The following is a 144179-nucleotide window of genomic DNA, read 5'->3' on the forward strand; positions in this document are numbered from 1 at the left end:
AAAAGGTAATCGTCGCACTTCAATTTCTCCATATTTCAGTTTTCATATCGCGAAAGTAGACTTCTCGTGAAGTATACTGAAGTCTACTAGTCAACATAAGGTTATTTTTGCAATTGACTTTTTAAAAGTAGACTTCATTAAACCTCACGAGAAGTCTATTCGATATCCTTTGAAAACAAAAAAAAAAGCATAGTAGACTTCATTTGAAGGCTTAAGAAGTCTATGAAAGAAAAGAGGTTATTTTTGTAGTTGACCGTATTTTGACTTTTTAATGTAGACTTCTTTCTAAAGTCTACTATTTACGTCTGCACAAGAAGTCTACTTTTAAGTTACTTTTGTAGTTTGACCAAAAACATATAGGTCATTTTAGTGTTTGACTAAAGTTTTTTAAAAGATAAAAAATTCAGAAAACTCCGAAAAGCTGCAGTAGACTTCAGAAAGAAATCTAAAAACTGTAGACTTCTTTGGGAAGTCTACTTATATTTTTCGGTCAAACTTAGAAGGAATCTTTTTTTGAGTAGACTTCACAGTGAAGTCTATTAAAGATAGTCAATTGCAAAAATAACCTATTTTTTCCGTAGACTTCTATTGAAAAAGTAGACTTCAAAAGTAGACTGTCAGAGAAGTCTACTCTTACATGAAGTCTACAATAGAAGTCTACTTTGTTAGTCAATGGCTTGGTCAAATGCTAAAGTAACCTTTTTGGCCGGAAGTCTACTTCTGAAGTCTACTGAAAGAAAAGTCAATGGATTGGTCAATTGCAAAAATAACCTGTTTTTTAGTAGATTTCTTTAGTAGACTTCACTATGAAAAAGTAGACTTCTCCTCCAGTCTACGTTTGAAGTCTGCTTTAGAAGTCTACTTATTGCAGTTTTTTTAAAAACGCGTTTTAGGCAAATTTATAAAGTATTTTTTTTATTTTTTTGGATTAGAATTGCTTCTTAGTAAGTGATTGAACTACACAGTGAATTTTATTTTATTTCATTTGATATTTATTGTTGAATCAGAAGATTCGATTTTTAAGCTACTTAGCTTATCAAAGTAGACTTCGTCTGAAATCTACTAAGGAAGTCTAATTAGGAAGTCTACTAGCTAATTAGGAAGTCTAATTAGGAAGTCTACTAGCTAATTAGGAAGTCTAATTAGGAAGTCTACTAAGGAAGTCTAATTAGGAAGTTATATTGTGCTTTGTAATTATGTTTGCTAATGTGGTTTTTATGTTTTTTTACAAAACTAACTATGAATTTAATATGTTTGTGTTATAATTATAGTTAAATTTTTCTTGTTTTAGTAGGCTTACAAAAATTTCCACCAATTCAGTTTTTTTTACACATTGTACCTTTAGAGAATTTACTGATATGGTGAATAAAAAGTCTGAGTTGGTGGTGTTAACTTACTTACTCACTACCAGATTCAAACATATTTTCTTTTGGCTCTAAGAAAATTGTTGTTGAACTTTTATTTTAGAAGAAGCAATAAAACTCTTTGATGAATTTTTTTATTGTTAAAACAGAATTCTGTAAAATCTTTATTTTTTGTTGTTTACATCAGAATTTTAAAAGAGTGTTAACAACATTTTATTGTAAATCACAAGTTAACTATACAAAGTAGTTTTTTGATTACAAGATCTGATGGAACTGAGTTTAGTCAACCAATGAGATATAATTTCTTACATCAGTAGACAATAAAACTTTATTAAAATTACTACATATTTTCAGACAAAACAAATTGCAACCTAAGTTCCTTGCTAAGGGTATCAAGCTTTCTGATTGTAGTAATCCTTTCCCAAGCGTGGAATGATCAAACAAAAAGAACATGTTTCAGATCAGACCAGACTCTGCTGCTGCTGCTGCTACTGCAGCTACACTCATGTACGCCATTGCCTGCTCATTCACAACATAAGATTCCTTAAATTCCCAATAAGAACTCTCTCTTGTGCAACAAAGCTATTTGAACAATGCAATATCAGATTTTAGATTAAAAGTACATCTAAGTACATCTAAAAACAATGCAATGGCGAGTTTTCTTGATCATTAGGAGTTGACTTCAAGGGTTCTGCTTTTACTTGGTCATATAAGACCTATTAAAAAGGACCACGATGAACACAAAAGAGAGACAAAAAAATTCCACATCATAGAAAACTAATTGATTATCAATTTAGCAATTTAGCATAATCACATGATTTCAGAACATGGAAATCAAATTCAAGCTATACCTTCTCTAATCTTTTGTGAATAGTGTCAAAAAGCTAGTAACTTCATTAACATTCACAAGCCCTCACACACCAAAACCGAACCAGAAACCTTCTTGTTAGCCGCAGTCCTCTGCTGTTGTATAAAGAGAGTCTCATCCCCGCCTTGAGTAGCCAATATAGTGAAACCTTTTCTGCAAATATAGCAAATATAGTTATAACTGAGGCTAAATTGAGATAAGTGACACTTAGCTGACACAATAAAGCGATTGGAAAAGAAAATAGTGTGGTATTAGCCTGAGAAACCAGATCTACAACACAACCAGATCTTTAGAGGGTTTCGAAAATCAATGGATCATCTTCTACCTTAGCTAGTCGAGATCCATTTCCAGGTGCGACTGACTCAATCTCCGAGTCAACTTGAAGGAACGAGTTGAACAAAGCCCTCTTCCACATCTCCTGCCACCTGTCTCCGTCGCAGAGCATTTGTTTCTCTTTGGATATCTCCTCTGCTAAAGCCAAATGCATCCTCTCTCTGCATATTTGGAAAAACCGAAGTTCTCGTTGAATCTGAAAACAGCAGAGGAGAAGCGCTGAGCGCCGTTTGAGAGAGAGATTGTGAGTTTTTTTTTGGGACAAAATTAGGGTTACATGTCGTGAGTTAGGTATAAATTTTGGTTAGATTGGTTCACAATTATTGGTTCAATTTCGGTTTATGTTTTGATTAACATAATTATTTTCGACTTTTCTGGAAGGTAAATTTATCCGGTTACGAGAAATTTTTCTTGGTTAGAAAAAATTATTTCTGGTTCAATTTCGGTTTAAATTTCGGTTATGTTAATTTATTCGGTTTAGCAGACTTCAATATAGAAATCTACTAAGTTTAAAACCTAAATAATAGATTTTGTTCTTCTTAATTTAAAAACATAAATTTAAATTTATCAATATGAAAAAATAATTTATGTACATCTGGGTTACAATTACCTAATTTATGAATGTAATTTTGATACCAAAATAATTTTTTCTAAATTTTAAAATTAATTTTTTTGATTTAATTACTTAGTAGACTTCATTTCGATAAACGAAGTCTACTATTAGACTTCTTTCTCTCTTTAGTAGACTTCGTGAGGGTGTAAACGGTAATTAGGACATCCATTTTTTTGTTTAGTCATACATGATTAAATGGTCTTTTCACTACCACTTTTGGTTATTTCTGCCAAATGTTTTTTCAGGGGTCTACTTTTGTATTCAAAATCAAGTTTTATGTTATTTATAGCAAAAACCCCTTTATAAAATCGTTGTATATAACATAACAATATTCCAATATATATGTTTTAGAGAATGTGTCTATCAAGGATCATGATGATGATGGTGTGTCCCGTTTTATCACTGATTCACCTATTGATGAAGTTTTAACCTTGCGCAATAGGTAAGTATGTTTCTATGTGTTGTTTAAATTGACTTATGAAAAAAAATATTTTCATATATTTAGATCTACATGATTTTGTTATATTGAAATTTTAGGATTAGAGAGAGATTATATGGGCTGGATACAGATAATATCTAATAGATTGGGCCAATTAAAAGGATTCAAAATTGATAATCCATATATATTATTAGTTTTGTTAGACACTTTTTTTGTATTTACAAGGCTGTTTTGCGATTATTAATAAATAATAATTTATTCTAATTTGGGTTTAAATTACTCCTTATAGATATAATATACATTGTTTTGGGAAATTTACTACTGGAGTATGATTATGTGCTATCGTGAGTTGATTATTTATGAAGGATTGTCATTGGATAAAAATAACATTATTCTAATAAATTGGATTATAAACGATACTAAATATTTTTAATAATGTTCTGTCAAAAAATAGCGCGTGTTGGATTATTAAAAAGCATGTCAATAACATATATAACTGATTTGATTCTAAATATTTTTGATGTAAATGGTTTATTATGTTACACTTAAATTATATATCATCTGAGCCCAATATTTTTATACATCTTATGGGCCAAAAAAATTTGTGTTGTAACAAAAATTCGATTCTTCCTTTAACAGATAAACCGTGTTAACCAATAATCTATCTAGAATATTCATCATAAGTTGCAACTTTTCAAAAATGGAGCATTTTTAGTTTAAAAAATACGTAAAATGCACTAATTCACGCGACACTTTCCATAACCGTTATTTGGGTGTTAAATATATCCTCATTTCCTCATATCCATTGTTAAAAATAAACAACAAAGCAATCATTCTCCCCAACTGTTTCTTTGGCTTTATAAAAACATTATCCACATGACTACATATAACTTTGTTGATGAGTTACATGCATGGAGACGAGATTGGAAAATCCGTGTCAAAGTTTTGAAAAGATGGAATAAACCTGATCGTCAAGGCTTACCAGGGCTGAATTTCATTTTAGTCGACGAAAATGTAAGTATTATCTAATATGAATATATAACTGTTTTGTCTATATTTATTGTTTGTTTGATCTATTTGCAAATTTCATTGTATATAGGGTTGTAGAATTAATGCTTTATTTGGTAACCTCGCCTTTCCATATTTTTACCGTGTTGGGACCGAAGGACGATGGCTTGAATTGTCTAAATTCGACTTGATACCATCTGAATGGAAGAATGAGGGAAGAAAAACGAGACACAATTATCAGATCATTCTCACTACTAGGACAGAAGTCTCAAGTCTACGACCATTGACAATGGATCCCTTCATGAAATTTGTCCCTTTTAGTGAGATATACAGAATTCCTTATGCTCAGTTGTATCATGTTGGTAAGATTAACTTCTAATATTCATTTCAGTGATTTCATATATAAATTTGTACATATATAGAAAAAAAATAAATGAATTTCGTTTATGATAAATATTTCTCTCATAATTGATTTGTAGATCTCATTGGAGTGATGGAAAATGTTAGCGACATTGAAACAGAGAATAACTCTGATGGAGATATTATTCACAAAATAACTTTCACCATCACAGATCTCGAGTAAGTTTATATTTTCTCTCACGATCACTATGTCTTGGTAACAAAGTTTGTAACTTAAATTGTTCAAATCAAAGGGATGTGAAGTTGAAATGCATCGCATACGGGGATTTTGCCGCTGATATCAAAGAAAGAACCAAAGGATTCACTGGTCCTTTTGCGGTTTCTGTCTTAACCGATTGGAGTGTAAATAAAAAAGAAAGTATGGATAATCAAGCATATGTCATTATTATTTTTATTTTGTGCAATATATGTTTTATATTTATTTTGCATGTATATTTCTTAATAATAATTTTATACGTGTAGATGAAATAACTATCCATTCACATGAATCAATTGGTTTTTCCCGTCTTCTCCTTGATCCCACTACGGATGATGCCCTGATTTTTAAGAGAAAGTAAGTAATCTGAAAATTATAATTGGAGAGTTTTGTATATACAACAATCTTATAGTATGTATATGTCTCTTAAACCTCCAGGATTCAGGAGAGGTGGAGCACATTTTAGACACAAGACGGAAATATAACTTATAACAATACTTAATAGAGTAGTGTTCTATTAATTTCTTTTTATAAGTATTTATATAACTTAAAACTTGTGTGTTAGATCTTATTACATGATCTATTTTAGTATTTGTATGATTTAATTCTTTGTATAAGTATTTATATAACTTAAAACTTGTGTGTTGGATCTTATTATACAATATTTTAGTCTCAATTATTGAAAATAAAAATGTGATGTTTATGTTACAAGAATTTTAATAATCAAATTATAATAAGATTTATATGATGATTGTGTCCGCGCGACACGGGCAGATAGCTAGTAGTAAATTTATTTTCAGAGTAAACTAACTTTAGTATTTTGATTCTCAAGAACGATTATACAATAATAAGAAAAAAAATAGCAAGTATTTGAGCTTAGAGCTAAATTATTGTAAAGAGTGGTGTACAGAGTTGGATTCTGGTCCTTATTGTTTGTTTTTATCCTTGTTTTGTACTCTACATCGGGTTTAATGTTGATGTTTACTCCGCCATATCCACCATAAAATGGTATTCATTCTGAGGCTCCGGTGTGAATGAGTCTTTAGTTTCATCAAGATTGACTAACGGTTCTGTATTTAATCTCTTTTGACCGCAGACTTTCATTATAACGGATCTTTTGGCATGGCTCATCACTTCGTTTGCTCACTACTCCCGTTTGATTTCTTTAACTCCATCAGATCTTAGAACTTTCTTGATTTAGTTAACCCACTAAGATGACAATCCGATTTGTCACCATAGCATTCGGGGAGAGCCTCGCATTCAAGCATATTATCCCACATCGGCTCCAATTATTCAAAGTAATCTTGATCCAACTGCACTCTTCCTTGAAACTCGTAAGAGATGCCTGTAATTTGTGAACTCGTGGAACATTAACAATTAAGAACTGATCTTGATCAACTCCCTTGCCATAAAACAAAAGCACTTTTAGAACATGAGACATATGACCTAATTGGCGGATGAATGGCATTGAGAGTCCAAGAAACAAGCATAATATTAGGTGATTCCACAGATTTTAAATTGGGTGAATAATAGTGTTGTCAATGAAAGAAAGTTTGCTGTTGGAGTTAGTACTGAAGATCAGGACAAACATGGTTAAAGCAACAAGGTTCAAGACGTGGAGAGGAAGTAGTTTTGTCGCCTAAAAGAAAGCTCATATGACCGTACCGTTGCAGGGCCACAAGAAGTAGCTGTTTACTTTAGTTCATTAATGACAAAGCATGAGTTGTTTGTTGTGTCTCAGAAAAATGGCCCGTTTGGTTCAAGGGACAATAATCTCGAGGTGTCTACATGGATCAAGCAACAAAGAGCACTAGATCAAAGCATCAGCAGATATATAAATCTGAGAAGGACATTTTGAGAAGTAAGAAGGAAGAAGAGAGAAATATCATTTTCTGGTGTAAACTTGTTTATGTGTTTCTCTGTAAAGAAATGGTAGAGAGAAAAACATAGAAAAGCATTTGTAAGAAGGGGCTTTGGGTTTTTTGATCTCTTGTAACCCTTATTAATCTAGTGGATTCTGGGAGAGAGGTCCCGGTGAAACGTAGCGACCCATTTAATGGCGTGAACTTGTTAAACTCGATCGTGTCATACTTCTTCTTCGTTGCTCTGTTTTACTCCTCTGTTTTAAACAAGTCGCAGGTTTGTTCTAGTGTCAAGTTTTATACTTCCAGTAGAATCTTTGTTTCTTTGGTTTGTTCAAGTTTCTGAGTGTACAAAGCTGCTGTTTGTGCTCAGTTTCACAACAGATTGGTAGCAGAGCCAGGTTGCTCGGTGGTCATGGTTCTAGTCTGAGTTTTCAGTTGTAAAAGGAGCCATGTCGTTGTCAAAGGCATAGATTGAGAAGTTTGATGGACATGGAGACTACACACTGTGGAAAGACATGCTCTTGGCTAATCTAAACATGTTGGGTCTGAGTAAGTTTATGTATGATCCTAAGGATCTGAAAGGAAAGGCCTTAGATACAGATGTTGCAGGAGAAAAAGAGGAAGCTTTGGCAGAGAAAAGGAATCAAGCTCGAAGTGCTATCATTTTGAGTATTACAGATAGGATTCTGAGAAAGGTTAGAAAGCAAGAAACAGCTGCTGCGATGCTGGAAGCTATGGACAAGTTGTATCTATCAAAAGCTTCACCTAATCAGATCTATCTCAAACAAAAGCTGTACAGTTTCAAGGTATCTAAAAGTTCATCTCTTGAGTCAAACATAGATGAATTTCTTCGTCTTATTGCAGACTTGAAGAACGATGATGAAGATCAAGCAATACTTCTCCTAATGTCACTCCCAAGGTAGTTTGATTCATTGAGAGACACCTAGAAATATGGTCCAGGAAAAACCACAATGATGCTCGACGAGGTTATTGCTGTGTTATACTCAAAGGATCTGGAGTCAAGATCAAGTTCTAAAGTATAAAATAGTCAAGCGTAAGTGCTATATATCAGAGACAAAGGAGGTCAGAAAGGAAAAGGAGAACAAAAGGATAAATCTTCAAAGCAGAACAAGAGTTCTAAAGATAAGAAGAAAAGTTGTTGGATTTGCGGAGAGAAATGACATTTCACAGGTTCTTGTCCAAACCGGAACAAGTCTCAAAGCAAGCAAAAGGACCAAGGAAACTCAAGCAACAAAGGCGAAGCTGCAATGGTACAGGGATCGAGTAGTGATGCTGCCGGATATTATGTCTCAGAAGCTCTAAACGCAATATTCAACAAGTATAAGCTTGGAGGATGTTTGGATTATGGACACTGGATGCAGCTATCACATGACTCACAAAAGGGAATGGTTTGAATATCTGAGTGAAGATGTATGAGGTTCAGTTCGTATGGGAAATAAAACTACATCAAAGGTCAGAGGTATAAGCAACATAAGAATCAGAAATGAAAATGGTTCAACTGTGTTGCTCTCACATGTGAGATACATTCCAGATATGGATCGGAATTTGCTAACAGGGATGCAGTTTTGAGTCCAACAAAGGATCTCTTCAAGTTAGACTTGATGTGTCGTGTGGTGAGGGAGTCAAGTTTTACCCTAAATGAAATCAATAGCCGCAAGTGCACAGCTGATCGATTGTAGTACTTAGGGATCGAATCCACAAGGAAGGAGAATCTTTCCTGCAAAAGCCTTCAAAAGAAATATAAAGTAAGGAAGTCTAGAACCAGGCGAGTTTTGTGAGGGTTTTGGTGGTGTGTTTAAAACGTAAAAATGAATCTTAAAGAGAGAATACAGGAATTAAAATGACCTAATGACTAAACTTAACGAAAACGAGTAAAAACAAAAAAAAACGGCTAAACCTAATTGCTTAGATGAAAATCGATTGAATGAGTAAAGATACTAGACTAAAGCTTGAATAAAAATCGTTGTAAATCTATAGAAAAGAAAGCACTGGGGTTCAGGAAAGTTTTCTCAGGGGTATGAATGATTCAAAACATTGATAGAGAGTAAATTTGATAAGATCTTAGCTTAAACTTTTCGAACTGGAGTCACAGACGTATGAATACACCACTGTCGTGATCATAGACAACTATCTCTCTTAACCCTGACCAGTAACTTTCCACTCTGGCCCTGGAAAAGAAGAGGTGCATTATGTTTAAGACTCGTCAGCATTCGCAAATCGCCCATAGGTAGGTTTCCACTTCTATGTTTGTTTTGCTCTCCCAAACTAGATCTGACACCGGATGAACACTTTCGTGTCACCAAGCATCTAGATCAGATTGTAGTTCATGACGCTACTCTCATGCAGTAAAAACGTATTCAGAAGAAAAAGTTCTAAGATTTGGCTCAATAGCCAATGAAATCCTCACCGAACATATATATCCCCATCGAAAATCCCTTAGACCCGAAAATAAAATTACTCAGACATGATAAACGAAATCAAAAACATAGTATTAAAAAGTAGTACAGAAACCGAAATTGAAAAAGAAAGAACAAGGGTTCAAGAGATAGATCTCTCTCTCCCTAAAACCTAAAAACAAAGCTTAAAGTAAAATTTCTGTAAAGTTTTTCGTCTCTCTTCTTCTCTCCTTAAAAACAACATAAATGATATGTATTTATAGTCTCCAATACTCTCTGGTGTCTAGGGTTCCGGAATTGAGGCTGGGAAAATGATACAGGCTTCAGAAATGAGCCTTCAAACTCGGAGTTAGCTGGCCGCGGTCGGGAAGTGCGTGACCACGGGGAATGGGTGGCTGGCCGCATTCGGGATGGTTGTGACCGCGGGAAATGGCCTGTTGGCCGCGGGTGGAAACGCTTGCCGGCTGGTTTACGGGATATTTTGCTCTTCGCGTATCTTTTGATTGAACCGTTGGATTGCCAAGCTGTAAAGTGTGCTGGAAAGCTGATACTTCCATCTTTTAGATCTCCAAATTTGAGCTGGATCAGACGGTGAGAAGGGCTTCAATCGGGGGTGAACTTCTGACGGTTTGACTCTGAGCTAAAATCTGGTCTTCTATCCATTTTGTTAAGTTTTTCCCTAAATTACCCGGAAAGAGTCTTGGAACTACAAATAATAGAAAAACGTAATAAAAGTACTTAAAATAAATTAAAAACATAGAAAAAGTATTTCAAAACAATCCATAAAAGTGGTCAAAATACGGTGTTATCAACTCTCCCAGACTTAAACCTTAGTTTGTCCTCAAACAAAGCAAAAGTCTAAATTGGTTAAGTGAAAACAAAAAATAGGGAATGCACAAATCTCAGAGACATGAACTCGTAAACTAGGACCAAAGATCGTGCATCAATCCACAACTTAGTCTAGAAAATTCTCACCAATACACAAAAGATATTAGTCCACTTTTTCCGTCATGCAAAACTTAAACAATCTAAATCTTGATTCCAGTCAACTAGCTCTCTACATTCATTAAGTTCAATAGTGAGTTCTCATTAAAGACATCATCCAGGGTAGACGGCGTTTGACATTAAAGGGCTGTTTAAGTGGTGGAGTTAAAGTGTTTTGGGTTACCTGATGAATCTGGAGGATGCAAGATAATATGTAAAACCGCAAGAGAGATAAGGACCTATGATGACCGCAATTTTCAGTCACTTTTTCTTGCCAAATGTTGTTGCATAATCTTTCCTCCTTTGTTGTAAACAGCTATTCCCCCAGACTTAGATTCTTTCCGGAAATCAGAAAATGATTTCCAAAACTCCATAAAATCGAACTCCAGTTGCCTTGGGACTTAAAATTCGACTTCTCTAGACTCTCTAAGGCTTTTATTTCCTTTCTTTTTCTTATTTTCGGATTTTTTTTTTGAAAAACGGAAAGGAAATACTTTTTAAAGAGAGAGAGTAGAGGACGAGATTGTACCGCAATTTGAGATTTTTCTAAGGCAAACTGAGCTTCCTCTTGTGTTGAATCCTTCCGGGAACTTTTCTGGCAAATCGCAGGTCTCTGTCTTTGGTGACTGAAAACTGCGTCGTTCCTCTTTCTCTCCAACGTTTTTACACATATCTGCATATAAGACAATAGAAAACAAGAGTGCATGTGGTCTGAAAGAGGATTGGTTAAGGTGGGAACTAGCTAAAGATAAACTAGCCATTCAGGATCAACAAAGAGTGGTAAATAGGGTAAAGGAGTCCTGAATGTATGATTCGTTTTCCTGGTCTAATGCTTCAATGAGAAAATGAAGTCCAAATTAAGTCCAAATAAAACAGAGCTAGTGTATTCCTTCATCTAAATCGAAATCATTCAACTTCTTCTGGGGTACTTCGTTTCAAATGTGCTTAGCTACCGCCTAGTCTAGTCCTAAATCATGAATGAGCATGTCACTAGGAACAGTCTAAAAGCACACAGTCAACTATCATTGATTCATGTTCACCATTCCCTTTAAAACGTATTTTGTTTTGAAAACCGGTTTTGAAAAACTTTAAGGAAAATGCAAAATGTGTAGATAATGCAAGACTCATGAAAGAAAAGTGGTTAGAAAGGGATGAAATCCTCCCCAGACTTAAATCACACTGTCCTCAGTGTGAAACAAGTCGAGATTGGATGAGAAAAATGCTTAAATAATCGAATTGGTAAGACCAAAGAGAACTTACCTGGATCCGGGATGCTGGTGGTGATGGACCGGATACATTCGAAGAGGTCTGGGAAGGTGATAGGTGGTGAAGAAGGTGGTGGGAAGTGATGAATGAGGTGGAATGGGGATTGGTGAGGTGGAATGAGGTGAAATGGGTGGTTTGGGGTCGGGTTTCGTCTCAACGACCATCTGCCACGGTCAGGAGCCACGCGACTGTGGTGAAGTGGTGCTCGGCAGCGGTCAAACATGTGTTTCCTGTGGTCAGAACACCTGCGACCGCGGGGGATTATATCGCGGTCTGTTTCCTGCTTCTCCTTGGTTCTTGCTGGGCCAAGCAGTCAGGGACCATCCTTCTTTTTGGTCTTTTCGGGTTTTTTGATTATTTTTTTTTGCTTTTTTGTTTTATAAGAAACACCTGAAACTAAAAAAAGAAAAAAAAAAGAAAAAAGATCAATGGAAAAAGAAATAAAAATCTTAAAGAAAACAATATCTAAATGGGTTGCCTCCCATTAAGCGCTTCTGTTTTAAGTCGTTTAGCTCGACTCTTGGTGTTGGACGTGACTTAGTCCAATGAAGAAGATCTTGTCCTGAGACAAGTCTTTTTCGACATCTCCTTGCTTTGCCTAGCAGGTTCTTCGTCACTTCAAAGTTCTTCTTCAAACTCTTCTGTTGCAGAACGTTTTCCTGCTTTGCTGTTGTATGGGACAGCTTCTGTGAAGAAATCTTTGTCGATATTAGCAAACGAAATCCTCCGGTTTGGCCAGTCCATTATAGCTCCGGAAGTCTCTAGAAAAGACCATCTGAGAATCACTGGATGTGTTGCGTCTCTCGTTTCGACAATGTAGAAGTCGACAAGCACGATGCAATCTCCTATTCTCAAAGGAATGTCATGAGCTATTCCTTGAGGTGTTGCATTGGAATCATCAGCTAGACTAATTTTTGCTCTAGTCCTGCGCAGGTGCTTGATACCAAGTCTCAAAGCAATTACCGTGGACATCATGTTAAGACAAGCTCCAGAATCACAAAGCACGTTTTTAAGCATTTCTCCTCTAATAGAACAAGAGATGAGAAATTGACCTGCAGTCTTGACCTTATGTAGAGTTCAAACTTGCCTTTCTCTGTAAGCATTGGCAGGTGTTTCAAACGCAGAATAGGACTCACAAAAGAAGGTTGCAGCATCGTATTCAATGATTGAATCGATGTATGGCATCTTTATCTTGCTGCATATTGGGTCTTCTTGGATTGAAGAGTCAGCTGAATCTTCAACACATTCCTTTGCCATTATACAAGGTAATTATTCATGCCAATCTGTTTCTTCATCTGAAACTTGGTTTTCTTCTTCCTGAGTTGCTTTTTTAGGTGCTGGAGGTTGAAGTTGGGACAGAAGATGTATTATTTTTCTTTCAAATCCCGGAGGTGAATCTGAACGACCAACTCCCGCGGTCAGAGGCCTCGCGACCGCGGGAAAAGGGACCTTGGCCGCGGTCAGGACGGTCGGACCCACGGCTCCGGATATGAATTGCTCATAGTCCGCCTCTTCCTTCTTGTACTTGATACGAACCTCTCCAGCTTCTTTATTTGGTAGAACAGCATCATATAAACTCACACCAGGCCGTTGTTGCGCATCTTCATCAGGATCTTTGGGAGATTTCTTAGAAAATTTCACAATCTGCTCAATGTTGGGCATCTGTTCCATTCTTGCATCAATCTCCCGTGCCTTGAGCTCGAGTTTGTTCAGCCTGTGCTCGATCTCCTGCAACTCTTCATCTGTCTTCTCTCTATACCAGGAGGCGGATTCTCTGACCTCTTTGATCTCCTGCTTTGATTCGACAATATCGCTTGAGTTTTGTATGATGTCATACCCTTGTCTTGTCTGCTCTGTTGTGACTTGGTGGATCATCTCAGCTAGTGTTTGTGTGTCCTTGTGGGTTTGTTCTTCCAGAACTCGAACATGATTGGCCAGATCATCGAATTTTCTGTTGAACTCCTCAGAGATTGAATCAATTCTCTTGAGCAGGGTGTTTTCGGTGAGAATCTGCTGATCAAGGAACTGGTTTATCATTCCTTCGAGGCGTCCCAAACGTCTGCTGGTCCTCAAGTTGTCCTCTTGCTGATTAGGGTTCTGCGGTGGAGGATTATAGGAGTGTGGCTCGAAGTAGGTCGGAGGAGGACCATAAGGATCTTCCCGGCGTTGAACAGGCTCTCTGCGCCGGTGGTATGGATGATTTGGCTGGCTGTATCGATCCATGTAGCTAAGATCTCGGGCTTGGTGTTCTTCTCTGCGTCTGGTGGCTTGAGGACTGTTGTAAAAACCTCCCTCATAGTAGGGATTTCGATTTATAGGATCCATTTCTTCTGAAATGGAAACAAAGTAACCGAAAAAATGGAAATATGCAGAAAAAGGGGTTCTAGAGTCGATTTACCAACCTTTCTTAGGGTTTTGCGGAAAATAAACGCGTGCCTTCCCCGGCAACCACGCCAAAAAGTTGATGTGTCATGTGGTGAGGGTGTCAAGTTTTACTCTAAATGAAATCAATAGCCGCAAGTGCACAGCTGATCGATTGTAGTACTTAGGGATCGAATCCACAGGGAAGGAGGATCTTTCCTGCAAAAGCCTTTGAAAGAAATATAAAGTAAGGAAGTCTAGAACCAGGCGAGTTTTGTGAGGGTTTTGGTGGTGTGTTTAAAACGTAAAAACGAATCTTAAAGAAAGAATACGGGAAAATGACCTAATTACCAAACTTAACGAAAATGAGTAAAAACGAGAAAAATGGCTAAACCTAATTGCTTAAATGAAAATCGATTGAATGAGTAAAGATACTAGACTAAAGCTTGAATAAAAATCGGTGTAAATCTATAGAAAAGAAAGCATTGGGGTTCAGGGAAGTTTTCTCAGGGGTATGAACGATTCAAAGCATTGCTAGAGAGTAAATTTGATAAGATCTTAGCTTAAACTTTTCGAACTGGAGTCACGGACGTATGAATACGCCATTTTCGTGATCATAGACAACTATCTCTCTTAACCCTGACCAATAGGTTTCCACTCTGGCCCTGGAAAAGAAGAAGTGCATTATGTTTAAGACTCGTCAGCATTCACAAATCGCCCATAGGTAGGTTTCCACTCCTATGTTCTAAGATTTGGCTCAATAGCCAATGGAATCCTCACCGAACATATATATCCCCATCGAAAATCCCTTAGACCCGACAATAAAATTACTCAGACATGATAAACGAAATCAAAAACATAGTATTAAAAAGTAGTACAGAAACCGAAACTGAAAAAAAAAGAACAAGGGTTCAAGAGATAGATCTCTCTCTCCCTAAAACCTAAAAACAAAGCTTAAAGTAAAATTTCTGTAAAGTATTTCGTCTCTCTTCTTCTCTCCTTAAAAACAACATAAATGATATGTATTTATAATCTCCAATACTCTCTGGTGTCTAGAGTTCCGGAATTGAGGCTGGGAAAATGATACGGGCTTCAGAAATGGGCCTTCAAACTCGGAGTTAGCTGGCCGCGGTCAGGAAGTGCGTGACTGCAGGGAATGGGTGGCTGGCCGCGTTCGGGATGGTTGTGACCGGGGAAGGGCCTGTTGGCCGCGGGTGGAAACGCTTGCCGGCTGGTTTACGGGATATTTTGCTCTTCGCATATCTTTTGATTGAACCATTGGAGCCAAGCTGTAAAGTGTGCTGGAAAGCTGATACTTCCATCTTTGAGATCTCCAAATTTGAGCTGGATCAGACGGTGAGAAGTCCTTCAATCGGGGGTGAACTTCTGACGGTTTGACTCTGAGCTAAAATCTGGTCTTCTATCCATTTTGTTAAGTTTTTCCCTAAATTACTTGGAAAGAGTCTTGGAACTACAAATACTAGAAAAACGTAATAAAAGTATTTAAAAGCAATTAAAAACATAGAAAAAGTATTTCCAAAAGATCCATAAAAGTGGTCAAAATACGGTGTTATCAAGACTCGATGGAAAGACTATTCTAGAAGGCAAGAGGTATGAAAAGCTCTATATACTTCAAGGAAAATCGGAGACTGACCAATTTTTGGTCACTGAGAAAAGAGCTGATGACACAGTTCTGTGGCACATAAGGTTATGTCATATGAGCCAGATGAATATAGACATACTGGTAAGGAAAGGTCTTCTAAATAGGAAGAAGGTGACTACCTTGGATATGTGCGAAGACTGTGTCTACGGGAAGGCTTAGAGAACATGTTTTGAGTTGGCTACACATGATACTAAGGACAAGTTAGACTACATTCACTCTTACTTGTGGGGAGCTCCTACTGTTTCATTTTCACTAGGAAAATTTTAACACAAGGAAGACATGGGTGTATTTTCTAAAGCACAAAGATGAAGTATTTGGGTCTTTTGTGGAGTGGAGTATCATGGTGGAAAATCAAACAGAAAGGAAGATCAAGATCTTAAGAGCAGACAATGGTCTCAAATTCTGCAACCATCAGTTTGAGATTTTCTATAAAAAGAAAGGTATAGTCAGGCACAGAGCATGTGCTTATGCAACTGAGAGAATGAATCAGACCATCATGGAGAAAGTGAGAAGCATGCTAAGTGATTCTGGGCTACCTAAGAGATTATGGGCAGAAGCAACATCAGCTCTTTAGTGGAGTTGGATCTTGAGGAAGTCGGAGATATATTCCCTATCTGGTGGAGATTTCTTGGATGAGACAGTATCCCTGGGAAATCAAATACCAGTTCAAGATAATCATCAAGCAGATGAATAGGAAATAAAGGAAGCTGAAACTGAGACTACTGAAAACTCACCAGAAAGTTATCAACTAGCTCGAGATAGACAGAGGAGATAACCTAGAGCTCCAAGAAGATTCGACATTGAGGGTTATTTTGGTGAAGTTGCAGAAGAATATAATGAAAGTATGAACTTCATTGCAGAAGAACTCATCACCACTGTCAATGGAGACAAGCTAGAACCTGAAAACTATCAAGAAGCAAGGAGAGATGATGACTGGGAATTCTATAGAGGAGGAGAAGAAATGGTATCTCTTCTGAAAAACTTCACTTGGACCGCAGTTGAGAGGCCTATAAGAATCAAAAGATAATAGGCTGTACATGGATTTTAAAGCATAAGCCTGGAATTCTTGGAGTAAAAGAACCAAGATACAAAGCAAGGTTGGTTGCCAAAGGATATGCTCAGAGGAAAAGAGTAGACTACACGGATATCTTCTCACCAGTAGTAAAGCATGTATCTATAAGGATCTTGTTAAGTATTGTGGCGGAAAAGGATTATGAACTTGAACAGTTAGACGTGACAACCGTTTTTCTTCATGGTGAATTGGATGAGAAGATCTATATTGAGATACCGGAAGTTTATGAAATTCAGTTCAAGCCAAATTAAGTGTGTCTTCTAAACAAATATCTCTATGGGCTTAAGCAAGCTCCAAAGAAATGGAATCAAAAGTTTGACAGTTATATGAACGAGATTGGTTTTGAAAAGAGCCCACATGACACTTCTGCCTACATCAAGACACTTAGAGACGGCTCTAAGATCTATCATCATCTATGTTGATGACATATTGGTGGCTGCTAGGGATAAAGAAGTGATATCCGAACTGAAGCAAAAACTCAGTATCAAGTTTGATATGAAAGATCTCAGTCCTGCTCAGAAAATTCTTGGGATGGAGATCAATAGGGACAGAGTGAAAGGTGTCCTATGGTTGTCTCAAGAAGGATATCTGAGGAAGGTTCTAGAGGTGTACAAAATAGAGGAAGCAAAGAAAGTTATAACTCCTCTTAGAGCTCACTTGAAGATTTGTGCAGCAACTGAACAACAACTCAATGATGAAGAGGAATACATGAAAACAGTTCCATATGCTAATGCTGTTGGGAACATTATATATTCCATGATCGGTACCAGACCATACTTAGCGTACCCAGTTGGCATTATCAGTTGATTCATGAGTAAGCCAATAAAGGAGCATTGGCTTGGAGTCAAATGGGTGCTAAGGTACATCAAGGGAACATGAAAGACCAATCTCTGTTACAGGAAAGGATCAGAATTTATTGTCAGAGGCTACTGTGATTCTGATTATGCATCAGATCTGGATTGAAAAAGATCTATCAGTGGTATGGTGTTCATCCTTGGAGGTCGGCTTTGCATAAAGTGGTGGCTCTCTCAATCACTGAAGAAAAATATATGTCTTTAAATGAAGCTGTGAAGAAAGCTATTTGGTTAACAAGACTCATGGAGGACTTCGGTTACAAGTAAAAAGGAGTTGAGATATTGTGTGATTCTCAGAGTGCAATTTCTCTGTCAAAGAACAATGTGTTTTATGAGAGGACCAAACATGTGTCCGTTAAGTATCACAAGATTAGAGATACTATTGCTGATGGTATTGTGGAATATCAACGTTGAGAAATCCTGCTGATATTTTCACAAAGATTTTACCCGCAATCAAACTTCAGTCTGCATTGGATTTGCTGCAAGTAAAAGGCTGAGTAAGAAGCTCAGGAATCTGGGACTGTAATCTAGTATACTAGATCAAAATGCCTGTCTATCTCTATACTAGATCAATATGTCTGTCTTTCTCTCAAGAAATTCGTTTTGTGTTGCAGTGTTTGTGATCATTCATCACTAGGTGGAGTTTGTTGGAGTTAGTACTAAAGATCAGGACAAACATGGTTAAAGAAAAAGGTTCAAGATGTGGAGAGGAAGTCGTTTTGTCGCCTAAAATCAAGGTCATATGACTGAACCTTTTCAGGACCACAAGAAGTAGTCGTTTATTTAGTTCAATAATGACAAAGAATGAGTTGTTTGTCGTGTATCAGACAAAGGGCCAGTTTGGTTCAAGGGACAACAATCTTGAGGTGTCTACGTGGATCAAACAACAAAGAGCACTAGGTCAAGGCATGAGAAGATATATAAAGCTGAAAGGGACATTATGAGAAGTAAGAATGAAAAAGAGAGAAACATCATTTTCTGGGGTAAACTTGTTTATGTGTTTCTCGGGAAAGAAAGAGTAGAGAGAAAAAACATAGAAAAGTATTTGTAACAAGGGGCTTTGGGTTTTTTTATCTCCTGTAACCCTCAATAATCTAATGGATTCGAGGAGAGAGGTCCTGGCCGTAGCAACCCATTTAAGAGTGTGAACTCGTTAAACTCGATCGTATCATACTTATTATTCGTTGCTCTATTTTACTCCTTTGTTTTTAAGCAAGTCGCAGGTTTGTTCTGGTGTCCAGTTTCAAGATTCCAGTCGAATCTTTGTTGCTTTGATTTGTTCGAGTTTCTAAGTGTACAAGGTTGCTGCCTTTGTGCTTAGTTTCACAACATTTGCTCTTGGCACGAAGAGAATTGCACATACATTTTTCTCATGCTTAAATAATGACAAGTAAGCAAAAGTAAATAAGGATCATGTAACTGAAAAAAAAAAACCTTAGTGTTCTGATACCATGTCAAAATTTAGCGCGAAATGCCTCACTGCTCTCATTAGAATGTATAGAGACTACAAGGAAGAGACTACGAAGAAACTCTAGGTAGAAAGTTAGCAAATTAGAAGATTTTTTCATGAATTCAAAACAAGGAGAACTCCAAGCTTTAATGAAACGCTAGCATCTGATGAGCACTGTAGAGCATTAAGGTTCAGGGGTGATGATCAATCAGGTATTAGAGACTTTCAAGCTTTAGTCTCTAATTCTGAACTGGTGGACTTGGGTTATGTAGGTCCTAATTAAATTCACTTGATGGAAGCATGAGGAGGATCCTATTGGAAAATATTTGGATCATGCAGTCAATGGTCATTGGCTGTCAAAGTTCCCCCAATCGTAACCCAGCATTTGAAGTGAACAGTATCTTGGACCATGCAAGATGTAGAATTTTAGCCACCACAAAGTTTCAGACTACCGGCAACCAAAACCACTCTATGTATGGATTATGCTAATCCAAATTTGCCTTTGTTGGTGACACCAATAAATTCTCTGTCACCAATAACATCAGCAAAGCAAGCGACCTTATATTTTCTTTTGCCACTTTTATAAATTGAATAGATATATATGAGAGATACTTCTTTAAAATGATGCCTAATAAGAATGTCTATTAAATTTGTTAGGGATTTGATTGAGTGTGGACCGAGAATATTATAATTCATGATGAGGGTTTGATTGATTTTAACTTAACTTTCAATGCCCCAACAAGTGGTAATGAGCCTTATGGAAAAAATCAAAGAAAAACCTTATGGAGGATCAACAAGTGAATGTCAATTGATAAAAATACTAATGATGAATATGCAATTTCGGTAGTGGTCTACTAAAGAGTTGCCTCGTATGCACCATTTTACATACTTTTCTCTTCTTCATTTTTGATTTTTTTTTTGTTGCAGTCAGAATCGGTCCTGAGATTTAAAATGTTAGAAGCAAAAAAAATATTTGTTGTGAACAATATTTGTACATGAGATATTGATCATTCCTTACATTTTACTAATTGTCCTGGTTTACAAATCAAACCCTTAAACAATGACACTAAAAAGGTTTATGTTCATCTAAAAAGGTTTCATGGCCGACTAGGCGACTATGTCCGATCACTTTTCCGGAAAACTTCTGGGTGAATAAATGGGAGTTGGACACTAAAAGATTATGTTTGACAATGACGCAATAAAAAGTTTTGATGTTGTATTTTACTTTTTGATAATTACGTATTGAAATCAAAATATTAACCAAATAGTTAGGGGAGATATTTGATTTATTTTAATCTGTTTTTTTTTATTTTGTCTTTCTGTTTGATAATGACATAATAAAAGGTTTCGACAACATCTAGTTCTTTTTCGATTGTGCCTCCAAGATAGCGCAACTCGAGAAACCATCACACGGGCTATAACTCTGTAAATTAACTGGTTTGGGATATATAAAAGCTCATACATAACATAATCACATCGCTATACTACTCGATAAACCCTTAAATTCATGATCTTTTTCAGAGATTGTTTGAATTTCTTCGTGATAGTGACTCTGTTTTTGTTAATTTATGATGGGCTTTGCTCAGTTTTTAGTACTCTTCATTTGTAATATATTTTCGGAATAAGCAAAAAAATTAACATTCAATCAAAGAAAGAAAAAAAATATATTGAGAAGATGGAAACTAAAGCCGGAATACAAATAATCTCCAGAAAAATGAGCTAAAATCTAATATATTTGAAAGAATGAAAAGAAACCCATAATTTTTTGAACCTTATGAATAGAAATGAAAAACTGAAGTTATGTTTTAACCGAACCAACATCACAATTTATAAAGGAGCCTCCAAATCATGATGATATAAAGGGACTAGGGCCATTACCTTTTTTTAACGGTAAGGACAACCCTCGATATAGTGAAGCTTGCCGGTTACACCCAACTTATATCGCTACAGTTCTGAGTTGATGTTTTGAAAGCTACAAAACAACGAGTTGGTATATTGCCATCTCACAATCTTTGAGAGTTAGACGCATGCAGGTTACGGGTTAACCCACAGGTCAGAATCTATATACTTATTTGTGTAGTAATTTGCTTATGTGTCGTGCTTATAGTGATTTTCACCGGCTTTCGCTTACGTGTCAGCTCCAGAATGAGTTTTGACCGCAAAAAGACATTTTAGCTCCATTTTACAATTACGTGTTATTTTTTTATTGGTTTTTATCTAATGATGTGTAAAAAATAACTTAAAACAAACCGGTCTAAATTATTATGGTTGAATGCTTAATTTTGTTGTCAAATTAAACCGAATCTAAAATTTTATAAAACCAAAATTTAGAAAAAAATAAACAAAAAAGTTTTTTTGTAAAGAAAAAAGAAAATCTTCTATATCTCTTAGTGTTTACCATTTTTTATGTTTCCAAAATTTAGAAAAAAATTAACAAAAATATAAAAAATAACAAAAAATAGAATCTATTTAAAACTAATGAAATGTTGTTTTTTTAAAAAAAAAACTGAAATTTATAAAAAAAATTCTAACAAAAAAGTTTAAAATATATATATATATATATATCTAACTAATGGAATGACGTTATTTGTGATGTTTAAAACATATAAAACAGTAATCAAAATCGAATAAGTTCATACAGTATTTCAAAAAATTATGTCTAAAATACATAAAACAGTGATCAAAAGATCTCAAAATTATTTAAACAAAATTATTTGGATACTACTATGTTGTTATTTACTCTCTTCTGGTTTATAATGTTTTCACGATCATGTCTTTCAACATTAAATTGCAAGGAAATCTAACAAACAAATATACTAAAAAAAAAAAACTAATGAATACAAATTACTATTAGATTTTCAAACAATCAAATAGAAATTATATTAGTCCACGCAAGACGCGGGAAAATTAACTAGTATGTTTCTTAAATTTGTTTTGTTATCTCTAAAATTTATTCTATATACAAAATTTCTTTATCTTTAAATGAATTTTGATACACGTCACATGCCCATTAACCACGAAATTTTTTTAAATATATATTTCATAGAGAATTAAAATACTATGTTTTTACGCTCTAAGTTATTTTGTAACTAGAAATATTATGATCAAACTTGTCAATAGCAACAGGGAATTTTGACTTATATTTAAAGAGTAAGAATTGAGGGACTATCAAGCAATAATTAGTAAGTTTGTTTTTGATGGGAACAAGCAGGATTCGTAGGCAATTTGGACAAGATTTTTGCAGAGTAAACGAGCTTTAGTACTTTGATTCTCAAGAGTTACTTTACAAGAAAAAGAACCAAGAAATAGTAAGTGTTTGAGCTTAAAGCTAAATCGTAGTAGAGAGTGGTGTAGAGAGTTGGTCCCTTGCTTCGTGTTTTTGTCTTTGTTTTATACTAGGTATTATCCTGCCCTACGCGCAGGGCGTGTTACACATTTTATATATTATTCTTTTGTTATTGTTTAGGGAGTTTTCATTACCAACTTTAACATGAAAATTTCTATACAATAAAAACATAATATATATATATATATATATAAGAAGTTAATCTTTTATATACTTCTCTCCTCTCCTTTGAAAATTTTGGGATACTTGGATAACTTTGACTGAGTATTACAAAAAGCGACTCTTGAGCGCGAGTTTCTTTTCTAATTGATATCATTCCATGAGAGAAAATGGTAGTTTATTCATTATTGTGCCATTTGTTAGTACCATAAGCCATAAGGGCATAAACTCTAAGTTCAACCAAACCTGTCTTCCGCATTTGTACGGAGGTTAGGACATTCCCCATGGCTTTATCTTCCACATTTGCACTTTCCCAATTCATTCATTTCTTTTCCAAGCCTCTGCATTATAATTGAAGGCTTTCAAGTTGGACTCAATGTATCAGAATTGCTGCTGCAGTGTAAATTTTTTGAACAAAACCAAAAGCATACCAGCTTTAAAAAAAAATTAAAAAAAAAACAAAAAAAAACACACAAAGTAAATTGGATCAAACCAACTAAAACTGTGACATACTTGTTCGACTTGTACAACAAAATTTTCGTCATTCTTTGAAAGAGAAATGCTAGAATTCGTTTCCCTAATAATTCCTTGTTTCTAGAGAAAATAATTAGAAATCAACAAAATGAATTTCTATAATTCTTAATTTTCAAAACAAAGTTTAGAGAAAAGATGAGGGAAGTAAAATGTCAATACATTTATTGTCCAAATTCATTATATATTCCAACTGTAGAAATCATTTTCAGCCGTGAAACCACACTTGCTCAAGTTTGGAAGATATAGCATGAAGAACTGGAAAAACTGATATAATGAAATCATGACAAAGGTTTGAATCCGAGGATCGAATCATTAATTAGAATTAATTCTAACAATATTAAAAGGATTTACATTGATAGAATCTATAAGTTTACTAACATCAATCTCCAAAAAGTTGAAATCTTCAATATAAACCGACAAATAAATCAGAAGCAAATGTGGATCGTTCTTCCTCTAATATATTTGCAACACCTTAACAGGTTTTCCAATCACCACACCACTTTATTCCTTTTACAATCTAAACCTCCACGCCTATCATATTCGTAATATTTCCAATCAGCTAATATTACCTAACCATCAAACATACTTGCCAGTTTGATCTTATCTGTGACCGCAGAGGAAACTCATTATATTTGTTTAGTAATATACCAAACCTTGATAACATATATGTGTTGACTCTTAGTGAACATATCTCTTAAGTTTCTTATGAGAATTTAAATATGTGAAGAAAGGAAAATTAGGTGCCCTACCTTCGAAGTCCTTAAGACATCAACGTAACTGTTTTGGCACAACATTCGTAGTGCATAAATATCATAAGGGCGTTTAGATGACTTGATAGATCAAAGAAATTTTGCATTTTTTTCAATATACATGACATAATCAAGAACATAGGGTAGAATAAATTTGACATTAATCTGAAATTTGTATTGGCACGCAAATGTAAGCCATGTAGACAAATAAGCGGGGGAAATTTATTTCAAGGAAGTCAGAAATAGGAGAGAAACATGTAAGACTAAAAGGCTTAAAACTCTATTTACGACAGTAGCATGATGAATGCAGATGGAAGCGTAAATGTGAATGTGACTATATGTAACCTAAGTGATTTATCCAGAAGAGAGAAAATACCAACACCTTTTAGCCAGTGGCTAAGCTAGCATGTTATCAGGGTCGTCAATTGACCCATGTGAAATTCTCAAAATAATTGAATTTTTGTTAATTTTTTTTAATTGACCCATGTCCAAAAACGTAAATTGACTTATCTGACCCATGTAAATAATGTATATTTCTTGCCTCTGCCACTGCTTTTAGCCAATATATTTTTGTAGCGTTTGGTTGCCTACTCTCTCATATACGAATAATCTGTGTAGAACAATCCGCTGCCAGAAATGTTGTTGATCTGGCTATGTCGTTAATTTGGCTATCTCACCGATTACTCATCTTTTTTCAGAGAAATTTCGATTTCGTTTCTGAGAGCAACATGGAGAACGATGATTTGAGAGGATGATTTGACTTTCCTTTTCTGTTTTAGAGCTTGGTGGTTTCAAGGTGATTTGGGAGGATGATACCACAAACGTGGAGAAGATGAAGCTAGATACGCAGAATTAGTGGCTAATTTAATGTGCGAGAAAGGTGGGAGAGATGAGAAGAATTTAGAGCTAGAGAAGTGGGGAGAGATGAGAAGAGTATCGTAACTGAGCTTAGACAATTGAGTTTTGGCTTAATCACGTGACAATGTTTTAGAGGGCTTTCTTTGATGGGGTGGACAACTTTTGGAAACATAAGAATTTCGTAGCGTAGAACTCCTAAAATTTTTGATGGCGCGTGCGTTTGATGATGTGGCAGAGAGATAGAGCTCCTAAAATTGCTGATGTGGAGAGAGTGAGGAGTCTCAAACTTCTACTTTTATTAGAGTAGACTCCAAGATTATGTTTAACGTTACTGTTTACTCTGCTTAATCCGCCATAAATGGTCTTAAATTAATTATAACATTTCGGCTGTTATGTTTAGACACGTTAATTCACCGGTTTGAATGAATCTTTAATTTCATTTGACCTTTAGTATTTTGATTCTAAAGAACAATTTTACAAGAATAAGAAAATTGAAATAGCAAGTGTTTGAGTCTAGAGCTAAATTATAGTAGATAATGGTGTAGAGAGTTGGATTTTGGTCCCTTACTGCTTGCTCTTTTCTTTGTTTTGTACTTTGATATCATGTTTAATATTTAATTCCAAGGTTCCGGGTGTTGTTCAAGCACCTTGATCACCCATTTGAATAAGTTTTTTAGTCTCATAAGGGTTGATTAACGGTAATCTTTTTGACCGTAGACTTTCACTCACATGGACCTTTCAGCTCGGCTTATCACTTTGTTTGCTCACTAGCCTCTGTTTGGTTTCTTTAACTCCATCAAATCTTTTAGACTATTATCATCAGTTTATTGGGCTCATTTTTATTAGACTGAGATTAAAAACACTTATATAATTATTTATTATATAAAATATAATTATTTATTATATAAAAGTGATAATACTTTGTATGCTTAATAGCAAGTATGGATGATATATAACCTACATAGCCCACTAAATATAATTATTTATTATATAAATATAAGTTATAATACTTTGTATGCTTAACAGCAAGTATGGATATATAACCTACATAGCCCACTAACCCTTAGAACATTCTTAGTTAGCCCACTAAGACAGATTTGCCACAATAGCATTTGGAGAGTCTCGCTCTCAAGCATATTATCCGACATCGGCTCCAATTTTTCAAAGTAGTCTTCATCCGACTGTCTTTCTTCTTTGAAACTCGCAAGAGATGTCTTCAGTTCGTGAACTCGTGGAACATTCTCAGTTAAGAAACGATCTTGAACTCCTACCATATATCAAACGCAAAGGCCTGGTTTTCACGTGTTCACCATCTCCTCTATGGTTGGTTATTACTTCTAATTCTTTTCTGTGATCTTCTTCCTCTCCATCCTGACTTCCAGGTTTCAAGAAGATGACTTCATGAGAAGCTTACCAACAAAGCTTGTGATTGGACTCATGACACTGTTTGTGTTGATTCTAGAATTCAAAGTTAGATAGTTAAGAACTCAAAGATTTAACAAACAATAACTCTCTTTATTAAGCTTTAGAAAACTCTCTCAAAAACTAAAGCACTCAAATCCTTAAAACTCATAAGTTATGTCACACATTGACATCTCCTTATATAGAGGACAAATCATTTTCCTATTAGAATTACAAATTTCTTTTTTCTTAGATAACTTCTAAGTATGTTTAGATAACTCCTAAACATATGTCTAATCTTAATAAGAAATACCTAACTTGCTCACCAAGTTAACTTCAAGTTTAGTCAACTCTCTCCTCCTTAAACTTGAAGTCATCAAATTCTAAGTCTTGAACACCAATGAGATCTCTCTTCTCTTTGAACTTGATCTTTCCAAGGGCCTTTATCAAGATGTCTGCTCTTTGCTCAGTCTCCGGGAACATGTTGCACTTCAACTTGTTCATTTTCAACACATTCTCTAATGAAGTGATATCTTCTATGAATATGTTTACTTCTGCCATGAAAGACTGGATTCTTGGTAAGAACAATTGCCGATTGATTGTCAATTCTTATGACAACCTTTTCACAAAGTAATATAGTGACTTCACTAAGTAAATCCTGAAGCCAAATCGCCTGCCTTGCTGCTTCAGTATCCTCCATAAACTCAGCTTCACAAAATGACAATGCCACATTGTCTTGCTTCTGCGAACACCAGGAGACTGGACTTTCACCAAGATAGAATACATACCAGTTGTGCTTTTGCCATCATCTAGGTCAACATTATGACTACTGTCACTATAACCTATTAACCTTGGTATATTTGAGGCAGAGTACTCGAACACCAGACCAAGGGTAGTGGTTCCTCGCAGATACCTCAAACAATGTTTCATAGCAGCTCCATGAGATTCTCTTGGACTTTGCACAAACATGCTTAATACTCCAACACAAAAAGACAAGTCTGGTCTTGTATGGAATAGGTACCAAAGACAACCAACATTTTTTCCTGTACCTATTAGCATCTATTTCCTTCTCGCCTTCAGCTTTTGACAATTGTAGTCCGACCTCCATTGGTGTCTGAGTGGAATTGCAGCTTTCCATTCCAGCTTCCTCCAAAATCTTCAGAGCATATCGCTTCTGGGTCAAAGTTATTCCATCCATACGCTGACATGATTCAATTCCAAGATAGTATGTTAGCTTTCCCAAATCACTCATATAAATTTAGATGCCATCTTTCTCTTGAACTCGTCAATGACTTTTATGTTTGTACCTATGACAAACAAGTCATCAACATAAACAGCTACCGAGAGAAGATCTTTGTTTACTATTTTCTTATAAACCAACGGCTCCTTAGAACATTTTTTGAACTGTAGTTCTAACAGAATCTGGTTCAACTTGTTATTCCATGTCCTTGATGCTTGCCTTAAACCATACAAGGCGTTGTGAAGTTTATAACTTTGCTTTCGCATCCTTTTTCTTTAAATCCCTCTGGTTGAGTAACAAAAACTGTTTCCTTCAATTCTCCATAAGAGAAGCTGTCTTTACATCAAGATGATGTATCTCCCACTGTTTGGATTCTGCAAGACTGATAAGAAGTCACACTGTTTCAAGTCAAGCTACTTTAGCAAATACTTCATCAAAATGTACTCCATATCTCTGCACATATCCTTTAGCAACTAATCGAGCTTTGTGCTTATTGATGCTTCCATCAGAGTTACGTTTGAGTTTAAACACCCACTTCAAGCCGATTGGTTTTGCTCCAGCTGGTAGATCCACAAGACTCCAAGTTTGATTCCTTTTGATCAAACATATCTCATCTTCACAAGCCATCATCCATTCTTTTGATTCCTTTGCTTCCGCAAAGTTTCTTAGTTCATTGATGTGCTGCAAGGTGAGGGAACAAGTTTTACCCTAATAAAAACAAATGAAAGCCGCAAGTGCACAGCTAATCAGTCGTAGTACTTAGGGATCGAATCCGCAAGGATTTGTGTGCGTATTATTTTTCTACGGTTTCTAAGTTTATGTTTAGACTAAATCAGTTTTAAGGGGTTGGTGTTTGTCACAAATTAAACTAAAAATAAAGAAAGCAAATAAATCTATCCTAAAAAGCAAGTTGAAAATCGAATGAAAGCAATTTAAGCAAGCAGGAATTCGAACTAAAGCAAGTAAAAATGCAGATCTAAAAGAAGCAAATGTAAAACGATTAAGTTGTAAACAATTATTAAAAACATTGGACTTTCGGAAACTCTACAGGGATCATAATCGGTTTCAAGGGATTTTAGATTGGGATTGACGAATATCAAAATATTAGGGTTCTAGAGCTCGAATACGGCGGTATGACTACGTCACTGTCGTGATCATAACCAACTGTCTCTTGCAACCCTAACCAGTAGGTCTCCACTCTAGCCCTAGAAGAGAGGAGACACTAGAGCTTGTACAGGACTCGTCAGTACTCACGACTTCGCCGCAGGTAGGTTTCCACTCGTACAAAAAAATTGTCTGTTTCATTCTAGGTTGGATACTTAATGAAAACTTTCGCAACAATAACTATCTAGATGAGACACGAGGTGATCAATCAAGCATACATGCATTAAGAATAAGAAGAAACGGAGAACATAGTTAAAAATCCCAGATCTATAAACCTAGATGTCTTATTAGATTATGAGAGCCCCTTTCGGGAACCCTATGCCCAACTCGGGAGCTACCCAGACATGGCTGAGGTCGACATTATCATTGGTTTTAATGAAAGCAATCAAAAACATTAAAGCAAAGATATGAAAGAAAGCTTCTCTATTGATGAACTCAAGGTTGGAGAATCCTCTCTAAAAATCGCATAAAACGGCTGAGAAAAAGGGTTTCTGTAAAAGTATGAAAGGTATATCTAAAAATGACCTAAATGACAAGTATTTATAGTTTTTAATACTCCAAGGTCTCTAAAGTTCCAGAATTAAGGCTGGAAAATGACTTAGACTTCAGAAATGGGCTTCTTAAGGTAGGGATGTCGGCCACGATCGCATGAAGCGTGACTGTGGGGAATAGGTGATTGGCCGCGGTCGCGTGGCTCTGGCCGTGGTGAATGGCCTGTTGGCCGCGTTCGCGTGGCTTGCCGGCTGTCTTCAAATGTCTCTGGTGCATATTGAATATCTTGAGATCTAACCGTTGGAATGTCTCCAAACCAAGTGCATTTGAAAGCTTGTTGAGTCTTCTGTTAAGTGTGAAACTTTTTTTTTGGGGGGGGGGGGTGAGAAGGTCTTCGTCTCTCCATGAGAGTTCTGACGGTTTGAATTTATCCAAAGGAGTCTTTTTGTTTCAGTTTGCATATCTTTCTCCCAAATTACCCGAAAAATCTTTTAAAATCCGAAAACATAGAAATCCTTTGAAAACCTTTAAAAATGGAGTAAAAAACAGCTGAAAAAAATATTAAAGTGATCCATAAAAATGGTTAAAATCCGATAGCATTCATCATTCAAACACAAAAGTAGTCTTTCTCCTTCTTCCTCAGCGAGACAAACAAAATCCTCCAGATATTTTGGCCTTATAATTGGTCTACTTGATATTCTCAAACCTGGTGTTGACGAACTTTGAGCAGCATCTGTGATTTCTGTTTCATGCTTGCGAGTTGTTATGAACTTTTCTTCTGCTGCTTCGTTTTCAGAGTATTCTTTCTCCTTTTCCGGCACTATTTCATCGTACTCCTCTGTTCCTTTGATTCCATGGTTTCCAAAATGTCCAAACACGACTTTAAAGCTTCCATCTTGTCCTTGACCTGAGCTGCTGGAGTTCCAGTTCCAGCCTTTTATTTCATCAAAAACAACATCTCGGCTCACCACTATTCTCTGAGTTTGTGGATCTAGTAGCCTATATGCCTTTGATCCTGGTTCAGTGCCAAGATGAACAAGCATTCTCGATCTGTCATCAAGTTTCTTTAGGTATGGTGTTTCCACTTTAGCATATCTGATACACCCGAAGATACGAAGATGATTGATGTTAGGTTTCTTGACTCAGAAGGCTTCATATGGGGTTCAATCTTGATTGCTCTTCTAGCAACTCGATTTAGCAGATATATGGAGTGTCTGATTGCTTATCCCCATAAGTAATTTGGCATTCGCATATGTTTCATAATGCTTCTCGCCATCTTCATCAAATTTCTATTGCGCCTTTCGACCACCCATTCTGCTGAGGGGTGTATGGTGCAGTAAGATGTCTCTTAATGCGACATAAGTTCCTGTGACACAATGATAACACCGTATTTTTACCCATTTTCACCATTGATTTCAAATATATTTTCAAAGGTTTAATCAGTTTTAAGAACTTTTATTATGTTTTCTATGTGTTTGTAGTTTCAATGCTCTTTTTAGGAAACTTAGGGAAAATGATGGCAAAATAGAAGAAATTCACATTTTCAGCTCAGAGTCAGACCGTCAGAAGTTCAGCCTCAAATGAAGATTTCTCACCGTCCGATCCAGCTTAAATTTGGAGACAATCAAGAGGAGACAACCAGCTTTTCATAGCACTTTACATCACGAAGATCCAAATGTGCAATCAAAAGATACATGGAGAACAAGTTGACCAAATTCACCAGATCCGGAAGACTCTCACCCGCGGCAAACGTGCATTTTGCCTGCCCCGGAAGACTCTCACACCCGGTGGATCCATGACGAGCCACAAGGCCCAACATCAAATCCATTCCATTTCTCTTCAGAGAAGCCCTAAATGAGACCTGGAAGACCTTAGGACCTATAAATACATTTCTTAGCAGTCCTAAACGGGTGTGTGCTCCTGTAATGAGTTTTTGAGCCACCAAACTTTGTTTTTCTAGGGTTAGGCGATGGAGATGGGGATTCTTCCCCTAATCCATTTTCCTTTCTCCTTTCTATCTAATTAAATTTTATGTTTCATCTTTTGCATTCTTTCATGTCTTTTATCATTCCTTGCATCATGTAGATCAGTCCCAGAGAGTCAAGTTGTTTGAAGAAGTTTTTGATGGGCATACATGTTTATTAGGATTTCTAAGTTTCTAGACCATATTTTGGATCTCATCTCTTCTAAGTTGTTCATATTGCATGAGAGTAGATTCATGACCTATTCTCTGAGCCTAGGATCGATTAGAACCACGAGAGTGCTGTATTAGATCATCCATACCTAGCTTCAGAAGAACATAGTCGCTATAGGAGTGAGTGCTACCTGTAGAGAAGATGTGAGCAGACGAATTCAATATTTAATGCATGATCTTAATTCTGGCATGAGAGCGAAAGTTAATTGTCAGATTTGAGTGATTAGTTGGTTAAGATGGCGAGAGTTGGTTAATCATACACATGTCTATTCTAGTTCCACGCAGATCCCATAAACAGATGAAGATAAATCGCCTGGAGACTAATTGAAAATGCTTTGACATTGATTACAGTAAACCGGAGAAGTCTGAATCGCCACCTATGAGTTTAGATATATAGTTTGAGTCGATATGCTTAAGATTTTCTTTTAACAATTCATATCCATTGCATTTTATTTCTTGTGAATATTATATTAGGTTTAGTTTAGGATTCTTAACCAAAAACCCCAAAAACTCCATGAGTTTATGACTTTGCTTATTTCTTAGTTTGTTGTTTCTTGCAGATTAGACATCCTCCCTGTGGATCGACACCCTAAGTCATACAACGTACATCTGTGCACTTGCAGATACTAGGGTTTTATAAATTTAAATTTTTTTGAGGACCAATAGGCTTGTAAAAAAACAAACCCCTGGCCCGCAAGCCCATCACACAAATTTTTCTCCTCTGTCTGTTCTGAAGATTCGAATCTTTACTCCTGATTCTTGCTCCACTAGGCTTTTGAATTTTTTGAATGCATCACTCTTTTCTTTCAACAAAATAGTCCACATTTACCTTGAGTAGTCGTCAATAAGAACGAATATGTACCTATTACCAACCATTGTGCTTGGTGTCATAGGCCCATAAAGATCTCCATGTATGAGCTTAAACTTGTGAGATGCTCGATACAGGGTAGCCTGGGAAATACTTGTCTGGTCTGTTTCCCAAGTAAACACGAACTACAGATTTCCTTTTTGGTGTTTACTTGTGGTATTCCCTTTATTAGTTCCTTGTGCATCATGTTCCTTATTGTGTCAATATTGACATGCCCCAGCCTCGCATGCCACTTACTCGAGTCACTCATTGTTGTTAGATGTAGACACACTTTATCAGTGATCCTCATTCGAACCTTGTATAAACGATTTCGTGATCTGATGGCTTTCACAAGCAGCTTTCCGTCGATATCATGCATTGTTAGGTAGTCTACTTTCATTTTTATATCACAGCCAGATTCTGTTGCTTGTCCGAGGCTAATGATATTGCTTCTCAAAGCTGGAATGTAGTAGACGTTTGTCATTCCTTGAATCACCATATCTGTCAATGAATGATATCGAGCCCTTTCCTTTTATATCTATTCTTGAATCATCACCATTGAACTTTACTGGTAACAGAGTTGTCGATTTTTGTAAAGTATCTTTTATCTCTTGTCATGTGGTTGCTAGCCCCATTATCAAGATACCATATATTTTCTTCTCCAGTATTTGTTTCATACTCGCTTGGTATATATTTCTTCTTGTTTAAGTATACCACCTCGTGCATTAGAAGCTCATGCGCATCTTCAGTTTCATCCTTGTTGATTTCTTGAGTTTCCTGCAACTTAAGTAATCGATCCGGGCAACTTGAGGCGTAGTGACCTTGCTTGTCACATCGGTAGCAAGTGATCCTTGAAAGATCAATATTTCTCGATGGATCTCTTCTTCCTCCATTAGAAAGACCTTGACCGCTACCTCTTGAGTAGAAACGTCCTCTGCGTCCCCTGCCTTTATTCTCTCCATTGAAATCTCGATTTTGTGATTCTGTATACATCAGTTTGGATTGATCTTCATGTGTTTCTTCTTCCTCTTCTTCGAAGATGCGTTCTTCCTAAGCTTTAAGACGTCTTATGATGTCCTCGAAGCTTCTAGTGTTGAGATCCAACACTTGTTTGAGAGACGCCACTATGTGTATGTACTTTCTCTGAAGAAGAATTTTAAGAAACTTTTTAACCAATTTTGATTCTTCAATTTTTACTCCTAAGGCTTCTGATTTTGAAAATATCTCAGATAAATTTCCAGAGAAGTCATCGATGGTTTCAGTTTCCTTCATCTTAATGCGATCAAATTCTGCCATTAGGGTTTGCAATCTTGCCTCTTTAACATGTTATACTCCCATGTTTCTCGACTTGATTGCTTCCCAAACTTGCTTCGCCGCGTCTAGCTTCCCAACTTGCAAAATCAATGTCTCGGGTATCGACTGAAACAACAGATCAATCGCCATGGTATTCTTTTTTTCATATGTTGTTCCTGCTTCTATGATATCCCAGACTTTGTGCACCTTGAGGAAAAATTCTTATTCTCATTGCCCACACTGTGTAATTTGTTGAGGTGAGCATCGGACACTGGATTGAGGAAGGCCATCCTCCTTCCTTAGGATTCTCGGTTGCACCACAATATCTCCCATGATTCGATACTGTATGATGTTCGATTTTGAATTCTAATAAAGCTCTGATACTAATTCTAGAATTCAAAGTTAGATAATTAAGAACTCAAAGATTTAATAAAGAATAATTCTCTTTATTAAGCTTTAGAAAACTCTCTCAAAAACTAAAACACTCAAATCCTCAAACTCATAAGTTATATCACACATTGAAATCTCCTTATATAGAGGAAAAATCATTTTTTCTATTAGAATTACAAATTTTTTTTTCTTAGATAACTCTTAAGTATGTTTAGATAACTCCTAATCATATTTCTAATCCTAATAAGAAATATCTAACTTGCTCACCAAGTTAACTTCAAGCTTAAGTCAACATCGATCATCGCCATGATACTTGCCTTCATTGCATCACTAGTTCTGATGCAGCAGAGACCTGGAAAAAAGGAGACACAGCTTGATCTTCTGTTTTACTATAGTCACGAGCCTCACAGCACTGCTGTTTTTTTTGCTCCATGTCAAGCTGTGGTTGGACATTCTTAGGTGTGTCTACCGGTCTGTTCCTGCTCATTCCACAATGCAAAGCATGTTTATCCGTGGAAGCACATGATGGTAACTATCCTTTCTTCTCTAACTGGTTAAAACCTTCTATTCTTTTCTAAAAAGGTATTCTAAAATGGTTGGATTCCTGAATCTCTTACTCTCTTCTTTTCTTATAATTCTCGGAACACTGGAATGTGTAAAGAGAGTTGATACTTTAAAACAATATATGTACTTTGGATCACTTATCTTTTTGTCATCTTATCTAATTGTACCATTTTTTCGACAAGTGTTTACACTTCCTTTTAATTTGATGTCTAACATGCAATCCACTCTTTATATTTTTAATTTGTAATAGTTGACTAGTTCATGTTCTTTTTGTCTTTCAACAACTCTTAAGTCTAAGCTATAATCTGATCTCCATGTCCTCATTTAACACCTCATCGGATTTCAACTGCAGACAAAGAAAAGATCTATTCAAACAAATATCCTAAAAAAGGTGTGCTATCTTTTTGATGCATTTACTTTAGCTTAGATTCTTCTCAGCCTCTAAAGGACTCATCTTGAAGACTCATCTTAAACTCTGTTTTGGTATTGTTTCATTCACACAAATGAACCTAAACTCCTCTGTTTCATTTTTTTTGTGTGGCTAATTCTCTGTGATTAAGTAGGTGAGAAATGCAAGCCATGTCTAGATGTTTACCATTAACGATGGAACCAAAAATCTTTAAACATAAGTTGAGATCTTCAAATCCCAATTAAAAGTGGTCCTAACACATATACAACCCAAAAACACCAACAACTTGCTTCTTAATCTCTAAATGTTGACATCTTCAAAAAAGGTAAGAGGAAGCTCTGGCGATACAGGCATAGTCGCAACACACTTGAACTGTATACAGAGAGAAAGAGAGAAACATGTAAATCTCAAGGACATTGTGTTCTTCACATCTCAACTCAAGAATCATTTCATAATAGCTAAACTAGTTTACCTTATGCTGCTTGTATTTCTCTCTTACAGCTTGTAAAGCTCCTCCTTTTCTGCTCAGGTACAAGTCATGTATCATACCCACACATTCTTTCAGATCACCCGCTTTGTAATTTGTGTATTCTTCCAACATTACACTCTGTTACATTACAACTAAGAGATTTAGTGTCTTAAACAAAGTGATGTACATAAAATTTAGAATGAGAAAAAAAGATTTAGTGTCTTAAACAAAGTGATGTACATAGAATTTAGAATGAGAAACCACGCTTTTACCCAGGGATGTTGTTTTGGACAGATGATGAATCTTGCAAGAAACACAGATGAAGCAGCCACAATAGACGGAAGAAACTTCACACTATTATATTCTAACATGGTTAACTCTGAAAGATAGCTACAGAGAAACTCCAATTGTAAATGTGACATCTGAAAAACAAAAACAAAAATTCTTAGTAAATCAATACTCTAATACATTGCAAAAATGCCTTAATTCAACAAGAGCTTACTTTGAAATCTTCTTGTGCTACTCTTGTGAACCGTCTGCACAACAAAACCAACACAAGCAGAAGCAAAATGAGAAAATGAAGTAACACAACCATTATAAGTCAACAACCAACAAGAAGCGTAAGATTATAACCTTAGAAACGTATTGCTGGTGGGGTTTCCTAATTCAAACTCAAGGGCAAGAAGTATATCAGCTTCCATCTTCACAATCTCTTGTTTTGTGTAAGTGTTGTCTGTGATGTAACAAAAGTCTTCCACATTTGGAGGAGTTATCTCTTCATACTTCCTACAGGAGACCATACATAAGGTAAAAAAAAAAAAGAGATGTTTCAAACAAACAAAAGAGGAAGGCTTAAAGATTGCTTACGAGGCAATAAGCATTGCAGTAACACCCAAAAGCTGAAGCTTCTGCCTATTAACAGTCTTGATAGACAAGAATCTGTCAATGTAAGAGACAGCGAGATAAAGAGTGTCCGAGAGAAGCTTGTACTCTTCAGCAACTTCCACTAACCAATCAACCAAAACTCCTCTCATAATTGGATTTACATCTTTCTGAACCTTCTCAATATAATCAACTAAAGGCTTCGACTTTTCCTTCCCCTGAAGATTTCAACCAAAAACCTAATTCAAATCCTCGAATTACAAATCAACGAGCACGAATCCAGCAACTACTCAATACTCTGTCTAAATACATGAAACCCAGATCGAGAAAACTTTTGTTACCTCTAATTGACGGAGATAGTCGAAGATTCCGGAAACATAAGGAGCACACATCTGAGGATCATCAGATCTCGTGTCGATATCAGAGATTGATTCTTTTGGCGTTGATGTGACATTCGAAATCGGCTTCTTCTTCTTCTCCTTCGTCGGAACCTTAACTGTTTTTCTGGGCTTTTTGGTCGCCGAGACGTTGGACAAGTGCGGAAGCTCGCCGAGCACAACTCTTTTCTTGCTGAGACGCTCCTCGTCTATAATCGCTTCCATGGAAGCTTTTCGTTTCGTCGCTGCTCTCGTCATCCTAACGAAGTTCTCCTTATCGTCGGACATGGTTGGATCGATGGATTCGAGAGAGAGGAAGAAAAAAAAAGTAACGAGAGAGAGATTGAGATTGAGATTGGAAGAGAATGAAGGAGAGAAGAGGGGAGAAAAAGGGAAGGAAGATGCAAAGCGCCATTTTTAGAGATTTGTCGAATCAACATTTGAATTGGCGCTCTCTGTTCTCTTTTCGAATATTTTGAGATGTTTCGAATTTTTGTTTTGGTTACGAAGAATAATCAGACGAATTCTGTGTTGGCGGGATTTCTTCTTTTCTTATTTTTTTTTTCTCATTTTGCCCTTCAATTTTAAAACAATATTAGATTTTATACTGTGCATCCGCACAAAAATTTTGTTTTAATCAAAATTTATAATTTAATATTTTTTTTTATAAATATAATTTTTAATAAGTGATATAAAAAATTGTGTTTAGATCTAATTTTTTTTTAATTTTTTTTCAGTATTATTATGACCATCATAATTATAAAAACATAATTTTAACCTGGTTATTTTATTAATAAAAAAGTAATTATTATTATAAAAATGTATTTTTAACTCGTTCATTTTGTTAATCCGAAAAAAATCATGATTGTGAAACCATAATTCTAACCCATTCGTTTATATTACTTTATAATATAAATATTTACTAATTTTGAAATAATTTTCTTCTAATATCTTGCATGATTTAATAACTTAACTTGCATAAGACTATAATTATAAAAAAAAACTTATTTTGTTCCATCAAATTATTATATAATATTAATATTTATCTATTTTCAATATGTGAAATTTTTATCTGATACAATATGACTAAAAAAATATAATAAGATATTTGTTAATTATATGTGTTAGTCTGAAAATCTTATTTAAATTTTAAAAGTTAAATTAAATCTAACCTATATTTAAGGAAGTTTATTTAAATTAATATCTAGAGACTATAGATATAACCTATATTTAAGGAAATTTTTAGTTATCTAAATTAATATCTAATTTTCGGAATTAAATATATATATATATATATAAAATATTTTAAAAAAAAAAACTTTGAGAATGTTTGGAAACAAACACTAAAAGTGCTTTATGTTTTATAACAAGTAACAATGATTCATTTTTGTTTATATATATATATATATATATAATTTCTATTTAAATTTGGTGTTAATATTATTATGACCGCGAACATAAAAACATAATTATAACCCGAAAATGACAGTTATTATAAAAATATAATTTTAATTCGTTCATTCTATTAATCTGAAAAAGACTGTGGTTAAAAAACCATAATTCTAATCCATTTGTTCATATTACTATATAATAAAATATTTACTAATTTTGAAATATTTTTAGCTTAATATCTTACATGTTTTGACAATTTTACCCTCATAAAACACAATTATAAAAAAACCTAACTCGTCCCATCAAATTATCATATAATATAAATATTTATCAATTTTCAATATGTAAATTTTTGGACTGATTGATTATGATTAAAAAAACGCAATAACATATTTGTTAATCTATTATTTAAATTTTAAATGTTAAATTAAATCTAAACTATATTTAAAGAAGTCTAAAGTAATTTAACTTAATATCTAACTTTTTAGACTTAAACTTAATTGCAATTTTTTATAAATATTTTAAATTTGTTAATCTATTATTTAAATTTTAAATGTTAAATTAAATCTAAACTATATTTAAAGAAGTCTAAAGTAATTTAACTTAATATCTAACTTTTTAGACTTAAACTTAATTGCAATTTTTTATAAATATTTTAAATTTTAAATTAAATATAATATATATTAAAATAAATAATAATCTAAATTGATATCTAATTTTCAAAATTAGTTTTATATATAAAATAAAATATATTTTTTAAAACAATATCGCAATAAAATAGGATAATTTTAAAACAGTTTTTAAATAATTATTTTAAAAAAAAACGTTGGAATTGTTTGGATGCAAGCACTAAAAATATTTTTGTTTTAATATAATAGATATAATATAATAGATTTGGCCTTTCGTTTGTAAATCAGACCTTTGGTTTGTTAATTTTGACCTTCGGTTTGTTAATTTTGACCTTTGGTTTGCTAATTTAGCGGTTTCTTTTCTCATAAACTCTTCGGAGGAAAGACGTTTGGTTGGTTAATTAAACCGAACACCTTAAACGACACCGTACCGAACCCTACTCTTTATCACCCCAAAAAATTGCCACCGGGAAAATTGTCAAAATCCCTAAAAAAATCTTTCCACAATTTACCTCAGGAAATGGCGGAAACCGAGACGATCAGCACCACTTCCACCACACTTCCGGCGACGAAAATCTCAAAGGAGGAGGAGAATGAGCTGGAGAAGAAGCAGGGAGGCATTTCGCTCCGAATCTGGCCACTGTCTCAGAAAACTCGCGACGCCGTAGTCAACCGCCTGATCGAGTCGTTATCCACTGAATCTATCCTCTCTAAAAGGTACGAAATTTTCCCTTCCAAGGAAGCTTCATCCGTTGCGAAATCCATCGAGGAGGAGGCTTACGGCGTCGCCTCCGCCGCCGTGGTGGGTGATGATGACGGGATTGAGATACTTAAAGCTTATTCCAAAGAGATTAGCAAGCTTGTGCTTGATTCTGTGAAGACTCGTCCTTTGGCTTCTCCAAACCCAATCGCTGCCGATGCGAAGGCCGATTCAACTGAAGATGTCAAAGAAGAGGAAGAAGCTCATGTGGATTCGGTGAAGGTCGAGGCTTGAATTTGGTTTTTTTTTGTTATCTCTTTGCTAGATTCGTATGAGATGAGATTCTTGAAAGTTCTTGTAGTGACTAATTATGAATTTCTTAGTTTTTTGCGACCTGATGATGATGATTCTGGACAATCTTCATAGCTTTGAACATTTCCTTTTTTTCTGTTTGTGTGTGCTTTTCGTAGTTTGCTTTTGCAGTTTCGCTTGCTTAATTGTGTTATTAATTTCATTAATCTTACTTTTACAGATCTAATGTTTGGATTCTGTAACTCATGAAGTCCTATAATGTTGAAGTTTGATCTTTCTACTTGGATTTGAAATGGGTTTAATATTGAAATACAGTTGTTTCAAGTGCATTGGGCAGCTAAATAGTTTTTTTAATTCTTTTTTATTTTTGATGTAGGTTTCTCAAGAATTTGAATATGTTCTACTACTTAGTGAAAAGATGAATATGTTTATTTTAGCCGTCAAAAAAATAAAAAAATGTCAAAAGAGGATTCAGAATTTTATTTTAGTTAATCACAGGCTTAATTTATTTGAAAAACTTGATAATGATTATTCGACATTGTTAGACAATAAAACTTAAACTTTTTAAATTGTAATCAATATATCTATTCTCTATTAATAATAACAAAATGAAAAACTATGAATGAATTCTTGAATTATTGTGTCTTTCTATTGTACTTTTTTATTTATAATTGCTAATTTATTCAAATATTACAATTCATGAATTTTTGAACAATTGTATCTTTTTATTATACCTTTTTATTTAGAAAAAATCGCATAAAAACCTTAAAAATAGCAGTTAATGACACTTTAAACCTTCCGAGTTTTATATTAACACTATAAACCTTCAATTCAAAACTCTTAACATAAATAATCTTCAACTTGGATTCTGAATATACATTGTCAATTTTTTAAACGGAATAATTGACTCTTTTTAACTGAGAGAATAAAATCCGTTAAAAATTCAAATTTTCTGATAATTTTAAAACATGTTTAAATCAATAAAAATAATGATTAATTGATAATTATAATAATAATAATAATAATAATAATAATAGTAATAATAATAATAATAATAATAAGTAAACAAAAAAATTACAAAGCTCCCAAATCGATTTAGGGTTCATCTAATTAGAAATTACTTAGAAAAAAAATTAAAAATGGATACAAAAGTGATAAGTTAGCAATTAAGAGAAAGGAGAAAATGGAGCCTTGAATCTTTGAGCTAAAGCTGCCATGAATCCGAGAGATCAATCCGAGTAAGAAAATGAAGCATCTTATCTGCCACTTTCGTGAACGATCCATACGGCGGTACGTAGCGGCAGCGGTAGCGGTGGCGGTAGCGGCGGTGGTAGCGGTGGCGGTAGCGGCGGCGGTAGCGGCGGCGGTAGCGGCGGCGGTAACGGTGGCGGTAGCGGCGGCGGTAGCGGCGGCGGTAGCGGCGGCGGTAGCGGCAGCGGTAGCGGCAGCGGTAGCGGCGGCGGTAGCGACGGCGGTAGCGGCGGCGGTAGCAACGGCGGTAGCGACGGCGGTAACGGCGGCGGTAGCGGCGGCGGTAGCGACGACGGCCTGGGCATTCGTAGATTGAATCAGAAACTTGGTCGCAAGCTCTCGAGCATTGTTGCCATTTCTGTTTTTGATGTCACCATATCTCCTTCAATCCTCGCTCTACAGAATTATCAGTTTGACAATTCGTTTTTCTTTAGGAATAAAGTTTAAAAAACCCTCAACTATTTAATATTTGGATCAAAAAACTACTTGAAATATTTTATAGTTCCAGTTTTCACTCAACGATTTCACGGCCGTTAACGGTCAAACGGAATTAGTAGACTCCGTTATTTTTCAAAACAAGAAAAAGCTGAAAAAACATTCAACTATTTAATCTTTGCCAAAAAAATACCTGAACTTTTCACGTTATCAGAAATCCACATTAGCTAATTTTGGTTTTTGTTTTTTAACATTAAATGACACTTAAAAGCCAACATATCAAAGAGTTTACAACAACTAAAAAAAACTTATCACCAATAGAATTCAAAATAAATTACGACATATTTTTTTTTGAAATTACGATATATTTATAACTAAAGATTCTGTAGATGTGTGCTTCATTTTTGTTTTTGGGCTGATTTAATCTCCACTAAGATGATCTTCATAGATGATTAAAAATATCTATCATGCTTTATTTCAGTTGATCACCTACTAATTTATATTTATTACTCTATTATGAGCCACTGAGATCATTGTTCCAAAGAGTCGATTAGTTAAGAGTTTATATTCAAATTGCCTTTCGGAATAAATGTGGTCTACGAAACCAATACCAAATGAATAATCATCAGCGAATGAATCTGGGAAAAACCATTAATGGATGTGAATAGTGGAGTAGAAGCTGAAACCATATAATATTTCAGGTTTTTTTACATTGAAAAATTAGCTTGTGTGGGTTTTTGGCAACATTAAAAGTTCATGTATTTTTTGGCAAAGATTAAATAGTTGAAAGAGTTTTTTCTTGTTTTGGAAAATAACAGAGTTTACTAATTCCGTTTGATCGTTAATGACTATGAAATCATGTGGTGAAAACTGAAACTATAAAATATTTCAAGTAGTTTTTTAATCTAAAAAATTAGTTCGTGTAAATTTTTGACAACACAAAAAGTTCACATAGAAAACTGGTAAATATTAAATAATTGAAGATTTTTTAAGCTTTTTTCCCGTTTTTCTTTCGCTCTCGAAATTCAGAGGAAATAACCTTATTTCACACTACTTGCCTACATCTAGACAATTGAACGAGGTGCCGTTATTAACAGATGGAAGTCAAACCTTCTTTCTCCACCGTTTCATGTTTTGTGAATTAATGTAATTGTAGAGTATTTTTTTTTTCGTCAATTGTAGAGTATTTTTTAATGGACCAAGATCGTCAATCTCTAATTTAGCTTGTGGAGATACAGAACTTCCGTAAAGTTCAGAAATTTCCAATCTCTTGTATCCAATTTTAACTTTTATCTGGGTAAAACCCAATTATATGAACCCTAAATCGATTTAGGGGTTTTGTGAAAAGAATATTATAATGGAAAATTTTGATTTTTTAAGAAATTTATTTTCCAACGGAGTTAATTATTCTGTTTAAAAAATTGGTGTTGCATACTTGGAATCCATGTTGAAGGTTTTTTATGTTAAAAGTTTTGCATTGAGGGTTTATAGTGCTAGTATAAAACTCTAGAGGTTTAAATCAGTAGCTGCCATTTTAAAGATTTTTTATGCGATTTTTTCTTTTTATTTATAAATGTTAATTTATTCAAATGTTACAATTTTACGGTTGTGTCTTTTCATTTTATTTTATTAATTGTACCATTTCGTACATAACTACTGATTATCAACGGCTGCTTCTCTGAATATTTATGTCTTTTTAAAATTGTATATATTTTGTTCATTGTTTATTATTTATTTTATTGAAATTTTTTTCTTTTCATGCTCTTTTACTTAAACAACATCTTATATATCAATTTATTGTTGATAAATTTCAAATTAACTTAAAATTTCTTAAACAAAAACATGGTTCATTTGCAAGAAATTTTTAAAGAAATGGTGTTACAAGAAAGTTTTTTTAGTAAATGGTTAGTCATGAATAAAGAAAAACTTGAAATGAAAGGTGGAAAATGGGCTCATTTCCCAAGAAAATATTATTTGAACAAAAGCTAAAAAATTAGGACTAAACAAAAAATGGTAATTAACTAATCTTAAAAGGCAATATTTTATTTTATCTTATGAGTTTTTAGTTATATTTTATTTTTTTTAAAGAAAAAATTATTCAGCCATAAATAAAGAAGAATTTGAATTGAAGGATATACCATCCGCTCATTATCTAAAAAATATGAGACAATTATATAATTGATTTGACACAGAAAACATGATATGCCAAACTATAATGGAGATTAAATATGCACTTTAACACAACTAATAGATTTGGATATGAATTGAAAAAGAAGACAACAAAGAACCCAATTTATGTGAAAGTTATGAAGATTTTAGTTTGAAAAAGAAAAAATAAAAAAAAATCACAAAAAGTTTCAAAACAAAATAAAAGGCTAGGAAGAACAAAAAAACCTTAATATGTGAAGAACAATATGAAAAGCTATTATTGAACTATTGTGTCTTTCTATTCATATTATTTTTTATTAATTATACATTTGCATGTATAACAATTATTTTTAAGAAAAGTTATTATTATAAGGTTGTGTCTTTTCGTTTAGATTTTTTAAATTATAACTTTCCCTGAAAAACTATGAATGAACAGTTGTGTATTTCTACTAAATATTTTTTAAATTATCTATTTTTTTATATAACAGCTAATTTTATAAACGGTTAATATTGTATGGTTATGTCTTTTCGTTTGTTATTAGTAAGTATTGTTTATTTAGTGAATCTATGATTCGATTTTTAATGGAAAATGAATGCTGAAATTTTAAATGTTACCGGTTTTTAGTGAATCATTGCAACTATTGAGTTTATGGTTATTTTTCTAAATATTGCAATTCTAAAGATTATGGTTATTTTACCAACCACTGAAACTCTTGAATTAATTTATTTACTAAACATTGCAACTATTGAATTAAGGTTATTTTATCAATCATTGCACATATTGAGTTAATGTTTATTAAACCATTGCAACTGTTGGAATTATGCTTCTTCTAAACTATTGTGACTATTCATTTGTACCCTTTAGAATTCTATATAATAAAAACTATGAGTAGAACATTGTGTCTTTCTGTTTATTTTTTATTTTAAATTCATTATACATTTTCGTGTATAACTATTAATTTATTCAATGGTTAGATTTCTGTAGTTGTGTCTTTTCGTTTTATTTTATTAATTTGTACAATTTCGTACATAAACGCCGATTATGAAAGGTTGCTTTTCTTAATGCTTATGTCTTTTCAAGATTATATATATTTTGTTCCATTTTTCATTATTTCTTTTATTGATTTTTTTAATAATGCTCTCTAATTTTGAAAATTATCTTCTACATCAATTTTTTTGTTGACAAATTTCAAATTAACTTAGATTTTTTTTAGAAAATTATTGTTCATTTGTAAGCAATTGTTACTGAAATGGTGTTAGATGAATTTGTTTTAAGTAGATGGTTAGCCATGAATAAAGAGAAACTTGGAGTGGAGCATGAAAGATCTGTTCATTTTCCAAGAAAATATTTTTGGAACAAAAGCTAAATAATTTAGACTAAAAATGGTAATTCTCTTGGTAATTATATTACTAATCTTAAAAGGCAACATAATATTTGTTTCTATGAGTTTTTAGTTATATTTTATTTTTTTTTAAAAAAAATTCTATTCAGCCATGAATAAAGAAGATTAAATTAGGGGGTCTCACATCCGCTCAATATCCAGAAATAGTTTTGAAAGAAAATTCAAAAAATTAGGACTAAACAAAAAAATGATAATTTTTTGGCAACTTTATCACTAATTTTAGAAGGCACCATAATCTTTTGTCCTATAAGTTTATTATTATATTTAAAAATCTAATTTTTAAAATTTAATTTATTATTAAATATATGCAAGTGTAGCACTACTTTTGGTTATACTAGAATAGTTATATAATTTATTTGATATAAGAAACATGATATACCAAACTACAATGGGGATTAAAATGCACTTTTGAAAGTAGATAATGCAACTAATAGATTTGGATGTTAAGTAAAAAAAAAAAGACAAAGAAAAAACCAATTTATGTGAAAGTGATGAAGATTTTAGTCTTGAAAATAAGAAAATAAAAAATCACAAAAAAGTTTCACGACAAAACAAAAGATAAGGAAGAACAAAAAAAAACATAAATCTGTGAAAAAAATAGTACCATTTTGTCTTTATATTTATTATTATTTTTAAATTAATTGTAATATTTTGTGTATAACAGTTTTTAATATGAAAGGTTATCATTATTATAAATTTGTGTCTTTTCATTTATTTATTTTTTTAAATTATACTTTTTATATATGAAAAACTTCGAATGAACGGTTGTGTCTTTCCATTAAATATATTTTAATTGTATTTTTTGTATATAACTGCTAGCTATTATATGGTTATGTCTTTTGTTATTATTAGTTTGGTGAACCATTGCAATTATTGAGTTTATGGTTATTTTACTTAACATTGCAATTCTAGAGATTATGGTCATTTTATCCACCATTGCAACTCTTTTTTTATAGTTATTTACTAAACATTACAACTCTTGAAATTAAGGTTAATTTACAAACCAGTGCACCTCTTGAGTTAATGGTTATTAAACCATTGTAACTGTTCAAAATATAAACAATTTATTTTTCAAGATTGAAGCATTGTATGTTTTCAAAAATAAAGACACAATTACTTATTGAATGGACACAACTTTTCATTAAAAAGATACAACTTTCTACTAAATTAAATATATATATATATATATAACAATAAGACAGATTTTTGTTTTTATTTTTATTTAGAGATGGATAAACATTTTATTTATCAAGCATACATTTCACCTGCTAAACAACATAAAGTAGAAGTATCTGCTATAGTTACAAGTTTTTCTATTACTATTGGCATAAGATCTATGAGTTCACTATTTTTAAACAAAGAAGATATTATTTATTCAATAATATGATCAAATTTATTTATGTATTGTTTTTCATTTTTTAAAATTTACTCATGCAGAATATTTTTAAAACTTGGCTGATACTGTTTGAATTGTTATTGTGTTTTCCTCCATTTAAGGGTTTAAAAGTTTAATATTAAATTGATATAATATATTTTTTAAAAAAATTTGCTTGCAGGAAACATAAAAAATCAATGAATACTGGAAATTCAATAGAAATAGAAAGTTTCGCTTAACAACAATTTTTGGTTAATAGTATGTCAATTAAATTTAATATTTTTAAAATATACTTTTGGAAAGTTAATTTATATATATTAGTTAAGAATTTATTTTTGAATAGATGGTGATTTTCAACCAATATCAAACGCTATTATCCCCAAAAAAGTTGGAATAGTAAGTATTTCTATTGGTAGTCATAATATTATAACTACTTTTTTTAATATTAGAACTAATAATGTTAACCATTTAAATGAAAATGATGAAGATCACGAAAAAAAAACCAAATAATAATGTAATGCAGTGTCCCGATTGTAATGGTTGGGTTTGGTTATTAGAAAGTATTGAAAGAGATGTAGCTCGTAAACGACCATTGTTCTTAATTTGTTGCAAACAAGGTTGTGTTTTACTCTCTACTGCTCGTGAGCCTCTACCGTTATTAATTAAGTTTTTAAGTGAACATTTGTTTCTCTGATATATGAGAGTATATAATTATATCATAGCTTTTACTTCTATGGATGCAGAAATTGATTATTTTATTCAAAACACATATGGGATATATTGTTTCAAAGTACATGATAAAACTAATTATCTTATTGAGTCTGTACCACTATGTGACGGTGAGTTACCAAAGTTCTCTCAAATTTATACTTTTGATACAGCTAACGAATTAAAAAAATGCCTAATATCACACAATTAAAAATTTGTTAAGCCAATATAATATGTCTAATGCTATATGATGTTATAAATTCAAGATAATTTTAGGTTTCTGAAAGATAATGTTCACTTAAAAATGTATCAAAACTATTTCTAATGGTTTGAAATACAAATATTTTCCAATTTTTTTACAAATCATGAAAAATTTGAATTGTTTTCATACATGATTTTGTACTAGAATTTTATTCTCTTTGTTTGGAGATTTTAACATTTCATATCATGATAATATTTTTAAAATTTTTTTATTGTAAAATATATCTATCAACGATTGAATTCTATCGATAAAATTGATCATGTGGGTTATAATCGTTGTTTAACTTCTTCTCAATGTCAGTCGTATAGTTGTGTTTTATATAAATGTATATGTTGAGTTATACATTGTTACATTAATTGTAAACTATGAACTCAAATAGAAATGTGTGTTAATTGCTTTGTACGATTTCATTCGTCTTTTTATCTTTATATTTTTGAAAGTTATATTTATTTATTTTTTATAATAGTAGTTATTTTTTCAAAAAATTGGATATTTACATCTAAATATCATCACTTGTTATGTTTACTTATAAATAGAATAATTAAAAATTTAATATACTGTATTTCCTCTACGATTTCGTGGGGCTCGATACCTAATAACTATAAAATGAGTATTTTCTGAAAATGATCGGCAGTCAACAATGATGACTGGATGATTTGACATGGTGGCTCCCCTTTCTCATGGGAATATTAAGATTTTTTTGCTTTTGTTGGGTTTCGGGTTTTTGAGCCTCTTTTTTTTGCTCGGGTTCAAATAGTTGTGTATTGAATGTTTACTATTTTTTTTTGCTGCTAGGATTAAAAATGCTTTGGTCAATAAAAGTTGAGATTAAATTTAGTACGTTTAGGGCAGATTAAATTTAGTAAGTTGGCTATTATTAAAAAAATCTGTGGTGGCTTTAGGCGAATTAAAAAAATATAGCCCTTATAAAAAATATAATAAAAAATTATCTTCTTAAACGTATACAAAAATAATAATAATAATAACTGAAACTATAAAAATTCTAAAACATAACTTTTCTTCCTTTTTTTCCTAGAAAATCATTCACCAAACTCACATAATCGAGTTGTTTCACCAATTCCCTTTCTATAGAAATAATAGCCAACCCGTTCAACCTATCTTGCGACATAGTTGATCGGAGGTACGATTATCAATTTTAACTTTGAAAAGCTCCTTTCTGCAGAAGCAACTGAAACTGGAATTGTTAACAAAATCCGATAAGCAATCCAAGAGTTTGGGTAGCCTTGTTCTTTTGTTTCAAAAAGTTTAACACTTCTATAGGTCGCTTGCAGTCTCTTGGAAAAGTTTGTCTTAGAACTTTTAGTTCAAAAAATAAGTCATTTCCATCAACATCTGAATGATTTCCATGCTTCAGATAGGTTTCAAGATTGGTACAAGAAACCATCAAGCTATCCTCATTTGCCTCTTGCAGTTTTTTCGATCAAACAAAAAACCAAATATTTGTTCATACTTCTGAAATTGTTCAAACCTCGCCTGAAGAGAATATAAAGCTTGGTCCATGAGTTGAATGAAGTAAAAAAATCTAAAGTTTTCTTCCGGTGATAAATTCATTGTTTCATCAACTCTCTCTGAATCTTCATCAAAATATTTTTTTCTTCATATAACACGCTTTGCCTTTGTAGGGAATACAGCTTCAATGTCCATGGATTCAGCCAATAGAATAGCTTCAGCTTTTGCTCTCTCAAAACCTGTATCTCTGAACTTTTGGAAATAAGAAATAAGTCTATTTAACTGAGCAATAGCAGAATCAAACCGATAAAACCGGTCAAACACAAACTTTGTTTTGAAAGTTAGTTTTTATGCTCAAAAAGATTCGTAATTGATGTTGCTACTTATATATTGAAGAAAACTTATAGGCTTCCTCCTTAGATATCGATGTGGGACTTTGTTAATTATGATTGTTTCAAGTTTTTAGTTAATTTCCTATTTCAAAATTTTCCTTTTCATTTATAAATATCCATAAAAATAAATATCAATAATGATACTAGTATATATGCTTTTCTAATCCAGTAAATTGTGGCCTTTTTTTTTTAACTTTTTGGTGGCCTTAGGCAAATGCCTAACTCAGCACACATAAGTCACGGCTCTGGTTTAGGGTCAAAATTCAATAGTTATAGGAATTCTTTTCCCCTACACCAAATACAGAGAAACAAGTGGTAGAAAGAAAAAAATTCCGACAAAGTAAAACTAGAAAAAGGCACATATAAGGAAAGTCAAAGCAACAAAGGGCTGGTTGACATTCACAGCACGACTAGATGAGTCGGTTTTTGATCTTTGAGTTTGCTTTTCTAACAACCTCTTTTTTTTTTCATTTACTCAAAGTAAACATTCATTCACATAAGAGTATTACACTTAATCTGGTTAATCTTCCTTCACAAGATTTTGTAACCAAAGTGGGATACAACTACAAATTTAAGGATCATGGATCTCAAAATCTTAAAAGTGATCATCTATACAATCTACAGCTCTGTTGCAAGAAACGCAGATTGAATTGAAATGAGAAACAGTCAGAACTCATTGCCAATGTGGAATCTTTCCGGTCAGATCGATTGTAGAACGGGCCAAGTTTTTATAACAACCATGATGAATACTAAAGAAGACGATTTTATTGTATAACAGTCTTCAAAAGAACGATTCAAGCTCTATTCATCTTTAATTAAACAAAAAGTTATAGGGAATGACAGGTAGCACCTTTTAGCAGTAAAGGCTTCGGTTTTGTATTGTTTTATATATATAAAGATTTTATTGATATATTAAGCCTAACTCCTAAGTAATACAAAGCCGGCAAGGATCGAAACTCTTCCAAAGCGGAAAACTAAATTTCTCCAAGACTAATCCCTATAAGGAAGACAACCGAACGATAATACACAAAATACAAAAGTCAAACTCTAGCCAAAAATAGGAAGCTAAGACTTTTAGACGATCCATGCAAACTTGAAAGAGAAAGTTAGCAGAAATGAAAGAGGAAGTTAGCATAAATCACAAAAGCAAAAAACTAAAAAGGACCAGTTGAATATCTCATTTAACTCTTGTCTTGGAAGTTGGAATCTCTACACGAACACACACGACCGACAAAACCATGAGTTCAATCCAATCAACCAAAACTTCTGCAAAATCCCAAAACACAAAGACCTCAAAGGTTGAAGAAATATTAAACCACTTCAAAGTAACCACAACTCCAACCTTTGAACGGCTAACACGAATTAGAGGAAACTGGTAGGACCAACGAGAGAAACCAACCCTTAAAAACACCGATTCAAAAAATTACTCTGGTTTCTGTTTTGTGTTGGATTTCTATCCACAATCAGGCAATGCATTTGCTTTTTAGAAATCGAATAATACCTCTTTGTACAATAATCATTTTTCTACTATTACATACTTTCCTATTGAAAATTAACAAAATCAAACATTTACATGCAATGGACGGATAAAGCTACATGTTACGCGTTACATCTCCTTGAATAAATCACTCAACAAAAACATTCGATTTACATATTTAAAATAATCCAACAAAAATGGAGAAAAATATTTGGAAGAGATCGAAATAGAAGTGGTAACTGTTGATTAGTGACCACGACCTCTTCTGCTCGGTCCAGACGCTAACCGGAAACCATAGCTCTTCATCAATGGAGGTTGATTTCTTGAGTTTTTCTTCACCTTCATGGCCACCGCCGATTGATCTTGGCCGTTCATATCTGTCAAAGGCTTTGATCGTAGGGTTCTGCAATCAACTTTCCCAAACATCAAAGACGAGCCAACCAATGAGAAGATCATAAACATCACAAACACATTAATCTTCTTCTCCATAGGTATAACTTTATATTCGGCAATTACTAATATCTCTTTTTCTCTCTCTAGCTATTCTTGTTCTCTTTTCTTTGGAGATCAAGTATAATGGCTTCTTGATTTTTTTTATATACATGAGTTTGTGTGCGCGTTTGTAAGCAAAGAGCATTAAATCTTGACCAAGAATGTTGGATTATCTCATTTTGTTATCGCGTTTTACATATATTTTAATTGAAGTCTTCAGGTTCAATATTATACTATTTATATAAGGTAGACAAAACCGCTGATGTGTATTCATATTACAAGTGAATATCTGAATCAATTTTTCCAAACTACCTGCTTTTCCACAAGAGATGTTGTTGAATTCTATGACTTTCATAAAAAGATTGAAAACGGCATTTGTTTATAAGAAATAAAAGTAGGAATTGGATTAATAGTTAGCAAACGTTGTAAAAAGTGGAATTTTTATTGGTTAGTTAGACCAGTAGGTTTTCTTATTGAAGAAACAACAACCTTTCTTGAGTGTGAGCTGTTAAATTTTGACTTTTGTTTTTTTCGTATTCGGTATGAGTTAACACGGTGTGAAGTCATGCATGAGAGACCAAATATGTTGTGTGAGAGGACAAATAGGTAAAATCCAAGCGGTGGGATTTAGTTGCTGACGAGTGATGATGCGAGAGCAACAAAAACAAAAATAATTGTTGCCTTAAGGCACATAAAGCATGTGCTTCAAGCCACAAAATTTATTATGTAATTTAGGGGGCACACTTAGAAATACGATCATGTAAATGTATTGCAATAATTCTATTTCCATTGTCATTACATCCCACACTTCGATTAATGTCATCATGGTTTGTGCTTTATTTTGAGTTTTTTTTGTTTCTTTTCATTTATCAATTTTAAATTTTAAATTGTAAAATTAATTTTGATACAAAAATATGATCATGATAGTGTAATTTTACTAGTAACTAAATAATGTTAGACGATATTATTTTTTACTTCAAATATCATTAGGGCCACACTAATTTTTTTAAACTTTAACCCACATAAATATACGGGCCGGGCCGGCACTGTATTTTGTTAAGAATTATTATAAGAAATGATCAATCCGCCAACACAGTTTGTAAAAATAACTAAGCATAGAAAACGATACTGTACAATTTTTTTTATACCTTTTTACCCCTAGAAATCTATACGAGGAGATTTCGTGTCAGATCAAATAGAAATAAAATATGGGTTTTAAATTATGTCATTAATGGACCACTGTTCAATGTTAACATTTCTTCAGACATATTTTTCATAGAATGAATTTATTGTATATCAATGGTTAATCAAAAAATTAAGTTTATAGCATTGATAAATTAATAATTAGGTAACTATCAAAAAGAATATATTATTTTATCCAATTCTATCCTTCTTACTTTGTTTATTTACAAAATTATCATTGATTTAATTTTTTTTTCTGACAGATTACACTGGAAATACTGTTCACCCACCGACTAGTAACACTGTCAATCAAACGTCCGATGACACTATTCATTACCAAAAATCATCTTGTTAACATGCTAAAAAGAATTAACATGATAACAATTATTCTGTTAACGTCTAATATAAAATGTTAACGTGCTAATATTAATAATGTTGTATAATTAATTAACATGATACCAATTATAATAACATATTATATAAATATTAACGTATTAACACTAATATCTGGTATTTATAACGTGTTAACAATAATATCCGATACTTTTTGTGTGTTAACATATACAAATCTGAATGAGAAAAAATAAATAAATAATCGATAACTCATTTGCTAATTGCTAACAACGTTATCGATAACATATCGTTACCATCGTGACGTCAGTGGTGACGTCACCACCGTCATTAACACCATCGTCGTTGCACTATAACCAACCTCCATCTCCATTTCTATCTTCACCTTCATCCATCTTCTTTCTTCTCTTCTTTCTTCTTTTTTTTGTTTTATTTTTCTCTTCTTCTTTGCATTTTTCTTTCATGGAAAATGGTTGAAGAGGGATAAAAATAAAGATGTAATTTGATTGGAAAAAGAAGGGCTAAATTAATTTTTGACAATGAATAGTACGCTATGAATAGTGCTGAGGAGAGAGAACTAATTTTCAATTTATTGGTTACTAGTTTTTGCAATACGGTGTGTTTCTTTCAAGCAACGGTTTACAAAGACACCATTTCATATATATTTATCTGAACTGGCGACTGTTCATCTACCATTTTACTGAAATTTAATTTTTCTACTTCAGCGAGGATGGAACCATCGTTGCCGGAAAAATAGTTTGCCAGCGGCAAAGAACCTGTCGGCGAGATAATTAATTGCTACCACAAAACCAAGGCGATTAACAACATTCTTAGCGCTCTGGACGAGGATGAGAGAGATTTTTTGAGGAAATCTGCTTTTGGGAAACTCATTGCGACGGTGGAGAAGCCCGCACTTTCTGGGAGTTTCAGCCACTACATCATCATGACTATCATCTTTCTTTCTCTTTCTCCTTTCTCTCTCCTTTATCTCTCTATTTTCTTATATCTCTATTGTAATCTTCTTCACATTCATCTTTGAAATTATCTCCTCAAAAACAATATTTTCCAACAATATCAAATCACCATCACCAGATCTGTTTATTGAAAAGCCTAGATCTGAAATATATTGTATATGATCAAATTAATTTCCTTTTCTGTCTTTCTTTGTGAGGAAAACCAACTTTGTATTTAAATTGCTAGAACAATCGATAATCTTATCAGATTGATGCTAACATATATAATAGTGTGTATCTAGCTGAATTACTCTTATAAATTTATCGTCAGACTGCTAACATATATATCCAATAGAATGTTATATGTAGTTGTAGCGCACTAACTACAAAAATAACACCTCTAACAATCTATATAATTCATTATTGTTATCAATCTAATATATTTATTACCAAATTAATTATAATATTAGACGTTAATTTATATGTAACGTGCTAAGTATATCAATAACATCTTTAATCATCTATATAACTCATTATTTTTTATCAATCTAACATATTTTTTACCTAGTAATTTATAATATTAGATGTTAATTTATATGTAACATGCTAAGTATATCAATAATATCTTTAATCATCTATATAACTCATTATTGTTATTAATCTAATATTATCTTTACCGTGTAAAACATAATGTTATATGTAAATATATATGTTTATATATGATCTGATAATTGTTAATCTATAACAAAATATGTAACTCGTTATTATAATATATATATAAGTTAGATTTGGAATATATTGTGTGGCTGAGATTTATTGAAGGTAGATTTGGAAGATATTTCTTATACTCTACAAAATTTCTGTGGTCATGATTAACGGAGAAGATATTTCGCCTATCATATGAAATCCTCCCAGCCACCCTATAAGATTATCACATATCTTGTCAGAGTTCATGGACTGCCGTGGCAAACCTTTCTGGAGTATAAGAGTATTTGCTGATGACTACAACCATTAGTTTGCAGTGGAGTCTTGGTCATTTTCGTAAATTCGTCTCTGTTTTAAATTATTGAACTAATTCACTTTTTTGTTATCGAGTTTATAATTTAATAAACTAGGGTTGACCGCACTTCGCGCAGGCGGATTGTAATTTATGTTCATGTTCTTATATGTTCTTATATGTTATTTCTTAAGAAATAATTTATTTGATAATTATTATTCTTAGTTTAATAGTTTTATTTTTAAGTTTGCATTGTGTTAACAATACCTATGTTCTGTTAGTTATCATTACTGGTGTGTATATATAACAATAAATTGTTCTTAATTATGTTATTAACTTCTGTAAATTTTTTATTTCATGTGCTTTTATATTTTATCTGTGACTATTGTGTGGTTCTAAATATAATTATTTAAATTATTTTTATTTTTCTTAATTTATACTCTTTGCAACTCTTTTATTTTTAATCAGCTATTATTAGGAATTGTTGAACAACTAATTCATCATATTTGTCTTTTTTTTTTTTAAAGATTTTTATACTCCTTCTCTATCTTCATATTCTCATAATTTGTTAGTTTTATTTTTTGTTCTCTTTCCTTATATTTAACATCTTTGTCTTCATATTTTCTAAAATTCTGCTCTTCATTAGCTTCGTGTTTTCATTTTTCTCTGGTCTTTGACTTCTACTTTTATTTTTTTTTTCTTTCAGTTTTTCTTTATCTTTTTTTTTCTGGCATTGTTTCACATTCATGTGCATCTTTTTTATATATTTTGATCTTTCTTCTTCCTCATATTTTTTTCTTCTTTCATATTCTTTTATCTTTTTTTTTTTAATTATTGTCATTTTCTCTAACTTTTTTTTTCAGTTTAAATAATATATCATTTTTAATAATATATAGGATTATATTTTTAATCCAGTTAGTATTACTGTTTTCTTTAAGTATTAATATCTAATTGCCATTTATATTTTTATTTACACTTAAAATTATTTTATTTTATTTTATTTGTACTAAATATACTAATAAGAATTATAAATATACAAGTATTAAATGATTATTTTAAATATGTTTTAATGTTAAAATTAAAGAGTTTGCTGATGTGGACACCCTAGATAAAGAGAAAACTCTCCTGTTATATAATAGATATCTCTAGTTTCAAAAAATAACACAATCTTTATTTCACTAATACCATAAACCAATAATTACTATGTATAAAATTAATATAAACCTAACTTAAATTATTTACCAAAATATAGTTGTTAACCCTTGTTAAAAAAAAAATAGTGTTGTTTATTATTTATTTTTTCTAAATAAAGCTCATCTCTAATTTTTTTTTTATATTACAAAACAAATCGAGATGTTATGTTTTGTTAATATTGGTAAAACGTTGTATCTAAATTCGATATAAGTTGCATCTAAACGTTGTATCTACATTCTATAACATGCATGCTCGATAAATGAAAAAAAAAAAACCTTATAAACAAACTCAGTATCTTAGTAAACACAAAGAAAGAGACGAAAGGTAAATACTTTTAGATAAAACCGCCGCTGAGCCGTGTTTAAGAACATGGATTTCAACTAAACTAGATTTTACAAAAAAAATCCGGACGGGACAACATATGCTTATACCAAATACATAAACTATATGCTAATAGATTAAATATACATACAAGTTATTACTAAGAGGGCAATGCGTTGATGATGCCTCCTTGCGTCTTGATACTCTTGAGTCTTGACCATTTTATGACCAAGTCCATAAAGCATATTCAAGGCTTTAAGATAGAAACGAGTAGCAAACAATTTCCTCGGCTTCTTCTGTCTTTATAACTTTAACTTTAAATAGAAAACAATGGAGTTAGTTCCTATTAATTTTTAGTTAGTTTTGGTTAGAACCGAGTCAATGTGCATATATGTATTACGGTTTATATTTTACTGGATTAGTTGGTTTGATCAATTGTATACAACCTATTGTAAATGCTCTTTTTTTTTTTATGAGAATTACAGAAAGTTATAAAGTCCTGATCGATTATGTCACAACTAATATGGTTGCAAAGCCTTTGTTCCGGCATTTTCATTGATTTTTCTCCTAACTCAATCTTCCATTTCTTCGATTAATTTCATGAACTATTTGCTGATATTCTGGCTGCAATTCAAGCTTTGCTTAACTTCTAATATACCTAATAACTTTCCTTTCATTTTCTTTACAAAAATTTTGGATTGTAAAAACTAAAAATATGTTGAATAATATGTGCTTAGAGGATTTTTGGTCTCTTGTGGGGCAAGTCTCTTGCAAAACAGAAAAACACTTAAAGGCTTGGAAAATACGATGGGGGTGTGTTTTCTAAAAGCTCTCCGATACTCCAGTCAGAAAACAACCAAAAAGACCACTAAGTGGCTCATCGGAGAGCAGAAAAAGATCGGAAAACTAAGAGAAGAAAGTGGGCCGAGTGTTCCTAAAAAAGGTGCAATCAACTCAGGCCTTTAGCGGTGATGGAATTTTTGTAGTGAAAAGAGAATAACAGAAGTCTGTTGGTGGAAGAGCTCCACGGCTGAGCTCCACAGCTTAGGGACCACCGAGAGGAAGTGTAGAAATGGTTGGAATAGTGACCGGAAAGTATAAGGAGCCAGCGTCTAAGACTCACAAGTATCTAGAGAGATATTATGAACCTTAGGATATCTAAAAATGTGTATGTTCCCTTCCTTGTTAGAAGAGATAAAATATTTATAGGATTTTATCTGATCCGGGTTAGTATACGGGGTCAATCCGCAAATAGTGAATTGGGTGTGTCGGTCCACAATCCAACTTGACTGGGTTCAAATCTTGTGCTTGCGTCACACTTCTGACAGCCTCACCAATTTTCCTTGACATGTTCTGCCTGCTATGAGACCGTTCCTCGGCCCGTCACTTTTCGCCCTCAGTGTATGGGTTGAGTCCGCGGTTCAGGCGCGGTATGGTTCTCGCTGAACCTCTGCTTTTCTCTCTGACTCTTGCGAAATGTCACTGTAGCCTGACACATGTAAGAAAGACGCATTAAATGTCAATCTCGTAGGTTTGTAAGGGTATGTGTAATCAAATCAGACTAAGGCATATTCCTATTCTCAAATGGAGGAAAATTTGAAGTGTTTCCTGCTTATGGTTCACTTATACCTGGCATGGATCCCTCGATAATAGGATCGGGCTGCCGAAGTTGCTTAAATGAATGGCTCTGCTCTCCGGGTACCTGTGCGGGGCTACTCTTCCTAATATCCCGATCCCTCTGGATCACCAAGCTTAGGTCTATGACATAGAGAATGTGACCTATCCTCCTCCTGACCACTCAATTTTCGACCTCCTTATGCCTGACAGTGTCGCCTACACTGTCAGATACGAGGAACTCGGGAACAGATCGTCTATTGTGCTGGATCTCCTGAATCTGAATGGATTCGAGGCCCAATGCTATATGCTTAGGTCGTATTGGGTTGTAAGACCAATACGAATCCTTATTTGGCCCCAGGAGGTCGTACCTGCAAAACAACCATGGACGCCACGAACAATCACATGATTTGTCCACATATGAAGGATAAAGCACGTGATGTGGAATTTATCCTTGTTGAGGACAAATGCTTTCCCCCTTCATTAGCCGTACCTGACTAGGCATCCTACGTGAAGCGCGTAATGCTTTTTTGATGAATGATGCGTTGTCTGAGTCACCCTGTGACCTGAGACGCATGATACCTTTTTGATGAAGGACAAAATGCCTAAGTTATCCGCCATGGGCAGCATGACCTGGGACCGAGAGCCCAAATGAAGGACGTATTGCCTGAGTCAAATACCGTGGATGAAATAACGTGGGACTGTGGGCCACGAAGTACGTAATGCCTGAGTCACCTGTTGTGGGCAAAGTGACCTGGAGCCATGGGCTCTTAACATGAAGGATACATGGTCTGGCTGTCAGTCAGGTCCCAGAAGGGATCTCGTCCTACGAGTCTAGTGATACTTTGGGGCCGATCCCTTAGAGATATCCGGTTCTCTAAGGGAGAGTCGTCCACCACGAAGCACACCAAAAATGGCAGACTGATCCGCAGAAGGAGCCAGTCCTAGGCTATGTGATGCATTTTCGACGAGGTTCCCAGTGGACAGTTATACTGTCCGCAGAACGACATGCCCCCGGATGGTCTGGTTAAGAGGTGCCATTCCAGGGACACGGCATCAACGGACAGGCTAACCCTACACTGCGCTGATTTCATCGGGGTAAACACCCCGAATGTCATAACCATTTACTTTTGGGAGAGTCGAAGAGGCGTCCTCGATGGAGAGATGCCGAGAGGGAGAACTTCTTCTTCTATTATTTTGGCTAATTCATCTCCTTCGATTCTCTTCCTTTTTTTTCCGAAAGGGGTGGTGTCATTATCTTCTCCTCAACCCCTGGCTTGTCTCCTCCATCTCCTCGCCGAGATTCTACTCCGTTGTTTTTTTGTTTTTGCCTCTCTGAGGATCTTCTCCTCTCCCTGATGTGGTCTTCCCTCCTTGGGATTTGAATTTTTTTCCTTAGTGAAAAATGTTTCTCCTTTCCTGCTGCCATCTCTCAGATTTTTTTTGGGCCGGGCCTCCTTGAGGTTTTCTACTTGGTGAGTTCACATGGACTCCGCCTTTGTTGTTCAAGCCCGCTTCTTCCTCAAGAGTAGCCGCTGGACCCTGAATTGAACCCATGTACCAATGGGTTCTTGGCCCATTTCATCTTGCTCCTACACGGACCGCCCAACTTATCTTTCTGGGACAGGAGTGAATGATTTTTTCTCTCTCCTGACAGTTGTCGCTTCCGACCTTTTGCTCTTTGCTTGTGATGGGCCGCCTGCTGGGTGTCATTTCGGTGTCTGTGTTGCGTCTTTTTGATGCATCTTGACCGTTCATGTTTGCTGATCGCTCTGACATGTGTCCTTCTCAGCCTCTGTTCTTTGACCGCCCGATTTAATTTATGTTGACCGTTTTTAACTCTTTTTGTCATTACTTCTTCCGAGAAGCGTGCATATCTCGGTGCTTAGCATGCTATCTCCTTGATCCTTTCTAATTATACCGTCTCTATGGCATTGCTATCTTCATTTTTTCTCTTTTCAATGTCAGCTCTCATTTACTATTCTTTTTCCAATATATATACCTCTTTTTTTTAGGTCATCGCTTTCGATTTCTACTCTAAGGCCGCTCCCAACGCCCCTTCTTCCTACGATCCTATCTTTATCCACTACCTTTCTCTAGGCAAGGTTTATGTGTACATCATCACTTCTCCGCGCTGTCCCAGCGACTATCACCATCCTCCGTTCGGGTTTACGGCGGTCAATCGGATCATCATTGTAGTAGGCTTTCGAGATTTCATTCCCACTCTACTGGGGTACTACTGTGACCTGGTCTCAATTTCTCTCAGCCAGCTTGTTGCCCCCTCTTGGGGCTTACTGAACTCCCTCCAGGTGCTTTCCAACCTGTCGGGGTTTAGGTTCATAACTTTGATGATTATGCACTATTTTAGACTGGTGTGGGTTCCAGGTCACTTTTTAACGTTTGGACTCATGGTGAGGCCCCCGATGCGCTACCCCATGAGTTCCTTGTCGTGGCTCTGGGGAGCGGAATCCTACGACAACTCCTTTTAGCTCACCGTCTCCCTTGACGTTTCGGAATTCCCCATTCGATGGCGCTTCTCTGGTAACCTTCTCTTGTCCTCTAATTTCTTTTTCTTGATTCTCGGTCGGGATTTGATATAGTCTTTTGTTGTGGTTAGGTTTTCAGGGTACGGGGCATAGCCGCTTTTCTGCTTCCCTTCAAGAACTACCCGTTACCTACTCGAGCCGGTCTTCCTACTCCATCCTTTAGTGGTGGGGATGTCGTCCCTGGTTGCCTCCTCTGGTCATCAACTCCTCCCTCCTGGATCCACACAGAGATTGGAAGGGGCACGTAGGATCTTTGACGAGTATGTCGATGGGAGGCACCATTCTCCGGCGCCTTTTGATCTCTTTCCTTCGTCTTCCTCTTCATCTGATGACTCGGAGTAAACGGTTTGGAGCAGGCGACCTCAAGGAGCTCCTTTCTCGTTTTTTTTTGCGCTTCGATGAAGTTTCTTTTCTTTTTCTCTTTTTTTTTACTTCGTCGTCCGTCTCTTGGTCGGCCTACTGTAGCTTGCCCCCTACGAATAGGAGCATTTCTTGATTATATATTTATTTTGGTGAATCGTCTTGAGTTGGATTTAATGGATATAAGAAGTTTTGTTTTCGCCTGCCTATCTTTTTCTTTTTCTTTTGGTTCTCCTTCCCCTAAAGGGTCTCCGATCCCTCGGTTAGCTTCGAACGCTGGGTGGGAAGATGCTGTGTTCTTCCCTCAGAACCTTACCGTCCTTTTACGACCTCCTGTCTCTAGTTTTTGGGTGTCGGGTCCGGTTTGAGTCAGTGTCGTGGTTTGCACGGCTGATTGCTCCATTTTTGCCGGTACTTCCTGCGAATCTTTTTTGGCATTCTCCCCAAGTCTTGCCATCCTACACCCGGATGAGAACTCGACCATTCGCTGGTGTCCACATACCATAGCTTTCATCTTCGTCTATCCTTGGCTAGCCTAATAGTGTCGGGTACCGGACATGCTTACTAATCACCGTAAAGGTCGTCATCTGGTTGAAATCGCCTGCGGCTACCAGGAGTGTTGCATCCCCTATTGCTCGTGTTACCCTCCCATGATATTCTACGAACTTGATATTCTCTGGCTTGAGGAGCTTCTGAAATCCTTCTAGCCCCTTGAAGGCGGGCAGCAAGATTAGATTGACGGGACATGCCAGATCTACTAGAACTCACTCCATCTGCTTGCCTTCTATCCCCACCGTCACTTTTAGAGAAGGACATTGGGTGACTGTTCCTGGCTCCACCCCCGCTGGGCCGAAGTACTCAGGTGGACGGGCCAATTGCCTTCGAGTCTCGGTCGCCCTACCGATGCTTTTTTATTTGGTTTCCCTCATGTGTTTCTCACCTATTTCGGCCACGTCGAAACCTCCATTCATTTGGCCATGCATGTCTAACATTCGTAGGGCCTGACTGGACAGTAGGGGCCGTATTGACGGGTGGCGAACCAGCGCCAGCATTTCTTCTGTGAGTTCGGAACAAAACCCGGTTAAATGCCCCTGGATCGGTGGTATCCACACCAGAGTTTGTCGTCTTTCCATTTCCTGGAGATGAGTTTTTCCTTCCTTCTTGAATCCTCAGGGCATGGGGGTGTGTTACCCATGTTTCAACCTCCATTCGCCTTCGGTCGCTCCATACGGATATAGTGTTGGGGTACGCTTGGAGAGGATTCCCCTCTGGCTCTTCTCCTTGATTTTCGGTTTTCTTTGAGTCGATATTGCGACTCTTCTCGTCAGCGTTTTCTCGCCGACCGAGATTCCTCAGGCTGCCGCGCGCGTGTGACCCATCCTCTCTGGTTGTTTCCTGACTCGGAAAGAGGAATTTTGTCTCGGAAAATGTTGCCCCCCTCCTTTTAGCACCAAACTATTTAGGGGATTTTTGTTCCTCTTGTGGAAGCAAGTCTCCTGCAAAAATCGAGAAACACGTGAAGACCCGAAAAAAACTTTGGAGTGTGTTTTCCGAAGGCTCTCCAATGCTCAAGTCAAAAAAACATCCAAAAAGACCACTAAGTGGCTAATTGGAGAGCATAAAGAGATCGGAAAACTAAGGGAAAAAAGTGGGCCAAGTGTTCCTGAGAAAGGTGGAATCACCTCGGGCATTTAGCGGTGATGGGCTTTTTGTAGTGAAAAGAGAAGAAAAGAAAAGTCTGTTGGTGGAAGAGCTCCACAGCTTAGAGACCACAGTGGAGAGAAAGTGTAGAAATGGTCGGAATAGTGACCGGAAAGTATAAGGAACCAGCGTCTAAGACTCATAAGTATCTAGAGAGATATTATGAACCTTAGGATAGCTAAAAATGTGACTGCCCCCTTCATTTTTAGAAAAGATAAAGTATTTATAGGATTTTACCTGACTCGCATTAGTATACCGGGTCAGTCGGATAGTGAATTGGGTGGGTCGGTCTACGATCTGACTTGACTAGGTTCGAATCTTGTGCTTGCATCACACTTTTGATGGTCTCACCAACTTTCTTTGGCATATTTTGCCTGCTATAAAATTGTTCTTTGGTGCGTCTCTTTCGCCTTCAGTGTACGGGTTGGGTCGACAGTTCAAGCGCGGTATGGTTCTCGCTGAACCTTTGCTTTTCCCTCTGATTTCTGTGAAGGTCACTGTCAAATAGAGGGAAATTTGAATAGTGTTTCCCATTTATGGATTCATTCATACTTGACCCAGATCCCTCGATCCTAGGACCGGGCTGCCAGGGTTGCTTAAATGAATGGATCTGCTCTCTGGATATCTGTGTGGGCCACTCTTCCTTATATCCCAACTCTTCCGAATCACCGAGCTTAGGTTTAGGATACAGAAAATGTGAATTTTCCTCCTTCTGACCACTTAGTTTTCAACCTCTGTGTGCCTGACAGCATAGTCTACGCTGTCAGATACGAGAAACTCGGGAATAGGTGGCCTATCGTGCCGAATCTCCCGAATCCGAATGGATTCGAAATCCGGTGCTATATATCCTAATTTGGTCCAAAGAAGTTATACCTACAAAAAAGTTATAAACACTACGTGTAAACACATGATTTGTTCACGTAAAAAAGATTAAATTTATCCCTAATAATATGAATAACTTTACATATGTATATTATCATAAAGATCTTTTAAAATGTTTTAATTTACTTGTTCCCCAAACTAAACGTTTTTATTGTATTCCTATATATTTTTCATTATTCATAGGATACCATACAAGAATTCCTTTATTTCAATTTGATTTATAATATGTTTTTAACATGAAACTGTAATTTTCTGAGCAATCCAAAACATTGCCAAAATCTTTAGCTGGCGTCGTTACGTATGTCGTCGTTACGTATGTCGTCTTGTTCTCGTCGTCTACGCTTCCTGCCGAGGTAAACACTATCAATCTATCATATTAATTAGATGGTAATAATTATGGACCTTAATTATGGTGTTGTTACCAGTAGTACTGGTAATTGTCGACTTATCCTTCAGTGATCAATTAGCAGATCATTCGTGTTTATCATTATCAATAAATTAAGATTCGTTTTGCATGGGATTTTTTTTGTCAATTCCCCGTATTGATTTACAATTATTGAGACATGGATTTATTGTTTTAGTATGTCCCAGTGTTACGTAAAAGTCTTCGTTTTGATTTTGATTTGCCATATATTATATTCATACACATGTTTTATCATGCATCGATTTAATACATATGGTTTGTTGTATCATGTATAATTCGATCGGCTATTGTTTAATATTCACATGCTTTACTGTTTGTTTTGGTTTGAGAATTTGAGTTGGTTTAGACAATTATTGAACTTTGAACTAATTCTTTTAGCACTTTCAAAACTGATTTCATCACTATTAATAAATTTTAGTTTATCTGATTCGTTCAAGTTTTAAATTATATGTTTTTTTAGGAGATTGCTATAGTAATATCAGAAATAAGAAAAAATACCTAAAATTTATAAGATTTTCTGAAATATTTTTTTTTCAATATTATTCTTATATTTACTTTATTGATACGCGACAGATTTGCATAAAAATACATGGTTGTGAGTCTTGTGACGGCTTTCGAAAACTTATATGATAGGCTTATACAATATTAAGTTTATATAGACACTCGACAAAATTGCTTATATTCTACACGTATTTGCAGATTTCAAAAATCTATGCAAGAAACTAACATTTGGTATGCGGATACTCGGCAGACTTGTATCAATATCTGCCAAAAATATGTAGACTAATTAGGAAAATTTATTGAATCTCTAGAGACTAAATATAAGTATAAATAAAAAGAGGAAAAGTTTTCCAAATCAATCGAGTCTCTAAGAACCATACTTAAGTCTAATATGAGCATTGTTGTATTTTGCTTGCTAGACAGATAAGACATCATATATCATTTGAAATGAATTTGTTGGCCAAGTTTAGCTCGTACAACTCGAAGATTGGAATGAGATTAAACATAATACTATGTTACATCCTGATATGATCATGGACAGAGATGGAGATATGGAGCTTGGACCTAAAGATGGACAGAGCAAGAAGAACCGTTGCTTGTTTCTAACGGCCCAATGATTAGAGCCAAGTCTAGACGACTCAAGGAGGTTGTTAACAACATCATCAAGCAACCAAGGAAAAAGAGTGTGTCACAAACACAATGGTCGTGATCCGAGTTCAAAAACTCCTAGTGAACTAGTGATCCGGTTTTGTACTTTTTTTCCCCATTTCAAGTTTTGTCCCAATGAGTTTTCTTGAAATGTGTTTTTAATGAGGCAAGGCTCGGATCACTCTTATCTAAGTCCAGTAAGGCCGAAGCCCACAAAGGAAGAGCATGTCTTCTAATTTGAATTCAACTTAGACAGCTTGCTTTGTTTAGTTCCAAGACATCTTTATGTCTTAGTCAAATGTAATCTCTTTATAAACCTTTGTAGTTTATTATTGAGAATCATCTTTTGTTCAATCTAAAATCTCTTATAAATAAAAGATCAAACCCTTTACTTGTTGGTGTGTAATATCCTCAAGTAATCCGATCTCTATTTGATGCGTCATATCCAGAGAAAATCCCCAGTGAATCAAGAGATCTTTCTGCAATCTCTTGTGTGACCATTCAACTCCACACCCCTTGAAACAAGTCCTTTGTTTGCAAGGCTTATCCCTTACAAAATCCAACACTAAACCAACGATCAAAAGGAAGATCTAGCAAAGATCATATTACATTCAGGGTATGAATTACATGGTTTTATTGTTTTCAAACGCGTCTAAAGAATACTTAATATAGTTTTGAAGATGCAATAATGTTTGATCATAAATAAAATATGTGTTCATATGTGGTGTTATTTCCATTTATTGGCGTTCTATAAAGTAAATCATCACAACCACTTCTTCTAATTATGTAAAGATTTTAATTATCCACGAAATATGTATGATTAAGGTTTGTATACACTTTATTCATTAAATTAAAAAAAGAATGTTGTATATCTGGAAAGCTCCACGAATTATGTATGAGAAACAAGGTTTCATGCATCACACAGCTCAAGGAAGAACACATTAAAATTGATTAAACATACAACATATTCTACCAAAATTCTTTTTCACCCAAAATAATAGAATAGATAAATTTTCTCTATCGGAAATTGTAGTTAATCATATTTATTTAGGACAGCATTTTCGTTCATCCTTATCATCTTAGGCGAAAAAGGTGATTTACCTAGATCGTTATAGGATCTTCTATCGGCGCCGACCGATCAATTTCTCCTGTGAATCTGGTTACAATTCTCTCTAATTCCCTTTCTTTGATATCAAGTTTATCATCATGGCTATGGAAAAAGAGGTTTGGGAAGCTTTACAAGGCTTAAGAATTGGGGCGGAGGGAGAAACATGGCATGTCCATCAAGATGCAAGACAGAAGTTTGAAAAAAGATCATCAGCTCTTCTGGTTGTCGTGTACTGAACACGGATCATGTCAAACCTGGAGCGATAAAATCCCTTCTTCCAAAGGTGTGGCACTTGGTTGGAAGAGTCGAAGGGCGTATAAATGATGACAGAACTGTCAACTTCTATTATCACCTCCTCACAGTCCTGGATGGTGGCCCATATAACTGTAAAATCTGGATGGTGGCGATTGATAAGTGGGCTCACAGGAATTATCCAAATTTTCTAAACCATAGTCCATTTTGGATCCAAATTTCCAATCTTCCAGCGATATACAAGGGAGATGACATCGTTAATAGCATTGGGTCTAGGCATGGAATGGTAGAAGAAGTTCTGATCATTGAACCTTCGACTTCAAAGCCGGCTGAGGTATAAGTCAAAGTAGATTTTGATGTGAATGATCCGATTATACTAGCTCGTAATGTGCAGATTATGAGTACTGGAGAGCCTGTGGATTTACAATTCCAGTATGATGGGCTGATAAAATTCTGTACAACCTGCGGAAGTCTCAAGCATAGCTTTGACGTATGTCCTAAAGGGTCATCCATTCACCCTAATGTAGCGAATCTTATGCAAATTGGATATAATCCCTACGCTGAAGTTAAGGCTCACTTTGAAGCTATAGCTGCTCTTACATCTGGTTCTGAAGTTGGAGAAAGTTCAAAATCTAGACAGAATCAGCAACTTCCCATTGCATCAGCTCAGGTTAGAGACATGGAAGAAATTGAACAATCTACTCAAATGATACCTGCTCAAATTGCTGCACAGGCTCCCACAGTGGGTGTGATAGCTATGGAAAGCACACCTTCAAGCCTTAAGAGGAAAATTGACGATCCAGATCAGACAACTGGTTCATCGACAAAAAAGCAATCCGGAACAACAGATACCAAGAAGGGTTTGGTGGTTCCCCAAAAACCACCACAGAAGCCATGAAGATATCCCATTTGAACTGTCAGGGGCTGGGGAACACTCCGACAATTCAGTATATCAAAGATATCAGGAAGTTTTTTAAACCTGATATCATGTTCCTCACAGAAACTAAGAATAGTTATAATGTTGTAAATAATCTCTGTAATGACCTTAACTATGCTCAGTCTTTTGTGCTCCTTGCAGAGGGACTAAAAGTGGAGGGTTAGCTATTTTCTGAGATGTTGATATAAAGCTAACTATAGCAGCTTGTTCTTCCTTTTATAACTCTGATGTATCGATTTCTGATGGTGCTAACGAGTTCTGTTTGTCTTATATTTATGGTCATCCTATTGTGAAAGATAGAAATATGCAATGGCATTGTATGATCTCTGATGTTGAAGCAGGTTTTTACCAAAGAATGCTCATGAAAAGGAAGGTCGAGCTTATATGTCTTAATCTTCCTTTTATACATTTCGTAAAATGCTTTCCGATTATGGTTTTCATGATGTTAAAACATTTGGTGGCAAGTTTACATGGGTTGGTAATAGATATCAACACACTGTAGAACTCGAATTGATAGGGCAGTTGCCACTAGTGAATGGCTTGATATTTATCCTACAGCTTATATTCATGTTTTACCATGGCAATGTTCTGATCACAGTGCTCTCATTGTTCATATGAAAACATCAAAATGGAAAGGAAATAAGCTGTTCAAGTATGATAACTGATGGAGATTTAACCCTCAACTTAAGATGACATTCAGAAGATTTGGAATGAGCAATGCCAAGAAGTTCCAAGTATCAATTTCAGCAAAGCCTTAGACTTCTGTAAGCGTAAGATTGTACATTGGAAATTACAAAATATCTCTAATACACAGAAGTTAATTCATGATCTAAAAGTTTTACTTGGAAAAGCATATGAAGCTAACTCTTTAGACTACAATGTCATAGGCAACATTAAATCTCAATTGGTTCATGCCTACCAGATGGAGGAAGAATATTGGAGAAAAAGAGCAGAGCCTTATGGTTGCAAGCCGGAGATCGGAATACCAAATTTTTCCATGCCAAGACTAAGCAAAGAACATCCCTTAACAGGATAAATTCACTATCTGATGCATCGGGCAATATTCATGTTAAACAAAAAGATATACATAGACTTATTATTGAATATTTCTCTTCTTTGTTTACCTCTCGTCAAACAGGAAATCATGAAGAACTTTTTCGAGACATGCAACCAAAGGTAACAGAGGAGATGAATGCATCATTTCTCAAACCAGTTACTGAATCAGAAGTTTTTCATGCTCTGCAGCAAATGGATCCTGATAAGTCTCCAGGGCCAGATGGGTTAACTGCTGGTTTCTATAAAGATCATTGGTACACTATTAAAGGAGGTGTGGTAAGTTTGATTCAGCACTTTCTGGAAACCTCAGAGTTGGATCCAATTTTAAAGCGTACCTACATTTGCTTGATCCCGAAGGTTAAAACCCTATTGAAGTAAAAGACTTTCGACCTATTAGCCTTAGTAATGTAGCTTATAAGCTATTGTCCAAAGTCTTAGCTGAAAGATTAAAGCCTTTTTTGCATAGGATTATATCAGAGAATCAAACTGCATTCATTCCAAGTTATTTAATAACTGATAATGTCCTAATTTCGCATGAGCTGCTTCATTCTATGCATACTCGTAAGCGCTTTTATCCCTCTATGGCTTTAAAATTGGACATCACTAAGGTATTTGATAAGGTTGAATGGTCTTTTATTGAGGAAATCATGAAAAAATTAGGGTTTGCAAATGTATGGTGCCAATGGATTATGAAGTGTGTTACTTCAGTTACCTATTCAGTGTTTTAGTCAATGGGAATCCTTCAGAGACTATAACTCCATCTTGTGGTATTAGACAGGGAGATCCTATCTCTCCGTATCTCACTACAAGAAAACAATCGTTTTCCAACGGTCTGTTACGACGGTTTATAAATCGTCGCAAATATACAACGCTTTTACGACAATTTTACGAGGAAAAAACAAAACGTCGTAAAACCGTCGTAAAAAAAAATCGTCATAATTTCGACATATAATTTACGACGCTTTACGACGAGTATACATCGATAAAGAGAGATTTGATATTTATTGCAAAATCGTCGTAAATTGGATTTAACATTACGACGAATATACGACGATCCAAATCCGATGTACAATTACGACGATTTTACGTCGACAAAGAAGGTAGGTGAAGAACATTTAAAACATGTTTACCTTACTAATGTCGATGATATATTTTATCGACAATCGACGTAAAATCATCGTAATATGAAGGTTGGATGTAAAAGCGATGTAAAAAATTGTCGTAAAAGCATCGTAAAGTCCGAAATTTTGTTATAAATACATCTTCATTTCTTCTTTCATTCACAACACATCATCATTCAAACATAAGAGCATCAGCATCCTGGAGACCCATTTTAGGTCTCTGATACCTTATTATATTGTTGTAAAACCTGATATATTGGGTTGTCCATTGCTGGAAACCTGAATTAGTAGTAATTTCTTTGAAAAAAGAAGTAATAATATTAAAAGGTTTCTCCATTCATGCGGCTACACGTGACACAAGAGACCGTCTCTTTTATTGTCTAAACAATAGAGAGAGATAGTTTTTTTTTAGTTATTTTCAAGATGTCTATATACGAGCTAAGAAGCTGGATGTATATGCGTAAAGATTCAGATGAGGCGTTGACAGAAGAATTCAAAAACGGGTTAGAAATATTCATGTATCAGGCCACAAATATGGAGAGAACGAAAGATAGTGGGAAGATGTTTTGTCGTTGTTTGAAATGCAAGAATACAAGGTATACACTAACCAAAACCGTGTGGACGCATGTATTAAATAGAGGGTTTATGCCGCAATATTTTGTTTGGTATCTACATGGAGAAGGATATGACAGTAATATTCATGGGAATGCTGGTAGTAGTACTAATTATCAAAGTCATGTTGATTTTGATGAATCAAATTATGGTCATCAGCCTAATCAGTATCAATCTTATCAAGGTCTAGATTATGATAGGATGCATGAGATGGTGACTAATGCATTTCATGAAACGCATACTGGTAATGCTGTTGAGGAACCTAATGTAGATGCCAAACGATTTTATGATTTGTTAGACAATGCTAATCAGCCAATCTATGAAGGATGTAGAGAAGGTCTGTCTAAATTATTGTTGGCAGCTAGGATGATGTCAATTAAAACAGATCATAAACTGGCTGAGGTTTGCATGGATGATTGAGCTGATCTTCTGAAAGAGTATCTACCGGAGGATAACTTGGCAGCGGTAACATACTGTGAAATACAGAAGTTGATTTTTAGTCTTGGTCTACCTTTTGAGATGATAGATGTATGTGTTGGCAATTTTATGATTTTTTAGAAAGATGATGATCAGCTGGAGGAATGTCGATTTTGCCAAAAACCAAGATACAGGCCGCAAACTGGTGGGCGTAAAAGGATATTGTACCAACGTATGTGGTATCTCCCTATAACTGATAGGTTGAAACGGCTTTATCAATCTGAAAGGACAGCTGCATCAATAAGATGACATGCAGAACATACACAAGTAGATGGAGAAGTTGTTCATCCATCAGATGCAAAGGCATGGAAACAATTCAATACGGTATACAAACAGAATGTCTGTCTTGGTCTGTGCACTGATGGTTTTAGTCCATTTGGTATGTCTGATAGACAAAATTCATTACGGCCAGTAATCCTAACCCCTTATAACCTTCCTCCAGATATGTGCATGCAAAGGGAATTTCTTTTCCTTAGTATTTTGGTTCCAGGTCCCAATCATCCGAAGCGAGCTCTCGATGTATTTCTGCAGCCACTCATACATGAGTTGAATCAGTTATGGTATACCGGCGTTCGCACATATGACTGTTCAACGGGGAAAAAAATTACTATGTGGGCTGTGCTTATGTGGAAAATAAGCGATTCCCCGCTTATGGTATGCTATCAGGATGGACTATAGATGGGAGGTTATCTTGTCCTTATTGTCTTCATCGAACTGATGCATTTCAGCTAAAACATGGTAGAAAAACCTGTTGGTTTGAGTGTCACTGCAGGTTTTTACCGGATAATCATCCATATCAGAGGAACAAGAGGTTATTTAGGAAGAACAAAAGTATACATGTCCCTCCACCCATAAATTTAACAGGAGCTGATATACATGCGCAAATCGAGCATTGGGGGGCAAAGGAAACAGTAACGCGTGGGAGAAACTGGCACACTCCTGCAAATATGCCTGAAGGTTATGGAGTTCATCATAATTGGCACAAGAAAAATGTCTTTTGGCAACTACCCTATTGGAAATATCATCTGCTCAGACACAATCTTGATGTCATGCACATTGAGAAAAACCATTTTGATAACATCATGCATACAGTTATGAACGTAACGAGAAAAACAAAAGACAATGGTAAGTCAAGATTGGACTTGCCTGATTTATGCAATAGAAGTGAGTTGCATATACTGAGAAACGGGAAAGCACCAGTTCCTGTATTTCGTTGAGTGCAGATCAAAAGTCAGCATTGTTCAAAAGGGTTTCATCTAACGTTAAGTTTCCTGATGGGTATGTTTCTAATCTTTCTAAATCTGTTGAGAAGGGGGTAAATTTTGCAGGGATGAAAAGTCATGACTGCCACGTGTTTATGCAAAGATTATTTCCATTTGCGTTTGCTGAACTCTTGCCCAAAAATGTCCATGAAGCTGTTGGAGGCATTGGTGTTTTTTTCCGGAATCTTAGTACACGAAAATTATCAGCTGATGTAATAGCACAAATGACATCGAATATTCCAATCTTGTTGTGCAATTTGGAAAAGATCTTCCCGCCATCATTTTTTGATGTTATGGAACATCTTCCTGTTCATCTCCCTCACGAAGCAGAGCTCGGTGGACCAGTTCAGTACAGGTGGATGTATCCGTTCGAGCGTTTCATGAAGCATCTTAAGGGTAAAGCCAAAAACCTAGCTAAAGTAGAAGGTTCAATTGTGGCGGGAAGCCTGACGCAAAAGACTTCGCACTTCATTTCGTACTATTTTGCACCAAAAGTACGAACACGCAAAAGAGCTACTCGTCGATATGATGATGGAGGAGTTGGCCAAACATATGCAGTTGGGGGTGTACCTGACATATTCTCGCCGATCGGACGTCTTAGTGGAAAGCTGAAGGAAGTTTGGTGGTCCAATGAAAAAGATTAACACAGTGCACATACGAATATCCTGCTAGACTGCGAAGAGTTATCATCGTACGAGAGGTACATTTTTTCCACTATATATATATATATATATATATATATATATATATATATATATATAAGTCTGTCGGTCTTGATTAATTATTATTAGTTGTTTTTTCAGCACATTCGCTGATGAGGTTAAAGAATGCATCTCTGTGGTTTCTGAAACTGAAATCAATGATCGTAAAGATCAACACTATGCCCAGTAGTTAAAAGCACAAGCACGTATAAAATATAAATAAAAAGACTTTGATTTCCAACATATATGGTTGCATGCATATTTGCAAAATTAAGAAATTAAAGCAAGATTTTTTCTGATTAGGTGGACCTGAATTATCCGAATGAATTTTCAACATGGTTCCATGAGTTACTACTAGGTCCGATGGCAAAAATAACGACATCCTTCATGTATTTCACTCGGGGCTATGTTTTTCACACATACTGTCATGGTGCAAAGCGGGCGACAACTAACTATGGAGTTTGTGTGAGGGGTGAAATAGATTTTTATGGAGTTCTGCAAAAAATAATTGAAGTGGAGTATCCTGGATTGTTAAGGCTGAAAACTGTTCTCTTTAAATGTGATTGGTTTGATCCAACTGTTGGAATATGGGTATGTCTAAACAATTTTGGAGTTGTTGACGTGAACAAATCGCGACGGTACAACAGGTTTGAGCCATTTATATTAGCTTCTCAAGCGGAACAGGTCACATTTCTGCCATACCCCCGAGTTCGAGCAACATGAATCTCATGGTTAGCAGTAGTTAAAGTGGCTCCGAGGGGCAAGATTGTAGGGGTTGAGGATGTTCCACTGCAACAGGATACTTGCGTAGATCTGACTGAACCAGATGTTGATGAGGAGATTTTCTTAATTGACCCTCAGAACATGCAAGTTGAAGATCTCCCCGATGATAATAGAAGAAGAAGGTGATGAGTTTTCTGAAACCGAGGATGATGATGACGATTTGGCGGAAGACGACGTTGATGGTGACGAAGAGCTAGAAGAAGATGAATCTGATTGATTTTCATGCATGTTTTTAGGGAATGTTTGTTATTATGTAATTTGTAACTGTATTTGTTTGAATTTTTTTTAATGATAATTATAACTATTACGACGGTTTTACGACGATTTATGTAAACCCTAAACCCCAAGTTTAGGTCTTATACCCTGAATGAATAGAATATGAGTATTACGACGACTTTACGACCATCCATCGTAAAATCGTTATAAAAGTACGACGAATTTACGACGACCTCCCAAAACCGTCGTAAAATCGTCATAAGGTTCAAATCCAAGATTTTGAATCTTTTATATCTGATTAGTTTTTAACTATTTCACAAATGTTTTTGATAAGTTATCTTATTTGATATGAAAAGTATTCATTCTGATCCAAATCAGAAATTTGAAAAAAATCATACATATTTATAAGTTCATGCATGTTTTTGTAAATGTTAAGTAAAAGGTTATATATTAGATAAGATGATTAAAATATTTGTTATCTCATGTACCAAATCAGTCGTACATGTAAAGTGATGAACCTATTGTAATATGTTAGTTTAAAATCAGCTTTGCGTTGTCCTTAATGCAATAAGCCTTTTGAAAGATTTAGGGTTTGATTTTTTAAAACACCATCGTAAAGCCGTCGTACAAGCGTCGTAAAATTACGACGTTTTTACGATGAATGTTCATTAAACCATCGTTAAACCGTCGTAACGTTAATGACGATCATACATCTGACAGCCGCCGGATTGGCTCCAGATCCGAGGTATGAGGATATAAATTTTTGCCTATTACGACGATTTTACGATGGTTTGATGAACAATCGTCGTAAAATCGTTGTAATGCTCAAACGCTGTGAGCAGGCCACGTGTCGTGTCATGCATTGGTACGATGGTTATACAACCAAATCGTCGTAAAACTTTCATAACGTTACGACGATTTTACGACGATCACAAAATCTATATAAGGGACGCGAGCTTTCCTCCTTCATCGCTCATTCCTCACTTCTATCTCTCTCTACAAAGTCTCTCTCTCTCTCTCTAGCTCTCCCTTCTCTCCCTCCTCTCTAGCCTTAATTTGTAAGTTTTTTTTAAAAAAGTTTTTTACATTATAATTTATATTCCTGTTTAAAATTTAATCCTTATATAGATATAATTAAGAGAATTAGTTAGATTTGAAATTTAGATAAGCCCGAATTTAGAAATAAATTATATAATAGTAATTATATTTAATTTAATTTTGTAGATTATTCAGATGGCTCTCCGGACCAAGAAGTTTCACTACCGAGAGATGGTTGATCTGGACGCTACCGCTCCGTCCTCAGCTACAGGGTCCGCCATCCCAGAGTCCTTGGGAACACAACGTAGCACCGCCTCCACCACACCAGCCGAACCAGCAGCACCAGCACCAGCCGCAGCCCCGATACAGCCTGAACCGTGATAACACCGTATTTTGACCACTTTTATGGATTGATTTGAAATACTTTTTCTATGTTTTTTATTGCTTTCAAGTACCTTTATTACGTTTTTCTAGTATTTGTATTTCCAAGACTCTTTTCAGGAAGCTTAGGGAAAAGCTTAACAAAATGGATAGAAGACCAGATTTTTAGCTCAGAGTCAAACCATCAGAAGTTCACCTCCGATTGAACGCCTTCTCACCGTCTGATCCAGCTCAAATTTGGAGATCAAAAAGATGGAAGTATCAGCTTCCCAGCACACTTTACATCTTGGCAATCAAACGGTTCAATCAAAAGATACGCGAAGAGCAAGATGTCCCGTAAACCAGCTGGCAAGCGTTTCCACCCGCGGCCAACAGGCCATTCCCCGCGGTCACAACCATCCCGACCGCGGCCAGCCATCCATTCCCCGCGGTCACGCACTTCCCGACCGCAGCCAGCTAACTCCGAGTTCGAAGGCCCATTTCTGAAGCCCATATCATTTTCCTAGCCTCAATTCTGGAACCCTAGACACCATAGAGTATTGGAGACTATAAATAAATATCATTTAAGTCGTTTTGAAGGAGAGAAGAAGAGAGACGAAATACTTTACAGAAATTTTACTTTAAACTTTGTTTTTAGGTTTTAGGGAGAGAGAGATCTATCTCTTGAACCCTTGTTCTTTGTTTTTCAATTTCGGTTTCTGTACTACTTTTTAATACTATGTTTTTGATTTCGTTTATCATATCTGAGTAGTTTTATTGTTGGGTCTAAGAGATTTTCGATGGGGATACATATGTTCGATGAGGATTCTATAAGCTATTGAACCCGAATCTTAGAACTTTTTCTTCTGAATTTGTTTTTACTGCATGAGAGTAGCGTCATGAACTAAAATCTGATCCAGATGCTTGGTGACACGAAAGTGTTCATCCAATGTCAGATCTAGTTTGGAAGAGCAAAACAAACATAAGAGTGGAAACCTACCTATGGGCGATTTGTGAATGCTGACGAGTGTTAAACATAATGCATCTCTTCTATTCCAGGGCCAGAGTGGAAACCTACTGGTTAGAGTTGAGAGAGATAGTTGTCTATGATCATGACAGTGGCGTATTCATACGTCCGTGACTCCAGTTCGAAAAATTTAAGATAAGATCTTATCAAATTTACTCTCTAGCAATGTTTTGAATCGCTTATACCCCTGAGAAAACTTCCCTGAACCCCAGCGCCTTCTTTTCTATAAATTTACACCGATTTTCATTCAAGCTTTAATCTAGTATCTTTACTCTTTCAATCGATTTTTATTTAAGCAATTATTTTTAGCCGTTTTTCTCGTTTTTAGTCGTTTTCGTTAAGTTTAGTTATTATGTCATTTTAATTTCCGTATTTTCTCTTTAAGATTCATTTTTACGTTTTAAACATACCACCAAAACCCTCACAAAACTCGCCTGGTTCTAGACTTCCTTACTTTATATTTCTTTTGAAGGCTTTTGCAGGAAAGATCCTCCTTCCCTGTGGATTCGATCCCTAAGTACTACAATCGATCAGCTGTGCACTTGCGGCTATTGATTTCATTTAGGGTAAAACTTGACAACCCTCACACAGACACCACATCAAACCGTATGCCCAATTTACGGTTGAGGATCTTCTACGGCAACCGGGTCGTGGGAGTATGAAGAAAGTCGATCCGGATCAAGCCCCTCAGACGTTTTGGTAAGATTTTCGTTTTTTTAACAAATTTTTGTTTAAAAGATTTATATTTATAATTAATTTAAATATCTAACCAAATTTTTTTTTAATGACAAGGTTTACGACCGATAACGCAGTCGGTCGTAACGTTTCCGACATCATCAAGGGGTTTTTCGTACAATCCCATACCAGCTGAAAGAAGCTGGATCAGGCAACTATTGACACTTGGTTCAAGTGTTTCGCGGTAAGTTATTTAAAATTACGATTTATATTATTATTTTTTATTTTTTACAATAATTACTAACTCTTTTTTTGTAGCAAAATTGACATTGGGAAACTTCCGCACACAAACGTGTGAAGACGGCCTTCAAAGAGAAGGTCAAGTTCCGGCTCAACAACACCGTTTCTGACTGGAAGCGGAAGTGGGAGGTTGACGGCAACAAGGCAAGCCGGCGCCAATGGCCGATATCGTCTGGGAGGGTCTGGTGCACCATTGGTTGACCCCGCACAACCAGACTATTGCCGCCAAGTGTTCCACATTCAGGTATTTTTGTAAATTAAATTAAAATGTGTTAATTTATAATATTATATTTTTAATTAAAAATCTAATTACTAAATTTTTCAGGAACGCTACTGACGATGCAGAAAATCTAAAGAACGTCCCGCACACTTCCGGCCAGGTTCCTTTCACCGGGAGACGACTTATGATGGTAAGTTTTTATTAAAAAGTTTTTTTTTCAATAAACCTTATTTGTCTTATTAATAATTTCAAATTGATTTTGTAGGTCGAAGAAAACGGGGGAGAACTTCCTCCGATGATGAAGGTCTTTGCCGAGACCCATAAGAAGAAAAACAGCCGATTCACGGATCCTCGAGCGGAGGAGATCTACAACGCCGCCTGTGCGCAGATTGAGGAGCGGCAGACGCAGCTCACGTAGCAGGCGTCTCCGACGTCTCCCTGAGCTAGCTCGGTCCAGTCCACCCCGACATTGACGGTGGCGGAGATGGACCAGATCTTCGAAGAGGTAAGTTTAATTTACTTTATTTTTCCTATTTAGTTTAATTTTAACTATATATTGTACTGTTTACATTTTTTCAGGTTGCTCCTCGGAAGAATGGCCGGATTTTAGGGATGGGATCCATCCGTGATGCCCCGATCGCTACAGCGACTGGTCATGTCCGGGCAGAGGATCCAGTCGTTATCCGCCAGGAACTCCATCAGATGCGGACGCAGTACGAGACGAAGATTGACCAGTTGTACGGTCTCTTCGAGATTATGGAGGCCGACAACCCGTTGCTCCAGGTACAGTTGGACAGGGTTGCAGGCAGCTGGAGTCGTCGAGGCATTTTCTTCATCCTCTAGGAAGCAACCACCGGTGCAAAAGGACGAGGACATGATCTAACTAAGCCGGGATCCAGGCGCCAGAAGCCTCCAACCGAAGAGCCGGCAAGGAATCTATGGAGCAAGATGGGGATCCAGAGCGGGACAAAGCGGGGATAGACGACATTAGTTTAGAGTTAGATATTTGATAAATTTTTTTGTAATTATTATAAATTTTTTAATTTTGAATTTTAATTAAATTAAAATTTTAATTTATTTTTTTTTTAATTAAAATTTTATTTCGGATTAAATGTTTTTTTATTTCATTTATGAAAAACGTCGTATAATCGTTGTAATATATTTATTATTTATTTAATAAATCATCGTAAAATAGACCAAATATTCGTCGTATATTATACGATGTATTGTACGACGAATATACGTCAGTGTTTTACGACGGTTTTACGTCAAAAGAACAAAATTTAATATGATCGAATTACGACGACATATACGTCGTATATTATACGACGAACCTACGTCGGTATTTAACGATGACTTAACGACGGTTACGCCGAAAACCAAATTGAGGCAAATCGATGTAAACGTCGTTGTAACCATTACGACGCCTTTACGACGTTCAGTTTACGTCGATGTTACGACGATTTCTAACCGTCCTAGATTGTACGACGATTTTACGACGAAATGACGTTTACGACGAATGAGTTTACGACGATTTCAAAATCATCGCTAGTTCGTCGTAATAGGGCTTTTATAACAAACTTACGATATTTTCGGTCATTGTAAAACAGTGTTTTTCTTGTAATGTCTATATTTACTTTGTTATGAAGGACTCCCTTTCCTACTTACCAAAGCAGCATCTAATGGTCTAATTACAGGGTTCAAGGCGAGCAGAAGTGGTCCTGCAATTACACATATGCTATTTGCAGATGATTCGCTGCTGTTCTGTAAGGCTTCAGCTCAAGAATGTGATCATCTTAATGATATTCTTAAGAAATATGAAAGAGCCTCGGGTCAAGTGGTAAACTTTCAAAAATCGGCTTTTATGTTCACTAAAAGGTATTTATCCTGTCCTGCGAGATTACCTTCTGCAAACCACTAACATAACAAGGGTAGGAGGTTTTGGCAAATATTTAGACCTTCCTGAATACATAGGACGAAATCGGAATGATACCTTTTCCTATTTGTCTTAGAGAATATCACATGAGACAGAAAGTTAGTACACAAAGTTTCTTTCTCCAGCTGAAAAGAGGTAATGCTCAAATCTGTCATTACGGCTCTACCAACATATACTATGAGCTCTTTTATGCTTCCTTAGAAAACACTTAAAATTATGGAAGCAGCCGTGAGGAGATTTTTCTGGAGTACTCAGCAAGACCGAAGCCATATCAACTGGATCGTTTGGGAAAAGATTACAAATCCAAAGGATTAAGGAGGCTTAGATATTCGAGATTTAAAAGACTTTAATATGGCTTTGTTAACAAAGCCGAGTTGGAGATTTAAAAGACTTTAATATGGCTTTGTTAACGGTATATAAATCAAAATACTATGCTAACACGTCATTACTTATGGCAAAACAGACATGGGGATGTAGCTTTGCTTGGCGTAGTATTTTGAAAGAGAACAGCCTCCTTAAAAAAAAAAAAAATTGATGGAATATTGGCAATGGGGAGCAGATTCAGGTATGGAAAGATCCCTAGTTACCTATAATACCATCGATACCTGCTAACGGAATTGGAGCCCATTTATATCCATACCTTAAAGTTAGTGACTTGCTGATTAAGGATGTAGCACAATGGAATGAGCAGAAACTAGCAGCATTATGTGATCCTCGGGATATCCCCTTAATTAAGCTAATTCGACTTTCTATTTATGTGGGTCTATTCTTCTCAAGGGGAGTACACAGTAAAGTCGAGATATAATTTACTCCAGAATCAAAGAGGACAAACTTCTAATAAGCCCACACAGTTGTATCGAGCTAATGGAAACAAAATGTTCCTCCAAAGGTCAAGAAGTTTTGGTGGAGATCCTTCCACAAAGCTTAGCCAGTTGCCGGTAAATTAAAGCAAAAGAGAATTTTGGAGGATACAACTTGTCAAATATGTGGGGAAGCTGAAGAAACGATTGATCATGTCCTATTTCATTGCTGGATCAGCAGAGAGGTTTGGGAACTGGCACTTTTGAATACTCCTACGCTTGATTATATAGACTTGCATGATATTTATGATAACTATATTAAGATCAAATAGTTAAATGCCCATGATCCAACCCGTAATGATGATGCATATCTTGGAATGGCGATTATGGAAGAATAGAAATGACATCATCTCAATGCTCGGAGGTGGCAAATACCTGATATCATTAACAAAGCATTGCTTGATCTTAAAATTTGGCAGGAGGCGATTAAAGCTAGCAAAAATGAAGCCTCAGGAGAGCCAATAATCCACTCCCAGTCTATCCCAACCACCCGACATCAATCAAGGATCAAATAATCTATGCTGTTTTTTGGACACGTCCTGGACATCTATGTCACAAGTAGCAGAAACAGCATAGGTTCTATATCCCAGTGATGGAAGACAGGTGATAAAGGGTTTTTCTAACATTCCACCAATACTCACATCGCAGGATGCAGAGGCTGAGTCCCTGCGTATTGCTGTTACTGATTTGCGAAGACTTGGATATCGGAATGTAATGTTTTGTGGAGACTCTAGTGCCATATACAGGTTTCTTCAAAACGCTCAAGCTTTGGGAAGATTAGCACGTAGATGACATTGCCTTGGAGTGATAATTCTCAATGACATATGGAATATGGCAACAGAGTGTGGATTCACATTTAAGCAAATCAGTCGCAATATCAATGGTGATGCCGATGATTTAGCCAAACAAGCTAGAATTTCATTGCAAAGTCATGTAATCACCTGGATCATGTAACTTGGTTCATAATGAATGAATTAAGTTAACGACAAAAAAAAAGATAAATTTTCTCTATCATTCTTTTATTCACAACATTAAAGGCTAAATTTGTATCGAATATATATAAATTTAGACCGAGTTTACGGTATGACCTTAAAGTCACTTTCTTAAAAACCTCTCAACAAAAGAACATGTTTAAGATGAGCACCACGTTAACTCAAGATATATATATATGGGCCAATTTTTGTTTTTGGGCCGAATGCGCGAGTTTGTACCTTTGTCGTATGTTTTATTTTTTACTTGTTCCTTTGGATCCGACCTCAAAGGTGACGAGATCATTCGAAACAACATGTTCTCCAACAAAGTCGTTTGATGCTTCTTCTTTGATGGACTCCGAGTAATTTTCTTCCTTACTTGCTGCAAAGAAGACCTCATGTCATTTCTAAAACGGTTCTTATGACTTTTCACTCGACTTCCACTAACTTTACTTTGATTAACCAATTTCCTCATTAGAGGAATTCTTTTATTCCATATCTAGCCTAGTGAAGGGCCCAATAATATCCAATGAGGTAAAGAATGTTTTTTGTCTTCTTTGAACCAAAAGTTGCATGGAACTTTTTCCTTCTATTTGGGTTCCAAAATTAGTCAATGATTAGGTCCAACCTAGAAACCAAATCTTGTCGCAGTACTTATTTCGACCATTTTCACACGTAACACAATGATAAATATTTGGTGGTTCTTGTAAATCTGTAATAGGCTAATATCGTATTATGGTGAGATACTCTGTGTAGTTAGAAATGAGCTATTAGTACATTTAATTACAAAACTATCATGACTAGTTTAATATTATATGAAATTAAGACAGGTATAATTCAGGTCTGATAATTCGATCCTATCCGTATCCAACCTAAGTTAGCTTTCAGATAACAGTAATATAACTTATATGTTTGAGTCAAGAACTCAAGATCATTTATCCCAGTAGGTAACGGTATATATAATTACATGCGATATCTAAATTCGTATATAATTTTGTAGTATTCGAAAGTTTTTTATTACTTTAAAAATTACATAAGTTTCCTTTAACTACATGTAGTAGTTACTTGAGAACCCGAACCTAAATCTGACCCTTAGTCGATCTTGTGAGAGTTAGGAAGGTGTATTGAACTAAACATTTGAAATGATTTGAGTTTTACTTAGATTTTAGATAATTTTGATGATTTTAAGGAAGTGGTCATGATTTTGTTTAAAATTATTTGCAATTCCACCTAAAACCATGAGATTTTTTTTTTTTTTTGTATTTTTAACTAAGAAACTCCTCCAAATCCATTTAAAATCTATGTTTGAATAGCATAGGATTTGTCACTTTAATTTAAAGCACTTCAAATGGTTAGTTCAATACACTCCTTTTAGAGTTTACAGACTTCAAATGGTAATTTTTGAAATAATAATATCTTATAAGTTGGAAATGTCTTTTATTGTGTTATAAAAAGTATGAAGGAACGATCCACACGCAAAAATAACCTTGATTAAAGCAGACTAATTTTGTTTAATGTTTTATAGCTGTGTAAAAGTTTAATCTTCTGTATTTTGTTTGTATTTAAGAAGTAATTATAATCATCTTACATTATATCGTTAAATCTTGTGGCGTCTCTTAATGTGTTACATTTGAATTAAGTACTATTTTCCCTATAGAAATTTGATTTGAATTTAAATTATAGATACAGATGTAAGATATGCAGTTATTGATGTTCCGAAAAAAAGAAAAAAGAAAAAAGAAAATGTATATGCAGTTAATTTTTCACCACCATGGCAACTTGAAAGCGACTCGTTGCACATGGTTTGTGATGTATAACACGCAACTAAATTTGTTTATGGGCATATCCGCAATTTGTTGGATCATATGAATAAATAATAACATGGGCATGAATGTGTCCAATAAAAGATATCCACTTGTAAGTTTCCAGTTTTACATATCTCTTTGGATCTGACATTTATCATATATATATATGCAAAATATAGAAAAGAAAAGAAAATTCAGAGAAATGTGACGGTTGAAGCATTGTCAGATTCCTTGGTATTCCGTTTTTTAGCTGAGATTATGTATTTAAACTAACAAAACAGAAAGCATTCTTTTGATTATCAAACAACTATATTGCAAGTGGACTTTATGATAAGATACAATTATTTGAGTTTTTGATCAAAATAACCAAATAATTCCTTTAACGTTTATTGTTTTCTTGTTATTATATTATGGATCTTGCGGTGGAAATGGGGATGTACATGATTTTCTTTTCATTCTTAAAAATACTTTCTTTTTGTCTCCATTGACTAAATATTTTTACATGGGACTTTTGTTACTTGGATGATAAAAAGTTATCAGAAGACTAGTATATATATGTAAAATGGTTCTACTTTTTCTCTTAGAAGTTGGGAATCAAGAGGCGTTTACGCAAACTCGTTGTTTGATATTGACGACACGTCGACACACGAACATGCTCTACTCTATTTGTATTATCGAAATTAAAAGTTCTGAAATCCGTGAATGAATCAACGCATTTCTCAAATGTCAAGTGCCTTGAAAAACTATATATATGATACATTGGAAACACGATTTGATATTATGAATTTTTGTTCAATATTTGTTTTTTTCTTTTGTCAAAATGTTTTTCAATATACGTAATTTACGTTTTTTTTTAAACCTTCTAAACTAACGAAACAGAAAGAGCATATTCAGTTTCTAAACTTTTCTCTCATCGTGTCGCATAGGCGCTTGACTCAGAGAGTTAAGATTATGATCCCTACAAGGCTACAACTAGGAAAACATGTTGAACCGCTATGCAGTAGGGTTTAATGGGTCGAACTCTACTATGTGCACCTATGCACTATGCGACACATTGTGTGAGAAGAAGTGTAAAGGAATAGAGGGAAGATTTTTATTTTTTTTAGAAAAGGCTTAAGATTGTTTCATAATTGTTATTAATGTTCCTTTTTGTTCATATCACCAACCTCTATTTACGATAATGTTGCTCTATAATATTTTAGGATAAATGAATATGGAAAAATGAGGAGAAAAAATCAACATTCATTCTCTTTTTTTTTTCGTGATGGGTCACCAATTGAAGAGTAAATATTTTGTAGATAAAATGTTTTGTCCGGCAAATATTTCAATTTAAAAATATTATCATCATTTGTAAGCGATAAAGTCTCCGAATGTCTTCTCCACGCAAAAAAAAGTTTCGTTATTTCGTTTTCAATTCCTTTTATAATGTAGCTGCATATCCGAAAAATTGACCAATTCTTACCTTAACTTTGAGGAACTATTAAACTCAGACCTGAACTTACCACCCGTGCTAAAACCTATTCAAACATTATTTTAGTTTGAATCTCATACCTGATCTTTACTTTTTGTGTGAAAACCTTCGAGAGCCCTAACAGTGTTAAGTCTCCGTGAAATCAAATCCACGTGGATGACACGTTGGCGACACCGTCGTTCTGAGAACCGCGAAAACACACTCCATTCCAGCACAAAACGACGTCGTTTTATAGCTCTGAATTAGAAGGACGTTGTTTTGCAAGACTCAATTAACAAGGAACCTAACTTCTTCGACGATTCATATAACCCCTTCTCTTTCGATCTCTCCTTCTCAGTCGACTTCTACATCTGTGTTGCTGCGAAATAGGTGTTTCAAAGTCAGATCATTGGTGATTAAGGTGTTGGAAAGATGAGTTACACTTGAAAATTATTATATTTCACTCGATAGTTGTAGATTTTAGGATAGATAGTTGATCTGATTTTTGATTTCTCTCTATTAACTATTCTTCTATTATGTATATAGCATTCAAGTTGTGTAGCTTTTTATGCTTTGTTTTTTTTTCGTTTAGTTTGCAGGAATCAGATGTTAATGAAATGGTGTTGTGAGTGACGATGGTGTGGTGAGATGTTGAAGTTTGCAGGAGTCAGTTTTGTTTAGTTTGCAGGAGTCAGTTTCGAGTTTTTCCCTTTTGGTCGGCTTTGTTTCTTGAGAACTCTTATTGTTTCCAGTTTGTTTCCAGTTAAACTCTATTTTCTTTTTCCAGTTTGATCGGCTTTGTTTCCAGTATCTACTTGTTGTTTCTGTTTGCGGGAATATGGAATGACATTTGGTGTTTTGTTCGGTATTGTTATATGCAGCTTCCTTTCCCATGTGATTTTGCATCAACTCAAAGCAGACACAATTTGTAATCTCAAAAACAGACACATTTTTTCATTAAAACAAACTCAAATTGCATACATTTTTCATACACAAACTAGATACACAAACTAGATAAACGACCATAAAAGAAATTTTTAAAAAATCATGAAAACAGGACCATTATCGTACACAGGCAATGAATCAGATCCTATTTAAAAGAGAAAAAGATGATCAAAAGCATCACTAAACCACATAAAATCACATTGCGCAGGGAATTGGCTACTGCATTACGCTTCTCAATCTCTTCTTTGCAGTTGCAAATCACAGCTTTGAGCTCCCCAATTTCTTTCTCACATCCGATTGACACAGCTTTTATGGCTTCGACTTCAGGTCGATAGTGATTTGCAACCGCCTCACAAGTCCGAGTCTCACAGGCTAATTTATCAATCTCAGAATGAAGATCATGAAACTCTTTTTCAAATCTCTCCACGTCCATTTGCATCTTCTTAATTGAACCATCAACATGTTCAATCTCTTCTACCATACAAACATTTTTTCATTTGAACAGATGGGTCTTGTCCTATTAACAATACACGCATAACTCAGTAAGATCAAATTGATTGAAGAACACTTTAGCATATCAAAGAATCAGAATTACCTCTTTCGACCCATACAGACAGCAACAAAAGAGTCTTCCCGTATTTTGATATGTCTTTGACGTTCTGATTATAGATCCTGCACCACATCTACATTTCAATGGTATTCCTCTTTCTCGCTCACTCCCATCACGTCTGAAGCTTATTCCTTCACCCAAGGATAAAAAAACAACAACTTAGTCCTGAAATTAGATATCACAAACACATAATAATATGAAATGGTTATGGTTTAAGTCCTAACCAGAACTGCTCGAAGAAGACATTTGCTCTTCAATCGTTAATTTTGAAATCCCTAAATCTGTTCGTCGAGAGCTTGAAGATGCAGACAAAGACGAGGCTAAGAGAATTAGAGACAGCAAAAAATGACGTTGTTTACATAATTATTTAGCAAAAACTCAAACGACATTGTTTTGTACTCGAATGGAATGTGTTTTCGCGGTTTTTAGAATGACGCCGTCGTCAACGTGTCATCCACGTGGATTTGATTTTACGGAGACTTAACACTGTTATGGCTTTCGAAGGTTTTCACACAAAAAGTAAAGATCAGGTATGAGATTCAAACTAAAATGATGTTTGAGTAGGTTTTAGCACGGATGGTAAGTTTAGGTCTGAGTTTAACATTTCCTCAAAGTTAAGGTAGGAACTGGCCAAATCCTATTTCAAATGTAAATTACTAAATTCTAATATTTATATGTACGTTATTGTGGTTATTATATAGGGGATGTATATAAAGTTTAGTGGTCCCATTAGAATCTTTTCCCAACGTTTCAAGCAATGACGCGAACTAATCAAACATTATAAATGGAAATCTTATATTATTTATATTTATTTTTTGGTTAAGTCCTATATTTAATGAAAATTTTATCACTATAATTAATTAATTATAATATTAAGGACTATAATATAATATTTAGATACTTTTAAACATGGATGGTGGTGTTGATAATGTTGTTAATAAAAATTCGTAAGATAATTTTATAACTGACATGTTAAATATTAAACATTGGAAGTTATAATAATTAATTTTTCTGACGTAAACTATAGAAAAAAAAAACAAATTATATGGGAAGACGAGCATATTGAGACACTTGGAGCTCTCGAGACTGAATTGCCAAAATTTCAGAAAGAAGTTGGAAGAAAACGTATTTGTAATTGATTTTTTTTGAAACTGTTATAACTTATAAGTCTGCATTGGGATTGTTTCAAGAATAAATATGACACTTTGAGAAATAGGTACGACGTAAAAGAAGTTGGTGAATTTCACCGAACTGTCAGCATACCACAATACTGGTTTGATTGGTAGATTAACCACGAAAAGGTGTAATATTGTTTTCTGAAATTTAAATTAATTTATTATAACTAATAGTTATTGATGTTTACGTTATATCTTTTGTGATTGATTTTCGCAAGAAAAACAATATGCAAAACAAAATCCCACATATATAGTTTATGTGGTTTTTATTTGGCCATCAAGGCAGTATACCACAAGCTTTGTAGTCAACTTTTAATGTGCAAAGAATGTTGAACATGATGAGAGGGAACCAATTGATAAGTCTGTTTCAATAACCCATGATAATGATGGAGATGATTCAAACATTATTTCTACGAGTGATGCGCATCACAAATCATCTCACTTAGAAAATCTCCTCCAGTGTCGTCTATTGGTCTATCAAAACGGTCAAACAGAAAACAGTCACTTGTTATTCCATAACCAATGGCGTTTGAATTGGCGAAACCTTAAAAAAAATATTTGTAATAATTTTTGAGGATCAAACATTTAAATGCACGGTTTAGCATCCTAGTTAACGAATTAAAAAAAAAAATGTAACTGCTCGTGAATAACCACGCTAACATAGGTATTTGGACACGTAGTTGTCAATAATACAGTTATATAATGTTGAGACCATGATAATTTATTAATTTATCATGATATTAATTTATCTATAAATTAATAATTATTAATTTATAGAGAAAATTTACTTTTCGCATATAATTTTTTTTAAAATTATTTTGTATTAATGTTATATTTTAAAATTTTAACAAATCTCATGATATAAATTATGATTAAGAATCATAACTATCATAATAAAATAATTTTTAACACCATATTGGATTGTCCATGTAAAAATATACATGTTCATGAGGTTCTTGCACATATGACCTCAAAATTGAAGTCAAATGCAAATCTAACCTCTTTTTTCTCCCTCTTCAACAAATGCCATTTTCTCCCTACTATCTCCTCACAACCACATATATTCACGAAAATGCCATTATGTTTTCAATTTTTATTTTTTTCTGAAAAATACCAAAAATACACAACCATCCTAAAATATATCACTTATTTACGAAAATGTCATCTTCTTCAATTTTGCTAACCACCATTACCAACCAATTTTGAAGCTCTAAATGTTTGCCCAACCAATTTTGAAGCTCTAACTGCTCATTGTGTCGCTTATAACTTCATTTTACCTACAAATTTCTCTCCAATTTCATCTAAAAAACTCTTTCATGCTCATTTTCATAATTTTCAATTTCATAAATCATCTATTTTTGGAGATTCTTGCATAACAACGACTTAGCTAGTTTGCTATCGGTGCTATACAAAAGTCTGGGTATATGTCAAAGTTAATCGAGTTTAAATTGGAAGTATGTAAACATCTACTTCATTTTCTTTAACATTTAGCTCTGTTTCGCGAAAGCAGACTTCTTTTTCAGTCTGCTAGTCAACGCAAAGGTTAGATTTGCAATTGACTTTTTTCATATTTTTGTAAGCAGACAGACTTCTTGCGAATTGTCCTTTGTAAACAAAAAAAAATCATGTAGACTTCTTTTGCAGTCTGCGAGAAAAAGGTTAGTTTTGCATTTGACCAAAAAAATTGTCGATCTTTGACCTTTATAGCAGACTTCTTTAGAAGTCTGCTAATTCGTAGTTTGACTCGAAAGGTTATTTTTGCAATTGACCAAGATTTTGACCACTTTTGACTTTTATAGCAAACTTCTTTTGAAGTCTGCTACAAAAAAATAAATAGCAGACTTAGAGTCTGCTATTAATTTAATTAAGATTCGGTCAAATGCAAATTTGACCTACAAGCAGACTTCTAAAGAAGTCTGCGCATAGCAGACTTGCTTCGAAAGTCAATATTTTGGTCAATTGCAAAAATAACCTCGAGTAGACTTCTTTTGTAAAGTAGACTTCATAAGCAGACTTCTCTACTATAGCAGACTTCTTTTACTCGTTAGCAGACTTCTATTGCAAAAATAACTTTTGGTCAATTGGAAAAATAACTTTTTCTTCTCGCAGACTGCAAGAAGAAGTCTACTACGAAAAGTCAAATATTTGGTCAAATGCAAAAAATAACCTTTTTTCTAGAAAACTTCAACGTGAAATTTTCCCAGCGGACTTTGAACGGATGTCTGCATTTTTAAAAAATTTTAAAATGCAATTTTATAAAATATTTGTAATGTTTTTTATTAATTTTTTAAAATTGTAAATGCATTTTAGGTATGATTCTTGCACCTGTATGAGTTTGATGTGTTTATGTGTTATAAATATAAAGTTATGAATTTTCTTGATTTAAAAGGTAATTAGCACATCTAAGCAGATTTCTAAAAGAAATTTGTAGACGAAATCTGCTGTTACGTATTAGTACATCATAGCAGACTGCATATGAAGTTTGCCTAATTATTCTTCTTAAAAATTCCATTTTGAAATATTTGTTACTTGTAAAAATGATATTCTTGTTTTGACATGTTTATTTGTTTTTTGTGTTGCATCTGTATGAGTTTGACGTGGTTATGTATTATTTTTATAAAGTTATGAATTTTCTTGATTTGAAAGGTAATTAGCACATCTAAGCAGACTTATAAAGAAGTCTGTAAATGAAGTCTGCTGTTACCTATTAGCACCTCATAGCAGACTGCATAAGAAGTCTGCCTAATTATTATTTTTTTAAAATCATTTTTAAATATTTGTTACTTGTAAAAATATTTTTCTTGTTTTGACATGTTTATTTTTTTTTTATGTTGCATATTTATGAGTTTGACGTGGTTATGTGTTATAATTACAAAATAATGAATTTTCTTGTTTAATTTAGCTTTTAGCGGATTTCTGTAGACTTCTAAAGAAGTTTTAGAAGTCTACTTCATAATATGTGGTAAACGTCAAGTGATTGCTTGCTTATGCTTGTATCATATTTATGCAGATTGTTTCAAAGATTGTAAAGTTAGGTATTTATAAGTTCTGGTGTTAGAAATATCCATTGTTCGTTGTTAACTAGGAATTTTGTGTGTATAAACTCTTAATTTTATGTATCTGAGCTTTTCTTCTATTTGGCTATAAAATTTATTTTTTTCTGAATTTAGAACAATTTGTGGTTTTAGAACTGTTTCTACATTAATATATATGACTTCAAACATTTTGATGTAAACCATGTTTTTGTACATTGCTTCTTCTGTCTGTTTATAAGCTAACATTGTTGTACATATTGATATTCTGCTTCAAAATAAACAAGACATTCTGCATTAAATAGTATATTACCATAAACAAGATATCATACATATTGTATTATATGTTTTTCTTCTCATGGATTAAGAAATCCGTTCACCTAATTGAGTTTTTTTCAGCAAAAGCCAATCAAAGAAGTAATCTTATTTTCTATATTCAAAAATCAAATCTGAAGCTTAATCATAAGAACAAAACAATGCCTCTTGTAGCTTGTGTCACCTCTCTTTCTTAGTCTCCCTCTGCACTTTTTATGTCGCCTCGTCCCACCTGTAATTAATTTATATCATATTCAGGACTTAATTATATAAAATCAAACCACCAAATCTGTCCTGGTTTACTGGCAACATATGGTCATGGAGATGTTCAATCCTAATCAAGTAACCTGATCCGAAAAAACCAAAAGAAAACCAAACCATACCCTCATATGGTTAATATAAAATTCAGCTTTTACATATCTAAAAAGAACCGCAAAGGAATCTAAACCATACTAAACAGAAAATCATATGAATAACTTAATCTGAGATCAAACCAAGATACACAAAAGAGAAACCTGAGGATATAGTACGCTATATCTGTTAATCCCTAATATTATCTTCAATTTTCTTCATGTTTTTCTTTAGAGTTTGAGCAAAACAAGTGACCCTAACTTGGCAACACCGGGTCGAAGCGGAAGAAGCTTTTTCTCGATCAGAACCATGAAAAGCTCAGTTTTTTGCTTGTGAAGCCCAGCTATGAACACTTTCCTCTCTGCTTCTTCCTTGGGAGCTTTCTCTGGCCATCCAATCTTGTTAAAATACGCAGTCATCCTACAAACAAAACAAGCCATCTCAATGAAAAAAAAAAAAACTTGAACACTAAATCGTTGACTTCATGAACTCGAATTTGGTTGTTTAACCTCAATACCTTTCTTTTCCACCACCGATTTTTAGTAGCTCGCCGTACAAATCGACATCCCAGGTAACACCCAAATCTCTCTGCCAAATCACACCGAAACTCGTTGAAGGAGATCCTGTGACCGTCCTTCTCGATATCAACAAGCACTCCTCCGCAATCGAAGAGAAGAGCGGAGGGGAGAGTCGCCGGAGAAGACGAAGCAGAGCAGGTGATTCCGCCGGATCGAGATGCTATGGATTTCACCAGTTTTGCTCTAAAACCGTTTGAGTTCAATAACACCTTCGATTCCAACATATTCAACAGATCTGAAATCCCGTTGAAAACCAAAATCAGTCACAAATTTGAACAAAAAACGAGGAGACAGCAAATCTGAAGAAGAAAGAAAACAAACCAGGAAAAGCTAGCAGAGAAGCCATGAAAGAGAGAGCACAGCGCCGTTTTACAGAGAAGGAGTCGAGGGTTTCTAGTTTAGGGTAACAATTAGTATGTCTCATTTATATAATAGGTTAAAAAATATCCGGTTAGGTTAATTATTTTCGGTTTATGTACACATTTTAATTTTAATTCGGGTACGGTTTATGCAGACTTCTTAAATTAGTCTGTAACCCTAAATTAAAACCTATAATAAAGATATTTATCTTTGTTGGTTTAATTTGAATTGGTTATATTACTTTTAATTTATATACATCAACATTGTTTATATTTGTTTTATGAAAACAAATTTCAGCTTAAATTATTTTTTATATAATTTTTAAATTAAAATATAAAGTTTAAAAATAGAGTAGACTTCTTTTGTAGTCTGTAACCCTAAATTAGAATTATTCACTTTTGATGAACATGTCATAAGTTTAAAATTTATAAAAAAATCATGGCTGCTATCAATATTACTGATGATAAAATTAAAGATAATACTACAATACATTTAAAAACATTTAAATGTAAGAAAATCAATTATCACGTCAAAAAATCATCATAAATGTTGAATATATATAGTAAAAAAGCAATAAAAGCTAGTGATATAATAATTAGAGAGATAAGAACCAATGAGATTTTAAATTTAAGTAAAAACAAACACATTAGTCATATTTTAGAATATTGTATTTATATATATTTGCATAAATTTATATCATTATTAATTTATATTTTTGTTGGGATCATAAATTTATATTAGGGTTTCAAAAAAATTATTATCTTATTATTTTATCGAATTTGATGGATTTTTATATTGGCCCGACTTGAGACCAGCAAAATTTATTAATTTATAGTGATTATTAATTTATCGAATATTAATTTATAGAGGTTTTACTGTATAATGCTAATATAATGAGTGACAAAGGGGTTGCAATTGGACACTTATATTACATTTTGAGCATATGACGATATCATGTATAGCTGATATAACAAGTTTGTATTTAACACTATAGTTTCCAGCAAGTAAATTACATCAAATAGGTAAATCGCAAGCTTTGTTTATATCTCTAACGTGGTTCAGTTTCAACTTGAAACAATGTCGTTGCTCTTGAATAAAATCATCTGGCATGTCCTCCGTGGCTCCGTCACCGTACATATGGTGGTAATGATATCCCCTCTATAATTACTGGCATTGCCTTTAATACAACCAATTGGAGCACAAGACATAATTCTTGGACGGCTACATCCGCTGGGCAACGAAAATGTTCCCCATGGATACGTAAGGAAATCATCGAGATTTTCCACCAATCTCTGTGTGGTCCTTCAATAATTTTAACATGCAGATAGTACTTCCTAGGTAGCAACATACAATAAACGATCGCTAGGCAAGCATACCTCAGCATCGTTTGCATTTTGCAAACACATTGCCTATTTAGAAGTAAGATAACTATTTTCAACCGTTACATTCTCTTGAAGCCCTAAAAGTCTCCACTTGTCCTATGTCTTGTTGTTTCCGGGGTGCATTTTCTTCTCTTTTTAGTGCATTTATTGGATATTTTTCACATTGAAGGCCGATCACAGTGTTAAATTTCCAAAGAGAGAATATGATTGGAGTTCCTTCAAATTTGACTCATATCTTGTTCTCTTTTGTAATATCAACCTGTTTACAGAGTCAAAATATTCCAAAGCCTTTGGAACAGGCTGGTTTTGAGGAGATTTTCAGCAATTTATCAAAGAAAAATTAGCTGAAAAAATTCCAGTTCTTACTCTTCAAGAGCGTTTTGATGGTTTGAATAAAAAAAAAATCATTTTGGTATATGTTGATGCGCTTTTCTAGTAGAGCCTAAACGGCTGAAATCAGACACTGCAGAAAGTCTAAATCTTTCATTTGTGTTGGGGTTGGATTTCACCCTAATAAGTTTAACTGTCCAAAAACGAATAAGTATAAAATGAAGGATACTAGACTCATGTCCACTAAACAGACTCGAGCTGCAACATAAGTTGAGCCGAGCCGCGCCGCGACAACAAGCCCAATCAGGAAAAGTCGCACCGCGATAATGGGCTCAGTTGGGCTGATCCGCACTGCAACAACGGGCTCAATTGGGCCGAGTGCTGAAGTATAGTTTGGGCCGAGCCGTGAGAATGAGCAGATGGGCCGAGCTGAAAAAGAAAATGAAGGGTGAGCCACATTGCAAGACGTTTGGGCCGAGCCGAATGATATTCAACGTTTAGCAGACCTAGCCACGGAGGATAAAGCCCATGCAAAACCCTAAACGAGATGTTGATGCGGCGGCCGCACGAGACGATAAGATAAGAAAATATTTCAAAAATATTTTCTGAGATTTTCGGCTAGACGGTTTATAGATTCTGTATAAATAGTCGATACAGACAATTCATTATGTAACTTTTGCAACCTTAAGCAATAAGATTAACCATTTTTCAAAGCAAGTAAAAAAAATTTCGATCTTAATGTTTTTGTGATAAATTGTAGAAATTTTGGATCCTTTAAGTTTTCTTTAATAAATTTTTGTATATAAGTTTTGGCTCAAACATTTTTTTGAAACAAATTATTTTGATTACGAAAAAATTGGAAGAGGCTTTGGAATATTTTGACTTTGTAAATAGGAAGTAGGAACGGAAAAAGAAAAAACATTCAGTGATGGTCAATTCGTTTTTACATCTATTCCGACACAATTTTTTTAAGATGCCAAAAAGGAACGGAAAAAGAAATCTGTTTACCCCTAAGTTTTTTCGGTTAAATTTGTTTTTAATTTTGTTTACATCGATTCTGATATAACTTTTGTTTTCTAAAGATTGTAAAAAAGAATGAAAGAAGAAATCCGTTTACCTATAAATCTATTTGGTAAAATTTGTTTTAATTTTCTCGTTACCGAATTGATAGTGTAGGACTAAGAAAAACCTTTTGTGATGAATAATAACCAAAAAAACGAATTTTCCTTATCATTTTATCATCGGATATTACAGTTACTAAAATATTATATATATATATATATATGTTGTATACAAATAAATTTACTTTTCGTAAGATAATAATTTTTTAATGTATAAAAATGTTTGAGTATTTTATGCAAGGAATCATAATAATCAATGTTCAAAAAATCGCTAGACGATGGCTAAGAGGTGATAGGAGACTAGTGTATAGGCGGATTAGTCGGAGACTAAGCGGAGCCTAGGCGTTAGCAAAATTTTTGTTAATTTTTATAAATTTTTCTATTTATATATCATATTTTTTAAAAAAAAATAATTGTTTTCTTAAAAATTATTTTATCAAAATTTATGTTTGAATAAAAAAGTAAGGAAAATTAATAAATAAAATTATAAAATAAAATTCAACAAAGAAATCAAACTAAAAATCATCAAATTCAAATAAGTTTTAATCTAAAAACTTTAAAAATGTAAAGCAAAGAGAAATCTATTTAACTTATTCTTCAAACACATCTATATCCACCACCTGCTCATTTTCAGACTCAAATTTAAAATCAATAGCTATATCATTTTCATCGTCGGAATCGATATCTCCTCTAGACTCATCGTTAAAATTGAAAGTTGAAACTTGAAACAGAGCACAAACAAAATAAACAAAGATGAAAAAATAAATTAAGAGAATACAATATAGTTATATAATATATACAGATAGATAAAGAGAAGATTAAACAAACTTGTAGAGTTCAACAATAGAGAATAATAATCGCATCTTGTAGTTTATGAATATGAAGTAGTGAAGAGGAACAAGGATGATTATATTAAGTTATTAACCCTAATCCACGTTTCAATTTATTTTTCTCTTTTCTGTAAACCGATGTTGGTTTACTATCCAAAACCGTAAAAATTGACTGAAAAAAGGATAAAAATAATTAATCTGATTTTTGGCCGATTTTATCGATTTGATCCGATTTTTCTGATTTTCTCCAATTTGGTCCAATTTTTTATTAACCAGATTTACTTCACTAATTTTATGAAAATCAGGTCAGCTAATCCTGACTAGCCGTCTAGTCGCCGACTAGACCGATTTTTTGAACACTGTTAATAGTAGAGTGTACAATGCAACTAACTTTTCTATTTATTATTTATTGTCTTAAAAATATAAAATCCACAGTATCTTGTAACATTATCAAAAGAATTTTGTTGTGGGATATATAAGACCAGGTTTATCGGGAGTACTAAAGACCGATACTTACCATTTTTTGGTCCAAAAAAAAATTAAAAATCCAATAATAAAGAAGTATCGATGCCTAAACAAGCATTTTAAGTATCGATATTTGAGGGTGCTTTCTAGACACGTGGTGTCATCTGATTAGAAGAGAGAAGTGAGAAAATTTTTTGCCACGAGGGGTCAAGTTTCTGGACCCAAAAAATTTCTCGACCAAAAATACCTCTTCTCACATTTTTGCTCGACGAAATCGCCTTCAACATCGCCAACGTCTCTTCTCAGATTTCCGATGACGGAGCTACATGCCGGAGGCCGGAAGCTTTTCTGACAGCGGCGAGATAAGTCTTTATTGCTCTCCTTCAAATATCTTCTCTATTTCTGCGTCTAGGGTTTAATTGGGGATTTTTTTTGTAAAACCAAATTCATGAAATTAGTTGATCATCTGATCTCTGGTTGATGTGCTATGTAGTTTTAGGTATAAATTGTTGTCTATATCATAGTAGATGGATCAATTGGATGATATATTTCTTGGAAGTGATCTTTGATTTTGATCGGGTTTAGTGTTATTGATGGGTTCTTTGAATTTTATCTTTAACTGTTTCTTTTCTGCATCAATATTGTTAGACTGAAAAGGTTTTCATCGTTTTTGATTCCATTTTGTTTTGTGATCGGTTAGGTGTTCTTCATCTCTTTCAAATGTGTACAAATATTTTGTTGTTATCTTGTTTGGTTTTCTTTTTGTTTGTGATCTTCTATATCTGTGTATGCTTGTGAATAATCTTATGCTTTTGATTGTGATCTTCTTTGAAATATGATGAAATTGTTTTTTGTTGCGGTTTTGTATGAATGGTGTGTGTGATCTTTGTTGTTATTGTTTGGTGTGTGTGATCTTCTTTGACTTTGTATGGTTTTTTTCTTATGCAGGTAAAGGTGGGTTTTGCTGCTTCCTCGTGAAAATGAGATTGCTCCAGCGAAAGGTAACTAAAGTCCAAGGCACATCGATATTCAGGTTTGTCTTCAACAAGTTTTGAAAACTAATTGATGTTTAGTAGTAGTTAATGTTTGTTGGTGGATGTAAATGGGTTTTCTGTTATGTAGTTGTTGTTGTTTGGTTAGTTAGGGTATATAGTTTAGTCAAAATGAGATGGTCTTTTTGTGATGAATGCATAGAGTTGTTGGTTAGTAGTCATGTCGATGTGGTTAGATGATAAATGTAAAAGATTTTTGTCATAAAACTTAAAACTAGCCATAAAAGTTCAACTTAAAACTAGCCATAAATCTTTAATGTAAAACTTGCCATAAAACTTAAAACTAGCCATAAATGTAAAACTTGCCAAAAAAACTAGCCATAAATGTTTAACTTAAAACTAGCCATAAATCTTTAACTTAAAACTTGCCATAAAACTTAAAACTTGCCATAAATCTTCTCTTTATTAACCGTAAACCTACATGTTCTTCTTCTACCTTTGCTCTTCTGCTTCTAAACTTCATCTTCTTCATCTTACTTAACCGTAAACTTCATCTTCTATCCCTTCTCTTCCTCACCACTTCTTTTAACAAACTTCATCTTTAAACCTCATCTTTAAACTACATCTTCTAACCCTTCTCAACTATGGATCAATATACCCACAACTCTAACTTTGTTGACTTGCTTAATAGTCAACAAGAGAGTAACCAAATCCCACTCTTCAGCACACAATGCACGGAAGCTTCCAGCTACAATGAAGAAACGCCTGCAGAGAGAAAAGCAAGAACAACATGGACCCCGAGTGATGATGTGTTGCTCATCAGCTCATGGTTAAACATTTCCAAGGATTCAGTTGTAGGGAATCAACAGAAGTCAGGGCCTTTTTGGAGGCGCATTGCAGACTACTTTGCTGCAAGTCCTGGTTTTGAAACACGAGTACAGAGGGAGCCGACCCACTGCAAGGCACGATGGCAGAAGATTAATGATCTAGTGTGTAAGTTGGCTTACTATCTAACAGATGGTATTTATCCTAAGTGGGCTACGTTTATTCAATCTATTACACTTCCCCAAGGTGCCAAAGCAAAATTGTTTGCTGAACGTCAAGAATCTGCCCAAAAAGATGTCGAGCGTGCTTTCGGAGTTTTGCAAGCTCGTTTTGTTATTGTTAAAAACCCGGCTCTTTCTTGGGATAAAGAAAAAATAGGCAAAATTATGAGAATTTGTATTATACTCCATAATATGATAGTAGAAGACGAACGAGACGGATACAGTCTACATGATGTTTCAGATTTCATACCGGGAGAAGGAATGTCTCATGTCGATCAATCGTACTCTACAAACATGCCTACAAATATCCTGAATATGTTCGACACTCGAAAGAAAATCCGGGATCCAACGCAACATCACCACTTGAAAAAGGATCTAGTGGAGCATCTATGGCAAAAATTTGGAAGTTATTCTGATAATAACTGAATTTAATTTTTAAAAAATTTGTATGTTTAATGTTTTATTAATTATGTTTAATGTTTTTTTTTATTTAAGTAACCCATGTAGGATTCTTGCAATAAACTAGTTTTTTACTAAAATGCTTATCTAAAGTACTTATTTTAAAGAAAGTAATAAAATAATCATTAAGTACCCCATTAGGAGTGCTTGCAATAAACATGGTCTAAGATAATTTTGTTTTAGAATCCTATCCACGCGCTAGCGCGTGAGATTTGATGATCCCTTCACGTGCTCCTATTTGCTTGGACTTTTGATGATATAAAATAAATAAGGAATAACAGTAGATGTTATTATAAAAAAATAGTTGATGAAAAAAAAAACAACAGTTTATCTCTCCCCCAATTACACCTCATCCACTTGGCATTCTGAGCTGTCGTTTACCTCAATTTTGTCTTAACCAATATAATTGACTCTTCACCATTTTCAAATTTCATTTTCATCCTAGTACTTCTCACTTATTTCTCTAACCCCCATATTTCTTTTAAGGGATTCTATCAGCCCCAAAAAAAAACCAACAAAACAACAACAAAAAACACTCTTTTCAATAAATTGAAAAGTTGACATAAGTAACTAATAATTATTAATGATGCAGATTGAATTTCCTTTTTGTATAGGTTTTTTCCTCTAAATTCAAATTTTATTAATTATTTAAAAATATTAGATTATCAATGTTTTTTCTTCTATGTGTTTTACATTTTTGTCATGATTTTTCCGATTAAATCAATTGTTTAGTTGTAGACTTAAGTATGGATCAGAGGTGAATCCATGATTTGGTTTTGAAAAGAAAAAAAAAATCTCTTCTAGTTGCTATGTTCTATTGTTGTACGGCTCACCTCTCATTTTGCTGTTATATTAGACGATGATTATTTCTTCATTAGGATTAATCACTAGATTCAAGTTCTCTCGAGTTAGATCTTGTGTATTAGTTATCGCTTATCTATCATGCATTGTGTTTCTTTTGTTTGGCCAGAATGTTTTTCACAAAAATATTAATTTTTTTGGTGATTTGTATCTTTCATAACTCTAATAATAAAATTAGATGATAAAAAGATCTATCAAATATTAAAGTTAGAACAAAACAGATTCATTGTAGGAAAAATTTGCTTGAAAATAGATTCATTGTATATCTTTGACGTATAAAAAATATCAATTAAAAAATGAAATATTTAGAAATTTTGTTTTGATGAATAAAGTTTATTCCACTAGTTCAGATCTTGATGTAATTTTTAATTTTGAAGAAGAAATCTGCTTTTCTTTTCAATTTAGACATTTTTAGCCAGTTTTTGTTAATTATTTTTTTGAAAAGTGAACAAAAGTAATTAATAATTAATAATGACGCTTTACTGAATTTCTCCTTTATATAACACCTCCATCATCAATCTCTTTGTCAATCAAACAATCTGTCTTCTTCATCTTCTTCTTCCTCTTAAAAAAACCAAAAATGAGATTCTTCAAGGTAACTATCCTTCTCCTAGCGACGATGATCGGCGTTTCGTTTGCCGTCGATATGTCGATCATCTCATACGACGAAAAACACCACATCTCCGCCGTCAACGGCCGGAGCGAAGCCGAGGTCGCTAAAATCTACGAGGAGTGGATGGCGAAACACGGCAAGAAAACACAGAACGGCCTTCTCGGAGAGGACCACAGATTCGAGATCTTCAAAGACAATCTCCGTTTCATTGATGAACACAACACCAAAAACCTCAGTTACAAACTCGGTTTAACCCGGTTCGCTGATCTAACCAACGATGAGTACCGATCTATCTACCTCGGTGCCAAACCGAAGAAGAGTGTCCTCAAAACCAGCGATCGTTATCTGCCGCGTGTTGGTGACGCGCTTCCCGATTCCGTTGACTGGAGGAAAGAAGGTGCCGTCGCCGCCGTTAAAGATCAGGGAAGCTGCGGTAAGCTTTTCTCCGATCTCCGATTATTTGAAAAAAAAAAACCCAAATCTGAAATTGTTATTTCCTTAATCTTTTACAATATCAAAAAATCTAAAAAATCTCAAAACTTCTGTAAAAGACTAATTTACCCCTGATAACTGTTCTTCTTAGGGAATGATGAGGTTTTGGTTCTCAAGTTTTGACTTTTAGGTGTACGTTTCGTAAATCTATGGAGGATAATGGTCAAATTTGAGAAAATCTTGAGCTCTTTAATGATAGTTTGTGTTTTTATTATTATTACAGAACAAAAAGTGAAATACTTAAGTTGGTGGGTCCTTCTGGTCTTTAAACTTTAAAGTGGTAGTGGTGGAACAAATTAAGCTAATGGACCCATAACGATACTCACTTTTTTCTTTTCAAGAAGTAAAGTGAGTTGTGTGTCTAATTATTTTGACCAATTTTGATTAAAACTTATCTTCTTGTGTCTGATTTAGGGAGTTGTTGGGCATTTTCAACGATCGGAGCTGTGGAAGGAATAAACAAGATTGTGACAGGACACTTAATCTCATTGTCTGAACAAGAATTAGTTGATTGTGACACATCGTATAACCAAGGTTGTAATGGAGGTTTGATGGATTATGCGTTTGAGTTCATCATTAAAAATGGCGGTATTGATACAGAAGAGGATTATCCATACAAAGCTGCTGATGGTCGTTGTGATCAGAACAGGGTTAGTTTAGTTTCGTTTGTGCATTTAAGTTTTAGTTATGAAAACCGAAATACAATGGCTTTGAGATTGAATTGAGATTCCTCTGTTTTATTATGTTTGCAGAAAAACGCAAAGGTTGTCACAATTGATGACTATGAAGATGTGCCTGAGAACAGCGAGGCTGCGCTTAAGAAAGCTTTGGCTCATCAGCCTATTAGTGTCGCCATTGAAGCTGGTGGTCGTGCTTTCCAGCTCTATTCTTCGGTATGAAACATGTTTCTGCTATTTTTAACCTCTCATAAGATTCATCAAGTTTTCACTTATTTCACATTGTGGAATATTGGTTCCGATGGATTCTAGTTAGATAACCATATATATCTTCATTTCGAGATGTTAGAATGTTCTGATTTCACATGTTCATTTTTGGAAAACATGATTCTTCTAATTTTGTACCACTCTTAAGTCATACGATATTAAGATTCATCTTGTTTTCACTTATTTCACGTTTCCGAATATTGATTCCTCTAGATTCTAGTTAGAACAACCATACATATCTTCATTTCTTGCTTCAACTCTTTTTTCTCTTCAGGGTGTATTTGATGGAATCTGTGGAACGGACCTAGACCACGGAGTTGTAGCCGTAGGATACGGAACTGAGAACGGAAAGGACTATTGGATTGTGAGAAACTCATGGGGAAAAAGCTGGGGAGAGAGTGGATACATAAAGATGGAACGTAACATTGCAGAGCCAACAGGAAAGTGTGGAATCGCGGTCGAGGCTTCGTATCCGATCAAGAAAGGTCAGAACCCACCAAACCCTGGCCCATCACCACCATCTCCCATCAAGCCACCGACCCAGTGTGACAAATACTACTCTTGCCCTGAGAGCAACACTTGTTGTTGTCTCTTCAAGTACGGTAAGTACTGCTTTGGTTGGGGATGTTGCCCTCTCGAAGCTGCTACTTGCTGCGATGATAACTCTAGTTGCTGTCCTCATGATTACCCGGTTTGTAATGGCGGAACCTGTTTGATGGTGAGTTTTCTTCACAGATTTTGGTGTCTTTGAGTTTGATGATTATGTTTAAGAAATGTTTACTGATTTTTGCAATGTTGTGGTTTGGCAGAGCAAGAACAGTCCATTCAGCGTCAAGGCTTTGAAGCGTACACCTGCAAAACCCTTCTGGGCACATAGCAGAAAGAGCATTGCTTAAAGAGAAAGATGGAAACATTGAAGAATTCATTCCTCTTGAGAGAAGAGAGACATGAGAGAAGAGAATTTATTGTTGTTGTTCTGATTTAAAAATTGCTGCTGATTCTGCTGCTGGGGGTTTTCTGTACATATAAAAACCTCTCCCTAAGTTTCATTCAGGTTCATCATTGTTTAAAAGTACCAAAACCTCAAAACAATTGGGGTTTTGGTTATTAATCTTAAACTTGGTATTTATTATGGATAATAAATTTGATTTCTCCCTGATAAAATTGTCAATCTCACTTCACAATCATTCATCTGATGCAGTGCCTAAAACATCATATTTGCTTCATCATGATACAAAAAGTAAACATGTTGCAATCTCAATATACCTAAGATGAAGATGAAATGTACAGTTTTTGTTACTCTAAATTATAAAGAAAGTACCTTTACACCGTAAAACAAGATTTAAATGAAAGCTAGGAACAAACATTTGGAAACAACTAATAGTCTACTATCGTCTAGCTTGAACACCTTAATCTCACACTCATCCTCATCGGTGAAGTAAACAGAGTTTTGCTGATCTCCATAGAACTCATGAGCCAAAACCGAGAAACAAGTATCGTTAGTCATCACAAACGCATTGTCTCTTAAAGACTCCACTTGTACCCATTTCCATAATTCTTCATCCATCTTGTAAACCTTGAAACCAACAATGTAAAACTCTCCACAGCAATCCACAAAACTCAAGACTCTCAAACAACATTTCGCACTAGTGATGCTCTCATCGAGTGAAGGTCCGTACCTGAAGACGGCCATAGAGGAACTAATCCACCAACAATTCCATTTGAATCCAATGCGTAAGTTATCCATTGGTGAACTATTATGTCGCAGAACCAAGCCATGTGGTCTTAAATTTTCATAATAATTTGTTAAAAAAATTATGTTTATTGTATTCAAATTTAAAATTTAAACATATGTACTTTCGTCATTAAATTCTTTGTAAAAGTTATCAAACATGGCAGAACAGTTCCTTTGTTATATTTAATTTTACATTATATTATCGCAAATCCTAGGTTAAAAATCTTACATTTGCATATACATTTAAGTATTTTTTTTTGTACTTTTGGAGTTTGATGGAGAAAAATGCTAATCAAAGCGGGATGGGTCTAAGAAAAAAAAGATTGAGCAAAAAGAGACATGATATGAAAAGACCCGTAAAAAAGAGAATTTGAGTCTCGGTTCATATCGGTTGTTGAACTGATGTAGCCTATCGACGAGGCATCCTAAGACACGAGAGAATCTTATGTGGAGAACATTGTATCGGCTGCTGATGCTGATACAATCGAATCGACCGATGGAAATCATCTCTGTGGTAAATATTTTATAAAGTCTGTGTTGATCAAATGGTAAAGTAATTTTTTAAAAATACAAAAAATATACTCCCCCCGTTTCACAAAGAGTGCCATTCTAACATTTTTCACACATATTAAGAAAATTATTAAAAGTACAACTTTATCCCTTATTAATACATTAAATAATTTGTTTTTATCTAATAAATACATTAAATTAATAGGGTTAAAACTGGAATATTGTTTAAAATTTTGTATTGAAAATATAAAACGACACTCTTTGTGAAATAAAAATAAACCTTAAAACGACACTCTTTGTGAAACAGAGGGAATAACATGCAATGAATTAGATAAAAATGAGAAAATAGTAAAAGAAATGATGATGTAAAAATGACGCTCAGAACCACTCCACAAGTCAGCAACTTTCAAAAAAGTTCTATAGCATCTGTGTTAGAGATTTGTGTTTGATGTTTACGGTAAAGAAGAAAAAACAGAATATGAGTCTAATCAACCTTTATTGCTTTGATTGTATTACACACTGACTTATTTTTACAAACACAGACTTGATATCTATTTATACAAAGTGAAACAGCATGTTGAACAGACACAACTCTTAATCAAACATGACTCTTAGTGAAATGACATAACTATACGAACATGACTCTTAGTCAGTGGCGGAGGCAGGTGTAATAAGATGGGGGCAGGTGCCCCCAATAAAAAAAATAATTAGTGTAAATTGTTAAGAAAAATGATTATTGCCCCCATATCACATAATATATTTGTCCCCATCATTTAATAATGTTTTAGCATAATTATTTTTGCCCCCAATAGAATATACTTCTAGCTCCGCCACTGCTCTTAGTTAATCTGTTGGTATACCTTGAATCTTGAAGCGTAGAAGCTTCCTGGCATTGATGCGTGCAGATATGTGCAGACTGCATGATCAATCATACAGGCTGCAGGATCAAGCATGCAGGATGCATGATCCAGCATGCAGCCTGCGTGATCAAGTATGCAGGATACTTGCAGCATGTTGAAGCTTACATGCTGCGTCTTGAGGTTGCTTGTGTAAGTTTCCACGCTGCATGTTGAAGCTTACATGCTGCGTCTTGAGGTTGCTTGTGTAAGTTTACAATCTGTTTGAGCAAATAGTTGAGTGCAACGTTCTGCATCTTGAAGCTGATGTCGAGATCTACATAAGTTGATGTGGAAGACTACAGCCTGCATGAGCAATGTAGAAGTCTGCGTGCAATTGGGCCGCTATTTCTGCATGAAAGTTCTTACATGGGCCTAAGTGAGCGAGTCCAATTGCGATTAGGGTTAACTAGGATTTATGCTATAAATAACCATGTTAACCTAATTTTTGATGTATTATGAAACTGTCTGTCTCCGTAATAAAATCAGTCTCCTTTGTCCGTGGATGTAGCCAACGCATCGCTGGTGAACCACGTTAAATCTGTGTGTGATTTTTACGTTTACTGTTTTCTTCTTGCATCCGTTACAACAAACTGGTATCAGAGCTCCAGGTTCAGGGAGTTTCCGTGTCTGGCAAGAAGATGTCTGGGTTAAACGTGACTATCAACAAATTCACGGGGAGGAATAGTTTCAGTCTCTAGCAGATCAAGGTGCAAGTGTTGGTAAAGCAACAAGGCTTGTGGGCGGCGATGTTGAAAGCACAGTGAAGGGCGCCTGGCTCCGCATGGAGCATCTGAGCCCGATGAAGGGCATCTGGCTTCGCATGGAGAATCTGAGCCCAGTATGGGACGTCTGGCTCCGCATGGAGAATCTGAGCCCAATGTAGGGCGTCTGGCTCCGCATGGAGCATCTGAGCCCGTAGAAGGGCTTTTGGCTTCACAGGGAGAATCTGAGCTCAGTGTGGGGCGTCTAGCTCCGCACGGAGAATCTGAGCCCAGTGTGGACCGTCTGGCTCCGCATGGAGAATCTGAGCCCGGTGAAGGGCGCCTGGCTCCATGGAGCATCTGAGTCCGTAGAAAGGCGTCTGGCTCCGCACGGAGAATCTGAGCCCAGTGTAGAGCGTCTGGCTCCGCATGGAAAATCTGAGTCCAGTGTGGAACGTCTGGCTCCGCAGTAGCATCTGAGTTTTGTTTAAAACGAGTCAGGCTATGCAGGGAGCATCTGAACCCGTTGGGAGGGCGTTTGGCTCTGCGGAGAGCATCTGAGTCTGGTGAAGAACGTTTGGCTCCACATGAAGCATCTGATACCGTTGAAGGGACGTCTGGCTTTGTAGAGAGCATCTGAGCCAAGTAAAGGGCATCTGGCTCCACAAGGAGCATCTGAGCCCGTTGAGAGGGTGTCTGGCTCTGCGAGCATCTGAGCCTGTGAAGGGTGTCTGTCGGGCTTCTCATGAGCATCCAAGTTAGCTGAAGGGCGTCTGATTCTGCATGAAGTCTGAGTATCTGAGCTCTATGAAGAGCATCTGGTTATGCAGGGAGTATGTGATCTCCAAAGAAGAATGTTTGATTCCGTATGAAGCATCTGATTCTGCATAAAGCATCTGAACTCAGTGAGGAACGTCTAGTTCTGCAGTGAACACCTGAGCCCAGAGAGGAGCGTCTGATTCTGCATGAAGTCTGAGCATCTGAGCTCTATGAGAGCATCTGGTTCTGCAGGGAGTATGTGATCTCCAAAGAAGAATGTTTGATTCCGTATGAAGCATCCGAGTTCGTTGAAGAGCGTCTGATTCTGCATAAAGCATCTGAACTCAGTGAGGAGTGTCTGCCTCTATAATTAACATCTGAACTCAGTGAGGAGTGTCTGAGTCCGCAATGAACATCTGAACCTGGTGAAAGGTGTCTGATTTCGAATGAAAGATCTGAGCTCTGTGAAGATAATCTGGTTTTGCAGGGAATATCTGATCTCCATGAAGGGCGTCTGATTTTGCATGAAGCATCTGAGCTCTATGAAAGGCGTCTAGTTTTGCAAGGAGTATTTGATCCTGGTGAAGGGCGTCTGATTCTGCAGGAAGCATATAACTGAGCCCAGTGAAGGGAGTCTTGTTCTGCAGAGCGTCTCTGAGTCCGTTAAGGAGTATCTGGTTCCAAAAAGAACGTTTGATTCTGCATGAAGTCTGAGCTCGGTCAAGAGCATCTGATTTTTGCATGAAACATCTGAGCTCTATGAAGGGCGGCTGGTTCTGCAGGGAGTATCTGATATGCATCTGTTTTTGCTGATTTCGCATGAAGCATCTGAACTCCGTGAAAAGCGTATGATTATGCATGAAGCATCTGAGCCGGTGTATGGTGTCTGATTTCGCAGGCATATATATGTGAGCGTGGTGAGGAAAGTCTGGTTCTGCAGAGACTATCTAAGTCTGTTGAAGGGTGTCTGTTCCAAAAAGACGTCTGACTCCGAACAAAAGTCTAGTGCTAAAGGAGTGTCTTGTTCCGAAAAGACGTCTGATCTGGTCTGTAGGGACATCTTGTTCTCTGAGTATGTCAGGCACTATGAGGTGCATTTGGTATGTCTGTTAGGAAGAACGTCTGGTACATCAGACACAGTGAAGGTGCATGTCGTACAATCTGCAGCAAAGGAGAAGTCCAGTATATCTGGTACCATGAGGGTGCATCTGATACATTTGTCTGTAGGATTCAAGTCAAGGTGGAGGTTTGTCGATATGACTGGAATCCTAATGTGTAGAAGCTTCCTGGAGAATTCAAGTCAAGGTGGAGATTTGTTGGTATGCTTTTAATCCTGAAGTGTAGAAGCATCCTGGAGGATTCAAGTCAAGGTGGAGATTTGTTGGTATGCCTTGAATCCTGAAGCGTAGAAGCTTCTTGGCATTGATGCGTGCAGATGTGTGCAGGCTGCAGGATCAAGCATGCAGGATGCATGATCCAGCATGCAGCCTGCATGATCAAGTATGCAAGATACTTGCAGCATGTTGAAGTTTACACGCTGCATGTTGAAGCTTACAATCTGTTTGAGCAAATAGTTGAGTGCAACGTTCTGCATCTTGAAGCTGATATCAAGATCTACATGCTATGTAAGTTGATGTGGAAGACTACAGCCTGCATGAGCAATATAGAAGTCTGCGTGCAATTGGGCCGCTATTTCTGCATGAAGGTTCTTACATGGGCCTAAGTGAGCGAGTCCAATTGTGATTAGGGTTAACTAGGATTTATGCTATAAATAACCATGTTAACCTAATTTCTGATGTATTCTGAAACTGTCTGTCTCCGTAATAAAATAAGTTTCCTTTGTCTATGGATGTAGCCAACGCATCGTTGGTGAACCACGTTAAATCTGTGTGTGATTTTTACGTTGACTGTTTTCTTCTTGCATCCGTTACAACAATAACTAACTTATGTAAATGTGACTTTGACTAAGGCGAGATTTGATTATGATTCAACACTCCCCCTTAATCATATCTCGCCTTCACTCCAAGCTTTCTTCTGAGATCTTCAATGGATCAACATTCAAGTCATTCACATCAACCCTTTGCTACATCTTTTCCTGTGAAACTGCAGCTTCTTCTTCACTCACAAGTAAAGCACTTGCTTCTAAGTTACTCCATCTGAGTGGAAAACTCTTATGCTTCATCTTAATGTTCAGAATCCTTCTCCCTTGAGGATCGTTGATGAGGCATCTATTGTCTTCAAATAAGACTCCATATCCATTTGATATCATTTGAGATATACTCAATAGATTTCTTGCTAAACCCGGCACTAAAAACACCTCTTTGATGATCTTCTCTCCTTGGCTTGTCATCACTTGGATATTTCCTTTTCCTGCCGTCATTACACGTTGACCATTCCCCACTTTGATCGGAACCTTTATGCTTTGATCAAGAGTGATGAAGTATTTAACTTCCTTGGTCATATGGTTAGTGCATCCGCTGTCAACTAACCATGTTTCATCATCTACTTTTGATGATACTTCTTCTTCAACCGCACTAAACAGCATGTGATCCTCATCATCTGTTTCTTCTAGACTTAGATCCGCTCTCTCGGCTTTTCTAAGTTTGCAGTTCTTTGCAAGATGTCCCAGTTTGTTACAGACGAAACACCTTCTCTTATTGTTTACAATCTTTTGTGAAGAGACACCTTGGTTCTTCTTTTGCTTGAACCAACATTCGCTTTCATTGTGATTGTTTCGTTTGCGAACGCCACACCATTTTTCGGCCTTCTTGTCTTCATGTTTCTTTTCTCCATAGAATGCTCCTTCAGTCGAACTCTCATATCGTGAAGCAACACGACTTTCATGGGCTTGAAGAGTACCGATCAACTCTGACAGGGTCAAAGTTTGCAAATCCTTTGTTTGCTCCATCACGGCAACGATACTATCAAACTTTTCAGGAAGAGAGATGAGTATCTTTTGAACGATTTGATAATCAGTTTTCTCTTCTCCATGAACTCTCAATTGATTTCCCAAATCAATTAGTTTTCCCGTGAAAACCTTGATGCTATCACCGTCATTCATCTTCAAATTTTCATACTCTCTTCTCAGCGACTGGAGTTTGATTAATCAAACTTGAGGCGATTCTTCAAATTCGGTTTGCAGAGAATCCCAAGCCTCCTTTGATGATTGTGCTGGTGCTATGCGAGAGAAGATCTGGTCCGTCACGGCAGTTTGCAGAATTTGCAGCGCCGTCGAATCCTTTGTTGATTCTTCTTCCCATTTCCTTTTTAGTTGCAACACTTCGAGAGTTTTTTTCACTTTGTGTCGGTCGATTCGAAACTCCGTTTTCCACCACTGTCCACAATTTTCTGGTTTTAAAAATTGTTGTCATCTTGATACGCCAGAAATCGTATTTATCCCCATCAAAAATGGGAATCACTTGCGATGTTCCTTCCATACTCTGTTTTTTGCTTGATTGTGCTTCAATTGGCCCCTTGAATCAGTAGGGCTCTGCTACCATGTTAGAGATTTGTGTTTGATGTTTTACGGTAAAGAAGAAAAAACAGAATATATGTGTAATCAACCTTTATTGTTTTGATTGTATTACACACTGACTTATTTATACAAAGTGAAACAGTGTGTTGAACAGACACAACTCCTAATCAAACATGACTCTTAGTGAAACGACACAACTATACGAACATGACTCTTAGTAACTAACTTATGTAAATGTGACTTTGACTTAAGCAAGATTTGATTATGATTCAACAATCTGATATAGACCCCATGGAGGATCTTGCACGTTTGGACCTCAAGGAAGATCAGCCTTTAACAAACTCAGGCAAGGATGTTTACTTGGCAAGATATGGAGTTCAGAACATCAAGAATCTCGCCAAAATCACATCAGAGCTGCATGATATCCACATTTCAATCCATGTAGCCGATAAAGAGAAAACAGAGAAAGACGAGGATTTTGAAGCTAATCACGTGAAAACACTTGAAGATGTCAATTACATCGACTTCAAGAGGAAGAATTCATCAAGTTTCAATTCTGTTCTCACCAACTTCAACAACTCTGCTCAAGGCTACAAGTCTGCTCAAGAATCCAACAACTCTGCTCTAAGACTCCAACAACTCTGTTTTGGATGGTTCTTCAAAGAATTAACAAAGTTGCTTTCCTCACCATTTTGAGAGAGGATCAAGCTACTTAAATCATCTATATGAGATATGCATTTCCATTTGAATATTAAATGAACTTTTTTTTTTTTTTTTGTAGGAATATGAGGGTTGGAAATTTAAGAGTCTTTTTCTTTTTAGGTCCTAAAGTTTGTTGTTTTACAAGTCTAGTCCTTTATTGTATGATATTTTTGACTCTAGAAGATCAGCTGTTGCAGAACTGTTTATAAAATCCCTTCTCAGCATGTAAAACATCATATTTTGAATGAAATAAAACAAGAATTTTCTCTTTTTTTTTTTGGGACAGAAGAATTCGAGCTCTAATTCCTTGAAGCTTGAATGTTCCTTACCATAGATCCTTTGACAGATCTGTGTGGCATCTCTCAGTCCATCCATCTATCCACTCATCATTTTGATTCTTCAGAGAGTGACCTTAGGCCAGCTGAAGAGTTTCCATAGATCTATCACTTCTCATCATTCATCTTTTTGAGTCTGTTGAGAGTGATTTTAGTCCAGCAACAACTTCTCCATCGTCCATCATCGTAGGATCAATCCCTTAGTTCCTGTATCAACAAACATAGAATTTTTAAAAATCTGATTTACTTTAAATCAAATGGGGTTGACTTAAACTTGTATACAACCAAGAATCTTAGGCAGCCGACCATGGGGTGAATATGCGACTTCATAACTATCTTTGTACCATCAAAAAGCGGAGTCTCATGTTCAACTCAATCAAGTTACGTATAGGAATCGCTCTTCCACTTCCTGTTCTGAAGCTCTCACTTCTACATCTTATTGGAGAGTGTTTCATTCTTGTCCTCTTTTTCTCAAATCTTGAGTAAACAATGGTAGTACTTTGGAAAATTAGTAAAATTTCTTTGGCCGGCGAAAAAAAAGAGGCTACATGGTATTGGTGGGTACGGCTCTGAGTAACAGGTGTGGGGATATGAGGTAGAAAAAAAAAATGAAAATTGACCAATTCATTTATAAGTCGAAGGATATGAGGGAAGTGTAAAAGAAAACGATACTCGAAGATACTAGGTTTTAGGATCTCAAGTATAATGATATGAAAAGGAACTACGGTCAGAGAAAAATGTTTACACTTTCAGCTGGCAAGTCTATGTTCTAAGGTAAACCTTAAAGCTCTGGAAGGAAAAACAATGGCTGAAAGGTTGGTGTTAGGTAGAACTAAGAGTCGAATCGGGGACAATATACGGTTGTAGAGTTGTATAATTCCAAATAGGTTGTAATCAGCTGAACTATTAGCTTGTCAGATTATGGTTTATAAAATGCATTCGGCTTGGGAGACCGATCAAAAAGAAAATTAAAATATTATAAACTATCTTCCAATATTGCTCATTTTTTTTTCTTTTGCTAGATTTGAACCAAACTTGGAATATAACTGAACATACGACTAGACCACCGTTCTGCATCTGAATCTCCAAGATTCACTTCTCTGAATATATCCTCTCCAATAATGTATACAATATTATTGTTGTTATCCGACTCCTCTTGGAATATTTCTTCAAAACACACAGCAACTTTATTCTCTTCGTCGATGAAAAAACTTATATCACGATTCCAAAACTGATGAGTGTTTAATTTAACTTTTAGAAACCTACTCCAAGATATGGCTTTGGACTCGGTGATATTGTTGCTTATCCATATCTCAATCGTTGATGCAATCGTTGATGCCTCCTCGTCCTGAGACAACACCGAATGTCGCTCTTCTCTTACCAAAGACAAAGCATAAAAATCCCCATGCGGAAGGCACATATGTGGCCCAAATGTCTCTGTTGTAAAATCAAAACTTATCAAAAATTTATTGCCAAGAAATTGATTTCCTTTATCTGCAGCAACCCAATAAGTTTTTCCCTTTAAAGACACGCCTTGTAATTGTATTGCGAAGTCTGGAGTGAGGCTATCAAGAACCCTCCATGAATTAGAGCTAAACTCATAAATTTCCAACTCAGACTCAGAAGTATCATAAAACTCCAAGAACCTCAGGATTTTGTAATTATGGCACGATTTGTTGTTTTCGTATCCGAGAGCATAGGACTCCTCGTATCTATTATCAACACATTTGGTTTGGATCCACTTGGTTTGACCCGTACATGGATTCCAAACCACAAGTCTCGTGCTCATGTTTGTGCATAGGCTGCATAGCAATAATCCGTTGCAGTGATCAAAGACTTCAGATATTTCAAATTGATTTGAATGATAATGGTGGTTAGTTAGGCTAACTTCACCCTTTAGCTCTATAGATGGATCAATGTTGTCGTGAAGTCCACGGAGATTGACACTCAAGAAATAAACTTTAAAATCTATCAACATTAGAACCAAATATTGCTTTGCTGCTATATCAAAATGCGTCCTCGTGAATACTTGATCACTGAATAACATGTTCCATTGTTTGCATGTAGAACGTAAGCGTTTTAGAAATATTGCAGGAACCTTAGAGAGTATCTCCTCTATCAAATCCCATGGAAGATCAGACATAGATAATGATCGTAATCGCTTCATTTTGATCTCACAAGGAAGATGGAAGCTCTGTAAAAGGGCTGCAAATTTGAGATTTGGGCTCTGATTTTTAGTTTTAGGTTTGAATGTTTGAACTGTTTGTGTTTTATAGACGAAGCAATGCAGAGTATTAAGAGGTATAAATATTACAGATTTTAAATTATCATAATAGAGATTTTATTCTTATCATAAGGAGATTTTAATCTTGTCTTATCAAAATATGGACTAATTTATTATGTACATATCTCCTAATATAATGAGCTCACTTTATTATAATAAGATTCATAGTACTATTTAGAAGAAAAAGGGAATGAATCATCTTTTTGTTGTTGGAAAGAAACATATAATTTATGTTTCCAAGATCCTTTACTTCTGCAATTTATATGGTAGATGGGTAGTATCAGTGGCGGAGGGGTTAACCGACCCCTTGTAAATTTTATAAAATTTGTGTATATAGTAAGTAATTTGTAAAAAATATTAGTATTGACTCCGGTAAAAAATATATAATGTATTTACTATTAATCGCGGTAAAATATATTTCTGATTTCGCCAATTTTCTTCAATATATATATTAGTCTGACTACAAAAAAAAAATCCGAGTAGTTGAATTCTTAGAGAATTAATCTAGGTGGAGAAAATTCATCTTTTATCGATCTATCTACTTTGTTGAATTGAACACATCTAGAACGAAAGATGTCTTTGATTTCTCCATATAGAACAAAGTTACAAATAACTATGTGTAACCATTTTAGAATTAGCTTTTTCAGACCCAAACTTTCCGAAAATATTAAATCTAGGCCCAAACTTATGTACTAGGTTTTTACATATTTAATCTATATTAAAATTTGTAATTTATCTTTAAACTTCCTTTTTCAGGCGTAAACCAATTTTCGTAAATACACTGTTGTTAAGTCTCTGTCAACCTATGCCTACGTGGACGCCACATAAGGGACGCTGTTGTATGGGCATTCGATGTATGAAAAAACCCCTCAACGTTGTTGTTTCTCTTATTGAATTGTGGAGAAAGACATCGCAAAACGACGCCACTTTGTCTCACCATCGTCTTCAAACCCTCGAATTCACTCGTAAACGAATTAGGGATTTAGAAAACCAGTTCTTCAACCTCTCGATTTGAGAAAGAGATTGGAGAGCTAAAAGCTGAGGTCACTTGCTGCAAAAATCAGATTAAGAAGCTTAATGGAGTCTTGAGTTCCATAAAGAATGCGATGGTTGTGGGCTGGTGATGATTGTAACCGTGTTTTTTTTTATTTTCCATTAGGATTTGTTTGTTCAAAATGGAGTGTTAAGAAGCTTAATGGAGTCTTGAGTTTCATGTTTATTTGTTGAACATGGTCATCGGTTCATGTATTTTTCATGTCTTTAGCATTGTCAATTTTTCAGGTTCGACTCTGTATTCAGACTAAGAATACAATCGTTTGTGTTTTAAATTTCAAGGTTGTTGTTCAAATTTAATTTGTGCTTGGTTAACTTCAATTCAGAGAGCAAAAAAAAGAACCCAAAATCAGAGAAGAATCAAGAAGAGTGCTCTGTTTTCTGCTTAAAAAGGATCGAGACTTGTAAAAGACTCTTCTTTGCAAAGCTCAATGAAAGAAACAACTTCTAAATAAATTCAGTTCAACATAAGAAGAGTATGGCAAAAATATGGTATACTATAGTTATGGTATACATATGGTATACCATAGAAATAATGCGCTGCATCAAAAATGTCATTCAGAGAAGTAGAGTATTATACCATTTTAATAAGGGAAATTACCTAAAATATACCAAAAGTTTCCTAATATTACTAGAGAGACCCAGTTTTACATTTGATACAAAATGGACCCTAGATATTACTTGTATCCCATTTAAAACTCATAATATTACGATTATGCCATTTTTAAAAAAAGAGGTGAAAAGTTTTGAGATTTTACATCAGGTTTATTTATCTCATTTATCTCATTTACTGAAAAGTAACTTTTCATCTTCTCTTCTTTCTTTTATCTCCACGGCCGACACTTTCTTTGCGTCGTCGGAACCCGAGATTCCGGTTTAACGGACAGATCTCTTCGACTTTGCAAGCGGCGGTCGCCTCAAATCTTCGACTTCGACTTCGACTTGGCAAGCGTCGGTGGTCTCAAATCCGCGAGTTCAGAAGACAGTGCTCATCGACTTGCATCGCGGCACGGCTACTCTCCCTTAATCTGATATCTGTAATAACGGTTCCGGTAAGGGTTTGGGCTGTAACAAGTCTACTCAGACATAGATAACTTTATTAAGTCTACAGACCAAAAAGTCTAGGACCACGTTTCCATATATCTGCCTCCAATAACATTAAGTCTGCTCACTAAGTCTACCTCTTCTGAGGTTTACAGAATAAGTCTAAATCCAAAATAAGTCTACGAAGTCATATTTCCTAGAACAATTCTACACTAAAAGTCTACACTATAATAGATTACTTGATTAAGTCTACCGTCCAACAAGTCTAAACCATCATATTAAAAAATCTGCCTGTAAAAACAGTAAGTTTACTCTATAAGTCTACCTCTACATAGGTTTCCATAATAAGTCTAAATCGGCAAAAAGTCTACGAAGTCAGATTTCCTCGTTTCTACTTAAGTCTATACTGTCAAAGAACAAGTCTAAACTAAAAGTCTACACAGACATAGATAACTTTATTAAGTCTACAGACCAAAAAGTCTAGGACTACGTTTCCATATATCTGCCTCCAATAACATTAAGTCTGCTCACTAAGTCTACCTCTTCTGAGGTTTACAGAATAAGTCTAAATCCAAAATAAGTCTACGAGGTCATATTTCCTCGTTTCCATTTAAGTCTGCTTCGTCAAAGAACAAGTCTACACTAAAAGTCTACACTATAATAGATTACTTGATTAAGTCTACCGTCCAACAAGTCTACACCATCATATTAAAAAATCTGCCTGTAAAAACAGTAAGTCTACTCTATAAGTCTACCTCTACATAGGTTTCCATAATAAGTCTAAATCGGCAATAAGTCTACGAAGTCAGATTTCCTCGTTTCTACTTAAGTCTATACTGTCAAAGAACAAGTCTAAACTAAAAGTCTACACAGACATAGATAACTTTATTAAGTCTACAAACCAAAAAGTCTAGGACTACGTTTCCATATATCTGCCTCCAATAACATTAAGTCTGCTCACTAAGTCTACCTTTTCTGAGGTTTACATAATAAGTCTAAATCAAAAATAAGTCTACGAAGTCATATTTCCTCGTTTCCATTTAAGTCTGCTTCGTCGAAGAACAAGTCTACACTAAAAGTCTACACTATAATAGATTACTTGATTAAGTCTACCGTCCAACAAGTCTACACCATCATATTAAAAAATCTATCTGTAAAAACAGTAAGTCTACTCTATAAGTCTACCTATACATAGGTTTCCATAATAAGTCTAAATCGGCAATAAGTCTACGAAGTCAGATTTCCTTGTTTCCAATTAAGTCTATACTATCAAAGAACAAGTCTAAACTAAAAGCCTACACACACATAGATAACTTTATTAAGTCTACAGACCAAAAAGTCTAGGACTACGTTTCCATATATCTGCCTCTAATAACATTAAGTCTGCTCACTAAGTCTACCTCTTCTGAGGTTTACATAATAAGTCTAAATCCAACATAAGTCTACGAAGTCATATTTCCTCGATTCCATTTAAGTCTACACGTTAAACGAATAAGTCGACACTAAAAGTCTACAGTCAAATAAATTACATAACTAAGTCTACGAATTCAAAAGTCTACCTTTACAGTCTTACGACAGAAAATAAATCTACACGGTCTGCCAAATAAGTCTACCAATTAAGTCTACCAATTAAGTCTACAATATCATGAAGTACAAAATCGTTAAGTCTATTCAAATCCAATATGTCTACGTTATCAAAGTCCGTAGACATATTTTTGTCGGTGGTTTAAAAGCGGTGGCAATATTGTAAATATTCACCTCGTTCTAATAAAAACATAATGGCAATTTCGTTATTATGTTTTTTTTATAAGAACATATTTAAGGGTATTATAGTCATTTAAAACATAATCGGACAATATAGTAATTTTTAAAATATTCAATATATTTTAGTAATATAATATATTTTTTGGTACTTTATAGTTATTGTCCCTTTTAATAATCCAAAATACCAACACTGACGCCATAAAACACTGCTCTGAAAAAGCATTAGTCTGAACCAAGCAAAAAAAACTAAACCAAACTCCATGACTCCAAACCAATACAGCATGAGCAAACCAAACGAAAAAAAAAAAAAAAAACTAGAGTTTCAGCAAACAAAAAACATATTCCATAACACCACCCCTCCTCTTCACGATCTTGAATGCCACATGATGAACACCTAACACACTGAAAACTCATAAAAAAAGGAAAAAAACCTGTAAGAATCAAATAAGTATCAAAATATACATTCATAAAACAGAATTTAAATACCACCTTCACTCTCCCTTTTTACTTTGCGATGGCTGTGTTTGGCTTGGTCCTTCACCGCAGTCAATGACATCTGGATTGCGTTTTACCTTTGGTTTTGAAACATGCACAGTGACTGGATATTTTTGGATGTTATGTCGACTAAACCACATCCTCGACAGTGAGAGACTCTCCCTTCTCTAGTAAGCTTGACAATCTTCGCATGAGGCTCTGGCACAACTTCCTTCCCCTTGTTCTTCTTCTTTGGTGATTCATTTTTGCCTTTTATCCTCTTCTGCTTCTTGGTAGGATCATGCGACTCTTCTCTTGGTGGTGGTTGGATCCTAGTTTCACCAGACCTCCTCCAAAGATCAATGCCATTCACAGACCTGATCAGATTCTTGTACTGGTCTCTCCATTTGGAAGTCAAGTACCAGTCTGAGACATAATCCATAGGATCAAGTTTCCTATAAAGCAGCACTCTTAGGACATGACGACATGGGAATCCAGTCATATTCCACTGCCCACAATTACAAGTCTTGGCAACCATGTCAACCGTATAGCTAGTGGTATGTTCCCTCACCTTATACTAACCATTTCCACTTAGAATAATCCGGCAATAAATTTGTTGCTTCTCTTCAGCTTTGATAGTCAATGCCACTTTAAGACTGAATTTTCCTTGATGTTTCATGGATCTCTTTCTTCGTACATCCATACGAATCATAGCTTGTTGTCGAACTGTCTCTAACATCTCTACTAGAGGCATCGATCTGGCCTTGTTAATTGAGTTGTTGTATGATTCAGAGAAATTGTTGGATACATCCTCGCAGACTGATGTGCAACTGAAGAAAGCACGACTGCAGTTACGGGGATTCCTCTTCATCAGTTCTTCATAAACACCAAAATCAAACTCCTTGAACTCTTGGATAGCTTTTTCATACTCTCCAACATTGAAGCTCTTAGAAACTGCCAAAAATAAACCTTCAGGCAACTCTTTTCCTGGATAGATTCTTCTCAAGTTTCCGTAGATGTGACGTGCACACATACAATGCTCCACTTTAGGGAGTCTTGATCCACGATATTAATCAAACTCTATAAAAAAAACAGAGTGTATAAAAAAAGTGTACAAAATATCGACAAGAAGCAGATAAAACAGTGTATTAAAAAAAAAAAAGAATATGGTTCTATTAACCTTCTGCCTGTCAGATATAATTGTGAAACCAAAACCATCTTGAAGGTTCAAATCCTGCTTTAACAGCTTTATAAACCAAAGCCAACTTTCTGTGTTTTCCTTCTTCACCACACCCCAAGTGACAAGGTAGAATTAGTTATTTGCATCACGTCTTATAGCAGCAAGTAGTTGGCCTTCCACTTTGTTCTTCAAGAAGCAGCCATCTAATCCAATGATTGACCGACAGTATGCACACCATGTTTTCTGGAGATTTGTGAAGCACACATAGAAGCGGTCGAAGATATCTTTTACCTCACCATTTTTCACTGTTCCAACCTCTACGGCGGAGTCCGGGTTAGAGCTGCCAAAAAAAATATACTTACTTCAATTAAGACACTTCTAACAGCACAAAAGAGAGGAGTGATTTGAAAAAACTTACTCAGTTAAAGCAAGCCGATAGTCTTTTAGCCTGGCAAACTGTTCATCGTGTCCAGCCTGAATGATATCTAATGTTTTTCTCTTAGCTTTTCAATATTGGTCATTGGAGACAGCAAAGTTGTATTTCACTTCAAATTCATCTTGCATATCAGAAGGTCTGTAATCCGTATTTTTTTTAATATCATTGAGGAACAATTTAGCAATGACACCATCCTTTATTACCTTGCTATAACCATCTTTCATACATGTGTGCTCGCAAAGGTCTTAATCATATATACCTTTCAATTGGTCTCTCAAAGGCACAGTAGATTACGAACTCACAATAACCACCAAGTGCACACTTCACCCGAGAATGCTCTGATCCCCACTTTGTGTACTTGACATTGTATCCTTCCTTAAGCACATAATCAACCACTGCCTCCTTGAACTCTGAAATGCTGTCAAACACTTAACCCAATTTCAGTTCTCCACTTCCTTTTTTGCATGCTAAATATCGTCTTCCAACACCACCATCCCAAACATCTGAATTCGGAGGAGTATCCTCAGAATTATCAGGTCCTTTCTCTTTTTTCCTCAGCTATACCTTCCTCATCAAGCCTCTCGTTGTCACCATTGTTTGCACCGGATTCATCATCTTCCTTAGACATATGTTCTTCTTCAGGGATTTCATCATAAACAGCTGCTCTGTTTTTATCACCATTGTCTTCGTTCTGAGCCCCAATACCATCAACTCCATTGACGAAATCTTCACGTTCCAAAAAAACGTCTGCAGCTTTTGTCCAGAAGACAGCATCACAGATTCTTTTAAACTTTTCTGTTCCATTACAGAGCAACTTCAGCACCGTAAGTTCCTCAAAAGGCAGTTTGTACCACATCCTCTGTCCACTCAAAGAAATGTTCATAGACTCCATCAAATTCACAAACATGGATGACTCATGAGCGTGTGCACCTCTCCTCCAAGATACACTGTTCCGCTTTCTACTGATATCTCAAACTTGCTGCCATGGTACACTTGAAAAACTGCCTCTTCCGAACTAAAACAAAAGAGTAAACAAAATTATCTAGTGATTATTGTCTCACTGAAATTTGATAGTGATTTAGATCAGATAGCTGAGCTTAGTTGTAAACTGTAAACCAATCTAATCGAAACGACAGCTCCAAATCATTTTCAAGCAAAGTTTAAACCCTTATCGATACAACAATAAAAAGAAAAAACAACTAACTGAAATTGTAGCTCATCTCGCCAAGCCATAAGTGATGAAAATCAAACGCTTACACCAATCTGTTTTAGAATTCCCTGTTTAGTAGAACCCTAACTCTTAATTGCTCTGTTACTTCACTTCGACGAAGAAGACAAGAAGTGATATGCTCAAAGTTAAATCCCTAAGCTACTCTGCAAGAGCACAGATGTGCAGTTGTAGTATCTAGGGGTCGAACCACAGAGACAAGAAATCACTCAATAAACCTTATGTAGATAGAGTTACGCTAAGTCGAAATATGCAGAACAAATAACAATGCAAAAGAAATAAGTAAAGCAGTGATGAAGACGGTTGTAAATTCGATGTGATAAAGGATAGGTCTAGGGTGATTTTCAGGAGATCAATGAATGCAAATCAACTTAACAAGTCAGGGTTCAGTTATTAAGCACGGTTCTTGAACTCGAAACACAGAACTATAATTAACCAACTTCCGTTGTGAGAATTATCTAAGTTAAAATCCTAGAATTCCAAATTCCTTTGTAAATCCTACAGATTTAAACCAGCCTTAATGCACAAGTTCGATATGTTCACAAAGCTCCTAAACCAAATTCCTTTGCGAATAGTTACTTTGCTCAACTCAGGTTCTTTCCAGTTATTCAATTACACTTCCGTGTCAATTAAGCAACCTAAGATCTAAGTTCTAGGTGATCGGTCCAGAATTAGCTTTAAGAACAACCTAAGGTGAAGAACAAATAGATATGAACCCTAACTAGCAAGTTAATCAAACATTTAAAGAAAACCCTAATTAACCCTAAACCTAACAGGTGATCTACTCAGACATGGTTATTGAAACAACAAACATGATGAATAGGAAGCAATAGAATAAATCGAAATAGATAAAGGGGTTCGAAATCTTCTCTCTAAACGAACAGAGTACAGACTTGTCTCCCCAAGCTCAGAAATCGCAAAAGCCGAAAAGCTCAGAGTATCTCTCTCTCAAAAATCTAAGATGTACGTAAAAAGGGAATAAAAATCCTGTATATATCTCTAAGACACGTTTTGGGCTTCCTTGAAAATATTTGGGCCCAACTCCTTCTTCAAATAGGAAACAAAATCGCCTTTTCCTTATTTCTCTGACAAGTGTCGCGCGTCACTCTCCATAGTGTCGATCGTCACCAAAGCACAAAATCCATACTTGACGAATTTGATCCTGATTAAACTCCAAAGTGCTCCAAAGTGCTCCAAAGTCTCCAGTTAAGCTCCAAACGTACCTATGACCTGAAAAGACTCCAAAAGACTCGAAAGACACTAAAAAGACTCTATAAATAAGACATATACCATGGTTAAAAACCATAAAAACCATGATATATCAAGAAGACGAATGTTTGATCACGACTTGAGTTATTTTCAAGTTAAATTTTCAAGTTAAATTTTACTTTAAAAAAAAAAATCAATGTTCCCTAAATCAGACGACGTCGTTTTCGTTTTTCTTTTTCTGAAACCAAAGAATCCCAAAACGACATTGTTTCCGACGTGGACGACACATAAACCAGACTTCACAGAGTAATTAATAGTGTTAGGCTTCACAGAGTAACTCCCCCAGACTTAGCATTTGCTTGCCCTCAAGCAAACAGAACACCAAACAAGAGAAAGAAGTTTGAAAACACAGAGACTCAACCTTTCATTGGAACATCGCGTTTGACCGATTACCCTGCAACTCAACTACTGCTTCATCATTCCAAATCGAACCACCATGTACTTCTCCGTAGACATTCACAGCTTTCCAGATTAAGTCCAAAATTTCACAACATGGTCCATAAACCTTCATCGCTGGATCTCACTGATGATTCCAATGCCCAGAACCTTCTAAATTCTTTCCCATTCTGTACTCAAACAAATCAGCCATACAAACTTTGGTACTTTTCTCTCCCCCAGACTTATTCTTTTCGCACACTCATCATCATTTCTTTATGGCGCATACTCGATAAGGATAAAGCTGCGAGTACTGATGGTGTTTGCCACCAAGTCCCCGAGTTGTCCCCTTACCTTGTATCAAAGGTTTTCAGCGAATAGTGGGGTCATGGGAAACATTCCTACCCCTCACTTCCTTCTTTTGTGTGATCATTCCAAATTAGAAGTGAAATAATGGGATCCTTGGAAACATTCCTAGCCCTTCACTCCTAAGCGAAAATCATCTCAATCTTTTCGCCTTTTTCTTTGTTTTTTAGCTCGTCACAAGGGAGAGAAATCACTTCATTAAATTTCACACAGGCTTTCATTGATCAAGTACGAATGAGGAATCAAGCTCTAGGGCATTAGTCACATCAGCGAGTTAAAAGTGAAGTTCAGTACTTAGCTCAGGTTAGTGAATTCTGTTGGAAACATGAACGTCAGCCTTTGGATTTTTCATTAGTCGGATCTAGACTGAATCTGCAGCAGTGGTCACTTAGGTGAAAGGTCAGCACAATAATTCCAGGAAAAGCATCATGATCTCCAACAAGTTTTGACTCAAAAACGTTTTGACACAACTGACTCTTAAGAAAAACAAACACAATGTCAGCAACTACCTCCCCCAGACTTGAATAACACTGTCCCCAGTGTAATCAAATCCAGAGTTGGTGACAAAAGAGAAAGTCAGAAAGATGAATGCAACGGGTTAGAATATCTTACTACTCAGTTAGGTCGACCAACACACAGCTCAGATTCAGATGAAAACAAGCTTAGGTCGAAAGTGCAAGGGTGGTGACGCGCGATACCAAAGATGGTGTCGCTCGACACCATAGTGCAGAGAGCAATCGTCGCGATCATCTATGTTAGCACTGTCAGATCACTCAGAGAAAAGTTAGTAGTAACAATACAACCCATAGATGCATAAATCCAACAAAGTCTCACAACAGGTGTAGCTGACACAACAGACTCAAACAAACGAAAATAAAAGAGAAGAAAAACACAAGACAAGAAAACAGAACCAGAATGACAAAGGAACTAGTCCTCATCGCTAGTAGTAGCATCATCAGAGGGCGTGGGTGAGCGAGATCGCGGGCGAGTAGGGCGAACACATCCGCAGCGAGAGAGAGTAGCGATGGCACTCCAGATGCTCTGAAAACTCATGGGGGTGGTCGAAATCTGCCCTAAATGGATCGCCATAGGTGAAATCAAGCAAAGCATCAACCCAAAAAGAGCAATGTCGACAAACAAACCTGAGGCACCGAAATCGAAAAAGTGGAGATTCGAAGTGTGTACCTTGTTGGAATGGCAAATCGATGAGAGAAACAGATAGAGGGCGAAAATCGGATGAGGTTAGGCTGTGGAATCACTCAAATCGGTGAAGATTTGAGTAATTCGGTGTTGGTGAGGGTGGTTATGGCGAAAGTGTCGAGTGCGGTGAGGAGGAAGGGAGGAAAAAGGTGTGAGGGTTTTAAATAAACGTGGGAAAGAGAGAACTTACCTGTTTGTGAGTGACGGGCGATACCAAGGATGGTGACGCGCGACGCTTGCAAAGTGCGAATGGTATATTCCTCGTTCCCGATCCGCTTCCGATTCCCCTCCGGTTCTGGAATTCCGGTTAAGCGAGGTCCTAATTTTTTTTTTTTTTTTTTTTTTTTTTATAGATAATGAAACAAGTGACAAGCGACACCGAAGGTAGTGTCGCTCGACACCAGCCTCTGCTTCACCTAAAACACGAAAAGAAAAACAAAAATCACTGAAACAAAAGACTTATTTACAGACTCACCAGTGGATTGCCTTCCACCAAGCGCTTGTTTTAAGTCATTAGCTTGACTTGATGGCGATTCAAGCGGGAGGTGCACCATCCAGAGGCACGATATGTCCATCCGGAATCTCAGCTTTGGCCCAGTAGTGCTTCACCCTTTGTCCATTGACTGTGAACTCTCTGCTACCATCTGGTGTGAGGAGGACCATAGCACCATAGGGGCGAACCTCTTTGACTATGAAAGGACCTGACCATCGAGAACGAAGTTTACCAGGAAACAATTGCAAACGAGAGTTATACAGAAGTACCTGATCATTCGGTTCGAATTGCCTGGAGAGGATTTTGGAATCATGATACGCCTTGGTCCTCTCTTTGTACAGCTTCGAATTCTCATAGGCGTGGTATCTGATTTCGTCCAACTCATTCAGCTGTATCAGTCTCTTCTCTGCAGCAGACTTGATGTCAAAATTCATTAGCTTTATCGCCCAGGCCGCCTTGTGTTCGATCTCCACTGGAAGGTGACAGGGTTTTCCATAGAGCAGGTGGAAAGGCGTGGTGCCTAGAGGTGTTTTGAACGCTGTCCTGTATGCCCAGAGTGCATCGTCCAACTTCGCAGCCCAATCCTTTCGAGTTTTACCCACTGTCTTCTCCAGAATCTCTTTGATCTGACGATTCGAGACTTCGACCTGTCCACTCGTCTGAGGGTGATAAGGAGTGGCAACTCGATGATGAACTCCATGCTTCCTTAGGAGTTTTTCGAAAATCTTGTTAATAAAGTGAGAACCACCATCACTTATAACAATTCGAGGCACTCCAAATCGAGGAAAGATGATGGTCTTGAACATCTTAAGGACCACTGAAGAATCGTTGGTGGGACTGGCAATGGCTTCGACCCACTTTGAAACATAATCAACAGCAACCAGGGTGTACTTGTTCCCATAAGAAGAGGGAAAAGGACCCAAGAAATCGATACCCCAGCAGTCGAATACCTCAACCTCAAGGATGAAATTCTGTGGCATCTCATGTCGTTTGCTGATCTTGCCTCTCCTCTGACAAACATCGCACTGCGAGATGAATGCATGTGCGTCGCGAAACATGGTAGGCCACCAGAAGCCTGCCTGAAGAACCTTAGACACTGTTTTGAATGTTGCAAAGTGTCCAGCATATTCGGATCCATGACAATGAAACAGCACTTCTGGAACCTCTGACTCTGCAATGCATCGATCTCTTGAATCTCTCTGTGAAGATAGAGCAATCCAAGACAAAGCTTCCTGGATCAGATAACTTCTCTGGAATTCGGTTCTGAATCACTGCACTGACTTGCTCAGATATCATCATCACCCCTTGTTCATGGCTGAGATTATTGGTTACCATTCGCTTCACATAACGTCTGATAACAGGAGTGATTTTTACAGCATCAACCAAAGGTATCTCAATCACAAGCTTTTCCATCAGAGCTTTGCATCGTGCATCATCAAGCTCTTGCTTGGACTTCCTAGGGCTCCTTGGGTAAGGAACTTTAGGTTTGTAGACTTTTTCCTCTGCAGATTTCGGATTCGGAGCATCAACAGCTTCGCTCTGCAATTGGTGACGCGCGACACTAGTGGTGGTGTCGCTCGTCACCGGCTCTGCAATCTCAGGAACTGCGTCAGAACCTTCTAAGTCCACGACTTCAGGTGCAGGAGGCGTCTTCTTGGGCTCAGAACTCAGATTTTTACCACTCCTCAACGTGATAGCACTGCAGTGATGCCTTGGATTGGTGTCAGTCTTCCCAGGAAGAAAACCCTCTTGCTTTTTAACAGAACCTGCAGTTTGGGCTACCTGTGTATCGAGCTGCTTGACATGGGTGTTCAGAGCTTCGATTTTTCCATTCAGATCGAGGTAGAGAGCATCCATCTTCCCATTAAAGTCCACGGTGAGCTTCTGCTGACCTTCCAGAATCTGTTCCAGCATAGACTTCATCTCATTGTCAGGATTTTGAGGTTGAGATGAAGGAGTGCTGTAGTTTCTGGAAAAACTGTTGTTGGAGAAAGGTTTCTGGTACTGAGGCTTAGGCGTGTAACCAGATAAGTTCTGATTACTGTTGAAGGTATTCCTCTGATTGTTTCCACTGTAATTTCCACTGTAGCTTCTGTTACCTTGCTGATTACCAAACCTCTGACCCTGAAATCCTGATCCACTGACAAAGTTGACATCCTCTTCCTCAGCTGCATCCTCAGGTTCGAAACTCTCCACCTCCTGTGCGAATCGACCGATTTCTTACCCACTAAAAGGCTGTGCACAGAGTCAAGTTTAGCCTTCACTTCAGCGATCTGCGATCTATCCATGTTCCCAGCTTGCTTCTTTCGCTCAAGATCAGCATTCTTGGTGCTGTTGCTGGATGCCAAGTTTTCGATGAGCTCAACAGCTTCTTCTGGGTATCTGGTGTTGAAGTTACCATTGCTTGCTGCATCAAGAGCCATCTGATACCTCCAGTCGATACCTCTGAAAAAGATACCCAGCAACTGCACATCGCTGAAGCCATGGTGAGGGCAGTCTCGCTGGTACGATTTGAATCACACCCAAAAAGCCTTGAACGCTTCAGTAGGGTCCTGAGAGAAAGTCGAGATCTTAGTCCTCAACTCCTCAGACCTAGCATCGTCGAAGAAGTTGTGCAGGAAGGCGTTCCTGGTCTCTTCCCAAGTGGTGAGTGATCCTGGCTCCAACTGCTTCAACCAGTTAGCTGCTTCTCCAGCAAGAGAGTAAGGAAACAGCTTGCAGAGGAGGAAATCATTGGACACTCCATTGTATTTGATGCTGGTGACCAAATCCTCAAACCTCTCGATGTGATCCATAGGGTGTTCATGAGAGTGGCCATGGAATGGGTGCTGACCCACAAGAGTGTAGTACACAGGCTTCAGCTCAAAATCGTTTCTTTGAAACGCAGGAGCGCGAATCGCAGAACGATTTGCATAGAACTGCTCAGGCCTGTTGTAGTCTCCAAGTGTTCGTCCACGTCCAACTGCAGGTGCAGGTTCCCTCGCATTCCGATCCTCTGGAGCGTTCCTCTGTTGTGGAACGATCGCAGCATTCCCACGCGGTGCAGGTGGTGGATTCTGGTCAACAACATCCACTGGTAAAGGAGCTGGTGGAATGATGTTACCATCTCCATCAATCCTTTGGCCTCTCGCATTGCACAGATGACCCTCTCGGTCTCTCCAGGTTCCATCATCATCACGAACAAGTCCATTGGCGTTTTCCATCATTGCCAGATCTCTTGCTTTCCGCTTCGTTCGCTCTAACTCAGCTAGCTGTTTGTTGCTCAAATTCACTAGCGGGATGTCCTTGTTGCTCCTGGTTCCACGAGTATGCATAAACTTGAAACACCAAAAACAAAGAGAGAAAACGAAAATAAGTAAACTAGGTTAAAGAAAAGAAGGTGTCGCGCGACACCACAAGTGGTATCGCTCGACACTAAGTCGAAAAACTTAGTCGAAACTCAAAAACTAGGTTCAATGGCGAAATCAAGTCCCCGGCAACGGCGCCAAAACTTGATATGCTCAAAGTTAAATCCCTAAGCTACTCTGCAAGAGCACAGATGTGCAGTTGTAGTATCTAGGGGTCGAACCACAGAGACAAGAAATCACTCAATAAACCTTATGTAGATAGAGTTACGCTAAGTCGAAATATGCAGAACAAATAACAATGCAAAAGAAATAAGTAAAGCAGTGACGAAGACGGTTGTAAATTCGATGTGATAAAGGATAGGTCTAGGGTGATTTTCAGGAGATCAATGAATGCAAATCAACTTAACAAGTCAGGGTTCAGTTATTAAGCACGGTTCTTGAACTCGAAACACAGAACTATAATTAACCAACTTCCGTTGTGAGAATTATCTAAGTTAAAATCCTAGAATTCCAAATTCCTTTGTAAATCCTACAGATTTAAACCAGCCTTAATGCACAAGTTCGATATGTTCACAAAGCTCCTAAACCAAATTCCTTTGCGAATAGTTACTTTGCTCAACTCAGGTTCTTTCCAGTTATTCAATTACACTTCCGTGTCAATTAAGCAACCTAAGATCTAAGTTCTAGGTGATCGGTCCAGAATTAGCTTTAAGAACAACCTAAGGTGAAGAACAAATAGATATGAACCCTAACTAGCAAGTTAATCAAACATTTAAAGAAAACCCTAATTAACCCTAAACCTAAAAGTGATCTACTCAGACATGGTTATTGAAACAACAAACATGATGAATAGGAAGCAATAGAATAAATCGAAATAGATAAAGGGGTTCGAAATCTTCTCTCTAAACGAACAGAGTACAGACTTGTCTCCCCAAGCTCAAAAAATCGCAAAAGCCGAAAAGCTCAGAGTATCTCTCTCTCAAAAATCTAAGATGTACGTAAAAAGAGAATAAAAATCCTGTATATATCTCTAAGACACGTTTTGGGCTTCCTTGAAAACATTTGGGCCCAACTCCTTCTTCAAATAGGAAACAAAATCGCATTTTCCTTATTTCTCTGACAAGTGTCGCACGTCACTCTCCATAGTGTCGAGCGTCACCAAAGCACAAAATCCATACTTGACGAATTTGATCCTGATTAAGCTCCAAAGTGCTCCAAAGTGCTCCAAAGTCTCCAGTTAAGCTCCAAACATACCTATGACCTGAAAAGACTCCAAAAGACTCGAAAGACACTAAAAATACTCTATAAATAAGACATATACCATGGTTAAAAACCATAAAAACCATGATATATCAAGAAGACGAATGTTTGATCACGACTTGAGTTATTTTCAAGTTAAATTTTCAAGTTAAATTTTACTTTAAAAAAAAAAATCAATGTTCCCTAAATCAGATGACGTCGTTTTCGTTTTTCTTTTTCTGAAACCAAAGAATCCCAAAACGACATCGTTTCCGACGTGGACGACACATAAACCAGACTTCACAGAGTAATTAATAGTGTTAGGCTTCAAATTGTTTTATACACGACATACAAAGTTTAAGAATGAAATTCAACTGAAAAAAAAGTTTAAAAGATGAATTATAAAGTTTAATATATATTAGGTAGGTAAAGGCTTAGTACATAAGTTTAAGCCTAGATTTAACATTTTCGGAAAGTTTAGACCTGAAAAAACCAAATTTCTGTGACGTACACTATCAACCTATTATAATATTGATATTGGACTTACTCATATTTTTATTATACAAATTATCATATACAGTTGCAATATTATAGTAATCACGTAGATTATAACATGTTTCTTAATCAAATTAATATATTAAATCAAATTAATACATTAAAAACACTAAAGTCTCTCCATATGTTGTTGACACATAAGTTTTTTCATGCATTCTAAGGATTGAGACCTCCTTTAAAATCTGAACCAATCAAAACATTTTATTAATACATATCAATGTTTTTGAATAATTAACCATATAAATTTGAGTTTCAGGGAACAATAATTTTAAACAAGTTAACTTTTCCGTGCCTTGCGCGGACTGATATAATTTTTCATTTGGTTGTTTGGAAATCTAATAGTAGTTTGGATTCCATTTTTTAATCTCTATTGTTGAGTATATTTGTTTGTTAAATTTTCTTTCATTTTAATGTTTGAAAATATGATCATGATATAAAAGAGACTAAATAAAATATATTAGTATCTAAATAATTTAGTTTAAATAGTTTTGAGATCTTTTGATCATTGTTTTATGTATTTTAGACATAGTTTTTTTATATACCGTACGAACTTATTCGATTTTGATCACTGATTTATGTATTTTAGACATCACAAATACCATCATTTCATTAGACATTCCATTGATTGATTTTTACTTTTTTGTTAGATTTGACTAAATATCGGTTTTATAAAATTTGAAAAACGGTATTGACAATAAAGTGAATTAGTATTAAACTATAATAATTTAGACCGATATGATTTAAGTTATTTTTTATTTAATACTTGTTTCGAAAAACGTTAGTATATGTTTACCTAATGACTCCATGAGTTTTTAGTTAGAACGAAGAAGAAGGAATAAGTTAGATAATTTTGAAAGTTATGAGAGAATTAGAGAAAAGTGGCTGATATTTATACTAAATCATAAGAAATTGAAAACCCTATAAACCTAATAAATTGTAAACACTAACCTATCTATCATAATCCATTAGTTATAATTGATTTTATTTTTCAAACAACATTCTATTAGTTAGATATATCGCTTTTTTAAAAAAAATATTTTTTTAAATTTTGATTCTTTTTTTTTGAAATGACAGTCCATTACTTTTTAAATAGATTCTATTTTTTGTTTATTTTAACATTTTTGTTAGATTTTTTCTAAATTTCAGAAACATTAGAAATGGTAAACACTAACCTATATATCGTAATTATCGAGAACATAACCTAGATCTATTTTAAAAAAAAAAATAGTTGATGGGCTTTATACACCATTCCATATGAGACATAGATTCTATTTTTTTTGTTTTTCTTTAAACGTTTTTATTAATTTTTTTTCTAAATTTTGGTTTTATATAATTTTAAAAACGGTTTGATTGACTACGGAAACATAAGAAGTGGTAAACACTAAGAGATATAGATTATATAGTTTTTTTTATAAAAAAACGTTTTTGTTATTTTTTTTTAAATTTGGTTATATATAATTTTAAAAACGGTTTGATTAATTATGAAATTAAACATTAAACCATAATAATTTAGACTGATTTGTTTTAAGTTTTTTTTACACATCATCAGTTAGGAACCAATTAAAAAATGATATGTAATTGCTAAATAGAACTAAACGGTTTTTTGCGGCCAAAATTTATTTTTAAACTAATACATAAGCGAAATGCTATGAAAATCATTGTGAGCGCGACACGTAAGCAAATCACTACACAAATAAGTATATAGGTTCTAAAAAAAAGTTTTTCTTAGGCTTAAAAATTTTGTTGAAGAATTAATAAATTATAAACAACCATATCGTATCAAACAGTTTCTCTAAAAAAAAGACCAATGGGAAAGAAGAACGTCAAACAATGCGCCAGAAAAATGATGCGAGTTAAAACGCTTCTTCGATAATTCTTTTATTTGTATATGATTTTTTTTTCGTCGTTTTCTCCATCCATGTATACATCTTCCTTTTCTTTTTTCTTTTTTTTTATCAATCATGTACACATCTTCCTTAACTAGACTTTATTCCGATTTGGTTTGATTTAGATTCGGTTCAACTCCTATTTTGTTTACAAACCATCTAATAACATTTTTTTTACCATGAAGAAAAGTATGATGCGACGGGTTGATAATGAAAATGTATTAAAATAAAAATCTGCGGCATAGCTTGGGCATGAATAAACAATTTATGGCATGAGTCACGCCTTATAATCTCTGGTGATATCATGCTTAGTTGCAAGAGCCGCGTTCTGTGGGTTATAGCCTAGGGTTATGATGAGGTATCCGTGGCTAACGCATAACGCCTCTGGTATGAATAGTATATTTGGTCCATAATCATGTGTTTTTTAGTTATTGTAGATAAATTTCAGATGATGATGTAATTTGTTTTTACAGAAATATATATTGTTACTCAATGTAAGCATTATGTCCAACCACTATATATGGAAATATCCAAAGAAACTTAACAAATACTCAGATGTGATTGTCTTTTAATTGATCTTAGAGAAAGCATGTTTATGGGTTTAAATTTGTATGATCTAAGAAATAAGCACCTATGTTGAGTTTGTGTTAAAAAATAGAGGCAGAGAGAACAGTTTCAATTTGAGCACTCCAATGTTCAAATGTACATTGGTATCTTTCCATATACGTTCACCGCAACCTCAAATAAAAGCATGCATAAATACATGAATACAAAGGGGTCCAAAATAGATGTATAAACAGAAAGTTAAAAGCGGTAAAAATCAATGCAAGATAACACTAAAGCAAATATTAAAAACAAATATATGGATATTTCATTACTTATTTTAAAATATCTGGATTTTTCATAACTTATTTAAGAAAATCAGGATTATTCATAACTTATTTAAAAAACAAATCTGGTTAAATTACCCTTAACCAAGTCATGGTTAGACGGTAGTGATCGATGATGAGACGTAAGTCTTGATCAAGGGATCTGAATTTGAACACATTCTAACACTGAACAGTTGTCGGAGACGGCCTTAATTGTAAGTTTTCCTTCTCCACACGAAATAACTAAGATATATAATTTTATTTTATTTGTTGTTTTATTTTATATTTAAAATTAGAATATTTGGTTAATTAGGGAATTGTCATGGAGTTTTGGTTATGGAATATATTGTCTAGCTAAGTTGTTAATGCATGGTAGATAATAGAAAATTGTTCTGGAATTTTGGTTAGTTAGGGAATTGATAACTTTAATCCAGCAGAAAATTGTTAGAGGATTAATATATTGTTAGTGTTAGATTATTCAAAATTTGTCATGGAATTACTAGAGGAGGGATTTGGTTTAATATTCCTTGAATCTTAAATATTTTGAAAACTAATCCATTTTTATAATTTTATAACTCATAATCCAGTTTGGACAAGATTCCGATAAACTACCAACAAGATTCCTAATAAACCATTTTCTTGAACATTTTTCGACAAAAGTTTGACAAAAATTGGTTTCCAGGCTCATTTTCCGATCAAGTCCTCTCTATCTCTTCCAAAGCAAAGCAAGTTTCACTATATGTTCAATAAGAACAGGATTATCAGAGTTTCTAAAAAAGTCTCTTATGATTAAAAGCTAATTTTTTATTCAGCAAAGTGAAAATTTTTTTAAATACGTCTCTTATTTGGCGACAATAAAACACCGTATGTGTTCAAGTGGCAACATTTAATTGAGTTGTGTAAATGTGTGAATAAATGTGTGAATAAATGTGTGAGGTTTTTAAACCCAATTTATATATTTATTTGTGTAGTGATTTGCTTAGATGTCGCGTTTACAGCGAGTTTCAGAGTCTTTCGCTTATGTGTCAGTTCTATAACGAGTTTTGGCTACAAAAAACCGTTTAGTCCTATTTTTCAATTACATATCATTTTTGATTCGTTCTTATCTGATGACGTGTAAAAAAAAACTTAAAACAAACCGGTCTGAATTATTATGGTTAAATGCTTTACCATTTCTAAAGTCTTCGAAATAAACAAAAATCTATAAAAAAACGTTATTATAAAAAAAACTAGAAATTTATCATTTTTTATGTCTTCAAAATAAACAAAAAATTTAACTAAAATGTTAACTTAAATCTAACAAGATTTATGTTAGAATATCGCTAATTTATTATTAAAATAAAAAATAAAATACCCTAAAGTCAAAGGTATATAACATGATCATGGTCTAAGAGATTAGAAGAATATTCCTCTTTGTCACCACGTCATCATCTTGGGAATAATATTTTCGCATGTCTCTAACTTTATAGGCTATAGCACCTCAATTTCTTTGCAAGTGCATCAAGATCCTAATAATTTATCGACAAGTCATATATAGATTTTTCAGGCATGCATGTATGATGTAATGAACAAAGATATATATATATATATATATATATATATAATGTAACGTACAAAGAATTATGAACATATATATGCTCCAATAGTTAATAGATATGAATATTTGGATTCACCGTGTCAGTGATGGTCATAGTGAGAGCCTGGCAATTTTATAAAATCAAAACCAAATTTATGACCATGTTTTCTTCCTGCTAGAGAAAGAGTTGTTGTGATGCGAAGAACAAGAAAGAAAGTAATATATAGAGATGTAGCATTGAGGGAATTGTTGAAAACATTATAGGCCAGGATACAACCAGAATATCTAATATATAAAACTTGGTCAATTCTCTCCAGTTGAGTAACACATTAACATTGAAAAAAGCGCTACTTATCTCCATAAAATATTAATAAAATAAAAATTTAATCAAATTTAAAGCAAACACATTAAAACATATTAAAAAACATAAATAAATATTAATATATATTTATATTAGAATGAAATTCAAATTGAATTTAAATATTTAAAATTTATAAATATTATAAAATACAAATTTTTTAAATACACCATTTTTTTTTTAATTATTTTAAACTTAATTTTCAAACTAAAAATATAAGTAAGTTTTAATGCAAGTGAAAAAAATATGAAACTGATTAAGTAAAGAAGTTTCAAATAATCTTATATAATACTCCAACTAATAAAATTATAAAACACAAAGAATATTTAATAAACAATTAAAAAAATAAAAGTTATTAAAATATAATAGCAAAAAGAAAGGTATCCACATAAAAATGCCATATATAGTTTGTTTAAAAAAGAATAAAAAATGAAATTAATAAAATATATATAACTAAGAAAATCAAAATGGTAAATTAAAGAAAGTAACAAATATTATATTAGTAAGATTTACAAAAATAAAAAGAATATAAAGATCGAAGAACAGATAAATATTTTTCTCTGATATTTAATATATATTTTTAAGTTACCTATTATGTTTTCATACAAAAATTAAAATAATAGATTTTTAGTCTTTTATTATTTTGGGAGAAAAATTAGACTATTTGACACAACTGGTGTAGAAGATATTACAAATAATATCATCAAAAAGAAATCAAAGAAAATATAAATATTTTAAACAAAATAACATTAATAGTAAACATAAAATTCAATACAAATTATTTAAAATATAAATTAAAACAACATCCGCTCATATGCGCGGATTCTCTCCTAATATTACTAAAGAAAGAAGAAAATTACTAAGGAAATATGAGGGAATTGTTGAAAAAGTAGCATAGCCATTTTGCAAAACTATTTTATGAAATTAGTTTTAGTGCAGATTTTCAATCGGTGTAAGTTGTCAATTGGTTTATGTATTTTTTTATAATTAAAAAATACTAATTTATGGCCATGTCAAAATCTTATCCGAAAAAATTGAAGAAAATCTGCAAATTTTCAAGTATAGATTTTAAATTGTTTCGTAGATTTCGTATCACATTAGGTGTATTAGTTCTACCAGCATATATTTATGACTTCTGTTACAAAAAAAATATATTCATCACTCGTGTAATTGATTCATTATTGATAAATTGTTGTCTAGTGAATAGATTCGACGGTTACATTTACTCGGTGACTTTTTCCGCCTTAAGTTAGGCCTTGAAATGCTGTACAAATAAATAAATTAGTTGTTCACAGTTCTTCAATTAGTTGCTTGAGAACGGCCAAGTCAGGAATAATACTCAGGATATTTGTAAAAATGATTCTATTTAAACAATATTAAGATGTAATTCGATATTTGAATCGAATACCCCTATTTGAAACAATAAATCAACATGCAAACCAAATCAATCATGAATGTTTGTTCGTTATTGCATAATAGCTAAAAAAGCTCAAAAATAAACATGACCATTGTATATTAAAATAGCAAATAGGCCCGGCATTTAATTATTGTTTTTTGGTTAACAATTTCATTTGTTCAAGTGTGGAAGCAAATTAAAGCAAATGACCATTGTAAGATACTCTTCAAGCTTCTTATTTCTCTTCCCTAGATTTAGTAAAACTTGAAGAAACCAAGTCCTACTTCTGTTCTCTGCATCAACTTGAAAAAAAAGCATGACGGCCGTTTCTACTCTCTTGAAGATTTTAAGTTGCATGCACCACCCAGAATATGTTTTAACCGGGATCGCTCTCTTCTCTGTTTTATGGTACATTTGGCTTTACGCCAACTCCAAACGGCAGCCTCATCCGTTGCCGCCAGGACCTTGGGGTCTTCCTGTAGTCGGAAACCTTTCATTCCTCAAACCGGAGCTTCACACCTACTTCCAAGAGCTGGCTAAAAAGCACGGTCCCATTTTCAAACTCTGGCTGGGCGCCAAGCTTGCAATCGTGGTCACTTCTTCTGAGGTGGCCAGAGAGATTCTCCGAACCAATGACCTCATCTTGCAAACCATGATGTCACCGTGGTGGGTCTAATGGCCATGTACGGTGGTATTGATATCGCCTCGTTACCGTATGGACCAAGTGGCGGATGCTGAGGAAACTATGTGTTAATAAGATACTGAGCAATGCCAGGCTGGATGCCTCCGTTGGTCTACGTCGTGGAGAGACCCGGCGAACCGTTAGGTATTTGGCAGATCAGGCTCGGGTTGGGTCGCCTGTTAACCTGGAAGAACAAATGTTTTCGATGATATTGAACATTGTGACGCAGATGTTGTGGGGCACTACGGTTGAAGAAGAAGAGAGGGAGATTGTCGGAGCTGAGTTTTTAGAATTAGTGACAGAGATGAGCGAACATGTTCTAGGGCCTTCACATGTTCTAGGGCCTTCACATGTTGGCAAAGTTTGTTTTAGTTTCCTGTCTCTTTAGTATTTGCATCTTTTTAGTTTCCTCATTTGGTTTTATTTTCTGATTTGCTTAACGTAACGTTCTTCCTTTTCCAAGTCCTACGTGTCTTGAGTGTGTTTTTATAAAGCATCCCCATATCTTTAGCCTCAGTTCGTAGAAACCGATATGTCATTACTGTAATTATTTAAAAACTACAAAACTGTAAGAATTGACACACATATAAAAGAGACCAGTGTAACACATCAAGACTCACATTTGTTTTATGTGATTTATTAAAGGGTGTCTGCAAAAAGAAGAGAGTATCCTCACTTGCCTTTGAATTGTGGATTTTTAACAGAAGAAATTGTCTGACTTTTCCTATCAACTAACAAACCCCAAGTTGTATATTGGTTCTGCCTTCAACATTTAACGATTAAATGAAAAAGTATCAAAATTGTGCCAGGGTAAGAATTGAACATAATGCTACCTATCTCTTACCAAATCAAATACGCAAGCGGAAACTTATAAAACTTATGGGGTCAACTGACCTCATTCTCCTCGAATAGCTCCGCTGTTGGTCGTATCTCAAAAATCTGAATACTATTACTCATGCTTAACAATCATATTTATTTGGGGCTAGACCTTGATTTAAGCTAAGTTAGAGATGAAGTTTTTTCTTGTTTCTGAAAATTGAATCTAAAGTGTTGTCTAGGTATTGAACACATGATGAGTATGGTTATGTAGATTTCTGAATTATATGGTTTGAAAGCTATGCGCTATAAGTAAGTGTTGCCGGCACTATTTGCCGGAGTAGTGAAAATTATCCTGAAGAAGATATTTTCATGATCTTAGTGATCCAGTGTTGCCTAGAATGCTGTTTGAAGCGGCACAAAGACAGACAAAATTCGTCGGAAAGAATCATTTCTACATATTTCCGATGGATTTAACTGTCAGAAAATTGGCTGTTTTCTTGTAGAGGAAGTAGCTATAAATCATCAAGTAATTCTCTTGTCTGTTTTGTGTTTGGTTTATTTATAGACATTGGTGGGCATGACTGCTATGTCTAGGCTCTGTTTATAAATAAACATCCTGAAATACATGGGTTCAAGTCTTTAGATTAGGACAGGTATCTCGTGATACCGATAGAGACATGATCGACAAAAAGGGAGGATTTCTACAACACGAAAATAGCTGTAAAATTCCTATAATCCTTTTGTTTTTGTATCTCGATCTGAGCATACGGCAAGAAACTGTTCATCCTTATTAAACTAGATCATGTTTACCGAACTCCAATTTATATTAATCAAACAAACGCGTGACAATCACCTTATTTGAGCACGACCATGCATTTATCAGTATCAAATCTTCGATAGGCCTAAATTCTTATTACATTCATATAACTATCTTGTAGAGTTCTCATAGCAGGTAATAACACCATATTTGTACCCATTTTCATTAGTGTTTTCTTATGCTATTTTAAAGGTTTTAGTTTCCAGTGCTTTCATCATGTTTTTCCCATATTTGTAGTTTTAAGACTATTTTCAGGTTACTTAGGCAAAAATAATGCAAATTGAAAAAAAAAATCTATTTTTTGTCAATTTCGGACCGCCAGAAGTTCCACATCGATGAAGACATTCTCACCGTCTGATCAAGCTCAAATTTGGACACAGCCTAGAGGAGACATCCATATTTCTAATGCAATTAAATTGGACGAAATCCAAAGGTTGGATCATAAGTTATTTCCAATTTACTGAAGACATGTTCTGCAGTCTCGCGAAAGAAGCAAGCGAAGGAATGAAGTTTGACATCATAAGCCAACGACCGGGGTCAAGGAGCTCATGACCGCGGTGAACACTATCTTGAACGCGCCTCAGAGCCTCCACCTATGGTGAACCCACATTTACCAGCCCTGGAGAGACTTCATTCTGCGACAAGCCCATTTTCGGCCCAATGGCCCATTTTCAAGCCCAACTCATTCTCTTTTCAAAGAAGCCCTAAGGACGACCAGAAAGACTTGGAGACCTATGAATATGCATTTTAGAAGACCTAATTCGGATGTGCTCCTTTCCTCTTGTTAGGGAGGCACCCAACTTTTGTTTCTTAGGTTTAGGTTAGGGAGATAAAGATTCTTCTCTTGAACCCTTGTTATTTCTTTTCATCTATCTATTCAGTTTATGCTATATATTTCTATGCTTGTGATTTCTTTAATCATGTCAGAGTAGTTTAGTTGTTAGGTTAAAGGGATCCATCGAAGGGGGTTCCATATTCGATTAGGATTGCTGTTTTCTTAGCCGTATTCTAGATCTCATCTCTTCTAAGCTGTTCTTAATGCATGTAGTTAAACTCGCAATCTAACTACTGAACCTAGGATTGATCAGAGCCACGAGAGTTCTCTATCAGATCATCTGTACCTAGATTTAGAAGAACATAGTCGCTATAGGAGTCGAAAGCTACCTATAGAGAAGATGTGAGCAAACAAATTGCATGATCTTATTCACGGCATGAGAGCGAAAGTTAATTGTCGAGTTTAAGTGATTAGTTGGTTAAGGTGACGAGATTTGGTTAGCCATACATGTTGCTATTCTAGTTCAATGCAAATACTGGAAATAGATTAAGACATTCGTCTAGAGACTAGTCGGAAGATGCTTACCCCATCGATTAGGATAAACCAAAGAAGTCTGTGTCGCCCCCTATGAGTTTTAGAACCCTAGCATGAATCGAATATCCCCTAAGATATCCCTGTCAGCCCAGCATTCGTTTTATTAAAGCTTTTAGTCTTGTTTTATTTTGCATTTTTACTATTTCAGTGACACACAAACCCCACAAAAAACCTCCATTGGTCTTTGACTTCGATTACTAATCCAGTTTGAGGTTTTTGCGGGAAATACAACTTTCCCTGTGGATTGACACCTTAAGTACTCAATGCACTACTGTGCACTTGCAGACACTAGGGTTTAAAAATTTAAAACTTCATTTGCGACCCTTCAACCCTAGCACATCAAGTTTTGGCGCCGTTACCGGGAAGAGATTCGTTCTTGCTTCTGCCAAACTTTATTTGTTGGTAAACCCAACTCTTAGACACCTTTTTCTTTTATTTATTTTTGTTTTGTTTTTCTTTGTTTCAGATTTTTGGAACATGTATTCGCCTTGGGAGCAAGATGAGATCATTGGGCGAGGGTGTTATAACCCATGTGCTGCTCAATACTCTCATTCATACGCCTACAGTGAATCAGACTATATGGATTATAACTCTCATCCGAACCATCACTGCCGAGATGAAGTGCAGAATGATAAGAACCATCAATTAAGTATACAATAAAATCAATTAAGTCCCAAACTTAATCGACTCGTTGCTATGATGAATCAGCAAGCTGCTGAAGAAATAGACAGTATTCTTCAAGAGCTCAATGAATCCATGCCTAAAGATGAAGGGTGTTGGGTAGTTCATGAATTAGATGGAGAACCCTCCATCAAGTCGATTAAGTCCCAAGCTTAATCGACTTGTTGCTATGATGAATCAGCAAGCTGCTGAAGAAATAGACAGTATTCTTCAAGAGCTCAATGAATCCATGCCTAAAGATGAAGGGTGTCGGGTAGTTCATGAATTAGATGGAAAACCCTCCATCAAATTTGTTAAGAAGAGTATGACCAATGTAAGTCTCTTGGATCCTAATTCTAGCATCATCAAATCCAGTCACCAAGGAAGAAAATAACCTGTTTCTGTTCCCAGCAATGACCTCATCACTACCAAACCATTTGAGGGCCTCGAAGTAGATAAAGAGGATCACAATCCTCTTTTTCTTGACGAGCCAAAGCCTTTCTCTGCCTCAAGTCCTCACAAATTTGAGTGTGAGAAAAATCTCATGAAAGATGATATGCTAATGGTAAAGTCCCTGATTGAAGCTCCTGAAGAAGAGCAAGGAAAAGAAGTTCATGATCTTCTTTGTGATATCAAATCTGATGTAATTTAAATACCAAAGCTCACTGCAGAGTGAACAGGTATTTCGAAAATTCATCCATCCATGATTTATATTGATTATGGATATTTTTCCTGTGCAGCTTTATTAGGTTTCATATCTAACATATCTCTTCAAGTGGAGATGAGAAAAGATGCAAAGAGGACCTTGATCTTTGGAATTTCTACAAAGAACTCTCATTGCCTGACCATATGGTGGAGAAAGACCAGTTTTTGATCCTGGAGGAGCTACAAAGGATGTTCAAAACGTCCTATAAGAAGGTCCACCCTTAACACTTCATAAAAACATCAACCAAAGAAGTTCAATGTGCAACATGATTTCTTTTGATGCACACTTGATCTTTGCTTCTATTGGACGTGATGGAGACTTAAATGGAGCCAAAGTGAAGCATAGATGGCCCTCAAGACTTTTCCCTCAAGACTTGTCACAATGAGAAAGCATTGAAGATTCATATCCTGAAGAAGTTCCAAGACTAGTTTTTGATCCTAGAGGAGACAATTCTTTTGTAGGTATGTTTTCTTTTAGTTTTTCTTTCTTTTTCTATTAATGTTTTCTTTTCTCTTAGTTTCAGGATTCAAAAAAGAAAAAAGAAAAAAAAAAGTATTTTACCGCGGCCAGGAGGCCCTGACCCGCGGCCAGGAGGCCCTGACCCGCGGCCAGCCTCACCTGTACTGCGGCTGCGCACACATGACCCGCGGCCATACCACATCCATCCCACAGCCCAGTTCCCTGACCTGCAGTCGATCCAGCCATACCACAATCTCGATTCCCTGACCCGCAGCAGGATACAAATGGATACACTCGACTATTTCACTTCCACCTTGGCTAAATCATTCCCCATTCAGCCAAAATCACTTCCACCTCAACCATCATCCCCAAATGCATTCCACCATCATCCCCAAAATGCATTCCACCATCATCCCCAAAATGCATTCCACCATAATTTGCATCATCCATTGCATCCTGCATCCAGGTAAGTTCTCTTTTTCTTATCTTTTTCCATACATTCATATCTATTTCTCATCCTTGCCTGATTTATTTCATACTGGGGGCAGTGTGATTTAAGTCTGGGGAAGATTTCATCCCTTTCTAACCACCTTTTCTTTCACGAGTCTTTGCATTCTGTATTTTTTTTTTTCAAAATGTTTTCAAAGTATAAATACGTTTTGAGGGAATGATGAAAGAAATCTTTGATGAATACCCAATCTGTTTGCTTCTACACCATCTCTCTATGAAATGGATTCCTTGCTCTCACAGAAGTAGTGGCCTATCTTAAAGTCTTTGCAAGCTCTGACAATGGTGATTCCTTCAAGTAAACTTCGAACTACATCATTGAACTCATCAAGCCTTTCTTTGCTGATTTTGTTGGTGTAGTAGCTGCATTCTTCAGGTCTTTGAAGGTGAATTGCATAGACAACAGCTTCTGGTGAAGTTAGGTATCGGGCTCGCATAAAATACTTGTGGATGTCCTCCTTAGGCTCTTTACAGTATCTGAAAAAGACCTGCAAGCAACGGAGCTTCCAGACATCATCAAAGCTTAGATGAGCAGGAAGTGTCTTGACGAAGTTGTTGAACTCTATGAGTTTCTCCTTACTGATGTTGCTGGTGATCCATTCAACTTCTGGTGTACTGCTTCCTGAGGAGTATCCTGCGTCTAGGTCCTCTACAAATAAGCCATACTCTTCATCTTCAGAGTATTGTTCTTCATACTCATCTTCACAAGACAAAGCCATGTTGCAGGGTAATGGCTTGTCTTTGTCTTCAGATTTCTAAGTGCTGATAGAGTAAATCAGTTTCTGAAAAAGGGATCTAGCTACTCCAGAGGGCATACCAGACGAACAACTACTTGTATGGCCGGATGAGGCTGTTTTGGGACGTTCAGGCGGCTGGCCTTGACTGTAGGAGACGCGACCGTGGGGAACTGGCTGTGGACCGCGGGTAGGCTAAGCACGACCGCGGGTGGACACCTCTTGGCCGCGATCACAGGGGACACGACCGCGGGAGAGTGTTTCCGAGGTGAATTGCTGGAATTGCTTGCTGCTTTGCTTCCTGAATGATCTCCTGAGTCTTCTGGCTTAGTGTACTTCCTCTATGGGCTTAGGTCTTTAATGTGGAGTACTGAACTTTCCTCTCCAAGCCCTTGCATGATCTCCTCAACCTTTTCTTCAACTTCATCAAGAGCATAAACAACCTTATCTATGGTTGAGTCAAGCTCTTCAGTTTTGTCAATGACTTTGTATACCTTCTCTGAAACTTTAACCGTGAAATCATAAGACTCGTTCTTAGCTTCGTTGAGGGCTTTATCTACGTCGTCGAGCTTGAAGTCCAGGTCCATGATCTTGTTCTTAGCGTTGCGGAGCTCATGAGCGTGCTTTGCTTGTTCATCTTCCATGTTATCAAATCTATTTGCGATCATGGCTACATCTCTGGTTGCTCGTTCCTCTATCGATTTGACCTGGGAAGCAAGATCATCAATCTTCTCGTTGAAAAGCTTTGATATGCCATCAATCCGTTCGTTAAGAGCGGCTGTAATAACGGCTTGAGCTTCAATGAACTGCTTGATAGTGGCTTCAAGCTGCTCCAATCGATTACTGATCTGGACTTTCTCATCCTGCTGGAGGATTTTGTGAGATAGGCAATGCATAGGGGGTCTAGGGTTTACCACTGGAGGCGCGTAGGGGTTGTCCAAGAATGCTCTGTAGTTCGGATTTGAGTTCCGAACCGAGTTGAAGAGGTCGCATATGTATTGCTCTTCTCTGAGTCTAGTGGCTTGAGGAGTATTGTAAAATCTCCTTCATAGTAGGGATTTCAATTTATAGGGTCCATTGCTTGGGGAACTGAAACAAAAAGAATTAAAAAAATGGAAATAAACATAAAAAGGGTTCTAGAGTCGATTTACCAACCTTTCTTAGGGTTTTGCGGAAAAGGAAATGCGTGCCTTCCCGAGCAACGGCGCCAAAAACTTGATGTGGTCGTGTGTGAGGGTGTCAAGTTTTACCCTAAATGAAATCAATAAGCCGCAAGTGCACAGCTGATCAATTGTAGTACCTAGGGATCAAGTCCACAGGGAAAGAGGTTCTTTTCTGCAACAGCATTCGAAAGAAATGTGAAGCAAGGAAGTCTAGAACCAGACGATTTTTGTATGGGTTTTGGTGGTGTCTTCAAAACGTAAAAACTGACTTTAACGGAAAAATACGAGAATCAAAATGACCTAATAACTAAACCTAATGAAGTCGACTAAAAACAGGAAAACGGTTATGCGTAACTCCATTTTTTCTTAGAAGATTTTCGAAAACCTTGTTGATGGAATGCGATCCTCCGTCGCTTATCACAATTCTAGGAACTCAAAAACGTGGGAATATAACAGATTTAAACAGCTTCATGACAATTTATGCATCATTGGTGGGATTAGCGACTGCTTCAACCCACTTAGAGACGTAGTCTACAGCTACTAAGATGTATTGGTTCCCAAAAGAAGTAGAAAATGGTCCCATAAAATCTATTCCCCAGACATCAAAAATTTCGCCTTCGAGAATAAAATTTTGAGGCATCTCATTCCTTTTGCTTATGTTACCCATCCTTTGGCATTTATCGCATCGCGATATAAAAGCTTGAGTATCTTTGAACAAGGTAGACCACTTAAAACCTGCTTGTAAGATCTTTGAAGCGGTTTTGAATGTTGCGAAGTGTCCTGCGTAAGACGAGTCATGGCATCCAAATAAAATTCCTTCCATCTCTTCTTCAGCCATGCATCTTCGGAATAACCCATCAGCCCATCTCTTGTAGAGATAAGGTTCATCCCAAAAATAATGTCCTATATTTCGCAGAAATTTCTTCTTCCTATAACCAAAAAATTGTGGTGGTTCTACATCAGCTGCTAGGTAATTTTCTATGTGCCTAAACCATGAGGTATTGAAAGCATCTGACCTTTGCATGAGTTTATGTGGTGGTGCTGCATTGGCCGGAACTGCTTCTATTGCATAGATGTTTCTTCTGTCAAACTATCGTTTAAAGGCAATCTTTCTTCAACTCGAATTCGTGAAAGATGGTCTGCAACTCCATTATCTGCTCCTTTCCAATCTTGAATTTTGATGTCGAATTCTTGCAGTAGGAGGATCCATCTTATCAATCTCGGTTTAGTGTCTTTCTTAGACATTAAGTACTTAATAGACGCATGAATCAGTATGAACTATAACCTTAGATCCTACAAGATAAGAACGGAATTTCTCAAATGCAAATACGACAGCTAGAAGTTCTTTCTCTGTTGTTGCATAATTTCTTTGAGCTTCATCTAGAGTTCTGCTTGCATAGTAGATTACGTGCAGTTTCTTATATTTTCGTTGGCGAAGCACTGCTCCGACTGCATAGTCACTTACATCGCACATGATTTCAAATGGGAGTTCCCAATCACGTGCTTGCACGACTGGAGCGGAAACAAGGGCTTTTTAGATCTTATGAAACGCGGCTAAGCACTCATCATCGAACTTGAAGTTTGTTTCCTTGCAAAGCAAACGCGTAAGACGTCTAGCTATTTGAGAAAAATATTTTATAAAGCGCCTATAGAATCCTGCGTGTCCTAAGAAACTACGAATTCCTTTTACGTGTGTAGGGGGTTGTAGGCTTGTCATGACTTCAATTTTTGCTTTATCAACTTCAATTCTTTTTCCCAAAATTCTGTGCCAAAGCACGATTTCGTCTCGTACCATGAAGTGACATTTTTCCTGATTTAATACTAAGTGATTATCTTTACATCTTTGCAGAACTTCACCAAGGCTGGCTAGGTATTTTTCAAAAGAAGATCCATAGACGGAGAAGTCATCCATGAATACTTCCATGAAATCTTCGATAAAGTCTGTGAAGATCGACATCATGCATCGCTGGAAGGTAGCAGGTGCATTACACAATCCAAAAAGAATTCGTCGATAAGCGAACATGTC

At 35.4% G+C, this 144179-nt stretch overlaps 8 protein-coding genes, 1 long non-coding RNA gene, 1 other non-coding gene and 2 pseudogenes across 11 annotated transcripts; 4 read left to right on the forward strand and 8 right to left on the reverse strand.

Moving 5' to 3' along the window:
• Window positions 1–1584: 1584 nt before the first annotated feature.
• On the reverse strand, window positions 1585–2849 carry LOC18020500. The gene is made up of 3 exons (XR_002900136.1): window positions 2558–2849; window positions 2216–2385; window positions 1585–1883 (listed from the first exon to the last, which is right to left on the reverse strand). It is a non-coding gene; the product is annotated as an uncharacterized LOC18020500 (long non-coding RNA).
• Window positions 2850–26562: 23713 nt separating this feature from the next.
• Window positions 26563–27418, reverse strand: LOC112087493. Its single transcript, XM_024157409.1, has 3 exons — window positions 27270–27418; window positions 26894–27175; window positions 26563–26794 (listed from the first exon to the last, which is right to left on the reverse strand). The coding sequence occupies exons 1-3, from the start codon at window positions 27416–27418 to the stop codon at window positions 26563–26565; spliced, it is 663 nt and encodes a 220-aa protein (XP_024013177.1).
• Window positions 27419–35049: 7631 nt separating this feature from the next.
• On the reverse strand, window positions 35050–37074 carry LOC18020501 (putative cyclin-A3-1). 2 transcript variants are annotated; one of them, XM_006403237.2, is made up of 7 exons: window positions 36506–37074; window positions 36150–36382; window positions 35916–36068; window positions 35785–35818; window positions 35555–35704; window positions 35286–35420; window positions 35050–35185 (listed from the first exon to the last, which is right to left on the reverse strand). In XM_006403237.2, the coding sequence occupies exons 1-7, from the start codon at window positions 36827–36829 to the stop codon at window positions 35114–35116; spliced, it is 1101 nt and encodes a 366-aa protein (XP_006403300.1). In that variant the 5' UTR covers window positions 36830–37074; the 3' UTR covers window positions 35050–35113. The 2 variants fall into 2 exon arrangements, with proteins under 2 accessions (XP_006403300.1, XP_024013278.1); XM_024157510.1 differs by lacking the exon at window positions 35050–35185 and having other exon boundaries at window positions 35368–35420; window positions 35523–35704.
• Window positions 37075–38767: 1693 nt separating this feature from the next.
• On the forward strand, window positions 38768–39831 carry LOC18020502 (WPP domain-containing protein 1). The gene has a single exon (XM_006403238.2). The coding sequence runs from the start codon at window positions 39083–39085 to the stop codon at window positions 39554–39556; it is 474 nt and encodes a 157-aa protein (XP_006403301.1). The 5' UTR covers window positions 38768–39082; the 3' UTR covers window positions 39557–39831.
• Window positions 39832–50607: 10776 nt separating this feature from the next.
• LOC18020503 lies at window positions 50608–51122 on the reverse strand. The gene has a single exon (XM_006403239.2). The coding sequence runs from the start codon at window positions 50982–50984 to the stop codon at window positions 50742–50744; it is 243 nt and encodes an 80-aa protein (XP_006403302.1). The 5' UTR covers window positions 50985–51122; the 3' UTR covers window positions 50608–50741.
• Window positions 51123–84865: 33743 nt separating this feature from the next.
• LOC112087494 lies at window positions 84866–85629 on the reverse strand (annotated as a pseudogene).
• A 4857-nt stretch (window positions 85630–90486) lies between these two features.
• Window positions 90487–91058, reverse strand: LOC112087496 (CBBY-like protein). Its single transcript, XM_024157410.1, has 2 exons — window positions 90859–91058; window positions 90487–90676 (listed from the first exon to the last, which is right to left on the reverse strand). The coding sequence occupies exons 1-2, from the start codon at window positions 91056–91058 to the stop codon at window positions 90487–90489; spliced, it is 390 nt and encodes a 129-aa protein (XP_024013178.1).
• An 8132-nt stretch (window positions 91059–99190) lies between these two features.
• LOC18020504 (probable cysteine protease RD21B) lies at window positions 99191–101888 on the forward strand. Its single transcript, XM_006403240.2, has 5 exons — window positions 99191–99726; window positions 100200–100435; window positions 100538–100678; window positions 101004–101447; window positions 101539–101888. The coding sequence occupies exons 1-5, from the start codon at window positions 99261–99263 to the stop codon at window positions 101623–101625; spliced, it is 1374 nt and encodes a 457-aa protein (XP_006403303.1). The 5' UTR covers window positions 99191–99260; the 3' UTR covers window positions 101626–101888.
• Window positions 101889–102071: 183 nt separating this feature from the next.
• LOC112087497 (probable F-box protein At1g65740) lies at window positions 102072–102508 on the reverse strand. The gene is given in 2 exon segments (XM_024157411.1): window positions 102072–102442; window positions 102445–102508. Coding segments are annotated over 2 exon segments (435 nt in total).
• Window positions 102509–110863: 8355 nt separating this feature from the next.
• Window positions 110864–112012, reverse strand: LOC18020505 (putative F-box protein At3g17480). The gene has a single exon (XM_006403241.1). The coding sequence runs from the start codon at window positions 112010–112012 to the stop codon at window positions 110864–110866; it is 1149 nt and encodes a 382-aa protein (XP_006403304.1).
• Window positions 112013–125489: 13477 nt separating this feature from the next.
• Window positions 125490–125596, forward strand: LOC112087657. The gene has a single exon (XR_002900203.1). It is a non-coding gene; the product is annotated as a small nucleolar RNA R71 (small nucleolar RNA).
• Window positions 125597–134512: 8916 nt separating this feature from the next.
• LOC18020506 lies at window positions 134513–135309 on the forward strand (annotated as a pseudogene).
• The last annotated feature ends 8870 nt before the right edge of the window (window positions 135310–144179 follow it).

Source organism: Eutrema salsugineum, unplaced genomic scaffold, assembly GCF_000478725.1.
Source record: "Eutrema salsugineum unplaced genomic scaffold, Eutsalg1_0 scaffold_17, whole genome shotgun sequence".
NCBI classification, from domain to species: domain Eukaryota; kingdom Viridiplantae; phylum Streptophyta; class Magnoliopsida; order Brassicales; family Brassicaceae; genus Eutrema; species Eutrema salsugineum.

Bases quoted from the DNA above. Each gene is read 5' to 3' on its own strand.
- LOC112087493 (XM_024157409.1), bottom strand. From the start codon at position 27,418: ATGGATGGAATAACTTTGACCCAGAAGCGATATGCTCTGAAGATTTTG. The intron at 27,176-27,269 runs GTACAGGAAAAA...GTTTGTGCAAAG, and splicing joins AAGGAAATAGATGCTAATAG to TCCAAGAGAATCTCATGGAG. The intron at 26,795-26,893 runs GCGATTTGGCTT...GTTCTTACCAAG, and splicing joins ATACTGAAGCAGCAAGGCAG to AATCCAGTCTTTCATGGCAG.
- LOC18020501 (XM_006403237.2), bottom strand. From the start codon at position 36,829: ATGTCCGACGATAAGGAGAACTTCGTTAGGATGACGAGAGCAGCGACG. The intron at 36,069-36,149 runs GTAAGCAATCTT...GGTCTCCTGTAG, and splicing joins ACTGCAATGCTTATTGCCTC to GAAGTATGAAGAGATAACTC. The intron at 35,705-35,784 runs GTAAGCTCTTGT...TTTGTTTTTCAG, and splicing joins TAGCACAAGAAGATTTCAAA to ATGTCACATTTACAATTGGA.
- LOC18020502 (XM_006403238.2), top strand. From the start codon at position 39,083: ATGGCGGAAACCGAGACGATCAGCACCACTTCCACCACACTTCCGGCG.
- LOC18020503 (XM_006403239.2), bottom strand. From the start codon at position 50,984: ATGGAGAAGAAGATTAATGTGTTTGTGATGTTTATGATCTTCTCATTG.
- LOC112087496 (XM_024157410.1), bottom strand. From the start codon at position 91,058: ATGTTGGAATCGAAGGTGTTATTGAACTCAAACGGTTTTAGAGCAAAA. The intron at 90,677-90,858 runs GTGTGATTTGGC...TTTTGTTTGTAG, and splicing joins ATCTCCTTCAACGAGTTTCG to GATGACTGCGTATTTTAACA.
- LOC18020504 (XM_006403240.2), top strand. From the start codon at position 99,261: ATGAGATTCTTCAAGGTAACTATCCTTCTCCTAGCGACGATGATCGGC. The intron at 100,679-101,003 runs GTATGAAACATG...TTTTCTCTTCAG, and splicing joins CTTTCCAGCTCTATTCTTCG to GGTGTATTTGATGGAATCTG. The intron at 101,448-101,538 runs GTGAGTTTTCTT...GTGGTTTGGCAG, and splicing joins ATGGCGGAACCTGTTTGATG to AGCAAGAACAGTCCATTCAG.
- LOC18020505 (XM_006403241.1), bottom strand. From the start codon at position 112,012: ATGAAGCGATTACGATCATTATCTATGTCTGATCTTCCATGGGATTTG.